The following is a 144,179-nucleotide window of genomic DNA, read 5'->3' on the forward strand; positions in this document are numbered from 1 at the left end:
TCTGGAACGATGTAGGGGTCTGGGCACACGTGCATGGGACTTCACATGCCTGCCCACACCCCCAGTCCATGTACACTTCTATGGAACACAGGGACCAGCTTCCTGCCTGCCTTGCACTTTGTGGATTTTAGTGAGAAAACACACACACACACACACACACACACACACACACACACACACACGACACAGTCAAAATATTTGCATGGCCTCAAACCATAGCTAAGAATGGAGATGCTGTGCCTGTGACGCCCTGGAGCCTGTTACTGTGGGGAGGCCAGACCAGACGACCCAGCCACTGGACAAGCTGCTTATTTTGAGACAACGATGAGATTTCTCAGGCGTTTGTTGTCTCCTTTTCTCCCTCCCCTCCCCCTGAAACACTGCTTTAGCGTACACAGGGTGGGGTGGAGTGGGGTGGAGGGCAGGGCTTTGGGATGACTGGGTTTTATAAATATATCCCATGAGCTGCTTTTTAAATAACTTTATTACTAAAAGTCATGTTTGGATTGAAGCTGTACTCTGAGGAACGTGACCAATGACTCGTAGGATCAGATCTACGTGAAGGAAGGAAGGAAGGAAGGAAGGAAGGGAGGGAGGGAGGGAGGGAGGGGGGAGGAAGGGGGAAAGGAGGGAGGGAGGAAGGAAGGAGGGAAGGATGGAAGGAAGGGAGGGAGGGAGGGAGGGAGGAAGGAAGGAAAGAGAAAGGAAGCACATGGCAGGTCCTTAAGCAATCAACCACAAACATTTGTTAAGTACGTCTGAGTCGGGCATTGTGCTGAGGATACAAAGACAAAAGGGAAGCAGCCCCTGCCCTCGAGGAGATTCCATTCTGTAAGTCAGCCAAGTGTATATATGTGCATGGGGATCTGGAGCATGCATAGACCCCACCATTTTTCTCAGATGATGCACTCTCTCCACATGGAAACATGGAGAACACTGGGGAGAGGGCTTCTGGGGAAATCGTGAGGTTGTATAGGGGAAGTGGCTTGAGATGGCAGGCGTGTATGGACATTCTATAACTGCTTCTAGTTGGCTAACCATGGCATGGAAAGGAAAAGAGAATAGTCTCTGACATTGGGAAGGGAGTGAAAACCACAGGAATCCAGGGGTCCCAGTATTCTAGAGCCTGGGTTCTAGGTCAGGTATTGCGAACAGATCCACATCATTGCCTCAGGGAGCAAGGAGAGTCCTTTCGCACCCATGCCATCAAAAGCTGAAACAAAGACTCATCCAGCTCATTTTACAGATGAGGAAACTGAGGCAAACAGGGTTAAATGACTTTATATACAAAATAAATACAAAGTTATGGTGAGGGAAAGGCAGTAGCAGCTGAGGGCTTAGGAAAGACACATGCCAACTTCACATGGGCAATCGATATCATAGTGTTTGCCTTCTCAAGGGGTGGGGGAGGGATGGGAGAGAGAATTTGGAACTTAAAATTTTAAAAAGTGAATGTTAATTTTTAAAAATATGGTTGGGAAATATTTAGCAAAATAAATAAAAATATATGTAAAAAAAGAAAAAGAAAGAAAAGACAGGTGCCTGTTTATTGATTGGTTGATTAGAGCCTGGCATTCAGCACACATAAGCTTGCCTTAATTGCCAGGGTCCTTCCGCTCCACTGGGTCCACAATGGCCAGCTCTTGTCACTCTTTCCTCTCCCCTTCCCATTGACGGACCCCTGGAACGCTCCCCTTGTGCTCTCTTCCTCCTAGTCTGGTTCTGTCTCTCGCTCCATTCCTTCCATCTGAACATTGAGAATATCTCTTTCCTGCTTCCTTTACCAGACCATCTACCATCCTGCCTTTTCGAAAACATTTTTTGGAAGTAATATATGGTAATCATGGATTTGGAGATGGAAGAGACTTGAAAAGTCATTGAGTTTTATTCTCCCTTCATTTTACAGAGGTGGAAACTGAGGCCAAAGGTGGTTAAGTGACTTATCCAAGGGAGTAAGTAACCGAGTGAGACACATGCTGCAGATTTTATTATCCCCATTTTACAGAAGGGGAAACTGAGGGTCAGGCAAATTCAGTGATTTTCCCAAAGGGGGGCCTCAGAAGCAGAATTCAAACCCAGGTCTCTTGACTTTCAGTCCACCACTCGATTCTCTGGGTCAGAGACAAGACACATACACAAACAAATTTGAACCCGGGTCCCCGGACTTCAAACTTAATGTTCTTTCCATGGCATCATGTTGCCTCTGTAGAAGAGATAGACCTCAACGCTCACGGACCCTAATTACCCAGCTCCCCTCTGGGAATAAGGAAGGAGGAACTAAGCCAGCTCAACTATTTTTAAAAAGAGAATGCTCGCTCTGTATGCCTCTCTGTCTGTTTATGTCCTTTCTGCCTTAGTACAGAAGCTCCCCAGGGGCCGGAGGGCTGTTCTCTGGCTCATTCAGCGATGAGCCTGGCAGGCCATGAGGGAGACTTTTCCTCCACTGCCTGGCCTTCTTTCATGACATTTTACTGCCTAGTCACTCAGTTGTTTTTCTTCAATCCTGTCAATTGTGTCCGACTCTCCGTGACCCCATTTGGGGTTTTATTGGCAGAAATACTAGAGTAGTTTGCCATTGCTTTCTCCAGCTCATTTTTACAGATGAGGAAACTGAGGCAAACAGGGTAAAGTGACTTGCCCGGGGTCACACAGCTGGTACCTATGCTAGCCCAGATTTGAACTCAAGAAGAAGAGTCTTCCTGACTTCAGGTCCAGCGCTCTGTACGCTAGGGCACCACCTAGCCGTGTCACTCACGCAGAAGGACCAAACTTATAAACAGTTTCAGAGAGCTCAGTGGCCATAGAGTAGAAGGGAGGGGGTGAGTGAAGAGGATGAGCCCCAGACCAAAAGTCAGGGGCCAGTGAACCACTGTTAAATCGATAGACCTAGGAAATGGCCACAGAGTTTGGGTCAATGAATGGTGAAGTACACCCCGTCCCCCTCCCCCCCCCCCCCACCCCGCATGCCTGGCTTACTTCATCAATAACCTTCCTCCCCTTCTTTCCTTCCTTCCTTCCTTCCTTCCTTCCTTCCTTCCTTCCTTCCTTCCTTCCTCCCTCCCTCCCTCTTTCCCTTCCCTTCCCTTCCCTTCCCTTCCCTTCCCTTCCCTTCCCTTCCCTTCCCTTCCCTTCCCTTCCCTACCCTTCCCTTCCCTTCCCTTCCCTTCCCTTCCCTTCCTTCCATTTTCAGGAGCCCATATTCCTAGTTTTATTTGTATCAACTGGACCAGAACCAGCCTCTAACCTGGGGGTGGCTGGAGCCTGAAACAGAGCAGGCTAGAGACAGGAGAGTCAGGATACAAACAGAAGTTTAATTATTTCAGAGTGAAGAAAATGACACTTGCAAGCAGAAGCCCCCACTCACCCAAGAAAGAGAGGCCTAACATGCTGAACCAAAGGCAGGTCTTATATACATAACAACCACAAGAGGGCTGGACCATGACATAATCATTTTTAGATCTTGAGTTACTGTTCTCATGGTTGGCATTTCTTGGGACAATATAGGCATTCTTGGGTCCTGTGGGAATATTTATTATCTCAAGTCTTGAGGGTCTTGACCACCCTTCAGGGTACAGAACCAGAGTTCTGTGATGGGAACAAGAGTACGGCACAAGGAACATGGATTGTGAACATGTGGTTTCCCCTGGGAAACAGGGAGAGGTAAATCCTTCAGTGAATACCTGGTGCTGGTCCAAACAATACACTTTGTCAGAGGGTGAAGTCATTCCAGAGCGCAAAGGATTATTGTTATGTTAAGCTCAGGCCACAGCCTGCTTACTGGGCCTTAGCTCTGGGAAACAGAATATCTCCAAAATATTTTGACATTTGAATGGGGTGTAATTGTCTCTAAGGGGAATCATTATCTACCTTGTGGGTCCCTCTGATGGGTAATGCCAAAGGACATTTTCAGAATTGTAAAAGTTTAGAGTGGGAAATGACCACTGAGGTCATCAAATCCAACCTGCCTCATTGGACTATGGGAGGCAACAGCCAGAAACCTGGACTTCGGGGGCATAGGACCTTGGAGTTAAGCCTTAGCTCTGGCAAAAACTAGTTGTATAACCCCAGGCAAGTTCCTTTCCCTCCTCTGAAACCTCAGTTTCCTCATCTGTAAAACTGAGGCTAGTTGACACTTGCATTACTGAGATCACGGGGTTAGGGTGAGAAAATAGTCTTTTGTAAACATTAAACACCATCTGAATGTGCTATTCTTATTGTGAGCAAACCAGGCCTCAGAGAGGCAAGCAGGTCTGGCAACTTTGCCCATTCATTGCTTCTTTCCTTTCCTTCCCTTCCCCTCTTTCCCTTCTCCTTTCTTCTTCCTTCCTTTCTTCCTCCCTTTCTTTCCTTCCTTTCCTTCCTTCCTTCCCTTCCTCTATCCCTTTCCTTCCTCTCCTGCTTTCCTTCCTCTCCTTCCTTCCTTCCTTCCTTCCCTTCCCTTCCCTTCCTTCTTTCCATACCTATTCTGAATAATGTACCAGGCAAGTTGCTGGGAGGGAGCTAAAAATGAATGACACTGCCCTCATAGAACTTATAATCTAACATGTAAGACAATAATTACAACAACAATAATACCAAATACTTGTTACTTAACTATAAAGCAGGTGTTTTAATAATCTACAGAACATTAAATATAAAAGAACAATAGCAACTTGTCCTAGGACTATTTGTACCTGAACTCCATCAAAATTTGAAAATGAGATACTAGTAACTGACATTTATATCACTTTAAAATCTGTAAAGAGCTTTACATCTATTGTCCCATTTGAGCCTCAAATCAGGCTAGTGAGATGGGTGCTCCAGACATTATTATCCCCATTTTACAAATAAGGAAACTGAGGCTAAGAGAGGTTCAGTAACTTTCCCAAGGTCACACAACCAGGAGGCCTCAGAGGCAGAAGTTACACCCAGGTCTTTTGACTCTGAGTCCGTCAATTTATTCCTTGGACCAGAGATAAGACAAGTGTATACACACACACACACACACACACACACATATAAATGAGATATATATAGATATAGATGGATACATATATATGTGTGCATGCATGTGTATATGTATATGTATATGTGTATTGTGTATATACATGCATACATATATGTGCGTATTTTATATGTGGGTACACACACCTATATATTAGGTGGAGGAGTTAATCAAAATATTTCCCTGATCAACTGATTTTTCCCCAGCCAAACTGAAGAAGCTATAGAATGTAAAGGGTAAGTAACACAGACAACGAGGGTGTTAAGGTCTTAAATAAAGTGTAAATGAATGTTAGCATTCTGTTACTCTTTTAAGAAGAGGGTCTTCACTAAACTTGAAGGAATTAAGAGCAGCTTGTCATTAGCTGGTCAAAAACTCAGCCTTTTAAAATGCAAGAGACTCTCTTTGAAGTTAGTCAAGAAAGGAGCTCTGGAAATCCAGAAGAGAGTCCAGCTTCAGAGTCAAATTTGGAGCTCTGGAAGTCCAGAAGAGAGTCCAGGTTGGGAGTCAAATTAAGATGAGAAGTGCAGACCCAGGGAGCCTAAGAGAGTGATATGTCCAGCAGATACAGTGTACCCAGGGGCAAAAGGTTGAGGATACTGATAAAAGGGAAAATGCAAAAAAAAAAAAAAAAAAAAAGGAAAAATGCCAAGACCCTGCAGTACCACATGCATTAGCCACATGTATTCCCTATAAGTGTACCTCTCTACCACCCTATACTATCTGTGTGCCCACTCTTTCCATTGGCACCATGTACATTTGGGGGAGAGTATCCCACAGGTTTATAAAGGGGAGGAAATGTTTTGTTATTATTGCTCATACTTTGTCATTTCTGTAAATTACTCTACTCTGTGCTAATTGTGTCCTCTGGATGATCATTTAAGATGGAGGTACTGGTGGGGGCTCATGAGGTGGAGGATGACCCAAAATGGGCACTGCATAGAAATTAGAATATGAATGCAAATGAGGAATATAACCCACTATGAGATCCAATGGGGAAGCATCACTTCTAGAGTTTGGCTTACTTCTTTTGCACCTCTACTCTCCTCCCATTTTGGAACAGATTCATTGAAGAGGCCCTTGGGCTGGCTCTGTCCTAGAGCAGGCTCTCTCCCTTTGGATCAGATGATACCATAGTCATCCCTCCCATGTTACCCTACCTTCCCCTTCCCTTCCCATGCTACTCCCAGCCCTCCAGCCAGGCTGGGCCCCAGGAAGTTGCTGGGGTTTCTGTGCTGCCCTTCCCAACCTTCCCCAGAGCTGGGGGAGCTTCACCCTCCCAAGGATCTACTCCCTTTCTTTTCCTCTCTCCCACGAGCACTTTTGCTCCAGGCCCAATGGGGTGGCCTCCCTTTCCACTCCTCCTGCTTTCCAGTCTCCCTTTTTGACTCATTCCAACGTTAGATGTCTCAACCAGGCAGGTTCCCAGGGTTGCAACAGACAGTACTAATTCACCCAGACAAACACCCTTCTGCATCAGTTCCTCCTTGGGGCAATGCTAATTTTTCTGAGACAGGTGTGTCTATTCAGACTCGATCACTCTAGCTGGGAGGTCCAGGACCTCTCTGCTCAAAAATCTTCAATGGTTCCCAATTGCTTCTAGGAGCAGCTAGGGGGCGCCATAGTGGATAGAGCACCGGGAAGACCTAAGTTCAAATCCAGCTTCAGACACTAGCTATGTGACCCTGGGCAAGTCACTTACCTCTGTTTGCCTCAGCTTCTTCACCTGTAAAATGAGCTGGAGAGGGAAATGGCAAACTACTCCAGTATCTCTACCAAGAAAACCCCAAATGGGGTCACCAGAGTCGGACACGACTGAAACAACTAAACAACAAGGCAAAGGCATAGGATAGGAAGAAGCATTAGACCTATGATTTCAATGATTAAAGGGAACTCCCAGATGAGGAAATTCCCTCTACCAATCCAGATTGGCATCTTCTCTGTAATCTGTAGTCTTATGGAGTTGTGTAGACGACTTAGAAGTTAGGTGACTTACTGAAGGTCGTAGAACCAGTATGTGTCAGAGGCAGGCAGGACTAGAACCCAAATGCTCCCTCTCAGCATAAATGAAAAGTTCGTCAAATCTGCAAGTGATTACAAGCTTGGAGGCTTAGGAAATGACACGGGATGGCAAAGTCAGGATCCCAAAAAACATCAACGGGCTACATCATTGGACTGATTCTAGTAAGATGAAATTCAGTCGGGGTCTTATGCTTGATAGAGTCTTTGTGGTTGTGTTTGTCCTTCGTTCTTGAATAGGTCTTCATCAGGGAAATGATGACACGACTTTCAGTTGACTTGGATTTGAGTGAGGGAGGGCTGTGCAAGGTCACCAGCCTCACTTTCTCCTCCAGAGCCATCTGGGTCCAGTGACCAGATATGCATCAGGATGACTGGAGATGGCCCAGGATGCATTGGAAGACCCTGGCCCTTTTAGGCTAAGGCCTTTTCAGGTACTCACATAGAGTGCCCTAATGACCTTTCAGTGAATAGGGCTCTTTAAGAAGTGAATTAAGAGATGGCTCCTTTAATTAGAAAAAAATAAAGAGAAAAAAAAAGGAAAAAAAATCAAGCTGGAAGGGGAAGGCCCTCAGGGTTGTTGTTCCAAAGAGAAACAGTTACCATTGATATTCACTTTAAGCCAGGAGGTCCCAAAATACAGTCATTAAGTGGAACTTGGACAGGGACCTATTGTGGTCCAATCTATGAGCTGCAGAGTGAAGTGAGTTTCAGGAAGGAAGAAAGAGAGAGAGGGGGGGGGGGAGGGAGGGAGAGAGAAAGGAAGGAAGGAAGGAAGGAAGGAAGGAGGAAGGAAGGAAGGAAGGAAGGAAGGAAGGAAGGAAGGAAGGAAGGAAAAGAAAAGAAGGAAGGAAAGAAAGATAGATAGAAAGAGAGAGTCTTAGGCTTGTGTTCAAAGAATCAACTTCACATTAAGTCAGTCAATAAGCATTGATTAAGTGCCTGTATACATTGTATCCACCTAGCTGTCCTAAAGGTCAGCTTATTCTTTTTAATTTTTATTTTTTCAAGGGCTTCTGTTTAGGTGTGGATTGGACTAAAAATTCTGTGACCTTCTCCTCACTCTCCCTAAACCACAGGATGCCAGAATGAGACAGAATCTCCAAGACCTGCTGGTCCAACCTGTTCCCCACGAGAATCCCCTCTGTCACTCATGACAAGTTTCACATTTGGCCTACATATCTCCAATGAGATGTGAACTCCTCACCCTTCTCCACCCTCCAGGAGCTCATTCCTCTTTAGGATAACTCTCATTTTAGGGAAAATTCTCTTCACATCACATCTAAATTCAGGGGTATGTTGGTAAATGTTTAATAACCAGCTCTCTGAAAAGAGAAGAAAATGTTCCTATGATGTGCTTTTAAGCTTAATTTGAATTATTAACATTTTCTCCATCACTGTCTAGACAGTCAAGTCTAGACAATCAAGAAAACAATAAATCAAGCCCTGATTTGTAGCATTTGCCAGTTTCCAAAGAGTAAATGCTCATGCTGAAAATTTAACAATTGGCTCTCACAGGCTGGTATGAGCTGCCTCTGGCACATCACAGTTGGCTTTTTGTAATGTCTGCCCCCTGCTCCCAGTTCTGTCTTCTGGGGCCAAGTAAAACAAGGCTAGTCCCTCTTCACCAGCAAGCCCTTCCACATTGAATCACAGCTACTACATGTGCCTCCACCCCCATGGCTTCTCTGTCTTCTCTTCTCCAGGCTCACTATCTTCAGGTCCTTCAAATGGTTATGTATGATTCTCTCTCTCTCGTATTTATTTGTGTGTAAATAAATTGCCTCTTCTGGTAGGATGAAAGGTCTTAGAGGGTGGGAACCATCTCATTTTTCTATTTCTATCTCAAATGCCTAGCACACAGTAGGTGTTTAATAAATTCTTATTGCAACAACCTCACAACAATCCTATGAAGTAAGCGCTACATGCATTCTTACACCACTTTAAACATGAGTAAATGGAAGTTCAGGAACGTGACTTGCCTAGGGTCACAAGGGAGTAAGTCAAAGAGGAAAGACTTGAACCCAGGCCTTCTCGACTTCAAGTTCAACCCTCTATCCCTTATGCCAGGCAGCTCTTATAGGACTTTGCTTTTCTTTTATCTCCATCTTCGGTTATCTACTCTTGCTTCCATCTTCCATACATACTTTTTAATAGCCAGAGTTGGGTGGAGAGTTCCCTGTGCAGCCACATCAATCTCTTTAGATAACTCCCTCTTTGTTCCTCCACCACCCCTTTGAGCTCTACTGTATGTGTCAGTTTACCATCATTTTTAATTCAGTAGCTAGTTTTTCCATATCTGTCAGCTCCAGAACAGCAAGCCCCTTGTACTTTCCTCTTCTTTTTTACTATTAAGGAAAAATCACAAATGTCTAAGATGCTCTTTGGGAGACAGAGAACCAGTAGACATCTAGTGGGCTTGAAATCTCCCATACTACAATATCATGGCTTCATGCCAAATTTGTGATGTTTCCTAAACTCCTCATCTCATTCCCTCTTCTGACTAGGTGGTCTGTAGGATACTGTGATCACCATATCACTCTGTTAGTCATTACTCAAATGGTCTCCTCCATGCTCCAATCCCTTCTCAGGTTCCTCCACTTCCTCACGTGATTATATCTTCCTGACACCTAGTGCTACTCTACCATCCCTTGGAGCTATTCTGTTTACTTTGAATACAGCTATGTTTCCATCATTATAATTCCAGTCCTAAATCGTATCATTCCAAATCTCAAGGATACCCATAAATTCAAGTTTGTCCCTTGTGTTGGGAGCCAGACCCTGAACACCCTGTTAGATTCCCCATACTTTTGTGTGCTTGTACCAAGGCTTCAGAGATCATGGTGTTTAATTGCTGGCCTTCTGGGATATGGTCTTCTTTGAATTGCTAGTCCTCTCCTCTGCTATTTTTTTTCCTCCTTTGCGTAGCCTGTCACTCTCAATGGTATCAGGCTTCAAAAATCCATATGGGAGGGTCTTCCTGCCCTTTTCAGTTTAAATCTTTCTCTTTAAAAAGTTTTTTTTTAATTTTTAGTTCCAAATTTCCTCCCTCCCCCACCCATTGATAAGGCAAGAAATGAGATACCCAAGTTTAAATCTCTCTTGACCATAGGTAGAAAACTGAAATGATAATCCATCCTGCCCTTCCCTCCTCCTGATGGGGTTTAGACTGTGGGAGCCCTCTTGAACTCTCCTTGAATCTTCCCATAAGACCAGGCGTTTGCCTGAGGCCATAAGCCTTCCATTATGGCTAGACTCAGAGTAAGTAAGTAAGTAAGTACTAAGAGTAACCTAGCCTAGCCCTCCATTGTCTGGCTAGTTTCCACCACTGATTCTATCAAAGTGCCTAGGCCCAAATCTGTTACCCTTAAACTAGCCCAGCCTACACCGTCTGTTATCTCCAGGTAGCCTTCAGCTACTTCCCATCCTTAATCCCATTCTCTTGATTCCAGGAGTCTGACCTTACCCCAGTCCCATCAAGCTCCTCATTAGAGTCCCTAAGACCCTCCCTAAACCCCTCCTCCCATCACCCCAGGACCACCCTAGATCCCTCCCACAATCTTGGTGTATATAAGTTTCATCTTCTCTCCCTGAAGGTGCTCAGATTCCATCTAGCTCAGTGGATTGAATCTGCCCCGCTTGTGGAAATGAACCTCACAAATGGTGAGACTTCTTAAGACAACCCAATATGAAGAATCTGTAATAAACTTTGTTTTTCTCTTTGGCTGAGAGAAGGCTTGAGTCAAATTCATTTGAGGGGGACCCAGCATGTTGGTATTTTGGGGTCTCGAGCACCCCTAAAAACATATGGTTCCCTAACCTCATCACTCCCAGAATACCCACAGCAGAAATTAGGAGTTTATGTCATTGCTAGCAAACACTTTCCATAGAAGCATAAAACTTCTTGGCAAAATATCTTTATTGCTTAAAAAATATACATTTTTACACTGAACTTAGGAAAATGCAATTTTAATTTTTTTTGGTCTAGAAACGTATCTTACAGCATATAAGATCTTTGAACTTCCAGTGTTTTCCCCAGACCTAACAAACTCCAATGGTAGGTCCCTTGGCACCTCTCTCTAAATAAGAAAATGAAACTAACTCAGGTTGCCATGACACTGAACAGATTGCATGGGACCAGCTTGAAGGGGCAGGCTATATACTGAGGGAGCACTGATACAGGGCGTCCCAAAAGTCTGTGTGCAGATTTCAGCTCTTGAGCCTTCACTGAAAAGTACTTGGGGACTTTTGGGGACTCCCTAGATAGCTTGACCCATTGAGAAAAGTGCTCACTGGTCCTACTCTAGACTTGGTAAGGCATTGGTTTAGATCCTGTCTTCTACCTTCTCTCACCCCACAACCTGGTCAAACCCTACATCTTGAGTAATTTGGCACCTGGCAGGCAGAGGGTTGTTAGTATAATACACCATAGGAGCTACATGGCAGCAGGTCTTAGTTTCGTGGTGCTTTTCTTCTTCAAATCTTAATACTCAGCAACATCCATATGATACTGAAGAAAGGTTTCTCTCTTCCCCCACCATACTTTACTCTTCTTAGACCAGAAACGTTAACTTCTTCCATACCAACTTGAGAGGTAAATGAACCTTAGGCCAATACCATATGCCCCTCATGACTGTTCTAGCACCCTTCTGTTTGTAAATCTTGAAGAGAATTGGAGAGGATGGACTCCATTGCACAATGGAAATGTTGTTTTTAACTGGTTCCTTAGTTACAGAACTACATAGTTTGGAGAACGTATACCCAAGACAACTGTTACTTATAAGGTTACACACTGACAGTCTTATAGATCCATGTGGAGATGGTTAAAGACCAGAGAATTGCAAATTCATGAATGATTCTGTTCTCATAGCTACTAGATAATTTACATAAACCTTATACAGCCTATGCAGTTCATAGGACTGTAGGAATACACTTTAGTAAGTTCCTATATTTCCTACCCAGGAGTCAGATTGAGGAAATATTTGTACGTTCATGTGCCAAAGCTGTGATCCAAGCAGAAGGCCTTAATTAAATAGTTAACCTTGGAAACGTAAGTGTAAAAAGGAGCACGAATGGTAAATTAATTATTCTTTTCTGCTTCTGGTTGGGGGGAGGGTCACACCCACATATGTACATATATACACAGATGAGCCCTGCTTTACAAAACAGATGTGCTGCTAAAAATTTCAACAGAGTGACTATTTTCCCATGGGACTTGGTGATAATTTGTTACAATTAGAATACGAGATGTGTTTCCCCTTACTGACAGCGCTGTTTGCTTCTTGCTGGCCACTAGCCCCAATCCAGCAGCAAGGAGATGCCATCAAAGAATGAAATCTGTGTGCTAATGTACATTTGTGTATATATGTATATATACATGTCATATACATATGTGTGCATGCATGTATGTGTTATTTTATGTGTGTATGTATGTGTTATGGTAAAGTCAGTTTTTTCAAGAGCCTACAGTAACTCTGTTCCCTACGTTTCTAATTCCATAATGGCACATTTTCATAGGGTGGGTTGCTAAAAAAATGAGGGAGACCCACATACAGAGGCGGAAAATGGAAGGAGGGGGCTAAAAGCCTGAGATCTTAAGATTCTTACATATGGGGAAGGCCAAGTGGTCAAGACCAGAGAGAGATCTAATGGCTTGCCCAAGGTCACAGAGCTAATTAGTGTTAGAGAAAGTGTTTGAACTCGGGGCTCCTGAATTTCACCATTTCAGAGAACCACCACCACCACACCTGTACTACCTACCCACCTACCCCCACACAAACACACCCCCATGGTAAAGGAAACCCCAAGCTCCAGTTCAAAGCTTTGAAACTAAACACATGGGGCAGCTAGACGGCACAGTGGGTAGAGTACCAGCCCTGGTGTTAAGACCTGACTTCACAGCTAGCCTCAGATACTAGCTGTGTGACCCTAGGCAAGTCACTAGACACTGACAGCCTGAAAAAAAAAGAAAAGAAAAACTAAATACATGCCACCCCCCAAGGGTCCATGAACAGGCAGCAACACAGAACTAATGAGGAAATCCAAAGAACAAAAAGAAAGGATGTCACTAGGGAAAAGCAGGATACAAAAAGGTGGCTTGGTCACAGGGGGAGGGGGAGGGAGGATGGGTGGGCAGGATGAGTGTTCTCCCCTATCCAGCCTCCATCACAATAACCAGACAAAGTGAGGAAGGCCGCTAGCATCTTGGGTGACTGACCCCACTGTGTTGAGGAGCTTATGGGAAGAGGGGATCATGCAGGATGGTGAATCACAGGTGGGTTTCAATCTGCCTCCTTGGAGGGAGCTGTAAAATCACACATCTATTGAGACACAGAGCACAGGGATGAAATTTGTCCTGCTTGGCAGGACGACTTTGAGAGGAACATGCTGGATTTATTATATACTAAAAAAAAGTAGGCTGCATGGAACAGAGATTTCCAGTTTCCTCTAAACAAACAAGAAAGCAAAACAAAACAAACAAAAAAAGGCCGAAGACAAAAACTTGTCCTGCTTGGTACCAGAAGGTCCAACTAGGAGGGACAGGTGGCAGGTGGGGACAAGGAGATTTAGATTTGCTGTGACAAAGAACTTTGTGCCGATGATGGCTCCCCCAAAGCGGAACGCCAGCTCCTCTTGGGGGCAGGTGGCGGGTTCCTCCTCCCTGCTTTGGAGGTCTCTGAACAGAGGCTGAATGATTCCTAGTTGGCAATGTTGTGATAGGTATTCTTTTAGTATCTATTGGACTAGATGGTGTCTGAGATTCAGTGACTGCTTATTTTGGGGAGTGGGTCTGGATAACAGAGTGAAGGGGGGAGGGAATAGCTCATGTTTACAGGAACCAATCTGGTTTTCTCAAGACATCGCTTCCAATAGATATTTTTGGGTCTACTGTAGGCCTACCTGCTTCTCCTGAGATGTTTTATTAGGTTACCAGTTAAGGCAACAGGTTCTGAGAAGCCCCCTGAAGTCTTTGCCAAGTCCTGAAAAGGCAGGAGAAAATTACCTTAGAGGCCACAGAGATGTCACCTGAATGAAGAATAAGTCCGTAAATAGATAATACACTGTAGTCTCTGGCTATCTGCTGCATCCATTAGGGGCCAGGTTTAACACGGGAAGGGCACCAAAATGCCTCCGGGAGCCAAATCCAGCAGCTATTTCATTTCCACCAAGGGCCAGCCAAAGGATGGCCCTTGAATATTACAGGGGCAGCGGTGTGACTACTGAGGGCCCTACGCAAAGCACGATGGTGTATTTCTGGAGCATCCTGGAAGAGTCCTGTTGGGACTGTCCCCAAGGACAGATGGGTACTGCGTGTTTACTTAGAAAAGACTGAGTACCTATTTGGGCCAACCCAAAGACTTGCCAGGGTTTGGAGACTTTCATCCTCAAAGTCATCTCTTGGCTCAATTTGTTTTATAATGGAATGGCTATGCCCTTCTAACTCTAAACCAGGACCCTAGGCACAGGGGGTGATATAATGAGCCTTGCCCTCAAGGAGATGGTAGCAGGTGACACAGAGCTGGGCTCTCTGGCTTCCAGGGCAGCCCTCTCTCTGCCGCCCTGTGGTGCCTCCAGCTTCTCTCTTCTTCATGGGAGAAACAATTTGTTGGAGTCAAGAAACCAGGTTAGACGAGAAGAAATCTGGTGAGATCTCATGTTTCCCTGGCAAGGAGTGAGCTAGGCAGGATCCCTGCATTACAGATTTAAAGCTGGAGGAAGCCTTGGAGATCACCTAGGCAAATCCCTAATTTAAGAGATTTAAAATAATGTCTAAAAATTTTAAATAATTAAAAAAATTAAAGCAATAATTTAAAAGCAAGGCCCAAAGAAGAGACATAATTTGGCCACCATCACAGATATGGTTATTAAGTATCAGGAGCAGAACTAGAGATTGGAAATCAGGTCCTCTGGCTCAAAAATCCAGTGGGTAGAGGGAGAGGGAGGGATCCAACGTGATGGTCCAGGTGCTCTGTCAGTGGGGAATATGCTGTTTTGCTTTTCCAATTGTCCCACCCTCTTCTGTATGAGAGACTGTATTCCTTGGCTGGCTGGGGGCCAGGATATCTGTGGTCACAGAGTGGAGCAGTTGGGAGTGAGGGGGTTGGGGTGGGGGGTCAGCGAACCAAAAATCCTAGCCTCAGGTACTGGGCCTTTCATAAGATTAACCTGTGAACAATTAAGAGCCCAGAATGGCCAACTAGAGGGTCAAAGTGTCTTAGAAAACTATTGCTAAGTGCCTTTGAAATGACACTGTCGACTAGCTGCCTGCTTTTCAGAGCAGAGCTGTAACCTGGCACTGGGCAAGGGGACCTAGCTTCGAGCACTGATGTGGGGTGAGGCCTGTTCTCCCCAGGTGACTGTCATTCATCCCCGTACCTACAGGGCCTCCAGTGGTAAGCTACACAAGGGTCCCCAGGCCATCCCAGCTAAGGGGCCTGTCACGATGAAGCCCCTTTGCTGGGGGGCTGGTACGGGTCTGGAAGGTTTGGATTTCATTATAACTTGGGAGTGAGAAAGGAAAAGGGGAGAGATGTGTATGTGTGGAAATTAAAAATAAGAAAGGAACCTTATTGGTCATCCAGACATGGGACCTTAGACGTGGGGTGCTCTTGGGGAAGAAACTCCCTCTACCAAGGTAGGCCAGCAGAAGTACGGTTATATACAATAGGAAAACCACTGGAGGTGAAGGTTCTGGGTTCAAATCTCCTGTATGATCTGGAATAAGTGACCCTGAACTCTCTCTCTGGGTCTCAGTTTCCTCACCTGTAAAATGAGGGGGTTTTATCTTCTACCCCTATATCTATGAAACCATCCCCCATTTATTATTATTGTGCACATTTTAATCCAATCCAGTAAACATTTATTAAACTCCTACTATGCGCCAGGCACTGTGCTAACCATTGGAGATGCAATTAATAAAAGGAAAGATAGTCCTTCCAATTCCAGATCCAACTCCCTCATTTTTATGGAGAAGGGCACTGAGGCCTGGGGGAGTGGTCACATGGGGTAGAAACAGCTTCCTTCCAAGAAGTTTCTTTCTGGATTTCTATGGCTGCTCAGCTCCAGCAATGAAACATGCAGAGTTCTGGCTTTTTTTTTGTTTTGTTTTTTAATCTCCCCCTCCCCCCACAGACATATAATGGATAACCTCCAACACATTAAGACAATGAGCTGAGTCTTGAGACAAGAACTTCTATTGGCTGCATGTGAAGGGGCGGTGAGAGGCTGGGCTCCATTCACAAGTCCTCTGACACGGGGACAGATACAGCAGGCTCACCCTTGAGCCTGGGCTCACTCTCCCGGGCATTTCAAAGCTTCTCTGCTGTTGCCATGCTCAGAAAGGAATTCTGGGCCGTACCAGGCCTGCTCCAAGCCAAGGGAGCTTCTAGCCTCAACGAGTGGAGAACGGAAAAGCAGCCCTGGAGGGAGAACTCTGAATCTGGAGCCAGGGGACGAGGGTTCAGAACGCAGCCAGACATCTTACCACCTGGGCGACCCTGGGCAAGTGACCTCACCTGCTGGGGTCTCAGTTTCCCGATCTGAAAAATGAGGGGGTTGGACCCAATGACCTCTGAGGTCCCTTCTGATCCTAGATTGGTGGTCTCTGGAAATGCGACCACCTGTGCTGGTTGGGAGGATGTGAGCTTCTGATTCTGAAGCCAGTTAAGAAATCAATTGTGGTGCACCAGCACCACCAAGTGGCCACCACAGTACTTGACATCAGGAAAAAAATCCTTTTTAGGGCTGTCTCAAAGTGAAGTGGGGGGTGGGGGGAGCCTCAAGCCAAGGATGACCCACCACTGGTTAGGGGCACTAGAGAGGGTCTTCCTGTCCATCTATGGGGCTGGCCCAGATGGATTTGCAGATCTGAGGGTCTGTGCCTGCAAAGCCAGCATTCTAGAACGTGAGGACTGGAAGGAGGCTTTGAGATCATCTGGTCCTCCTCCATATCACAGCTAAAACCAAACATAGGAGGGAACCGGGAAGGACAACTGGCAAACTTAGAAACTGAGATCCTGCGTCAAGACTGTTCATCTCTTGATTTGAAATAGGAGTCTGCGCTGATTAGGTTCACTGGGGAACAGTGGGTGGGAAATTAAATTAAAAAAAAGAGGAACCTATCGATCACACCAGGGTACGTGGCTCAGCCGACTCTTCCGTGCCCTCATCGAGGTCTTGTGAATGATCAGCCTGGATAGAAGTGTAAACAGTATCAGCTCATGAAATTGGCTGTGACATCATCCCCAGGGCATCCTTCCCCTCTCCCTCCCTGAAAGTGCTACATTTCACACACACACACACACACACACACACACACACACACACACACACACACGTGTGTGTGTGTGTGTGTGTGTGTGTGTGTGTGTGTGTATGCCTGAATTCTCTCCTCTGGATTTCAAAGCTTCTCTGGTGTTGCAATGCTCAGAAAAAGAATTCTAAATGTATGTATATAGAGGTACTATATACATGTATATATGTATAGATACACACATATACATATATACAAACATATATATGTCTGCTTATTGAGTGACATTCTGTCTACTATGGCCCACTGCATCTATGTGAAGGAAAGAGGATTAAAAAAATATTTTGTTTTAAAAAATGTCAGACTCCCTTGGAGATGACTGGAGGAAACCCTGAGATTTTATGAAGCCATGGCCCAGAATTCCTGGTCTAAGTATCCCAGACCTTTTCTTCCCCCAAAGTGGAAGGCACGTTGAGGCTGAGTGATGGGAGGTGGCCCGGCTGCTGGTCCCACGGACCTCTTCTGGTCCAGGTGATCCGGGTAAAGGCAGAAAGGAGACCACCAGGCCAAGAGCTCCTGGCTGATAGGCGGTGTGGCTTCTGGCACCAATTCCTAGTTTTGGAACCCGGTGTTCCATGGCCTCTTGGCCATGGGGTGGAGCTTAATCTGCCTGGACCTGGAGTTAGGATGACTTGGACCAGCTTGAGACACTTACAGGATAAGTGATTCTGAGCAGGCGCCTCGGACTCTCTGGGCCTCAAGATTCCTTTTCTGAAAATTGGAATAATAGCACCTGCTTCACAGGGTTTCCGTAAAGTACTTTGTCGACCTTAAAGGTTGATGGAAACATGAGGTATTGTCAGGATGACCACGGGCGGCCTCCCATCTTCCTCCATTCCTGTTTCAGCATTTCACAGTTTCTAGCCAAGGCAGCTGACTTAACTGCCCCCTTCCCACCAACAAAGAGCTCGCTTCTGGCTTCTGAGCTGACCCGTACCATTTCTCAGGCCCAGCATCCTCCCCCGACTCCTCTCTGTCAAGTTTTCCCAAGGCCAATGTCAAAAACTCACCGCCTCCAGGAAGCCAGCCCTGATTAGCCAGTCCCACCCCATTCTGATCTCCATTTTCCTTGGCATCCTGCCGGCTCTGCTGGTGCCACATTATCTTGGCACTTCTGAGCATGGTGGTTTGTCTTTTTCACAGAAGGCATCTTCTATCCCCAGGCAGAAGAAAATTCCCTTCGAGGTAGAGAAGGAAATGGTTTGTTTCTTCCATCTCCAGGCCCTGGAAGGGCTGGGTGGTTTCCTGTTCATAGTAGTCATCGAATTAATCCTTTGAATCACAGTTTCACAGAATCTCAGAGTTGGAAGGGACCCCAGTAGTGGCACATCATAGATTGAGAGCTGGAGGGGACCTGAGAAATGAGTTAATCCAACCCCCTCATTTTTACAGGTGAGGATACTGAGGGCCAGAAAAGTTTAGTGATTTCCCCAAGACCACGCAGTGGCATATCACTGACAGGATTTGAACTCCGATTCTCTGACTTCAAATCCAGCCTTTTTTTAAACTGCCTTGTCCAGTTCATAGCTATTACCTGCTCATCTCCCCACCCTTCTGGGGGCTGTTGGAATGTATGGCCATTGGGCACTGAGTTCTTTGGTGAGGGAGGAGGAAGGGGGAGGGAGGGCAGGTGAGCCGACGGGCACCCTCAGCCCAAAAAGGCTTCATAGTCCATGTACCAGACGAGCTGGCCAGAGGTAGGGAGGACCCCGGAGATGGGCCACTTCTTGGGTTCGTGGCCCACCCGGCTCACCTGGAGGGCGATGTCCCTCTTCCTTTTGCCCATCACGAGGACGGCCACCTTCTTGGCCCTGTTAATAAGGGGGAGGCTGAGACTCATGCGCTGGTGGGGCTTGGCAGGGCTCTCGGTGAACACCACCAGCTCCTCCCCTTCTAGGCCGCTGGGCGAGTGAGGGAAGAGCGAGGCTGTGTGCCCGTCAGTGCCTACGCCCAGCAGCACCAGGTCAAAGCTGCTGTTGGTCACGAGGGCCGAGATCTCCTTGGCGTAGAGCTCGGCACCCTGGTCCTCTTCCACGCACAGCCTCCGATGCAGGTGGACTGGCATGGGGTGGATGTTGCAATAGGGCACGCGGATGTGCTGAAGCAGATGCACGTGCAGACCCTGGAAGTTGGATTCGGGGTCGGTCAGTGGGACACACCGCTCATCCACCAGCCACAGGTGGGTATGGCCCCAAGGGAAGCTGTAATGCCTCATGGCCAGCCTCTGAAAGAGGGCCACGGGGCTGGCGCCCCCCGAAACGGCCAGGTGGAATTCCCCAGAGCGCCTCACGGCCCGCTCCGCCGCCACCTCGATGTCGGATGCCAGCCGGGCGATCAGGTCCTCAGGCCAGGCTGAGACTAGAGGGCTCTTTCGGAACTTGGCCTTGAGGACGCCGAAGTCTCTAGGCATTGGGCCAGGGCCGGGGCCGGAGACCAGCTGTTCCACCTCCCGCTGCACGAAGACCACCTGGCTGCCCTCCTGCTCAAAATCTAGCAGGTGCTCATTGCCGGCCCCCCCAGGGTACAGCCGGGGCACCTCCTGAGCAATGCTGTCCAGCAGCGGGGTCCACACGTCCCAGGAGGCCAGCAGGTTCTCTGTCGTGATGAAACAATCCTTCCGCCGGTGGAAGATGTGGGAGATCAGCACCGAGTAAGCATCCCTCTCCTGGCGTGGGCGGTAGGCATGGAAATCGGCCAGCTGTTGACCAAAGAGGTGGAGCGCCGGCATTTCCTGGATCTCCTGCCAGCTCGCAGGCGGCAGCGAGGGCTTAAATAGGTTCCTGCTGACCAGCACCGCAGGGCTGCCCAGCGTCCCGTGCCCGATATAGAAGATGATCTGTCTGGGCTGGCACTGGCTCTTCCCAGAGTCCCGGTGGCTCTCGCTCTGGGTACAGTATGCCCGGTTCTTGAATACGATCCGGACGTAGCCCACCCTCTCATCCAGGGCTTTCCCAGACATCAGGATGAAGGGGACGCCCTCCCAGCGCGGGCTGTTGATCTGAAGGAGGACGCCTGGAACGACAAGGGGAGAGCATCTCATAGGTGGGCTCGTGGGATCATCTCGGGAGGGTTTCAGGGTCTTGGCAGCCAGCCCGTCCAACTGTCATGTGAACAGGGAGGGATGCCCCAGACCACACACCCAACGAGTGGTCACTGAGACCCTGTGAAAGCCTCCAGGGACTGGCAAAGTCTCCCTCCTCACCTCTGCCCCGGCTTCCTTCATGTCCCGGCTAAAATCTCACCTTCCACAAGGGGCATTCCCCTTGCTGGTCACTTCCAATGTGTCCTGTATGTAAGCCCATTTGTACAGGGCTGTCCAATGTTGTCTCCCCTAGACTGCAAGCTGCTTGAGGGTAAGGACTATCTATTTCTTTCTCCGTATCCCCAGAGCTTAGCCTGATACCAGGCACACAGTAGGCACTCTGCCTTTATCTGTATCCCCAGAGCTTAGCCCAGTGTCTAGCACACAGTAGGCACTTATAAAATGCGAGTTGACTGACCTCCCAAGGAAGCTCACTTCTCTTTAGGGGAACTAATAGTTGGGAAATTCTGTCATCAAACCTGTATTGGTCCTAAACTCTGACTTCTACCCACTCCCCCTAATTCTGCCCTCTGCGGCCAAGCAGAGAACAGGAGGCTCATTGTAAGGGCAGGCTTTTTTTGGTGCTGTTTCTACCATTAAGCTCCTGGGAGGTAGGGGCTGTCTTGCCTGCTTATATCTACATTCCCAGCACTTAGCGCAGTGCCTGACACTTAGTAGAGCTCTATAAATGTCAGCGATTATTCCTTTTGGGGCAGCTAGGTGGCTTAGTGGTTAGATTGATGAGCTTGAAAGCAGGAAGACTCACCTTCCTGAGTTCAAATCCAGCCTCCTACACTTACTAGCTATGTGACCCTGGGAAAGTCACTTCACCCTCTTTGCCTCAGTTTCCTCATCTGTAAAAGGAGCTGGAAAAGGAAATGGCCAACCGCTATTCCTGTATCTTTGCCAAGAAAACCCCAAATTGGGTCATGAAGGGTTGGGCATGACCCAAACAACTGAACATCAATGCAGGGCTAGTGTCAGAGGTGGGATCTGAAACCAGACCTCTCTTGACATGAAGTCCAGAGCCCCATATTGGTGCATAGAACAGAGCTAAAAGGGGTGGCCATCTGGTGCTGAAGGACTAATGCCAAGAGAAATGACTTGCTGGAGGTCATTCAATGGGGAAACATGGATTTTTTTTTCCCCACTCTGCCATGATGGCTCCTTAGTACTAGCCTGAGGAAGACACGGAGGGTCATGGGATAGGGGGAGGAAGGTGACTTGTACATAGGATAGCTAGCCACTGGCATTCTGGACTATAAAGGTCAATGTGCTGGTCACTAGGCACCAGGAGGGTGGCCTGGCCTCCCTGGCCAGCTCATCCCCCACTAACCAGCCACAGTCTGACCAGATAGGGCTGAGAAGGTTCCACCACCCATAGTCATCCAACCAAAGAGATGCCTGCCACCCCACTCCACTAACCCTTGGGCAGTGAGAAGGTGCCTGGCCACCAGGTCTAGGACCCAGAAGGATGTGCAGCTGCTCTCAGTCCATCCTCATTGGGCCAGTGCAGGAAGACTGCCATCAAGGATGTTCGCTGCCCAGAAAAAAGCCCGCTAGTAACCTGGCTCTCTAGGGCAGCCTTAAAGGCATCCCAGAGGAATTTCACACATCCCACAGAGTCCTCATAAAAATCCCCTGTGGTTGTCATGGCCAGCCATATCGGAACAGCCTCTGGACTGAGAAGCCAGAGCCACAGAGCTGGAAAATACCTTCAGGATGAAAGCGATGGATTCAGAGAAACATACGAAGACTTGTATGAACTGATGCAAATGAAGGGAGCAAAACCAGGAGGACAATTTACACAATACCAACAGCAATGCAAAGACAAACTTTAAAAGACCTAATGATAACAATGCCAACAATAACAGCTGGCATTAATAGAGAATTTTGAGGTTTACAAAGCACTTTACATATGTTCTCATTTGGCCTTCATAACAACCCTGGGTGTAAAGTACTATTATTTTCCCATTTTATAGCTGAGAAAACTGACCAATACAATGACCAATCACAATTCCAGAGGACCAATAAGGAAGTCTGCTATCCACCTTCTGAAGAGAGGCGATGGCCTCAAGATGCAGAATAAGACAAATGGTTTTTGACATGGTGTAATGTTAATGGAATAGGAAGATCTTCCCTGTCCATTAATAAGGCCCATGTGACCACAGGTGTTCAGCTCACAGCCATGATACATCCTGAGTCACAGTGAAACCCCATCGGGGGAGGAATTTGTTTAAAGGCAAAGCTTGCTTAGGGAAGGCTTGCCTGCAGGAAGGCTTTCACACTTTTTCGTAATTAGGCACTGAAGCACCAGGGTTGTGATGCCTTCTGGCTATATAAATATTCTGAGGTTAGCATTTTGCTTCAGGGCTCACTCATGGGAAGAATGTTCATGTGATTTGACCAGATGAGACTCTGGGTAGCTGTTAAGGAATGCCCACCTGCTTTGAAAATCCAGATGTTGGTGCTTTCCTCTCTGATGACTATGTATTTATTGCTTTGGGCAGACAGTTGGAAGCCCTGTCTGCTGCTCTGTGAGCTAATTTCTCAGACAGTTAGAAGCCCTGTCTGTGGATCTGTGCTATTTTCTCTGCTTGTATTTTCTCTACGTTCAGGGTGCTGACTTCTCCCCTGAACTAAGTGAATGATATATATGTTTAATTAAACTAAGATTATTGACCCCTCCAAAAGCTATTTTTCCTTTAAAAGAAGATCAAAGAACCTGTGCTAGCAAGCCATCCTGGGTATGCTGGGGTGCTTACACCTGGCCGATACAGGAATATGTTTTGCTTGATTATGTGTATTTGTTACAAGAGTTGGGTTTTTCTTTTTTTCATCAGCTGGCAGGGGGAAGGTAGGAGGGAGAGAAAAAATAAATGCTTATTAATTGAAAAAACATATTAAAGAAATAAGCCTTAGCATGCTCTAAAGAAAAAAAGAAAACAAAATAGAAAACACCTCCAGGATCATCCGGTGAGGTCCCTGTATTTTTCAGACAGGGCTCAAGTCAAGTGAGAGGCAGCAGTGAACAATGAAAACAGCTTTGGAGTCAGAGGCAGTGGTTAGGTGGTTTTTCGCACTTTGTGAGCCCATTTGGAGTTTTCGTGGCAAAGATACTGGAGTGGTTTGTCATTTCCTTCTTCAGCTCATTTTACAGATAAGGAAACTGAGGCAAACAGGGTGAAGTGACCTGCCCAGGGTCACATGGCTAGTAAGTGTCTGAGGCCACATTTGGACTCAGGATGATGAGTCTTCCTGCCTCCAGGCCCAGCACTCTATCCACTGTGCCATCTGGGTTCAAATCCTCATCATTCCTACCTATGTGGCCTTAAGAAAATCTCTTAACTTCCCTGGGTCTCAGTTTCCTCATCTGTAAAGGGAGATAGCCTCTAAGGTCCCTTCAGCTCAACATCAAAGATGCTATCTATGACTTGTCCAATGACTCATGGAGAGCTGGTATCAGAGGCAGCATTCGAACCTAGGTCCCTTGGCTCCTGATCCAAGGCACCCCAGCCCAGCCAAGGAACCTACCTGCGAAGGTCGGTGTCAGGCTCACATACCCAGCAGGCTTTTGCAGCTCCTTCTGGACCTGCCCATTGTACGCTTGGTACTGCCCCAGGACAGCATTCCCTTTCTCCAGGTTCCGAAGGGCCTGGAAGGTCTGCAGCTTGCACCGAAGCAGTTCTTCCGGGTCGCTGAGGTTCCGGGGCAACTCCATGGCCACATACGTCAGGATCTCAGTCAGGTGGTTCTGGATGACATCCCGGATGACTCCATACTCTTCATAAAAGCTGGTGCGACCTGGGGGAAGGGAAGGGGATGGAGAGGGAGTCAGGGGGGCCAGGAAGGATTGAGAGGGGTCGGGGGGCCCGGGAGGACAGAGAGGGGTCAGCGGGGCCTGGGAGGATGGAGAGAGGAATGGGCCGGATGAGAACAGGGAGCCATCTGGTTGAGCCTCCAGTGTCTCAACTGCGTCAAGTTCAAACACATTAACCCCGTATGTAAGACTCTCCACAGTAACAGCAGGTTATTTTTTTCAGCATTTACCCCGACCCTGACTCTGAACCTTAAACTCATGCTTTCCCACCTCCAAGCTTTTGCTCACTCGGGTGCCTGAGCTTAAAATGGTCCTCTTTTACCTGCTTCACTTCTTCCTTTTGCCACTCAAAAGCCAGCCCCTCCCGCAAAGCCCCCTGAACACTCCCCGCCACAATGGTGATGACCGTCTCCCTTGAATCTTACATTGCTTCATACCTCTCTGGTCCATGTCATAGCTACTTGTGTTTATGTCTTATTCCCTACTAGTCAGCAAGCTCCCAGAGGACATCTAAATTGTTATCTTCTCCAGCCCCCAGCATAGTGTATTGTATAGAGTAATATTGCTACTAATAATAATTAATAAAAATAATTGATAAAAGGTAACATTTATATAGTGCTCACTATGTGCCAGGTGGGGCAGCTGATAGAGCCCTGGGCCTGGAGTCAGGAAGACCTGAGTTCAAATCTGGCCTCAGACACTTGCTAGCTGTGCGACCCTGGGCAAGTCACTTCACCCTGTTTGCCTCAGTTTCCTCATCTGTAAAACGAGGTGGAGAAGGAAATGACAAATCACTCCAGTATCTTTGCCAAGAAAACCCCAAATGGGGTCACAAAGAGTCAGACGGGACTGAAAAACTGAATAAGAGCACGTGCCTGGAACTGTGCTGATGTAACACAGTAGAAATGGATAAGATCTGCTATTAGGAGAGACCCAATTTGAATCTCTCCTCCAACACTTACTAGCCGTGTGACCCTGGGAAAGTCATTTTAGCCTCAGTTTCTTCATCTGTAAATTGGGGGTGATAACTATCCTCACAGGGTTTTCATGGGGCTCAAATTAAATAATGTAGACAAAAATGCTTTGGAAGCCACAAAGCCATATAGAAACTATATAGAAGTATTATTTTTACTATCATTTACAGAACAAATCCTTTTATTAAGGGGCTTTGTCATGTGAAGTTTGGATGCAGTCAAAGGGCCACACTCAGGGACCTAGAGGGCCACATGTGGCCTCGAGGTCACAGATTCCCCACCCCTGGCCCGGACCCTGGTTCAGGGTTTCATCACTGTTCACCAGGATTACTACGATAGCTTCCTAACTGGTCCCACTTGGCTTTGTTCCTCCCCTCTCTCACCTATCTCTCCACAAGCTGCCAAAGTGATATTCCTAAAACACAGATCCAGCCACATGTCCCCCCCTACTCACCCCTAATCAAAAATCTTCACTGCCTATTGTCTATAGGATGGAATACAAAATCCTCGGCCTGGCATTGAAAGCCCTCTGCAATTTGGCTCTCACATGCCCTTCCAATCTCATTACATGTTACCCTGCTTCCCACACTTTCTATTCCAGTAAACTTGGTCCACTGGACTCTCGTTCCCTTTCCACACCATTCCATCTCCCCTCCCCATGTCTTTGCACAAGTGGACCCCTGGGCCTGGAAGGCCCTCTTTTCCCTCACTTTCACCTTATAGAACTTTCTGGGCTGCCTCCTATTCAAGGCCTCTTCTGATCCTCCCCCACCCAGATATTGGTAAATCTCTCCCTATTAAAATTTCTTAGCCTATACATTGTATCCATTTATGCATGTGTTATCTGCCAGGTAGATTGTAAGCTTCTTGAGGGCAGGCACCGTTTCCCCTTTTGTCTTTATCTCTACTTCCTAACCTAGTGCCTGGCACACAGTAGGGAATTAAGAAATACTTTTGAGACTCATGATGGAAAATGCTATCCACATCCAGAAAAAGAACTGTGAAGTCTGAATGCAGATCGAAGCAGACTATTTGCGCTCTCTCTTTCTTTCTTTCTCTCTCTCTCTCTCTCTCTTTCTGTCTCTCTCTCTCGTTTCTCCTTTCTTGTGATTTTTCCCTTTGGTTCTAATTCTTTACAATATGACTAATGTGAAAACATATTTAATATGAATATTTATGTAGAGCCTATATCAGATTGCATGCCATCTTGGGGAGGGGGAGGAGAGAAAATTCAGAACTCAAAATCTTATGTTAGTGAATGTTGAAAACTAAAAATAAATAAATACATTTTTAAAGAAAGAAATATTTTTGAGTTTAATTTGTTGAACTGAATGTAAGCGGCGCTGTTAAAAACAACTCTGAGGTACCGTCTCACACCCATCAGATTGGTTAAGATGCCAGAAAATGAAAATGACAAATATAATGCATTGTGGGTGGAGCTGTGAACTGGTTGGGCCATTCCGGAAAGCAACTGGGTGACTCCACCCCCAAAAGCTATTAAAACGGCACATACCCTTTGACCCAGCTATACCTAGGTTTACATCCCAAAGAGATCAGTGGAAGAGGAAAAGGCCCCACGTATACAAAAGTATTTATAGCAGCTCCGATTGTGGTGGCAAGGAACTGGAAACTGAGGAGATGTCCATCAACTGGGGAATGGCTGCACAGGTTGTGGTGTGTGAGGAAGGAAGCAAAGATGACAATCATTGCTGACATTTATAGAATGTTTTAAGGTTTTCAAAACATTCTGCATACTTTCCACTAGGGCAGTACACTTGGAGTCAGAAAGACCTAGGTTCAAGTCCTACCTCAGACATTTATAAGAGAAATCAATTCACTTAGTTTCCTCCCCTGTAAAATGAGGGGGTAGATTTGATGGTCTCTAGGGTCCTCTCCAGCTCTATCTAAATCTATGGTCCTACTATGCTCATTACAACCCTGTAAGGTTCGTGCTAGAGAGGTTTCTGTACTCATTTTGCCAGTAAGGACACTAAACCCAAGGTCAGTCAGTTAGCCAATAAACATTTATTTAGCCCTTAATAAGTGTCAGGCCCAGGGCTGAGAGCTAGGGATACAAAAAGAGGCAAAAGATAGTCCCCTCCCCTCAGGGACCTTACAATCTAATGAGGGAGAAAACACGCAAAGCAATCTATATACATGATAAATAGGAACTAATTAACAAAGGGAAAGAGGATGGGAAGGTGGAGTTTTAGTTAGGAAGCCAGGGAAGTCAGTAGTCTGAGATGAGGAGGAAACACAGTCCAGGCACCGGAGACAATCAGTCAATAAACATTTATCAAGCCAGGCCCTATGCTAAGCGCTGTCAGAGAAGATGCCTAAAGCTAAGAGATGGGGTGTGCATTTTTGTTGTGTTTTTTTTTCAGTCATGTCCAACCCCATTTTGGGGTTTTCTTGGCCACCATACTGGGGTGCTTTGCCATTTCCTTCTCCAGCTCACTTTTCAGATGAGGAAACTGAGGCAAACACGGTTAAGTGACTCGCCCAGGGTCACACAGCTAGCAAGTGTCTGAGGCCAGATTTGAACTCACAAAGATGAGTCTTCCTGACTCCAGGCCTGTTGCTCTATGCACGAATAGGTGCTTAATAAATGTTTGTTAATTGATTTATTGATTATCCCTCAGTTCAATATGGGACCTTACAGAAGGAAGCCACCTGTTTTGTAGCCAAGGCGTGTATGTTCAAATCCCATCTCTACAATCTAGGCCTTGGCAAAGTCTGGCAAGTTGTTTGGTCTCTGGGCCTCAGTTTCCTCATCTGTCAGTCAGATAAGGGGATTGGCCTCAATGGCGTCCTAAGTCCCTTTCAGGTCTGGATGGATAATTCTGTCACTTTCCCTCCATCTTTGCCTCAGACACGTCTGGTCTCTCATCCAGAAGAGGTTTCCAAACAAGTCCCATCTGCTCTCTCTGCAGTCACCTGCTGGGATCTTTAAAAATAGGGAAAAGCAACTAGCCAAGGAGACAATCCCTCCTGCAGGGAGGGGCCGGGCTCTCCTACTGCCACCCCAGCCAGTCAGGTCTGGCAGTTGGTCTCGGCTGACTGGCGCTCCCTCACTTGCAGCAGGCACAGCAGATGGGGGTGAGGGCGGGGTGAGCAAGGTCCCCTGACCCCTCCCACCCTGGTACCGACCCTGCCCACAAACCATGCTGAGGGCAGACGGCGCAGCTGGCCCACATCTGGGCTGCCAAGATCGTTCTGCACCAGGCTCTCAACCAGCAACCTTCCTCTTTGGGCAGTGCAGGCCCCCTCCATCCTGGGAAATTCTCACTCCCTCCCCTTCCCCACCAAATAAAGCCCTCCAAAGGTGAGACAAGAGCAAAGGCAACCTCATTCTCCACATACACCTTCCCTGACAGGAGATGCCAGCTGCTTAGGAGTCCTGGCAGTAATAATAAAAACTCACATTTCTAGAGGGCATCATAATGAGCTAAACCTCCAAATGGTCCTATGAATGAGGCACCAACATCATTATCTTCATTTTACAGAAGAGGAAACTGAGGCCCATGGAGGTGAGGTCACACAATCCCTAGCCCAACTCCTCATTTTATAGACGAGGAACTCTCGACTAAGAGGGCCTTGAGTGATTTGCCTATGGTCATGAAGCTAGTGAGTCCTTGGACTCCCAATCCGGCATGCCAATCATGCTACCACATTCTGTGAAGTGCTTCACATCAATTACCTCATTCGAACCTCACAATGACCCTGTGAAGTATGCGTTATCCCCTAAGTATTTGTTATCGCCATTTTATGGACGAACAAAACAAAGCTGGATTACATTAACTGACTTATCCATGATCGTACAAGTGCCAGAGTCAGGATATGGACTGAGAATCATAATCTCCAGGAATAAGGCAGATAAGGCCTCTGCCATCTACCCTGATCAGATGACAGCAGGAATATTTTTGACAGGTCTGGGGCATGACATTTTCAGGACAGTGATTAAGCTTAAGAGGGGGAGGGGGTGCAACCAGAATGTGGAAGGGCCTCAGATCCATGCCATATGAGGATAGAACTGGGGAGATTCAGCCCAGAGAGGAGAAGACTGAGCCAAAGACCTGCTAGCTGTCATCAAATATCTGAAAGCTTGTCACATAGAAGAGGGATGAGTGTCATTCTGTTTGGCTGCAGAAGACAGAGCTCTCAGACGAATGGGATAAGAAGTTGCTAAAAGGCAAATTTAGGCATGATGTTAGGAAAAGTATTCTAACTTGAACGGCCCCAAAATGGAAGGAGTTACCTTGGGAGGTAGTGAGCTCCCCCTCACCAGAGAACTCAAGGCAAAGGCTGGATGGCCCTTGTTGGATAGATTGCAGAGGGGTTTCTAATGGTCACTAATCCATTACTCAAGCAGTAAACAAGAATTAAGTATTCACTCACTGGGTGCTAGGCTCTGGAGTCATAAAGACAAGAGCAAAGCAGTCCCTGCCCTCAAGAAGCTTACATTCTAATATGGAAGACAACATGTTCAGTCATTTCAGCCAAGTCTGACTGTTTGTTGACCCCATTTGGGGTTTTCTTGGCAAAAATACAGGAGTAGTTTGTCAGTTCCTTTTCCAGCTCATTTTACAGATGAGGAAACTGAGGCCAACAGAGTTAAGTGACTTGCCCAGGGACACACAGCTAGGAATTGTCTGAGGCCAGATCTTCCTGACTCCAGGCCCTGCGCTCTGTGCACTATGGCACCACCTAGATGCCTCAGGGACCTAAGTAAGTATTTGTAAAACAAATACAAAGCAGATGAGGGGGACAGGGAAAAGAAGGCTCTAGGAGAACCAGGCACAACTTTATGTAGAAGGTTGTGCTTGAGCTGGGTCTTGGAGGAAACCAGTGGGTCCAAGAGATGATGAGGAAGAACAATCCAGGCATATGCGACAGCCAGTGCAAAAGCGGGGAGGTGGGAGATGAAGGATTTCAAGAAGGTCTTATTGGGCTGGACCACAAAGAATATGTAAGGAAATGAAGTGTAGAAAGGTAGGATGTGGCCAGGTGGTGAAGAGTCAGTCAATAAACATTTATTAAGCACCTACTATGTGCCACTGTGCACTCTGAGGATACAGAATGAGGCAAAAGATGTCCCTGCCCTCGAGGAGCTCACAGTCATTATAGTCAAGGAGATAACAAGCAAACAAATCTGTAAAAATAAGCTCGATACAAGAGATACAATAAGTCAGATGCAAGAGAAATTAACAGAGGGCAGGCACTGGAATTAAGATGGGTTGGGGAAGGCTTCCTGTAGAGGGTGGGATTTTAGTTAGGACTTAAAGGAAGCCAGGAAGAGTTTTAAATGCCAAATAAAGGAGTTTATCCTGGATCCTATGTTGAAGAGGGAGCCGCTGGAGTTCACTGAGGCGGTGAGGGGACATGGTCAGACTTGTGCCTTAAGAGAATCCCTTAGATGTTCATCAATTGGGGAATGGCTGAACAAGTTGTGGTATATGAATGTGATGGAATGCTATTGTGTTATGAGAAAGGATGAACTGGTGGACTTCAGAAAAACCTGAAAAGACTTATATGAACTGATGCTGAGTGAAGCGAACAGAACCGGGAGAACACTGTACACAGCAACAGCCACAGTGTGTGATGACTGATTTTGACAGACTTAGTTCTTCTCAGCAATGCAAGGACCTAAAACTTTTCCAAAGGACCCATGATGGAAAATGCCATCCACATCCAGAGAAAGAACTATGGAGTCGGAATGCAGAGCGAAGCAGACTATTTTCTTTTCTTTCTTGTTTTGTTTTGTTTTCTTTCTCATGGTTTTTCCCATTTGTTATAATTCTTCTATGCAACATGACTAATGTGAAAATGTGCTTAACAGGGATGTATGTGTAGAGCCCATATTGGATTGCAGGCCATCTTGGGGAGAGAGGGGGGAAGGAGGAGGAGAAAATATAAAACTTATGGAAGTGAATGTTGAAAACTAAAGATATGATGAGCAGGCAGACTTCAGAAAAACCTGGAAAGACTTACATGAACTGATGCTGAGTGAAGTGAGCAGAACCAGGAGAACATTGTACACAGTAACAGCAACATTGTATTATGATCAACTATAAATAACTTAACTCTTCTCAACAGTACAATGATCCAAGACAATTCTGAAGGACTCATAACGGAAAATGCTATCCACCTCCAGAGAAAGAACAAATGGAGTCTAAATGCAGATCGAAGCTTACTATTTTCACTTTTTTTCATGGTTTTTTTAATCTGTATCTTCTTTTACAACATGACTAATATGGAAATATGTTTTAGATGATTGCACATATATAACCTATATATAATTGTTTACTGTCTTAGGGAGGAGAGAAGGGAGGGAGGGAGAAAATTTGGAACTCAACATTTTTTTTTAAATGAATGTTAAAAATGTCTTTTCATGTAATTGGAAAAAAATAAAACACTATTTTAAAAAAATCCCTTAGACAGCTGTATGGAGGATGGACTGGAGAGGGGAGAAAGGAGGGACTTGAAATAGGAAAGTCAATTGCAGGCAGGCACCAACATATTGCCATAGTTCAGGTGAGGGTGTCAAGGGTCTGAACCAAGATGGCGGCTGGGTGAGAAGGGCATGGAGTCAAGAGAAGTTGTGAAACTGTGAAAGACAAGTTATGGCAGGTAATTGGCTAGAGGCATCCAGGAGACACTTTGGGTAGAGCACTGAACGTAGAGGCAGCTGAATTCAAATCCAGCCTCAGATACTTCCTAGCTGCATTACCCTGAACAAGTCACTTCACCTCTGTTTGCCTCAGTTTCTTCAACTGTAAAATGGGGATAAGAACAGCACCTACCTCCCAGGGCAGCTCCTTTGAGAGCCTCAGATCATGTCCACACACTGGTGAGGCTGTACAGTAGGATCCACCTCAATGGAGGTTCTTTCTTTTTATACAGTGTCCCAAAAGTCTTTAAGCTGCTAAAGGTTAAGACAGAACTAAGACTTTTGGGACACCCTGTATAGTAAGACAAATATGAAGTCATAGGTCTTGACCTGGAAGGGACCTTAGAGGTCTTCTAATCCAGCGGTGTCAAACTCAAATCAAAAGGGACCCCTTCTGGACAGCATTTTTTACTCAGAAAACCACAAATTAACATTATCTATGTTGTACAGTATTATTGTGTATTTGCAATTCCAAAGCAGTGAAGGGTTTGACACCTTTGACAATCCAGCCCACTCATCTGACAGAAGAGGAAACAGAAGCCTAAAGAAGTTAGGTGACTTGCCCAAAGTCACTATCAAGTGGCAAAGCCAAGATTTGAATTCAGCACCTTAGGGCTCACCTCACTGCACCATGATGCCTGTCCTTCAAGGCCGGTTCCAGTGACAGCCTGTGGTTACTTCCTAAGGGCCAACCTAGCTGAGTATGGAGAAGTACAACCCAATAGGCCAGCCATCTGGTTATGAAATCTCTGTTCATGGAAACCCACAAAGCAAAGACAAAATGGCCCTCGGTCCTGAGCGATGCTCTTTTATTCCTACAGTGATGATGGCCAACTTCCAGAAAAAGGGGCTAAGGGCAGATGCTAAGAGTCATGCCGCTTTTAGATTGTCTATAAGGATGAACTTAACTGTTGGTACTTGAAATGTGAGATCATTGTCCCTAGACCAACATGGCAACAAGAGAAATAACATGGTACAGCAAATGAAGGTGCATTTATTAAGTGCTTACTATTTGCCAGGCACTCTACTAAGTACTCGGGCAGCTAGGTGGCACAGTGGATGGAGCACTGAGCCAGAAGTCAGAAACGCTCATCATCCTGAGTTCAAATCTGGCCTCAGACACTTTCTAGCTGTGTGACCCTAAGCAAGTCACTTAACTGTGTTTGCCTCAGTTTCCTCATATGTAAAATGATCTGGAGAAGGAAGCAGCAAACCACTCCAGCACCTTTACCAAGAAAACTCCCAATGGGGTCACAGAAAGTTGACCAAGCCTGAAAACAACTAGGCTTGCAAAAACAAGCAAGCAAGGCAATCCGTGCCCTCAAATTTGATTCTGCTGTAATGGGGAAAGACAACGTCCAAAGGTGAAATTAGAGAGGGGGGGTAGGGAGGTACACACACTGCAACATGGTTTGGTAATGGCTAGGAAGTGGAAAGAACATAGAATTTGGAGTCAGAGGACCTGCTTCATGCTAACCAGTGTGACCTATAGCAAATGATGCAGCCTCTCTAGGCCTCAGTTTCATCATCTGCAAATTGGAAGGGTCAGCCTCCAAGATCACTCTCTTTCAGCTCCAGAGTCCTATAAACTCAATCCTAACAGTCCTGGTGTTTCAGTGGCTGTGTGTGCTATAAATAAATCCAGAAGACAAAATGTCAGGTCAGGAAAGGAAGTGGGCCATGGTGAGAATGAGGGGAAAGTGAAGGATCAATAGTGGTGCACCCATGCAAGGACAAGAGACCCAGAAGCCTGTGAGCACATTGGGAGGACCCCTGGGGAAGGATTTACGTGAGGAGATAGACAAGACTCAGCCAGGCTGAGAAGGCATCATCGGGTTTCCATCCACACCCCTGGAAGGAATGCTCGGCTCTGTAAAAGGATGGAAGCATTCCGCCATCTTGGCTCAGAAAGGCAGGGACCAACTCTTGCCATTGGCACTTTTCAAACAGGGAGAATAGGGCACCGGAGGTCACAGAGTCGCAGAGGGGAAAAAAAAGAACAAGTCTGCTACCCAGAAATTCCACCGCCGGGCATACGCCCAAAGAGAGCAAAGCCAGGCCCTAGGTTAGCCAAAATATTCCCTGCAGCACTTTTTGTGCTAGCTAAGCTCTGGAAACAAACCGAGAGTCTATAGACTAAACAACTATGATATGTAAATCTAATGGAATATTACTGTCCCCTCAGAAAGATGGAGCAGTGGAAAGAGTGGGGAACTTAGAATCAAAGGATCTGAGTTCAAGTCACTATGGGAGGTAAAGAGCTAGGTGTAGAATGTTGGAAGATTTCTTTGTTGGTTTTGCTTGCCTCTCCTTGTTACAAGAGAGAGTTAATTTGGTCAGGGAGGTGTCTGGCCATGTATATCCAGAGATGACTAAGCTATGAAAACAAAAGGCATCAATAAAACTTTTTAATAAAAAAATCATTTGGGTCTCCTGACTTTTAGACCCAGTACATCAGTCACTAAGACTGCTTTGGCCCAGAGGCACAGCCTGGGGCTAGCGGGAGGCCAGCATGAGGCACAAGGATGGACTCTAGAAGAGAGGACAGCCAGAAGGGAGCATCTGCTAGGGATATGGGATTCAGAGGCTTTTCCCAGGCAGCTGCCAACTCTGAGATCATCAGCAAACATGCTGACCTGCATGGGGCCTACCTGAGGCTATTAAAGTATGACCCAACCCCAGCTTAATCTCTTAATGAAAATAGCAATAGTCATCGACAAAGTGTAGCCAAACTTGAAGCCAGGACGTCAAGAGTTCAAATCCCACTCTGACACCCACTGGTTATGTGTCCCTGGACAAGTCACTCACCTCTCATGGTGCTCTTGGCTATACTGTAATCACTAAGCCTCTTGCGTTTCGGAGAAGGTGCCGACCTGCATGGGTGGAGGTGACGTGGGACCAGGGCCCAAGAAAGAGACTAGGGAGTCCAACTAGATGACCTCCAGGGTCCTTTCCAGCTCTGGACCCATGATAATGTTAATATTAAGCATTTACATAGGACTTTAAGCTTTACAAAGTGCTTAACATTCTTTATCTCATTTGATTCAACAAGCCTGGGAAGCGGGCCCTATTATTATCCCCATTTTACAGACGAGGAAACTGAGGCAAAGCGAGGCTAAAGGATTTGCTCAGTGTCACATAACTAGTGAGTCTTTGAGGCAGGATTCAGACTCAGGTCTTTCTCCAGGGCTAACATTCTATCTCACTTACACACACACACACACACACACACACACACACACACACACACACACACACACAATATACTATGCTCCCACTAACACTGTAAGTTGCAGACAAACTACCAACCTGACTAGTGGAGGGATTTTTCTAACCTGGGAGTTCTTTCTACTAATGAAATTTCTTAATGAAATTCCTAATAATCATAGTTTTAGAGCTAGAAGGAACCTCGACGGTCATCTAGTCCAAACAACCCATTTGACATATGAAGAAACTGAGGGCCGCCGAGGAAAAGCTGACTTGCCCAGGGACACCCAGGTCGTAAGCAGTAAAGCGGGGATTTGGACCTTCACAGTCAGGGCTCTTCCTATTCCTTCTGCCCAAGAGGAAGCATGGCATTGCAGATAGGGCTCTGGACTAGAATCAGGGGACCTCCGTTTAAATCCCACTTCTGACACCAGCACAGTTACCATGGACAAGGAAGTTAATCTCTCTGGGCCTCAGTTATCCCCATCTGTACAATGGGCACTTATCCAACACGGCTATCATGAGGCTCAAATGGTACAATATAAGGAAAGACCTCCGCTAACTTAAACATGCTGTGTGAATCTCTGATCATACACCATAGTTTATATCTTGCTGGATCTAGAGTCAAAGGATGACCTGGGTTCAAACCCCAGCTTTAACATTAACTAGAGGTATGATTCTAAGTAAGTCACTTAACCTCACAAGGCTCCATCCTATCTGTGAGATGAAAGCATTGGACTAGATCGTGGAACTACAGATGGAGAGCGGAAAGGGATCCCTGGGGTGACAGCCTCATTGCACAGGTCAGGAAACTAGGGGCTAGAAAGAAGCGACTACGGCCCAATGTCACACAATTATAAGCAGCAGAGCTTGGGTTTGAACCCATGTGTTCTGGGTCCAAACAAGGAACTGTTTCCACTGACCAATGCTGAGGTCCCTTCTGCCTCTAAATCTATGATCCTGTGAGCTTAGAGAATTTCAAAGTATACAACAATCACACCTTATTGGAGTGGGAAGATTGTATGATATGGTGGATGGAATGACGGACGTGGGAATCTGAAGACTGGGGATCAAACCCTGCATTTCCTAGCTGTGAAGTCACTTTCTGGGCCTCAGTTTCTTCATATGTAAAATGAGAGCGTTGGACTAGAAGACCTCTAAGATCCTTCTTGCTCTAAACATGGGATCTCAAGATCCAGTGAGGAAAGCCAAGCAAAAATCTTTATCCTCTTTCTTCAGGAAGTTGAGAAAACAAGGAGTGAAAAACTAGCCCAAGGATATGTGAGCCATGAAGAGTTACCACTAGGACTAAGCCCCTAGGAGGGGCCTCCCAATTCAGCACTCTTTCCATCACTCCATGGTCTTTTCATGAAGGTTCAGGGCATTGGACTAAATTTGAGAGTAATGAATGGGTCCTATGTGGCATCATCCTAGAGAGCTCACCAAAGATCCATCCATAAGGCAAAAGATGGGAGAGGAGCTGGGGGCCCCTAGGCAGAGTGGTAACCAGGACTTCTTGTAAGAATAGTCAGGCCATCAGATAAGGAGCATTTATTAAGTGCCTACTGTGTGCCCTGTGCTAAGTGCTAGAGATACAAAGAAAGGCAAAAGATAGTCTCTGCCTTCAAGGATCTTACAGTCTAATGGAGGAGACAACATGCAAACAACTGTGTGCAAACAAGATATAGAAAGGAGAACTCGGAAGCAACCAACAGAAGGAAGCCACTAGAATTAAGGGGGATGGAAAAAAGCTTCCTGTAGAATGTAAGGTTTTATCTGAGAAACCCGGGAAGCCAAGCCAGGAGGTAGAGATGAGGAACGAGGGCATTCCAGGCATGGGGGACAGCCGGTGAAAACACCTGGAGTCTGGAAACGGGAATAGCTCCCATTTATAATGTGACAAAGTAGCACATTAAGGTTTACAATCTCATTGGTCAGTCAGTCAATCAACATTTATGTATTTACCATGAGCAGGCAACACACTAAGTGCTGGGATACCCTTTCCCAGATATATTCATATATGTTTTTCTGGTCTGGACCTATGATTTCATAAGTCTAGAGAGCTCCCAATATGGAAATTTCCTCCACCAGCTGGTTGCTCCTCTGTAATCCATAGACCTCAAGAGCTGCCCAAGGCATTGAGAAGTTAAGTGACTTGTCCAGGGTCACACAGTCAAAACTATGTTGGAGGCAAGACTTGAACCCAGGACTTCCTGACTCCAAGGCCCCCACCTCTAGTGAGATATATTACTATTCGCACTTCACAGATGAAGAAACTGAATCTTAGGGAGACTTATCCATGGTCACATAACCATTAAGGGTCAGAGGTGGGATCTGAACTGAGGTCTCTTAGTCCAAGGATCTCTTCTCTGCACCTCCTTACTTTTCAGGCCCTCGCTCCTAGAGCCAGGCAGCCTCCTCTTCACCCTCATTCTCACTGCTATCATTTATACAGCTTTGTGGAGCGCTCTCCAAACATTCTCATTTGTAGACTTAGAGCCACAAGAGACCTCAGAAGCCTTCCGGTCCAAGCTGGTCTTTCCACAGATGATACCTCGAGGCCAGTGACTTACCCAAGGTCACACGGGGTTCCAAGTGGCAGAACCAGGATTATCACCCAGGTGCTACTCTTGAGATCCCATGTTCTTCCGGCCCAACCCAGCGGCCTGCTCCAGGACTCAGCAGAGGGATGATTCTCTTCCCTGGAGGAGCTCCTGCATGTTGGAGCCTTACCTCCCCCTCACGTCCCCAGCCCCACTCCCCAAGCAGCCCCTCAGGAGGTTGCTGTGCCCAAGGGAGACACCGGGGGTCAGGGTAAGCCCAGCTTCTCTCCCCAGGCCTTGAGAGTCTGCTCAGGGGGCAGGATAGCCAAGAGACATAATTAGGCAGAGGAATCATAATGACCAAGACTTGCTGAGAGCTTCTGAGCACTTCCAGGGTCCACAGCATCCAAGTCCAGAGCTAGAATTCTTAGAGGTCATCTAGTCTGGCCTCAGGCACTTACCAGCTGTGTGACTCTGGGCAAGTCATGTCACCCTGTTTGCCTCAGTTTCCTCACCCATAAAATGAGCTGGAGAAGGAAATGGCAAACCACTCTGGCATCTGCCAAGAAAAACCCAGATGGGGTCACGATGAATCAGACACGACTGAAAATGACTGAACAACAAAAAAAGTCTGACTCTCTTGTTTTACAGATGAAGAAACAGACCTAGAGAAATTAAGTGACTTGCCCAGGGTCACACAACTGGTAAGTGTCAGAGGCGGCATTTGATTTCCATCTTTATTGGCTCTAAGCTAAATGCAACACTTAAGTGCCTACTGCATACAACTGCCAGGCTGGAGTCTTTCTTCCTTCAGGCTGTCTCTGCACTTTGGCTTTCTTTCTGCTGCTTGCCTCACTGTCCTCTTGGTTCATAGTTGCTTTCTGGGCCTGCAGAAGGATTTCATGAAGGCAGCCCCTCCCGGCCCCATCCGAAGAAGCCAGGACTTGGGCCAAATCATTTCCCTTCTCAGAGTCCCAGTTTGATCAAATAAGGGAGTTATTGGTCTTGAAAATGATGTCCAGTCCATCATCTACTCAGCTGCCAAAATGATCCTCAGACCATGCCATCCCCTACCTAGTAAACATCTGTGGCTCCCTACTGGGTCCAGGATCAAGTGTCCATTGGGATATTTAAAGCCCTTTCCAATCTCTTCTGGTACTCCCCTCAGCCACTTCTCCCACCCACGATGCTGACATCCTTGCTCTCTCTCACCATATCTCCTCTCCTCCGTCTCCTGACTTCCTTCATACCTTCTTCAGGAGGCCTATCTCAGGCCCTCTGCCACTGCTACCGGCAGCCCCTGAGAGTACCTGTCTGATACATATACTGTCTCCTCCCACTAAATCATGAGCTGCTCAGGGGACCCTTTTGGTATTTTTGCCTTTCTGCATAGACAGTTCCTGGCACAGAGTAAACGCTTAATAAATGTTTGTCCATTGACTGGCTGACATCCTTTCCCTCTCTAAAGGCCTCACCACAACAGACAACATCTTACATTCATTCTCTCATTGGATTGTCATATCTTACGTACCACAACAGGCATCATGGGGTAACTAACACAGGGCTGGTTTTGGAGGCAATAAGACCCAAGTTCAAGTCTCACTTCTAATATATCCTGGCTGTGGGACCTTGGACTAGCTAGCTTACATCTGAGGCCCCCAGGCATCTAAGTTACAGAGACGATACTGATCGGCTCAACTCACTGAGGGAGCCCCACATTGAGGAAAACAAAGGCTTAGCCAATAAATGGGCAGATAGGTAGGTAGACAGACAGATAGATAGATAGATAGATAGATAGAAAGAAAGAAAGATAGATGGGTGCATGGATGGATGGATGGATGGATAGACAGATAGGTAGATGGCTGGATAGACAGACAGACAGATAGATAGATGGATAGATAGATGGGAAGATGAATGGATGGATAGACAGACTGATGGATGGATAGATAAGACAGACAGATAGATAGATGAATGGATGGATACATAGATAAAACAGATAGATAAATAGATAAGATAAGATGGATGGATGGATACATAGATAAGACAGACAGACAGATGGATGGGAAAATGGGTGGATGGATAGACGGATGGATAGATAAGACAGATAAGACAGACAGACAGATAAGACAGATAGATGGATGGATAGATAGATGAGCAAACAAGTAATTAAATAACTAAATGAATGAATGACTAAACACACACACACACACACACACACACACACACACACGTCTTCTTGGTTCAGATCCCAAACTCTCTTTGTACTCTGGCCCATGGCCTTCTTTGTAATGCCTACATTGTGGAGATTATTAGGAGAAAAAAGTACTTGTAAGCCTGAAAACACTCAAAAATTGTCATGGTTACAAAATTATAAATAAAATATTGTTATAAAGCCTTCAAGTACTATTAAAACACACGAATTGTTATCCTGACCCTGGAGTCCCCAAACTGGGTCTTCCTGACTTTCTCTTTCACTTCTTCTATAATCCCAAAGCACATTTACGGTCTTTGCATATGTGAGCTTCAGGGGATCCTGTACAAAGACCCTTAAATGAAAGATTACCAAAGTGAGGGAGGAAGGAAAGCAGGGGCAGAGAAGAGAAGGGAGGAGGAGGAGGAGGAGGGAGGGAGCAAGCCCAGACAAAGATGGAGAATGCAGAGCCGACTTCTGGCATGGAGGGCAGTGCCCAGGACCCCTGCTCCTCCCTCCTTCACAGACCCACGACAGAGAGGCTGAGCCAACAGGACTTTCTGAGCAGGGCGGCAGCTGCTGGGCCAGGAACATCTCGCTCTCTCCTGAGCACTGCAGACTAACTCTGCAGCTTCATTGCAGGGGGAGGAGGGAACCATGCCTGTCATTCCGCAGCAGCAGCACCCACATGCCTGGTGCTGGCTCACTCCATCCCTTCTCTTTGTGGAAGAAAGGCCATGGTAGTCCCCAGCCCCCACACCTAGGCCTCTCATGGGCCATCAACAGGAACTAGACCAGCTGAGGCTATGGCAGGAGACAGTGTTAAGGGCTGGGGACAGCACTGACTTTCCAGAAACCAAGAATTAAGGGCAAATCCATCGAGGACTATCTGACTAAGGACCTAATGGAGCTTGGTGACCTCTCTGCTCCAATCTGGGAACTTTCTAGGGCGCTCGGATGAGTCTATTAAGATGAAATTCAAGAGAGATAATTATGTAAAGTCTAACATTTAGGTTCAAAAAATCAGCCTCCCAAGGGCAGGATGGGGGAGGACTGGTTAGATTGCAGTTAATGAGTCAACAAAAATGTATTAAGTACTTACTATGTGCCAGACAGAGGCAGCTAGATGGCTCAGTGGATAGTGCTGGGCTTGGGGTCAGGATTGTTGTGGTGGTTGTTGTCTTTGTCCTTTGTTCTTGAAGAGGACCATGACATCAGGGAGGTGATGACATGACTTGCAGCTGACTTTGATTTGAGTGAGGGAGGAATGTGCAAGGTCACCAGCCTCACTTTCTCCTCCAGAGCCATCTCGGTCCAGCGGCCCAATATTGACCTGGAGGACTGGAGAGGGCCCAGGATGCATTGGGAGACCCTGGCCCTTTCAGGCTAAGGTCTTTTCAGGTTCTCACTTTGAGTGAGGTAAAGCCTCTTTAATGTGAATAGTGAATAGGCCTCTTTAAGAACTTAATCAAGGGATGAAAAAATCAAACTGGGAGGGAAAGACCGTCAGGGTTAGGAAGACCTTGAGTTCAAGTCTGGCCTCAGATACTCACTGTGATCTTGGGCAAGTCATTTAACCTCTGTATGCCTAGGAGGTAGCTAGGTGGCTCAATGGATAGAACTCAGGAAGATCTGAGTGCAAATTTAACCTCAGATACTAGCTGTGTGACCTTGGGCAAGTCACTTAAACTCTTCTTGCCTTAATCCACTGGAAGGAAATGGAAAACCACTCCACTATCTTTACTAAGAAAATCCCACGGACAGTATGGCCCACAGGATCACAGAGGAGTCAGACACAGCTGAACAACAAACACGCCAGACACTGTACTAAGCACTGGGGAGACTAAGGAAGACCAAAAATAATCCCCACTTTTAAGACTGAACATTCTAATGTGAGAGACAGCATGTTGATGACTAGGTACAGGGAAGAGAGAAGGAGAGTAGAATAAGGTAATGTGAAAGGGGATTGGCCCCTGGGGAGCAGTGACCAGGCCCGGGGAGGTCACTGAGCATGGAGGTGGCCGGCCAGTCCTGGTTTAGAAGGGACAGAGATCTGAGCAGGAAGAGTGGCCTCCTAACAGAGGCAACAGCAGGATCTAGGCCAGAGGTAGCAGGGGCTCTGAATCAAGGCCCAGTGGCCAGAAGGAGACACAGACAAGGACTGCTGGGAGTGTGTGGGAGGGGGGATAGTGTGTGTGTGTGAGAGAGACAATCAGACAGACAGACAGACAGAGAGAGAAAGAGAGGGAGAGAGGGAGAGAGGGAGAGGGAGAGGGGAGTGGGTGATGATCCCCTGGATGCAAGCTGGGGTGCCTGGTGGGCTGGTAGTGTCAGTAACTGGGGAAACTAGGAAAAGGGGAGGTTTTAGGAGAAAAGATAGAGGAAGTTTTGTTTTGGCCTCGTTGAGTTTCAGCTATCTACAGGACACCTAGCTGGACATGTCCAAAAAGCAGACCAGAAGTCAGGAGAGGTCAGGGTTGGATAAGGAGACCCGGGAATTACGTGCACAGAGATGACAGCGGAATCCATGACAGCTGATGAAATTGCCAAGTGAATTATTATAGAAGGAGGAAAGAAGAGAGCCCAGGACAGAGCCTGAGAAAGATCTGGGGGCTGCAAGTTCCACATGAGCCTGAAGTGTTGAAGCAGCGGCTAAAAAATGGTAACTCAATCTTGGACTGGGAGGGGGGGAATGAGCATCTGTTAAGTGCCTACTACGTGCCAGGCACTGTGCTAGGTGTTTTATAATCATTAACTCGTTTGATCCTCACAATAGCCCTCAGAGCACTGCAGGCTGGGTCCTTTGAGGCTTCCCTTGGCAGCAGTCAGAAGCTGGTATCCACGGATTTCCAAAGACCTAGAAGGAGGCCTCCCCCGAGTATTGGGGGAAAGCGGCCATCTCTCGATTCTTTATGGGAAGACGTGAAGTATAGGGGAAAGACAGCTAGGTTTGGAGTCATGGACCAGCTCTACCTCTTCCAGTTTGAAGCAGAGAATCACTGAATTTTGTGTTGCTAGAAGCTCAGCAGCCATCCAGTAATCTGTGGTAAATCCTCTGTCATATGCTCAGCCTGAAGCCCTCCTCTCCCCAGGCAGATCGTTCTACTTTGGGCCAACTGTGACTGTTTGGAAGTCTGTCCTGAAGCCAAGCTGAAATCGGCATCTTTGCTGCTGTACCTCATCATGCCTGGTTCTGTTCTCCTGGGGTGAGCAGAAGAACGAGGCTGAGCCCTCTGCCACAGACCAGCCTTTCAGTTCAAATCAATCAGCAATCATCACCATTTACTACGTGCCAGGCACTGTGCTAAGGGCTGGGGACGCAAAGAATTCAATATACATTTATTAAGTGCCTACTGTATGCCAAGTACTGTGCGAAGAGCTGGATATACAAATAAGAAAAAAAGATAGTCCCTGCCTCGAGGATGGTCTAATGGGGAAGACCAAACAAAAAGAAAGATGGAAAGGGTGGGGGAGACAGGGGTGGGGGGATTGGGGGGGTGGGGGCAGGTGGGTACCCAGGCTCTGGGGTTATAGGAAAATGAAGTTAGCAGGAAGGCTGTAAGCCTGCTATAAAGGAGGCCTTTGGAGGGAGAGGCCTTGTTGAGAATGTGCCAAGTTATGTCCAACCTGAGTCAGTGTGGGTGGTGAGGAGATTTCAGGTGATCTGAAGGGGTGGGAAGGTAGTGGTGGGGGATGGTGTTCCTGGAGCCAAGCTAGTTGCTGCTAAGACACACCTTAGGTGTCTCTCCTGAGCTTCTTTATCTCCGGGATCAAAATCCCCAGTTCCTTTCCTCACATGGCCTGGCCGTCTTGGTTACCTTGCTCTGGAAATTCTCCATCTTATCGCTGTCCTTCCTAAAATGAATCCTTCAGCACCGTACGCAATACTTCAGATAAGGGATGATCCTCTCCCTCTTCCTGCAAGCTCTGTCTCTCTTAGGCAGCTGGGTGGCACAGTGGTCAGAGCGCTGGAGCTGTTGTTGTTGGGTCATTTCAGTAGTGCCTGACAGCTTGTGACCCCATTCGGGGCTTTTCTTGGCAAAGACACTGGGGTGGTTCGCCACTTCCTTCTCCAGTTCATTTTGAGATGAAGAAATTGAGTCAAGCAGGGTTAAGTGACTTGCCCAGGGTCACTCAGCTACTAAGTGTTTGAAGATGAGTCTTCCTGATTCCAAGCCCAGTGCTCTATCCACCATGCTACCCAGCTGCCCAAGCCCTGGAACACCTGAATTCGAATCTCGCTTCATTTATTTATTAGCTGTGTGACCCTGGGCCACTCACTTAATCTCTGCCAGTTTCCTTAGCTGTAAAGTGAGGGTGTAAAGTCAACCATCCAGGCTCCTGGTTCCCACGCACCACCAGCCAGAGACTTGGGTTAAGGGGGAGAGCCAGAGGCGTTTCCACTCCCTCCCTCTCTCTCCATTCCTTGCTCACTCACCCTCTGCATCCACCGTCTCCTTCATGACAATCTCTACCCTGTCCACGTGGTGCCGGTTCCAGAGTCGGTCCAGGGATTTCCAGTTCCGGTCTCGGAAGGGCAGGATCTGGGCCACTGCCTATTGGGAGAGAAGAGGGGCCAAGTTCACCACGTCCATGGAAAGCCCCCTCAGTCCTCCTGATTTCCCACCTGAGGACGGTCAATTGGATTGGATGAGGGATAGGTAGAAGGTCAGGACAAATCTTACTAACAATGAGACCTGACCTTGTTCTCTTGGTCTGGTCTGATGATGGCATCAGCGAAGGGAACTCCCAGTGTGGAAATACCCTCTACCAATGCAGACTAATCATCTGTCACTTCTAGATCCTTGGGGGTGCTGAGAAATTAAGGGCTCACATGGCCAGTGTCAACCCTGCTTCTTAGGAGCGTGAGATTCATCCAAGATGATCCAGGTAGCAAACAGCAGAGATTGAATTGGACCCCAAGTTCTCCGCCTCCAGTCAGCCCCCTTTCCCTGCGATCACCCAACTTCCCAAGGCCAGCCCTACACTCTCCTTTACACATTCCGTTTTCTATTTTCCTTTCTTCTTGAGGGGATCCAGACTGCTGACAGCCCACAACCACTCTCTCCCACTTAGTGTCTGAGCCAGTTGCCTAGCGCATTGAGGAGCTGAAGAGAGAGGGGAAGGAAAAAAAGTACTTATTAAGCACCTACTATGTGCCAGACACTGTGTGCTAAGCGCTTTACAATCGTTATCTCATTTGATCCTCACAACCACCCTGGGAGGTAGGCGCTCCTATTACCCCCATTGTACAGCTGAAGAAACTGAGGCAGGCGGTGGTTAAGTGACTCGCCCAGGGTCACACAGCTAGGAAGTATCTGAGGTCTTCCCGACTTCAAGCCCAGACACCTTAAATCACTCAGAATCACAGAGACAATGTGTGTCAGAGGCAGCATTTGAACCAAGGTCTCCCCAGCTCCAAGGCCAGCTCCCTATCTCTAGTGTGGCGAAGAATGCTAGGTGGCCTCAGTTTCCTCACCTGTAAAATGAGGAGGAGGCATAGGTAACCTATAATGACCCTTATGACCCTTTGTAGCAGGCGCTGCGCTGGGTCCTGAGGACACGAAGGAAGAAAGTCCCTGTTCTTAAGATGTATCATAAGATGTGTGTGTATGAGAGTGTGTGTGTACACACAAACATGCATAGACGCACACATTATGTCACATAGACGAAGCATTTTGTTATTGTTCAGTCGTTTCTTGGTGACGCCGTTTGGAGTTTTCTTGGCAAAGATACTAAAGTGGTTTGCCGTTTCCTTCTCCAGCTCATTTTACAGAAGAAGAAACTGAGGCAAGCAGGGTGAAGTGACTTACCCAGGGTCACACAGCTACTTCATGTCTGAGGCCACTGTACCACCCAGCGATGTAATACATATATCATGTTACATATACAATACATAATACATATATGTATATAATACATATATATGATAAATATGTGTATTATCCTCCATTGCCATCTATATGTATTATACATGTATTCTATATTAGTATAAATATCTACATATTTGCATTTTAACATTTATTCTGAGCGCCAAATTCTCTCCCTCTGCCCCTCCCACTTCTCCTCACACCTGCTGAGAAGGCAAACAATATGGATCACACAACTTTAAAGGTTGGAGGACCAGAAGGGGGAAGAGATATGTTCCAAGACACTCACCCAAACTGGCTCTGACTGGGAACAGAGACAGTGGCCAAGCAGCCCAGCCAGGAGAGCTCTAACCCCCGCGGGCCACCCTCTGCCTCTCACCTGCTTGCCAAGGTAGTGGTCCACACGATACATCTCCTCCTCTCGGAAGAAGGTCCCCAGCTCTTTGGAGAGCTCCTGGGCCGAGCGGCGGTCATGTCCGAAGGGCTTCTCCAGGACCACGCGCAGCCAGGCTCCTGGGCCCGGCCGGCAGCTGCTGTTGATACGCTGGGCGATATCGGCGTAGGCAAAGGCAGGTACCGAAAAGTAGAAGATCCTTCCAGACTCTCGAAGCCCGTCCTGCTGGAGCCGGGCCTCGATGTCCTTCCTTAAGGTCACATAGTCCTCAGCTGTCAGCAGCTGCCGGTACTGGCTCAGCTGCAGAAACTGCCCCTTGAGCTGGGCACAGCGCTCTGGAGGCACATCTGAGGGGCAGGAGAGCTTCTCCAGGGCCTGGGTCATGAACTGCTGCCCCTGCTCGGGCGGGGTCAGGGCGGCCCCATGGAAGCTAAAGCTGTGGCCGTTGCCTGCCTCGTCCAGGTAGAGCTGGAACAGTCCTTGCCACAGGTACTTTTTGGCCAGGTCCCCCGTGGCTCCCAGGAGGATGATGGAGACGTGGCCTCGGGGCTCCTGGGCTAAGACTGACCCCAGGATAGCAGCGGTGCAGATGACAATCCTCAGCATCTTGAGCCCTAGGGAGTGAGGGGACACGAAAAGACATTAAACAAGAAAAGATCAGACGCTTGGCTCGAGTTCTTGCTGACATCCCAGCATCTCCTGCCTGGTGGAAAACTTTGACATGTCTTCTATAACCACTTTATTACCCGGAAAATCCCTCCAGACTCCAGCCTCCAGCATGCTGAGGAGGGCTGCCTTCAGCAGCAGGCTGGCTCCAGCTCAGCCTGGGGCAAAGCTCATGTCTGCAGGAGGCAGAGAAGGTGGTCACTGGAAGGGTCACAGGCTGGGTGCTGCCCCGGCAGAGACTGTGCCAGGCAAGAGAAAGAGGCAGGCAGGCAGCAGTGGGCAACGAGGGACTGAGGTCATCAGGCCCAAACCTCTCATTGCACACAGGAGGAAACAGAAGGCCAGAGGCACAGAGTCACTTGTTCAAGGGTCCACAGGCAGATAAGAGCAAAGACAGAATTCATGCAAATCCTGATTCCAAAGTCAGGCTCTGCCCAGCTATACAGTGGCCATGCACCAACCCAAATGCCAGGGCAAAAAGACAAGAACGAGGGTAGGGAAAACTGAGGGGCCCTGAGACAAAGCATGACTCAGAAGAAAGGGTCTTGTGACTGATATTTCCTGTTCTAAGAGCCCTCCTAGCTCTGACCTCCTGTGTTCTAAGGGCGCTCCCAGCTCTGACATTCCCTGCTCTAAGGGCCATTCACAATGTAGTGAAAAGAGCACAGGATTTAGAGGCAGAGGACAAAAATAAAAATGCAATAACCCCTGCCCTCAAGATGCTTACATTCCACTGTGGTGAGGGGTAGAGGGGGAGGGCAACAGGCACACAGTTAAATAATTAGAAAACATCCCCCAAACATATCTAAAGTCATTTCAGGAAGCAATGATGACTGGGAGGGTTCAGGGAAGGCCTCCTAGATGAGATAACACTTGAGTTGAGTCTTAAAGTTGGTGATTCCAAGAAGCTTAAATGAGGAAGGAGAGCCTTCCAGACATGGGGGACTTCAGGAGCAAAGGCCCAGAGGTGGGAGATGGATGGGGATCACCAGCAAGCAGGCCAGGCTGTAGCAGAGGGCAGGAGTGGGAGTAACCTGGATGGGATAAAGACTATGAAGTTTCACCCACTTTACAGATAAGCAAAGAGAGTCCCAGAGAAGAGGTCACTCAAAGGCTCACAGATCTGGAAGTAGGAAAGACCTCGGAGGCCATCTGCTCTAAAGCCTCCACTTTACAGATGAGTAAACAGAGTCCCAAAGAAGTTAAACAGACTTGTCTGCACAGTTAAGCAGAACGAGGATACGAACTCCTCCGTGTCCAATGAGTTGCCAAATCTTGTGTTTTTCTATCCCTTACCTCTCCTGAATCCATTCCCTCTCTCTACTCACAGGACTGGACCACCACATTAGTCCCACCTAGCTGCCCCTTACTATGGATTGGGATGTACAAACACACAGAAAGCAAACAGATGGAAATTTGACAGCTGGGGGCGCAGTAGATAGAGTGCCTTCCTTGCGTCAGGAAGTCCTGGGTTCAAATTCAGCCTCAGGCCCTTACTAGCTATGTCACCTTGGGCAAGTCACCTCACCCTGTTTACCTCAGTTTCCTCATCTGTAAAATGAACCAGAGAAGGAAATGGCAAACCGCTCTAGTATCTCTGCCAAGAAAACTCCAAATGGGATCATAGAGTCAGATATGACTGAAAAACAACTGAAATCTCCCGAATCCCTAAGAACAAATTGTCTCCCCTATTAGAATGTATATTCCTTGAGACACTGTTTTGCTTTTGTCTTTGTATTCTCTAGAGTCTGGCACAGCAAGTAGTACACAATAAGTGCTTAATAAATGCTTGAATGAAGGAATGAAAGTATCCCTAGCACTCAGCATACGGTAGATGACCTGGCATAGAGCTGACAGTTAATAAATTCCTAGCAAAGGAAAGTATGAAAGGAATACTCAACAGTTAGTATAGTGCCTGGCATCTAGTAGGTGCTTAATAAATGACTTTTAAAGGAATACATGAAAGGCATCCTCAACACTTAGCACAGTGCCTAGCATCCAGTAGGTGCTTAATAAATGCTCCTTTCTTTCCAGAGGTGGGGGACTATGGGTGTGGAATACTGCATATATGGTCTAACTTTGGTTGGTGTCGGTAAATAAACATTTATTTACTACCTACTATGTGCTAGGCACTGTGCTAAGTGCCAGGGAGATGACGAAAGGCAAAAGACAGCCCTTGCCCTCAAGGAGCTCCCAGTCTAATGGAGAAAACTATGTATAAACAAGATGTATACAAAATTAACTGGAGATACCGAACACTGGAAAGGCACCAACATTAAAGGGGACTGGGAAAGGCTTCCTGTAGAAGATGGGATTTTAGCTGGGAGATAGATATGAGGAAGGAGAGCATTCCAGGCACGGGAGATTGTAGAAGCAAAGGCCCAGAGGTGGGAGATGGGAGATAGGAGATGGAGGAAGGGCAGCCAGAGAGAATGCCTGGAGCTGGAGATAGAATGTGTTGTGGGGTGTCTTATTCCAGAAACACCAAGGAGGCCAGTGTCTCTGTACTGAAGAGTATGTGGGGGAGTGTTAATTCTGCTGAGTTTGGGGGTTTTTGGAGGCAGTTGGGGTTAAACGACTTGCCCAAGGTCACACAGCTAGTGTCTGAAGCCAGATTTGAACTCAGGTCTTCCTGACTTGAGTGCCAGTGCTCTTTCCACTTTGCCCATCTGCCCCTGAGTTATTCTTTAATCATAAGTGATGTGATCTGGCCTTGAAGCCAAGACCTGAGTTCAGATTCTACCAGCTAAATAATCCTGATCACGTCTCAATCCTCTTACACAAATTTCTAAGATCATAAGTTGCCCTAGAAGATGCCAACCCTCACGGGTGGAGGGATTTTCCTCATTCAGGAGCCCCCTCTCTCAATGGAATCAAGGTCCAGTCCCTAGCCCATAAGGGGTGGGTGGGGGAGGCAGAGGGCTATATTAGAAAATGCAGGGGACGGTTAAAACAAAAGACATCAATAAAAGGAAAACCCAAGCAGTAGCAGCTAGGGCTCACCAGCTCCATTCTGGATGAGCCTCTGGGGACCCTGCAGCCATAAGCACTCACCCCACTTCCTCTCTCCAAGGTGCTGGAGCCCTGGCTGGGAACAAGGGCCCTGCAGCCCCTTGGCCACCGGGCAGCCGGGTGAACGTGCACCGAGGCTCTGCCCTGCGTCTGCCATCTGGCAGCCGCTGCTGTTGTTTCTCCTGGCTATTCTGGGAGTGGTGGTGTTTTTTCTTTCCCCTCTCTGCTTGTCTCCTTACTGACCTTGCAGGTTTTTCCTTCTCTCCAAGGCAGAGGGATCACTAGAGGGGAAACCTGCAGAGGTCCAAGGAATGGGGTGCAGGCAGACATGGTAATGCCACTCATCTATTGAGGTTGGGGTAAAGAGAAGGGTATGGATGAAGAGGTTGGGGGCGCTGCCTCAATGATCCCTCCTTTCCCCTGCCCCTTTCTTAAACACTGACCAAGGGGAAGACAGAACAAAAGCATTGGGAAAGATTAAGCCTCTCCACAGAGAGGAGCCCAACCTCTGAATCTCAGTCAGTACTTAATAAATAGTGCCTAGCCCACAGTGGGTGCTTCATAAATAAATGGTGCCTAGCCCATAGTGGGTGCTTCATAAATAAATGGTGCCTAGCCCATAGTGGGTGCTTCATAAATAAATGGTGCCTAGCCCGCAGTGGGTGCTTCATAAATAAATGGTGCCTAGCCCACAGTGGGTGCATCATAGTGGTGCCTAGCCCACAGTGGGTGCTCCATAAATAAATGGTGCCTAGCCCACAGTGGGTGCTTCATAAATAAGTGGTGCCTAGCCCACAGTGGGTGCTTCATAAATAAGTGGTGCCTAGCCCACAGTGGGTGCTCCATAAATAAATGGTGCCTAGCCCACAGTGGGTGCTTCATAAATAAATGGTGCCTAGCCCATAGTGGGTGCTTCATAAATAAATGGTGCCTAACCCATAGTGGGTGCTTCATGAATAAGTGGTGCCTAGCCCACAGTGGGTGCTCCATAAATAAATGGTGCCTAGCCCACAGTGGGTGCTTCATAAATAAATGGTGCCTAGTCCACAATGGGTGCTTCATAAATAAATGGTGCCTAGCCCACAGTGGGTACTCCATAAATAAATGGTGCCTAGCCCACAGTGGGTGCTTCATGAATAAATAGGGCCTAACCCACAGTGGGTGCTTCATAAATGCACATCGGACTGAATTAAATTAACTTGGTGACCTCTAAAGCTGGAGCTCTTAACCATCTTTGCGTCATCGATCCCTCTGGCAGTCTGGTCAATATGGTGTGTGTGTGTCCCTCTCAGAACAATGTTTATAAATAACTGAAGGAAATACTAAATGTCAGACATTAGTGAAAATTGGTTTTTCCCCACCCAAATTCAGAGACCCCCTAAAATCTATCCAGGCCTTTCAGGTCTAAATGTCATTAATTTTTTAGACCAAGAGGTTCTTCTATAGCGGGAGAAGGCCTCCTGATCTCTGAACAGTTGTTTCGCGGCCCTGGGATGTGGTATGGACAGAGCCACACACCTCCTTCCCTACCTGCCTGCCCACCCCCCAGTGCTTTGCAGAAGTGGGGGGGCCAGGAAAATGGGACACTGCATATAATATCAGAATTTTTTGAATGTAGGTTACTTTTGCTGAACTGGTTTTTTCCCATCTTTTTTTAATTCTTTGTTATAAGAGATGGCTCTCTGGGAGACAGAGGAGATGGAGGAGTCAGAGGAGACACATTGGAAAATGTCAATGTTATAAAAACAAAATACAGCAATAACTATTTGTTTATTTAGAGGCAATCGGGGTTAAGTGACTCACCCAAGGTCATACAGCTAGTAAGTGTCTGAGGGAGGATTTGAACTCAGGTCCTTCTGACTTCAGGGCTAGTGCTCTATCCACTGTGCCACCTGGTCGCCCCTAAGTATTTGTTTAAAAAAAAAGAGGAGGAGGCAGATAAGTGGCACAGTGCATAAAACACCAGCCTTGAAATCAGAAGGACCTGAGTTCAAATGTGGCCTCAAGACACTGGACACGTACTAGCTGTGACCCTGGGCAAGTCACTTAACCCCAACTGCCTGGAGGAGGGGGAGGGGTGGGGAAGGGTGAAACCAAGCAAAGGCTTTTCCCAGGAAGTCCTCATCTACAATAAACTGATGGATTAACAAGCATTTATTAAGCTCTTACTGTGTGCCTATCACTGGAGACACAAAGAAAGTTAAAAACACAGTGCTGGTCCTCCAGAAGCCCATATGCTAATGGGAGATGATGAGTCTACAAATACTGGTCTCAAACAGGACTCGGCAGCGTCCATCGCTGAGCCTATGAACCAACCATCCCTCCAGGCTGGAACACTCCCCCTGGGCACCTCTTATAAATCCTCAGCTTCCTTCAGAGTCCAACTTAGTGCTACCTTCTACATGAAGTCTTTCCTGGTCCCTCTAGCTGCCAGTGCCTTCTCCCCCCACCCCAAATTACCTTAACATCTATTTGGTATAGGGGAGGTAAACTGAGGCATGAAGGAAAAAAGACTTGCTCATGGTCAAAAAGCAAGACCAAGAGAGCATCAGGAAAAGAAGGCAGCTAAACGAGCTCCAAGGTCAGTGCTGAGCAAGGGAGGGAGGGAGCTAAGGGGCCAGCCTTTGGGATGTCTAACTTCCTGACAGAGCCAAGCTCACAGGTTCCCTTCCTGAAGCCCAGCCTCACCCACCCCTCTGGCCCCACCCTGGCCAGCTACTGGGGGGGTCAGGAGAAGGGGGAGGTACACTGCTGGCTAGAAGCTGTATACAAAAACCTATTCAAATTCTGCAAAGGGAAACAGAACAAGTCAGTGCCTGGGAACCAGGAGACCTAGGCTCCAGGCCTGTAGGGCACTATCAGCGACCAGAGGGACCAGGGGCAAAATCACTGCCCTGCTTTGGACATAATGAAGGGGCTGGATGTGACGATGATTTCTTTGGCAAGGTCCTCCCAGCTCTGACAGTCTCTGTTCTAAGGGCCCTCCCAAATCTGACATCCTGTGTTCTAAGGGGCCTCCCAACTCTGACATTCTGTGTTCTAAGGGCCCTCCCAGCTCTGACATCCTGTGTTCTAAGCATACTCTCGGCTCTGACATTCTGTGTTCTAAGGGCCCTCCCAGCTCTGACATCCTGTGTTCTAAGGCCCTCCCCGCTCTGACATCCTGGGTTCTAAGGGCCCTCCCAGATCTAACATCCTGTGCTCTAAGGACCCTCCCAGCTCTGACATCCTGTGTTCTAAGGGTCCTCCCAGCTCTGACAGTCTGTTCTAAGAACCCTCTCAGTTCTAACATCCTGTGTTCTAAGGGCCCTCCCAGCTCTGACATTCTGTGTTCTAAGGGCCCTCCCACCTCTGACAAACTGTGTTCTAAGGGCCCTCCCAGCTCTGACATCCTAGTTCTAAGGGCCCTCCCAGCTCTGACATCCTGTGTTCTAAGGGCCCTCCCACCTCTGACAAACTGTGTTCTAAGGGCCCTCCCAGCTCTGACATCCTATGTTCTAAGGGCCCTCCCAGCTCTGACATCCTGTGTTCTAAGCATACTCTCGGCTCTGATATTCTGTATTCTAAGGGCCCTCCCAGCTCTAACATTCTGTGTTCTAAGGGTCCTCCTAGCTCTAACATCCGGTGTTCTAAGGGCCCTCCCAGATCTGACATCCTGTGTTCTAAGGGCCCTCCCAGCTCTGACATCCTGTGTTCTAAGGATCCTCCCAGCTCTGACAGTCTGTTCTAAGAACCCTCTCAGTTCTAACATCCTGTGTTCTAAGGGCCCTCCCAGCTCTAACATTCTGTGTTCTAAGGGCCCTCCCACCTCTGACAAACTGTGTTCTAAGGGCCCTCCCAGCTCTGACATCCTGTGTTCTAAGGATCCTCCCAGCTCTGACAGTCTGTTCTAAGAACCCTCTCAGTTCTAACATCCTGTGTTCTAAGGGCCCTCCCAGCTCTGACATCCTATGTTCTAAGGCCCCTCCCAGCCCTGACATCCTGTGTTCTAAGGGCCCTCCTGGTTCTGATATCCTGTATTCTAAGGGCCTTCCCAGCTCTAACATTCTGTGTTCTAAGGGCCCTCCCACCTCTGACAAACTGTGTTCTAAGAGCCCTCCCAGCTCTGACATCCTATGTTCTAAGGGCCCTCCCAGCTCTGACATCCTGTGTTCTAAAGGCCCTCCCAGCTCTGACATCCTATGTTCTAAGGTCCCTCCCAGCTCTGACAATCTGTTCTAAGAACCCTCTCAGTTCTAACATCCTGTGTTCTAAGGGCCCTCCCAGCTCTAACATTCTGTGTTCTAAGGGCCCCCCCACCTCTGACAAACTGTGTTCTAAGGGCCCTCCCAGCTCTGACATCCTGTGTTCTAAGGCCCTCCCCGCTCTGACATCCTGTGTTCTAAGGGCCCTCCCAGCTCTGACATCCTGGATTCTAAGGGCCCTCCCAGCTCTAACATCCTGTGTTCTAAGGCCCTCCCAGCTCTGACATCCTGTGTTCTAAGGGCCCTCCCCGCTCTGACATCCTGTGTTCTAAGGCCCCTCCCAGCTCTGACATCCTGTGTTCTAAGGCCCTCCCAGCTCTGACATCCTATGTTCTAAGGCCCCTCCCAGCTCTGACAATCTGTTCTAAGAACCCTCTCAGTTCTAACATCCTGTGTTCTAAGGGCCCTCCCAGCTCTAACATTCTGTGTTCTAAGGGCCCCCCCACCTCTGACAAACTGTGTTCTAAGGGCCCTCCCAGCTCTGACATCCTATGTTCTAAGGGCCCTCCCAGCTCTGACATCCTGTGTTCTAAGGGCCCTCCCACCTCTGACATCCTGTGTTCTAAGGGCCCTCCCAGCTCTGACATCCTATGTTCTAAGGGCCCTCCCAGCTCTGACATCCTGTGTTCTAAGGGCCCTCCCACCTCTGACATCCTGTGTTCTAAGGATCCTCCCAGCTCTGACATCCTGTGTTCTAAGGCCCTCCCCGCTCTGACATCCTGGGTTCTAAGGCCCTCCCAGCTCTGACATCCTGTGTTCTAATGGCCCTCCCAGCTCCATGATCTCTATGAAAAGACTGTGACTATTAATATTGCAGAAGGACTTTGCTCTTTCCAAAAATCCCCTTAAGAATTCCCCTGGTGAAGCGAGTGCTTAATCCCACTCATCACCTACCCAATGGGGCAAAAAAATCTAAATAAAAGACTGGGAAACCAGGCCAAGACAAAATCACCCCAAAGGGATGATTCAGCAAATCTGAAATCATAATACGGCTGTGGCTCGATGCACAGCCACTCCTCTGCTGGTCAGGCCTCTCGCTCTGCTGCGAACAAGTGACCCCGGATGAGACCCTTCACATTTCTCAATGCCAGTTTCAAGGAGCAACAGAAAACCAAGGATTTAAGGCTGGAAGGGCCCTTGGAGGATCTCAACGAACCAACCAATCAAACGGTCATCAAGGTTTGTTACTTTGTTACTTTGTTACTACTGAGTAACTAGGCCCTGAGTGCTGAAGAAGCCAAAAAAGGCAAAAGACGGCAGCCCTCAGGGAGCTCACAATCTACAGGAGAAAGCCGTGGATAGAGCTCAGGGGGGCTAAGGGCTTGTCAGGGGAAAAGGTCATGTCATTCTTTCATCTCCTTTGTAACCCTATGTTATCTGGGTTGTGGTTATCCTTGAGTTGTCTCAGTCGTGTCTAACATCTCTGCGACCTCATTCGGGATGTTGTTGGCAGAGATACAGAGAAGTGGTTTGTCATTTCCTTCTCCAGATCATTTTACAGATGAGGAAAGGGAGGCAAACAGGGTGAAGTGACTTGCCCAGGGTCACATAGCTAGGAAGTGCCTGAGGCTGGATTTGAACTCAGGAAGATGAGTCTTCCTGACTCTAGGCCCAGCTCTCTGTGCACTATGGCACCACATAGCTACCTTCTGTTTTACATACTCTATAATTTTACTCTATGCATTTAAAAACTTGATTATGTGAAGAGGTCCATAGGGAACCCAGGGCACGAAAAACGGTTAAGAGGCCCTGCTCTCAGGATACAAAGACATAAATAATTCCTGCCCTCAAAGGGCTTACACTCCATCGGAGAAAATAACATGGACACAGTTAAATACATGGAATATAAATAAAAGATAAAAACAAATTTGGGGCAGGAGAGACACTGACAGTTTGGGGTGGGAGGGAGGGAATCAAGAAAGGCCTCTGGGAGGGCTTGGAATTTAAGCTCAGCTTTGAATAAAACTAGAGATTCTAGAAGTTGAAGGTAAAGAGGGAGTTCATTCTAGGCATGGAAAGCAGCCATCTAGGTGGCACCAAGCCTGGAGTCAGGAAGACCAAATTCAAATCCAATCTTGGATACTTGCTAGCTGTGTGGCAAGTCACTTAACCTGTTTGCCTCAGTTTCCTCATTTGTAAAATGAGCTGGAGAAGGAAATGGCAAACCATTGCCCAAATGGAGTCATGGAGAGTCGGACATGACCGAACAACAAACATCCCCAGATATGACTGAAACGACTCAACAACAAAACTATAAACGTTAGATAGGATTATTATTAAGTGACCTGCCCGGGGTCACAAAAGGAGTAATGTAGGAGGAGGCTGCACTGAGTAAAGATTCTGACTTTGCAACTGGCTGGGTGACCTTGGACAAGTCATTGTTAAGTCAACTGTAGAAGAGGATATCTGAGGACCTTTCGAGCTCTAAATCATGAAATCATTGGCCTAGAGCTGAAACAGACCCCAGAGCCCACCTAGTCCAACCCCCTTACATCATAGATAAGACCACCAAAGCTCATGGAGGTTAAGTGTTTTCTACAAGTTTACACAGGTGGGATGTCAATCCAGGTCCTGCCTCAGGAGCCAGGGTCCTTATCTCTAAAACACAATGACTAGTATTGATTCCTGTTTCCCTAGAGAATCCTGGGAAGTTTTCTCTCCTCCTACCTTGGGCTTGACAAACCCCGTGCATGTTTTTGGGGAACAGACTCACCTTTGTGAGGATGGGGATCTGCCAGGCTCCCAAGGGGTCTAGGCTCTGGACGGGGTTCACCTTTGCTTCTCCCCTCGGCTCTCCCTGGTGAGAGAAGCAGAGGGCAACAGGTCGCTAGATCTGAAACTTTCTCTGAACAACGGATGACCAAACAGAAGCCCTGGCCAACAGAGCCATTTCTGGTAGACTGGATGAGGAAATAGATCCCAGGCTTCATTCCGAGCAAGGGAGGGGCTGAGAGAGGAGGGTACAGCTGGACCCCGCCTCTGGTTGTCAGCTCCCCACCCCCACCCCACTGCCCTTTCAGTCTGCCTAAGCAGGGAGGGTGACGGGAGAGGAAGGAAGGCAGGGAGTTTTCTGTTAAATCCCTCATTTGGCCCTGGAATTTTTAAAGGGTGCTCAGGAGTGAAATACCAAACATTTTATGGCTTTTGGGGGGAAAAGATAAGCTTTGAGAGACAGGCACAGTAACTATGAGGGCTAGGGTCCTGCCTTTGACAATAGTCGTGGAAGCTTCAGTTTCAGAGATGGGGACTAAACCAGCGATCTCTTTGGTCTGAGATGCTCCCAGGTAAGGAAGCTCCCACTGAAGATGCCAGGTGTTCCTGATGAGGTCAGGGAACCATATGTTTTTAGGGGTGCTTGAGACCCCAAAATACCAACACACCCGGTCCTGCTCGATTGAATTCGACTCAAGTCTTCTCACAGCCAAAGAAATACAAAGTTTATTGCAGGTTCGCCATAATGGCTTGTCCTGAGAAATCTCACCCTTTGTGACACTTGTTTTCACAAGTGGGCCAGATTCCATCTGCGCTAGATGGAATCTGAGCACCTTCATGGAGAGAAGATGAAACTTATATACTCAAAGATTGTGGGAGGGATCTAGGGTGGTCCAGGGGTGATGGGAGGAGGAGTTTAGGGGGGGGTCTTGAGGACTCTAATGAGGAGCTTGATGAGACCGGGGAAAGGTCAGACTCCTGGAATCAAGAGAATAGGATTATGGGTGGGAAGTAGCTGAAGGCTACCTGGAGATAACAGACTAGGTAGGGCTAGGTTAGTTTAAGGGTAACAGGTGAAGTGACTTCCCCAGGGTCACACAGCTAGGATGTGTCTGAGGCCAGATTTGAACTCAGGAAGATGAGGCTTCCGGACTCCAGGCCGGGGACTTCGCACTATGGTACCACCTAGCCGCCCCTAGGGGGTCTCAGCAGCCCTCTATTCCAAATCTCTCATTTTACAGATGTGGAAACTGAGCACAAATGATAGCAGCACTTTGCCACCAACAAACCAACCAACATTTATTAAGCGCTTACTGTGCCAGTAGGTGCTTAATCATTGCTCATCGATTGACCCGTCAAGGTACCATCTCTGGTAAATGGCTGAGCCTGGATTCGCATGCTGGCCTTGCCCTGTAAAGGCAGGATGGGGTTGTTCAGAGGGTCTTCCTGCCAGACCCTCCCCTCAGCAGTGGAGGTGACCCCAGGTTCTCCAAAGCAATGCCAGCTGGGCCCAAGTTCTAGACAAGTCCCACCAGGCCAGAAAGGCCTTGGGCACAGTCTTGGCAAGTTGCGGCTGAGCTCTGGCTGGAGAGACTGGCCACCAGAAGATTGGATGTGTTATGATGGAGTTTTTGGCTTCAAAACTCGGCTAAAGCATCAAAAGGTCCCAATCTGCGTCAGTGGAGAGAGCCCAAGCCTGGCTCCTTAAGACACCCAAGGACATGCTGTACAGAGAGAAATCAAAGAGTAGTTTCACAGGTTGAAAACGGGGCCACTGCCATTTCTTCAGCATTTTCAAGTTTATTGGTTTTACTTTTTAGCTTTGCATTCTGGGTGCCTAACACAGTGCTCGCCCCATAAGAGGCGCTTAATCGTTTTTTGATGTTTCATCAACTCGATTTCCTCAGACTAGCTATGCAATGGAATGGGTACAAGCATTCTCATTCCCATTTTGCAGACAGGGAAACCGAGCTCTTGGAGGTGAAGAGACTTGCCCAGGGCCACACAGCTCAAAAGGGCCTAAACTAGGATTAGCCCTTCCTCTCTATAATCTATCCTCTGCTCAACCGACAAATTAATCTGACCATGACATTTGTTCCCCTCCTTGGAAATGGCCGGTGGTTCCTTGTTGCCCACTAGGATCAAATACAAAAATCCATTTAAAGACCTCCCAACATAGCTGCCACCTCCTTTCCTGGTCTTTGATAGTACAGAACATGACCATGTGACCGTTGGGCAGCTAGGTGGCACAGTGGATAGAATGCCAGGCCTGAAGTTACAAAGTCTCATCCCTGAGTTCAAATTCAACCTCAGATACTTCCTAGCTGTGTGACCCTGGGCAAGTTACTTCACCCTGCTTGCCTCAGTTTCCTCATCTGTAAGATGAGCCGGAGAAGGAAATGGCAAACCGTTCCGGTATTCTTGCCAAGAAAACCCCAAATGGGGTCACAAAACAACTGTACAACAACACCCACCTGACCGTCTGCAAGCCACTTAGTAACTGTGTGTCCTTGGCCAAGTAATTGTGCCTCTGAGGCTCAATTTATTGATCTGTCAAATAAAGTATCAGAAGCAGAATTCAAAACCACGCCTCAGATGATTACAGGCCCAGTGCTTTTTCTCCAATACACCCATGCCATGAGATAGTCAATTAGATTGGTATGGGGAAAGATCTGGAATCGGAGGTTCTGGATTCAAATCCTGACTCTAATGCTTAGAACTTTTTGTGATCCTGGGTAAGTCACTTAACTTACTCTGTGTCAATAGGCACTTAATAAATGCTCATCCATCGACTGGCCAAGGTACCACGTCTGGTAAATGACTGATCCTGGATTGGAAAATACGGGATTGGAACTGGTTATTGCCCAAAATCCCTTCCAGCTCTCTGAGGATGACAGCCTATCTCACTGGGTGTTGAGGCAATCAATAAATAAGATCTCCCTGCCCCCCCCATTTGAATAGGCTTCAGGCGAGGCTCCAGGTGGGGCCCATGAAGGGAGATCTGATTATATCTTTGCTCCCAAGTAGGCCCAAAACCCCTAGTTACTGGGTGCTGGGCCCATGGGGGCGTGAGGCCCACAGGGTCCTGGGGGGAGTTGCTGGGACCAGTGGGTGCCTGGGTTCTGGTCACTCAGATGACATTCTAGTCGACTGGATGACGTCTAACGATTGTATAAAAAGAGAGAACACAGCTTGGAGATTGAGACGTGGTGGAGGCAGGAGAAGGAGCAGCAGCAGAAGCTGAAGCAGAAGAAGCTGAAGCAGCAGGTGCTACTGAGAGCAGGACTGACCCATGTGCAGACCAGAAAGTGCTGAGTGAGGGCTTGAGGCCAGTGGGTAATCTTCTTACTGGAGGGCCCTAGCATTGGGGGGAAGCACGAATAGGAATATGATTTGGCTTACTGTCACAATGTTTTTCTGTAACCTCCTGGTTACTATTGTGAGGCGGACTTATTGGGCCTGGAAGCTTTTGACCAGGATATGGAACTGGGGACATTGGTCCGTGGGTCTGCTACTTTGGAGCTTAATAAATGCTTTAATTCCTCTGCCTTCTACTTAGAGAATTCCTTATATCCTGTGATTCTGAACCATTCAGGTATATATATGATTTTCTTTGAAACCATGATTTCTGCCTTCATGTTATACGGGGCCCCAGCAAGGCGTCAAGACCAGGCCGCATGGCTAAACAAACTGTGGTATATGAGTGTAATGGAATACTACTGTGCTATAAGAAATGAGGAGCAGACAGACTTTAGAAAACCTGGAAAGACTTATACGAACTGATGCTGTGTGAGGGGAGCAGAACCAGGAGATCATTATACACGATTATAGACACACGGTATCTGTAAGGACTAACTTTGACAGACTTGACTCCTCTCATCAATACAAGGTTCAAAGACAGCTCCAAAAGACTCATGATGGAAAAAGCAATTCACATCCAGAGAAAGAATTAGAGAATCTGAATGCAGACGGAGGCAAACTTTTTGCTCTCTCTCTTTTGTTTCCTTTTCCTTCTTTTTTGGTTTTGTTTTTTCTTTCTCTTGATTCATTCCATTGGCCATAATTCTTCTTTACAACTGGACTATTATGTAAATAAGTTCAATGTGAAGGTATATGTAGAACCTACATTGGATTACAGGCCGTCTTGGGGGGCTGGGGGAGGAGAGGGAGGGAGAGAAAATTTGGAACCCAAAACTTGTGGAACTGAGTGTTGTAAAATAAAAATAAAAAATAAATTAAATTTTAAAACAAAAAGAGCAAGCATGCATGGCCACAGGAGGCCAGGGTCCCCGGACTCAGCGTTTGGCCCCAAGTCAATGGTGAGAGCTGCCAGCAAGGCCACACACCAGCAGGTCACCAGGGGAGGCCCATAAGGAAGCTGGAGAGGATTAGACCCCAAGCGTTACAGGCACGTCTCTGCTTCCCTCTCATGGTGACCTACAAACAGGGGTATCTGGGGGCAGGCGAAAGGAAGGGGGCAGTGGGGGAGAATCACCAAACACTTCTATTTGGGTAGTGATGACTGCAGCCCTTGGCCAAACAGCCTCAGACCTGCCTGTCCGAGTGAGAGTCTTTGTCCAAAGGGTCATTTACCAGAGGCTCTGGGCAACATCCTCCCCACTGAAAAATGTGTGAGCAGAGGCTCCCTAAAACACACGGGACTCAGCTCACCCCCAAACAAACACTTTTCTGCTGAGGAATTTTCTGATGTTAAATATAACCCATCTATTACAAAGTCATAGCACAAGGTCCCTCCTTGTTGTCACCCCCTCCCTGGTACATCATGTCCTCAAAACTGCCTGCCTGAATGCCTTCTGCTCACTCATCCTGCTCCCAAACTGGTCCTCGATGCTCAGGCCAGATCTGGAGTCAGAAGTCAGTGCCTGGGATTGTGCCGACACCCATCACTGGCCCACCCTCAGGGCACATGCCCAAAGGGTATACTCGAGCACATTCTGCGTACAGTGTATACATTTTCTTTTTTAATACTTAATATTTTTTTTCTCAATTACAGGTAAACAATAATTTTAAACATTCATTTTAAAAAATTTTGTGTTCCAATTTCTCTCTCTCCTTCCCTCCCCACTCCTCTCTCCTTGGGAAGGCAAGCGCTTTGACATAGGTTAGACGTGTGCAGTCATCTGCATACAGAGTATAAAACCTATCCCCCCTCCTGACTCCCTACTTCTGTTGAGGGACCCCCATCCTTCCAGTCACCCAGGTTCACCACATTAGGGTCATCTTTGCCTCCTTCCTTTCCCTCATCTCCCATCTCCAAACCTTTGCTCATTTTCTCTGCCTGTCTCCCCATACTTGGAACACTCCTCCCATCCCCCCTCCTCTCCACCTACTGACCTCTCTGGCTTCCTGTAAGTCGGAACTAAAATCCCACCTTCTACAGGACGCCCTCTTCAAGCCCTCTTAGTGCCAGTGCCTTACCTCTGTTAATTATTTCCTATTTAACCTGTATAGAGCTTGCCCTGTATATATGTTTGCATGTTGTCTCCCCTGTTAGAACTGTAAGCTCCTTGAGGTCAGGGGCTGTCTTTTGCCTTTTTTTTTGTATCCCCAGTGCTTAGCACAGTGCCTGGTGCATAGTAAATGCTTAATCAATGTTTATTGATTGATTTTGTCAAATCTACCACTACAAACTCTGCTCTCTCTCTGTCTCTCTGTCTTTGTCTCTGTGTCTCCATATGTCTCTGTCTCTGTCTCTCTCCAAACACACACCCCCCACCCTGGTTCAGGCCCTCCTTACCTCTTGCCTGGATCATCATAATTTCCAGCTTCCACCCTCTTACTCTCCCCAATCCACACAGCTATCACATCCCTCCCCTCCTCTTCCACCATCAGCAGCTCCCTATTGCCTTGAGAATGACACACACAGTCCTCAGGCTGGCATTTAAAGTCCTCTGTCACCAGCTCCTACCTAGCTTTCTCATCTTATTTCCTATTCCTCCCCTTCACATGTTCTCCATTCCAGTCCGACTGGCCTGCCTCCAGCAGACAGGGTGGAGACCACAGGTGCAGAAAGGCACATACGCTGTGATCAGTGTGTTGACTTATTATGCTTAACTGTACTTGCTTGTTACAAGAGAAGGTTCTATCGGTGGGGGTGGGGAGGGATAGAAATCTTCAGGAAGTGACCATGATGTTAAAAAAAAATCAATAAACCTTTAAAACAGCAAACAACAAAGATAATGCATGTTGAGTGTAAAAAACAAACAAACCATAAACTACCCTGTTTGTTCTGCATACGTGGCATTTCACATCCTACCTTTGCAGCATGGTTCTTTCAAGCCTGGAATGCACTCCCTCCTCCCCTCCCCTCCTAGAATCCCCAGCTTCTTCACTGCCCCACCCCCCACAGTTATCAGCTAGTTATCAGCTCTCAATTCTCCTCCTGAAAAATACGTTGTTCTTTTTAATTTTTTTTTAATTTATGAAGAACTTCTATTTTTCCCATTCATTTGTAAAATTGATGACTTTCTTCTGAGGTGGGGCAGGAAACTACATAGCAGAGAAGCACCACTTCAGTGTTTGCTATTTGAATCAGTCCGATTTTCCAGGAAGCTGATGTTGACATTTGTTCCCTACCAGCATTCTCACTCTTCAAATTAGTTGAAAATTGAAGCTTATCAGGTGTTTTTTTTTTTTTTAAGTAAAAATGGTCAGCAGCAAAGACACTGTCCTTCCATCTCTCAGAGCTCAGCAGAATCTCCATGAGACATTTTTCATACTGGCATTCCAAGCCTGAAAAATCATCTTGAATAAGTGAGGGGATCTCAGAACTAGGTGGAGATCTGATTTTATTTAACTTAATTTTTTTTCACTTTTAAAGCCTGAGTTATCTTCACAAATACACACAAGGTGTTCCTCTGCCATCAGTGCTGTAGTGGATGTTTTCTATATGATTCAACTGTTCAACTGGAATCAATACTGAATACTGAAGATACTCTCTTTGAAGTGGGTTAGGCAGGGCTTTCTTCTTTCCCCTGAACAGGAAGTCATGCTGGAGCTGGGGGAGTGGGGGTGGAGGGAAGGCAGTTGTACTGGTAACCACCCCCAAATGCTGGACCTGGACAATTGCTTCCCTTCTCAGCTTACTTGGGCTGTGGAGGTATAGCCAATGGGTCAGGTTCCTGCTCGCTCAGCATAAGCCACAACACCCTCTCCATTTCCAAGTAAACAAACAAGGAAGAGCTCTTTTTAAATTTTTAATAAACACACACACGTCCTCGTGTGTGTAATTATTAATTGTTTCTGTATCTTGGATACTAAATCGTTATCAGAGAAATTTCATACAAAGACTTTTTCCCATCGGATAACTTTCTTCCTATCTGAGGTGCAATTGATTTTGTCTGTACAGAAGCTCTGAAAATACTTTGTATCAGTGCATACACTGAGTGCCCTCAGTAGACACCTGAGGACAAGGATTATTTCCGTTGTCTCAGCATACCCCGAACCTAACAGCACCTTGGACATTTCCCAGGGGGAATTTACAAGTACCTCCTCCTGCCAAAGCAAAGAAGCACTGGTTCTTGGTTTAAAGTCCTAGGGAGTGGCCTGGGCCAGAGACAAATTAAACGACTCCCCGGGGGTCTCACAGCCAATAGACTTCAGAAGCAGGACTTAGGTCTATAATGAGTCTCTCTTAGCATACATTGGACAGGTGCTGAAGTAATAAATGTTTGCTCAGTTGAAATAGGAATATTTGCTTTGTTGAATTAGAAAATAGGAATTAGGAACTAGGACCTGTAAAACAAGCTCCGAATGTGGAGTTGGAAGACCTAGGTTCAAATCCTGCCCCTCCCCCATTTCTTTTTTTGTTGTTTTGATCTTTTTTTTTTTTTTTGGAGGGGGGAAGACAGGGTAATTGGGGTTAAGTGACTTGCCCAAGGTCACACAGCTAGTAAGTATGTTAAGTGTCTGAGGCCGGATTTGTACTCAGGTCCTCCTGACTCTAGGGACTGTTCCTACTCACTGTGCCACCCAGCTGCCCCACCCCCATTTCTTACTACTGTTGTGACCTTGAGGGCAAGTCCTTCCTTCTCTCACTCCGGGACTCGATTTATTCCTCTATACAATGAGGGTGGGACTAGATGAGCTCAAATCACCCCCCCTTCAGATTTAAGGCCACTAGGACAACCCAACCCAACAAGAGACAGCATGGCGGTCCCTATTTGGTGGTTGCCTAAACCTTAAGTAGTAAATAATTACGGAATTTTATGAGTAGTATGGCTGTTGGGGACACCATAGTGCATAGAGGACTAAGAAGACTCATCTTCCTGAAATCAAATGTGGCCTCAGACATTCACTAGCTGCGTAACCCTGGACAAGTCATCTAGCCTGTTTGCCTCAGTTTCCTCATCTGTAAAATGAACTGGAGAAGGAAATGGTAAACCACTCCAGGATCTTTAAGAAAACCTCAAATGGAGTCACAAAGGGTCAGACGTGACTAAAATGACTGAACAAATGAGAAGTATGAACAAATGTGACCCAGGGGGTCACAATACATTTTTGTAGTTGGGAACCACTGGCATAGTGGATAGAATTTTGGCCTCAGATTCGGGAAGACCTGGGTTCAAATCCTGTCCCAGACTGGACAGACACATTAAAATGTGTGACCACAAATGAATCCCTTGACCTCTCGGTGTCCTGGGCTATGCCTTAAGACTATAAATTCACTTCAACAAACACATTCTAAACACTGGGAATTGACAGACAAAAAGAGATGGTCCGGCAAGAGTTTCTGATAAGAAAATATTGCTGGAATACGTCTTTGAGATCAGAGCTGAACAGCAGCGATCACTGATGACACTCTGGGATGACGGGAGTTTCCACACTGGGAGTACACCATGATGTGTGCCTTCCTCCACAGACTCAAGAGGAGGCCTTCAGCCCTAACCTGTTCTAGGGCCTGAGCCGAACACGAGCCACAAGGTGGCATCATTCCATGTGCTAACACTGCAGCTCTCCAACCTCCGCAGAGGCACCTGGGCACCGGTTCAGCGACTGATGGCCTTTACCCTGGAAGGGGACACTTCACCAGCAGCTGATTGCCAGGGGGGCACTTAAAATTGGTGGAAAATTGAGTATCAGCTGCCAACGATGAAGCAGAAAATTCTATGAGCGCTGCCAGGCATTCAATTCAATTAAACCAAGAGATATTAAACTCCTATCGTGTTAAAAATGAGAGGCAATCTGTCATAGTGGATAGACAGTTTCCTCAGAGTCAAGAAGACTTGGGTTCAAGTCCTGACTCAGACACACGCACATTGGCCCTGTGACACCTCAGGATCACAGGCAGCTAAGACAAAACAAATTGCAGAATAGTCACTAATTCTGTATAATGGGTATCATATAGCTTGTCTTCTCCATGGGGGAGAGAGAATTTGGAAGTTAAACTTTTTTTTAAATTAATATTATAAAATAATTAATTAGAATTTTTTAAAAAGCTGCTAATAGAGGCATCTTGGTACACATGAGAGGCAAAAGAACTCTGGGGTCAGAAGACCTGAGTTCAAAGTCTGCCTCTGATACCCGTGTGACCTTGGGAAAGTCACCTCCTGGGCCTCAGTTTCTCCCATCTGTAAAATGAAAGGGTTGAACTAGGTGACCTCTGCAGTCCCTGACATCTATGATTTGATGATCTGCATTGGTGGAAAGTTTCCTAGACAGAAGAATGCCAGGTTAGGACCAAAACAAACACACACAATATATATATATATATATATACACACACACACACACACATACACATACATATATGTGTGTGCATGCATGAATAATATAATATATATTATGTTACATTATGTTATATTATATTATATATAATAATATGATACCTATGTATATATATATAAATAAAACACTAGTTGCTAGAATTACAAAGACAGACAACGCACAGAAGATGATAACCGTCAGTGGAAAAGAATACTGGATTCAGAGTCAGAGGCCCCAGGTTCAAACTGAAGCTCCCTTACCCAAAATCAGAGTCCTACCATGGAAAGCGCTTTGGCTTTAGAGTCAGGATCTGGGTTCAAATCCTCCCAAAGTCAAATATTAGCTAGGTGACCCTGCTCAAATCACTTGACCTCTGAGCCTCTTTTAGATAATGAAGAGACTGGACTTCAGGTCTTCTAAGATTCCTTTTAGCTCTAAAGCAGCAGCCTGTGAAATGCCAGCCCTTTCTACTCTCTGGAGGCAGAGGAGCTGAGTTTGAATCCTGGCTTTGGCCCTTAATCACTGCCGGACCTTGGCGAAGTCAGTAAATTTCTTTGGTCACCTTAGGACCGTAGATTTCAAGCAGGAAGAGCCTTTGAAGGTCATCTACTCGAACCCCTACATTTCAGTGATGAGGGAACTGAGCGGTTCGGGGCTTAAGGCAGTAGCTCACAAGGTCACGCTGCTAGTAAATGGCTTGGCGAAGATTTGAATCTGGCTCTTTCCAAAGGCAGAATGTAAGTTTCTCGAGGCTCAAGGCCACTTTGCCTTTCTGTGTGCTGGTATCCCCAGGCCCAAGCATACAGTAGGCATTCAGTAAATGCCCTTCGGATTGGATTGGCCCAAGCAGACCCTAAGAGGCCTAGTTTCACAAATGCTGCCACTCGGGAAGAGGCCCGAGGTTTGCGCCACAGGAAGCAGAACCCGATGATGCTGGGAGGCTGCAGGGAGGAGGGGAAGTGGGCTGCAGTTTGCAGAAGGCTGCAGAGTCCGCTCATTGGCCCGGGAATGGGACAGAAAGGCTCTCCTCCAGCCTGCCAAGGGATCGTTTTAATCACCGGGAGTGCACAGGCTCATGTATCATTGGGAGACGACGCATCCACTCCAGCACGCACATGCGGTCAGCTTATAAATAAAACCTTTGGCGGGAGGAGGCCTGCGAAGGGACAGCAGGGGCACCGGGGGCACGGGGCGGACTGCAGCCTACTGCGGCTGAGACGGTCAGCGCCAGATCGGTGCCAGGACCGGCGGATTTCGGGAAATATCAAACTGTTAATGTAAAGATTCTGCTGATTCAGTGCAGAGAGTGGGGGCCGGGGGGAAGGAGGCATTTCCAGTCCATGGCCCTGGGGGCGACTGGAGGAAGTGGGAGCGCTGTCCCCAGTGGTCCTTCCTCTCCACGTGACCGTTCCTTCCTCTCCTCCCCAACACACACACACACACACACTCTCCCAGCTCGGCTCTAGAGCTGAAAGCCTCTCTCAGAGGGTCCCCAGTCCCCCGATGGGTACATTGATGCTTAGCCTACGGATTTCACGGAAGAAATTATAGCAAGTGCCCTGAGACCTGGGTCTCTAGCACGGACAGGGGAACCCGGCAGGCATTCAATTTTCAAGGATAACGGGAACTTTCGGGGTGCTGAGATTGGGCCCGGGGGGCAGGCCCCACCCTCAGTCCCGGCCGGCCTCCTGGGGGCAGCTGCCCCACCCCCCGAACTAGGCCAGCTCTGAGCTAGCCCCGGGCGAGGTTGGTCCAAGCCTCTGGCGCAGTGCGCCGGGTCTCCTGGGCGCCAACAGGTGCAAAGGTCTCCCAGCACAATTTCGCTTTGCAAACGCCTGGGTGTGGGAGAATCAAGAAGGCCAGCGTGAAACCGAGGGGTCCGCCCCACCCCGCTCCCTGCATTCCCCCCCAGGCCGCTCCTTGGCGTCTCTCCCCCCGCTAAGGATGCGCTCATCTTCGGGCCTCCGCAGCAAGGGGAGGGTGCATGCGCTCAGCCCGGGACCGTACTCACCCTGGGGGTGCGGGAGCGCAAGGGAGCCCGGGCCAAGGCGCGCACAGGGGGCCCCGGCTGGAGACAGCGGCAGCAGCTGGCAGGGCTGGCCCCGCCCACTCGAGGGTGGCCCCGGAGAAGAGGGCGGGCCCTGCGGGTAAAGTCTTTGGTTTGGGGCTCCCTTGAACTCCTCGTCCGCGCGGGCGGGTGGGAAGTAGCCAGCAAAGGCTGAGAATTCTCCCACCCACCGCCCCCGCCTCAAGGGCCTGCCACGGAGAGCCAAGACAAGCGGGCCTGCAAGCCAGAGGAACGTGGGTTCGAGTCCTGCCTCTGATCCATACTGGCGCCTGATCATTGCTGATTGATCGATTGGCTGTATGAGCCTAGACCAGTTTTATACTCTCTACGTGGCATCTCTCCTTGCGTTTATAGAGGGTCTTTAAATGACGTCACCCCCTCTTTGTACCCATTCCCATCTTTTTTGGGGGGTGGGTTGTTGATTTGGGTCTCATCTCAAATATACATAGAACTTTGTCAAATTTATAAGAATAGGAGTCATTCCCCAACTGATAAATAGTCAAAGGATATGAACAGGCAGTTTTTGGATGAAGACATCAAAGTTATACATAGTCATATGAAAAAAATGCTCGAAATCTTTCCCAGATATATTCCTTTCCCTCCCCTAGCCAGCAACCCATCCCTTGTAAATGTATAGTATTTATGTTTACTTACATGTACATATACATTTACAAAGCAGAAAGAAAGGCTGGATGGAGGCCAGCTAAACAGAGCAGTCCAGCAATAAAAAAAACTGTCCGTCTCCTCTCCCAGTTCATTATTAGACCCCTCCAAGCTGTTTTAAAGACTCTTTATTTTCTTTTTTTAAAAAGTAGAAGCTCTCGGACTGCAGCTTTCATCTTCTGCCTTTTCCCTTCAGCAACCTTCTTCCGCTACCATGAATTTTTGTGTATGTATACATATGTATGTGTATAGAGAGGGAGAGAGAGAGAGAGAGGGAGAGAGAGAGAGAGAGAGAGAGAGAGAGAGAGAGAGAGAGAGAGAGAGAGAGATTGGCAACATAGTGGATAGAGTGTAGAGTGCCAGAACCTGAAGTCAGGAAGACCTGAGTTCAAATCTAGACTCAGGCACTTACTAGCTGTGTGACCCTGGGCAAGTCACTTCACCCTGTTTGCCTCAGTTTGCTCATCTGTAAAATGGTGGAGAAGAAAATGGCAAACCACTCCAGTATGTCTGCCAAGAAAACCCCAAAAAGGGGTCAAGAAGAGTAGTATTAGATTGAAACAGCTCAACATCAACAAATACACACACACGTGTGTATATGTCTGTATATCACACACATACATATATACGCATATATGTATACATACACACACACATGTGGAAAGCAGCTGAGTGGAGCCAACCTTAACAGGATATGCAACAGTCCACAACTAAAGTCCCCCATCTATATAAAAAAGAGAGGAAAATGCATTCTTTATTTTTTATTTTCTTGAGATTGCGTCTCTATCTCATCCCAGCCAGAAGCAAACTGTAGCCCTTCTGCAGCTCAGAGCTCTCACGCTCAAGGGACCCACCAGCCCCAGCATCAGCCCACAAGCAGGGATTACAGGTGTGAGCTGCCATACCTGGCCCAATTAGACTAGGCAATGAGGAAACAAAACGATTACTCTTTGCAGACGATATGATGGTATACTTAGAGAATCCTCAAGAATCAACTGAAAAAAACAACTAGTTGAAATAACTAACAACTTTAACCAAATTGCAGGATATAAAATAAACCCACGTAAATCATCAGCATTTCTATATATTGCCCACAAAGCCCAAAAGCAACTGATAGAAAAAAGAAATTCCAGTTAAAATAATTGTAGACAGTATAAAATACTTGGGAGTCTCCCTGCCAAGACAAACCCAGGAACTATATGGACGCAATGACAAAACACTTCTCACGTGGAAAAAGTCAGATCTAAACAACTGGAAAAATCTTAATTGTTCATGGGTGGGCTGAGTCAATATAATAAAAATTACAATTCTACCTAAATTAATCTATTTATTCAATCAAGCAACTACCAAAAAAAATTTAGAGCTAGAAAAAATAATAACAAAATTCATCTGGCAGAACAAAAGGTCACAAATATCATGGGAACTAATGGGAAAGAAATGTGAAGGAAGGTGGCCAACTGTGCCAGATGTCAAACTGTATTATAAAGTGGTAGCCATCAAAACAATCTGGCACTGGCTAAGAAATAGAGTGGGGGATCAGTGGGATAGATTAGGTACACAATGCGTTGTAGTAAATGACCATAGTACTTCAGTGTTTAATAAACACAATGATCCAGGCTTCTGGGGGGAAAAGCTAGCTATCTGAGAAAAACTGCTGGGAAAGCTGGAAAACAGTATGGCAGAAATTACGTATAGACCAACATCTTATACTGTATACCAAGATAAGGTCAAAATGGGTACATGATTTAGACATAAAGAGTGGTACCATAAGCAAATTAAGGGAGCATGGAATAGTTTACCTGTCACGTGTATGAAGAAGGGAAGAATTTGGGACCAAACAAGAAATAAAGAGCATTACAAAATGTAAAATTGATAATTTTGATTATATTAAATTAAAATTTTTTTTGCACAAAAAACCCAATGCAACCAAAGCTAGAAGGAAAACAGAAAGCGGGGGGGATTTGTAGCAAGTATCTCTGATAAAGGCCTCATTTCTCAAATATATAGAGAACTGAGTCAAGTTTATAAGAATACAAATCACTCCCCAATTAATAAATGGCTAAAGAATATGAACAGGTAGTTTTCAGAAAAAGAAATCAAAGCTATCTGTAGTCATATGAAAAAATGCTCTAAATCACTATTGATGAGAGAAATGCAAATTAAAGCACCTCTGAGGTACCACCTCACACCTACCAGATTGGCTAATAAGACAGAAAAGAAAAATGATAAAATGCTGATGGGATGTGAGAAAACTTGGATACTAATGCACTGTTGGTAGAGTTGTAAACTGAGCCAACCATTCTGGAGAGCACTTTGGAACTATGCTCAAAGCACTGTAAAACTGTGCATACCTTTATATCCAGTAAGACCACTACTAGGTCTGTATTCCCAAAAGATCAAAAAAGGGGGAAAGGACCTACATATACAAAACAAAAGGGGGAAAGGACCTACATATACAAAACTTTATAGCAGCTCTTTTTGTGATGGTAAAAAATGGGAAATTCAGGGGATGCCCATCAATTGGGGAATGGCTAAATATGTTGTGGTGTATGAATGTAATGGAATACTGTTGTTCCATAAGAAATGATGAGCAGGAAGACTTCAGAAAAACCTGGAAAAGACTTATGTGAACTGATGCTGAGTGAAGTGAGCAGACCCAGCTGAGCATTTTACAGTAACAGTAATATTGTATGATGAATGAGTGTGAATGACTTAGCTATTCTCAGCAATACAATGATCCAAAACAATCCCAAAGGACTCATGGAGAAAAATGCTATCCACCCCCAGAGAAAGAACTGGTGGTATCTAAATACACACCAACACATACTATTTTTTACTATTTTTCCTTCTTTCTTTCTTTCTTTCTTTCTTTCTTTCTTTCTTTCTTCCTTCCTTCCTTCCTTCCTTCCTTCCTTCCTTCCTTCCTTCCTTCCTTCCTTTTTCTTTCTTTCTTTCTTTCTTTCTTTCTTTCTTTCTTTCTTTCTTTCTTTCTTTCTTTCTTTCTTTCTTTCCTTCCTTCCTTCCTTCCTTCTTTCTTTCTTCCTTTCTTCCTTTCTTTCTTTGGTTTGAGTTTTCTTCCACAAATGACTAATATGTAAATGTGTTTTACATAATTGCACGTGTATAATCTATATCAGATTGCTTATCATCTTAGGGAATGGGGAGGGGAGGGAAGGAAAGATAGAATTTAGAACTCAAAACTTAAGAAAAAACTGAAATATTGTTTTTGTTTTTTTTTAAATATGAAATGAGGGGTGGCTATGTGGTGCAGTAGATAGATCCCGGGCCTTGGGATCAGGAGGACCTCTGTTCAAATCCAGCCTCAGACTTGCTGTGTGACCCTGGGTACGTCACTTAAGCCAGATTGCATTAAAAAAAAAAAGAAAGAAAGAAAGACACAAGAATGAGATTGCAGATTGGAAGCAGCCAGTGAAGGGTTCTCAGTGTCAGACTAAGGTCTTATTCCCAGAGGCAACAGGGAACCAGTAATGGCTTTTGAGAGGGCCAAGGGCAGTGGTTAAAACTGTGTCTTTGAAGATAATTTTATCACATATGTGGAGGTTTATTAGAGAAGGGAGAAACTTGAAAGAGAAGAACTAGTCAAGAGACTTGAAATTGTCGGGGTAAAAGAGAAAAGCCTAAATGGTGTAGAGAAGGGGCCTCTTTCCAGAGAGGCCAAGCACCCACTTTTTTCTTTGCTTGGACTTGGTGACCCCAAAGTTGGCAAAATAGAGTCAGATATACGATATATGGGAAAGAACACTGGGCTGGGAGTCACGAGACCTGAGTTCTAAGCCCTGCCTCTGCTACTAACTCACTGCGTGACTTTGGATGGGTCACATGCCTCCTCTAAACCTGTTTCCTTTCCTGAAAAATGAAGTCACTTTGGAATAAATAAAATTTTATTTTATAGATAAAGTCAGGGGCAGCTAGGTGGATAGAGAACCGGCCCCGGAGTCAGGAAGACCTGAGTTCAAGTCTAGCCTCAGACAACTTGCTGTGGGACCCTGGGCAAGTCACTGAACCTCATTGCCTCAAAAACAAACAAAAAAGAAATGACTAAGTGAATAAATCAAGTCCATTCTGAACTTCTGGGTTAATGAGGGTCATCTATAGGCTTCACCTTAAAGTGCCTGGGGCTAGCCTTTTTTTGTATTTAAGATCAATCATTAGGGCTGGGAAAACCCTTAGAGGTCATTGAGTCTAATTCCAAGGAAGACAAGAGATTAAGTGATTTGCCCAAGGTTATACAGAAAATAAGTGGCTCTGTCAGAATCTGAACCCAGGTCTTCTGATTCCATGATGCCCTTTAGATGTTCCATGTAGGGAAAAAATCTTTAACATTTAAATTTGTTGAAAGTATAATGGGTGGGATAGTGAGTACCCCATCACCAGAGGTATGCAAGCAGAGGCCGTACTGACCATTTGTTGGGGGATGACGAGCCTCTTCACGTTCAGGTTCAATGACTTGACCTCCAAGTTTCCTTCCAGCTCAGAGGCCAATGAGAATCTGCCCTTGGTTTAAAATTGTTCCCTCCCCCCATCTCCTTCCCGCTTGTCCTAGGTTATACTCTGTCAGTGTTCTAAAGATGGTAGGATAGGGTCTCCTTTGTTATAGGAAACTGGCTGTCCTGGCACTTCCCTTTTGTCCAAGGAGAGAAGGGGGTGGAGGCAAAGGGGGCAGGGATAGAGGGTGGGGACAAGGAATCGGCCCAGAGAAATCATCAGGCCAAGCCAAGAGGGGTGGATGAAGTCAAGGCCCCCATAGCAGCTCCCCTCCCTGGGCCTGCCCTCCTGCCTGCTTCTCTGACCAACGGTTGTTACCACACAGGGGATTTAGCAAGGGGTTTCCAGGAAGGCTGTGATCTCTGGGGCAGCTGGTGCCAAGTGGAGCCACCCCCCTCCCATACACACCCAGTTCTCAAGGCAACAGGGCCATTTTGGAGGCCCCCAGCATGGGACGTTCCCTTCTGAGAGATAACTCAGGACCATGTTGAGCAGGTGCCCCATAGCCGGACAAATATGTCATGGGACTGTTGGCCCATTTCCCAGCCACACCCCCAGACTGGAGCAGGAGAGCTGGTGGGAGAATGAAAAGGGGAGGGGGTAGGTCAGGGAGTCAGGCTTTGGGCAGCCAAGGACTCTGGACTCTGGGAGCCTTCTCAGATTTCCTAACCCACACACCCCACCCCCACAGAGGGCCATTCTGTCCTTACACAGACACTGGAGCCCCAGCCAAGGGAGGGCCTGTAGCAGGCCAGCCTGACTGTTCCTGGATGCCAATCTGAATGTCAGGCCTAGCTGGCAGAGGTCATAGTCCCTCTCCTATCCCTCCCTCTCTCTGCAGGGCTCACCAGAACCCAGGGCTGTCTCAATTATAGACTTAATTGGCCATGATTAAAAATAAATAAAGGAAACTCTCCCAAACAAAAGACAGCCTACACTAATGTGCTCCAGGGCCATACTGTAGAATGAAGATGACTGAGGGTCCTAAAGGTTCTGCCAGAGGACCCTAAGCTCTAATCAGTTCTACCAAACCCTGACCATGGCCCCCTCCAGGAACTATTTCTCCTAATCAGTACTGATAGGTATGCAGATTGGATGCCTACCGGCATGAGGATCAGTTGAAGGAACTGGGAAGGTTTTGCCTCGAAGAGGAGAAGACTCAGGGGATGTGAGAGCTATCTTCAAGTATCTGAAAGGCTGTCAGGAAGAAGAAAGAGAACTTGTTCCTTTTGGTCCCAGAGGGGAAAACCAGGAGTGATGGAGAATGTTTCAAAGAGAGAAACTGAGGTTTCAGGTCAGGAAAAGCTTCCAAATGACAGTTATCCCAGATGGGAATGGGCTGCCTCAGGAGGTAATGGGTGGGTTCCCTCTTATGGGAGGTCTTCAAACAAAGGCCAGGTGACCCTTTGTAAAGTATGTTATCATGGGGAGTCCTTTTTCAGCACGGGTCAGGTGATATAGCTGCTGGGATTCTGTGGGGAAGGTTCGATGCAGCTGGTGCACTGGGTCCTGGGTGGGGGAGGGGGTGGGGGAAGCAGTAGGGGAAGCGCTGGGCATGGGCCCGGGTAGGCATCGTGGGAGGAGGCCTTTTGAATAGGACAGATCATGCCATGGGATTGGGGGAGGACCATGAGGTAGGGGGATGGCAAGCTGGAGACCTCTTTGGGGATGAAAAGTGCCCCCTCTAAGTTTTGGAAGCCTGGGACAGAGCCTCAGTCATTCCACCCTAGTTCTAGTCTGAAAAGTTCATCACAGGACAATGAAATTTTCATCCATGGTAATTCGTGAGGATTCTCTGCTCAGTCGTGGGGGGGGGGGGTCATAATTTGTATCAATTCAGGAAATACCCACCCACGTTGATAAAATCACTCATTGTTGAAGGATCAATGAAAGGAATTTATGCCTCAATATTTTTTTCAGGAGCAAGGAAGTCCTATGAAATAAAACCAGGTCTTCTTCCTAGGGCACCCTACACAGTGCTTAAAATGGTACAGAGGCAGTGAAAAGGGCATTGTTTATGGAGACAGAGGACCTGAACTCAAATCCTACCTTTGCCACTTGTGTGCCCTTAGACAAAAACCCTTTCACACCTTAGGATCTGGCTTCTGTGATTCCCAAGGTTCCGATGGAAGCCTAGCGTTCCTACTGGCCAAACATGGTGGTTTGGCTAATGATTTCGTTTTCATCTCTAGGCATCTCTTCCTTCCTCCTGCTGAACAAATACTTCCTCCTTATCTCCGTGCTCATCTCAGGCTACAGTCTGACTTCTGGACCAGCTCAGCCTTCCTTTCCTCCTTCCGCAAGAAATTTGAATGTTCGAAATATAGCCCAGATGTAAGGACCCCCTGCCTCTGATGAAACCATGGGGTTCAAACTGCCCTGAGATCAGCCGGGATGAGGAGCCAGAGAAAGCTCACCTCCCTGGTCTTTAATTCCTGTGTGGATCAACAATAGCCAGAGACATCTTGTAGCCAAGGTCAGGTGGCCACAGGTGCAGCGGAGACAGTGTCGAGCTTAGAGTCTTAGGATGTGAGTCCAAATCCCTGATCTGCCACTTTCTACCTGTATGACCTTGGGCAAGTCACTTTAACTGTCTTGGCATCATGTTCCCTTATTGTGGATATTCCCCAAGGTTCTAGTGCGGATCGCCTCTTTTCTCTTCTCTTCTCTTCTCTTCTCTTCTCTTCTCTTCTCTTCTCTTCTCTTCTCTTCTCTTCTCTTCTCTTCTCTTCTCTTCTCTTCTCTTCCCTTCTCTTCTCTTCTCTTCTCTTCTCTTCTCTTCTCTTCTCTTCTCTTCTCTTCTCTTCCCTTCTCTCCTTTGTCTCTTCTCTCTCTCTCTCTCTCTCTCTCTCTCTCTCTCTCTCTCTCTCTCTCTCTCCCTCTCCCTCTCCTCTTTTCTCTCTCCCTCTCCTCTCTCCTCTTTTCTCTCTCTTCTATCTCTGTCTCCTCTTCTCTCTCTGTCTCTCCTCTCCTTCCTCTTCTCTTTTCTCTCTTCTCTCTCTTTGTCTTTCCTTTCCTCTCCTTTATCTTCTCTCTCTTTTCTCTCTCCCTCTCTCTCTCTGTTTCTCTTTCTGTCTCTTTCCATCTCTCTTGGTCTCTGTCTTAGTCTCTCTCTGTGTATCTCACTCTTTTCTCTCTCTCTGTCTCTCTGTAACTTCATCTGTTCCCCTGTATTTAACTATCATCTCTGTGCAGATGTCACACACACACACACACACACACACACACACACACACACACACACACATCATATACGCCTCTCATTCTCTGCCCCAAGTTTCAATCCTGGATCCCATCTGATAGTTGCCTATCAGACATTTCAAACTGAATGTCCTAGAAATATATCTAAAATTGATGTCACTATCTTTCCCCCTCTTTCAAACTTCCCTGTCTCTGTCAGAAGCATCACCGACCTTCAGTGTTTCAGGCTCCTAATCTTGATGCTGTCTGGGACTCTTTCCTCTCCCTCCACCTACATATCTAATCAGTGGTCAAATCTTGCCTTTTCTACCCTCTGTGACAGTTCTCTCATCCCTCTTCTTCCCTCCATTCACTTGGCTCATGCAGTCTCTTTTCACCCCTCACCCAGACCATTCTCACCTAGCCCTTAGTCATCGAATGGGCATTGCTTCAGACAAACTGAGGCCTGGAAAAGACTTTGATTCAGAAAGGCCAAGGTCACCTGCTGCATCCCAGGCCATCACCAGTCATCTTGACTCTGTCTCGCCACCAGATCCGATGACCCTGGAGGAGAGAGTGAGGCTGATGACTTTGCCTCGCTTAAATCTAATTCACTCAAAAGCGAAGTCATCACCCTGTGATGCTATTGGTCTTCAAGCACAAGGGACGAACAACAAGATTGTTCTAACAGCCTCCTAACTGTCCTCCTCTGCCTCCAGTCCGTCCCACATGCCGCTGCCAAGGCGATTTTCCTTAAACACAAATCTGACCGTGTGACTCCCAGACGCAGTTAGTTTCCTGCTGTCTCAAGACTAAAACACAAACCGCGTTTAGTTTTTAAAGCCTTTCCAGACCTGGCCTCACGCTCTCTTCTCAGCCTCCTTGGGCCTTACTCTGCCTCCCAAACTTTTCAATCCAGAGGAATTGGCCTTGTTTCATAGCATCACAATTTCTATCCCCATGTCTTTGCACTGGCTGTACCCCATGCCTGGAAAGCCTTCCCTTCTTACCTTATCTCAGAGTCCCTTTCTTTCCATAAGATGCAGCTTAGACATGACTGTCTGATCGAGCCTTTCCTGAACTCCCAGACGCTGGTGTCCTTCCTCCCAGACATTATCATCTTCCTCTTCATCAGTCATCGTTAGCATTTGTATAGTACTTTAAGCCTTAAGGAAATGGACTAGTGTGTGTGAGGGTCAGCAAATGGGCCAGTTTGATTAGAATGTAGAGTGCATTAAAGGAAGGGCTGTGAAAGAAGTCTGCAAAGTTTGGGCTGACACCAGGCTGTGCAAAGCCCTAAATGCTAGGCTAAGGAGTTTGTATTTTACACTAAAAGCGATAAAAAAGGGACCCCTGAAGAGTTTCACTTGAGCAAGTGCCTGGTGTGGTCAGGCCTGGGCTATCCTACTCACTCTGGTGGCTCGGAGTAGATGGGTCTGTGTATTTCCTCATTAGATGGAGCAGTCGAAGCATCGAGCTGGGTTTGGTCAGGGTACAAGTGGGGGTACTTTGACACTCTCAGATCAATGAGGCAAAGGCCTCATTGATATGAGAGGAAGTATTCAAGAACAGTCACAAGGAATGTGCTTTAAGCAGCTTGGGGGATGTGGGGGGAAGGAGAGGGAAGATTAGCGTCAGTTGGCCTGGGAGCTGAACCTGGGGAAGGGACCACCACTTGACCCGGGCAGATGCACCTGTACCCCACATTTCTTGCCTTAAGCTTCAAGATGAAGGAGCTAGCAAAAGCTCTTGGCTTGCAGATAAAACGAACAGATAAAAGTATTGGCAGTCACCCCAGAAATCCCTGCACTAGCAAAAGAAAAAGCCGCATTCTCTCCTTCAGGCCAAATGGAGGAGACACATGCAGCCTGAGAGAGAGAGAGAGAGAGAGAGAGAGAGAGAGAGAGAGAGAGAGAGAGAGAGAAATCTGGCCTCACAGAACCCGGGGCAGATGATGTGGCATCTGCAGCAAGGACAGGGCATTTGGGGAAGGGGGCCTGCCATAGCCCGTGTGAGCATCAACGTGCAGCACACTCATCCTTTGCGCCCCTCTGCTCTCCACTGAGGGCTTTAGGCAGGGGATGTTCTCCATTCTCCCATCCCCACCCCCAAGGCCCATTCAACTATTCCATAGGACTGCAGTAGCCTGGTTAGGAGCCAAGACCTTAGTTCTCGGGGCCTCTCTTGGACCAGCATCATCCCCCGGGCCAGGGCCAGGCTAGGGGGAGCTTATCACCTGACTCACCTTCCCTCTGCTTTCCTCTCTGGCTCTCCAGGGCAGGTGTTCACGCAGCATCAAACCAGTGGAATGACCTCAGATTTAGGGTCCGGGGCCTGGGTTTGACTGTCTGCCTGTGGGACCTTTTGTTGTTATTCAGTCATTTTAGTCACGTCCAACTCTTCCTAACCCTATTTGGGGTTTTCTTGGCAAAGATGGTGGAGTGATTTGCCATTTCCTCCTCAATTTATTCATTTTACACATTTTGCAGATGAGAAAACCGAGGCAAAGGGGGTTAAATGACTTGCCCAGGGTCACAGAGCTGGTAAATGCTTGCAGCCAAATTTGAATTAAGGTTTTCCTGACTCCAGTCCTGGTGCTCTATCTACTGCACCACCTAGCTGTCCCATTTGACCTTGAGTAAGTTAATTTAATAGTCAATAAACATTTATTAAGCACCCTACTATGTGCCAGGCATTGTGTTAAGTGCTGGGGATACAAATATGAAAAAGAAAGACAATTTTTGCCATCAAGGAGTTTACAATCTAATGGGAGAAGACACATGAAACAAATATGCTGAAAAAGGAGAGGAGGGGAGGGTTGGGGGGTGGGGGGGGTGACAGAGACATGTTGGAAAAGCCAAAGAAAACCAAAAATGAATGCATCTAGGTGGGAAATGAGGAGATGTCTCCCCTGTTTCCCCCCCCCCCACCTTAAATGGAGGTTGATGAGTTCCCGGCTCCATCCCCAATCAGAGGGCAGAGGGTACTGATGAGGTGTGAGTACCAAGGCTGATTTCCCAGTGATGAGTTTACTGTGGGCATCATGGAAAAGCCAAAGAATTTCAAATTGACTCACCCCCCCCACCTCAGTTTCCTTTTCTGTATATATGACCAATGCTATGTAGAAACTGCATTAAGCTTGAGCCCTTTTCCCCCAAAGACTCTAGGGAAGAATGTTCCCTTTGCCCAGGCGTTGGGAGAAAATGTTTGCCCTTTTTGCGCTGGCTGTATTTTGGCCTTAAATATGCCTTTGGGAAAGCTAATTGATGTTAATTGGTTAAACTGAATTAAGGCATTAAGCACTGTCATCTAAGAGTGGTAGTGGTGGTAGGAAGATACCAGAATGGGAGGTCAAGTCAAAAGTGTTAAAGAAGAGAGTTCCCTAACCCCTCCAGGGGTACCCCTAGATCCCTGAGCAGGAGATTCAGCCTGCCTTGCTCTGGGATAGCGAAGAAAGGACCATCACCATATTTGAGAAGGAGCTGGTTAGATCTGGACCTGAGGTGCCTTCCTGCTCTAAATCTATGATTTTAGGAACATTATCTGTTTCCACTGATGGGGCACTATTCTAGGTTCTTACCCCTCTAGGGGACGCAAAGGCAAATAAGATACAACCTTCACCCCTGAGGAGGTTGTACTCAAGTATACGCATATGTCAAAAGTTCATTTGTAATATGTACCTTGGGTGGTGTAGCCTCCGAAGCCTGTCCTTGCTGCATGCACAAATATTCCCTGCCTGGTTTCAGTCCAAACAACCAAATGGATGACTCAGAGTTTGGTACTGTAGGATAAAGAAAAGTCTTCTAATTGGCCTCCGAGCCAGAAAAATGATGACTCAGAGCTTGCTGAGTAGGCATACAGAAAGGGAGACCTGTCCTTTGTCTTCTTGCTTTTTCCTTTGCAGTTTCCAGGAGGCAAGACTACTTTAAGCTGCCCCCTGAGACCAGGGCAGGGGGAAGGGCACCTGCCTTGTTCCTACCGGGACATAATGGCTGTGAGCACATCGCTGCTGGCATTTCTTTGGATTTTCCCCTAATTGTGAGGGGGATGAGTATTATAAGATGAAAGCATCCTCTTGACCTTGTTGAGTTGGATAACCCAGTGGTCCTATCAGAATTCCCTGAGGTCCCAGATCCCACAAGCAACCAGAGCTAAATGGTGACAAGTAGCAGTAAGCACCTAAGCAGCAGTGAGCCGCAGAAATGAAAATGTCTGCAGACAGCTGTAGAAAGACATGGAAGACTGAGGCAGCTTCAGCTTGTGACCCCTTGGGAAGTAGTGGCTATGGACTCAACACAGGCAATGGTTCTCAGAGCCCACTGGGGCTCTCCACCCAGAAGAGACCTAAACCTAAGGGGAACTTGGTAAGGACTCCATGAAAGAGTAGAATTCTCTGTGCCTGGAGTTCCAAGGTAACCCTCTGTCCCACATGTTCTCATTATATTTATACTTTAAGCTTGAGTCCACTCTCCCCAGGGATGGTGTGTGTGTGTGTGTGTGTGTGTGTGCGCGCGCGCGCACGCGCGTGTGTGTAAGAGGTGACCACACTCCAGGTTTTGGGGCAATGTTTTCTTTTCTTTCTTTTTTTTAATGTTACACTAACTTCGTTTTTTTAGCATTTAATTTTTATTTTTCTCAATTACATGTAAACAAAAATTTTTAACATTCTTTTTTCAAACATTTGAGTTCCATATTTTCTCCTTCCCTTCCCCTTCTTGAGAAAGCAAGCAAATCGAAGAGCATGTAGAAGGCTAGAGAGGGAGGAAGGCACCTGGTTGTGAAGAGTTTTAAATGTCCAACAGAGATATTTCTATTGGATCCCAGAGGTAATAGGAGTTTTTAGCATAGAGAGTCACATGGTCAAACTTGTGTTTTAGAAAAATCACCTTGGCAGCATTGTGGAGGATGGATTGGAGGCAGGGAGACTAACTGGGAGGCTGTCACAATACTCTAGACGAGAATCAGTGAGAGTCCAAACTAGTCTCATATGGCCAATCAAAAGATTAGGATGAGGTACTTATCCAAATATTATATAACTCCTCTAGAAGTATAGATTGTACATATGCAGTCATGCAAAACATTTCCATATTAGCCAGTCAATCCCTTTTCTACAAGCTGCCGAGGACCATTGGTTGATTGTTGATGGAGAGCACACCACTGGGGGCTTGTTAGCAATAGTACAAAAACCACAGTCCTTCCGAGTTACCCCTAGAATCTCCCTGAGATCAGTAGTTGACCTATTCTCTAAGGATGCAAATCTGCGAATAGAAGAGCTTGGCCAGGGGAGTGGCGGCAGAGGGGGTGCCACAAATTCAAGGTGGGGTGTTATTACTGCACCTTGTTTTACAAACTAGATGCGTTCTTGAGAAAGGCTGGAGAAAAGCTAATTTCCTGGTGCTCGTTATCATCAACTCATTAGTTTATAATCCTGTACTTCCAGATGAGTTACACAATGTTTGGAGAAGTGTCTTATTCTAATTTCTGTTTGGCCACTTGTGCCTAGTTCAGGCACTCCTTGATTCTTATCTAGACTATTACAACAGCCCCCCCCCCAATTGGTCTCCCTGCCTTAGATCTCTCCAATCCATCCTCCACAATGCTGCCAAGGTGATATTTCTAAAACACAGGTTTGACCACATAACTCTCTATGCTAAAAACTCCTATTACGTCTAGGATCCAATTTAAATATCTCTGTTGGACACCTAAAACTCTTCACAACCAAGTCCTTTTCTCCTTCTCTAGTCTTTTACATTAGTCCCCACCACAAATTGGACAATCTAGCCCTAGAGGCCTATTTACAATTTCTTATACACCAGGATTCATCTCCCATTGCCAAGCTTTTGCCTTGGCTGTGTTCCCTGCCTAAAATGCACTCATAGAATCCCTCCCTCTCTTTCTTCAAGACATAGCTCTACATGAAGACTTTCCTGTTCCTCTCAACTGCTGGTACCATCCCTCCCAGAGTACCTTGTAATTAACTTTTGGTTTTGCTTTTATTTATTTTCTGAATATTTACTTTGCGATGCTTTTTTTTCCATTTATTTATTCATATCCTGCACATACTTAAATATTAATGTATTCTCTCCCCCAGTAGACTGAAAGATCCTTGAGGCCAGGGATTGTTTCTTTTCTGTATTTGTACCCTTAGTATTTAGCATTACGCTGCTCATAGTACGGACTTCATCAATACATTTTTATTGGTTGATAAACTGATTGGTATTATTCTTGTTCTCAAAGAGCTTATATCATTCTGGGCTGCGTGTCCATGTATGTGTGTGTATCAGGGCGGGTGGGGGCTGGGGAAGTCGGATGTATGGGAAAGATAGAGGTAAAGTTCTCCAGGAAAATTTGAAACTGGAGAAAATACTTTCAGCCAGGAAGGAGATCAGAGAAGGCTTCATGGAGATGGTAGCTCCCGAGCTGGGCCTGGAAGGAAGAGAAGGAAATTGAAGGTTAGACATGGGAAAAGATTATATTCCAAACATGGGGCAAGACCTGTGCAAATGCTGGGAGGTGATAGATTGAGTATCTGATCTAGAGAAGAACTAGCAGGGCCCTGTGGGGAGAAGATAGTGTATATAAAAGGCAAGTGACGTGTAATAAGGCTAGAAAGATAGGTTGGAGCTGATCAATGGAGGGTTTTAAATATAGGGCAAGGAGATTGTATCTGATCCTATGAGTAATAGGGAGCAATTGAAGACTTTTGAGATGGAGAAGGATGTGCCCAGATCCGTGCACTAGGAAAAATGTTCAGGCCACTTACCGAAGGATAGAGTGGAGAAGGAAACAATTTGACAGCGATTCTTTTTATAACATGATAAATATGTTTATAATTAAAATAATCTCTTAATTGATTTGTTATATACGATCCTGGATCTACAGTTGGAAGGGCCCTTTGAGGTCATCCAGTCCACCTCCCTTCATTTTACAGACAAGGAAACTGAGACCCAGAGAGGGGTTAAGTGCCTAAGATTACACAGGTAGTAAGTGGCAAAGTCAGAACTGGAATTCAGGTCTTAGGATATCAAATCCTGCCCTCCAAGTTCAGTGCTCTTTCCCAACAATGTCATCTAGAGCCAGGGGACCTGGATGTCCTTTAACCTTTCTGGGCCTCAGTGAGAAAGTTAGACTAGGGGATTTCTAGGGGCCTTTCCAGCTCTAAAGTTTTTATTCTATATTATCAGGGTGAAGAAAATGGAGTCACCAGGTGGGTGGGGAGGAGCTCTCCAAAGCTATGATGATATCATAGAACCAAAATCTCAGAGGTGAAGGGGCCTCAGGGCCCTCTGGTCCAACCAATACCCAGACTCTGGTTTGCGTGTTTACTGTCTGATCTCTGACCCCCCTCCCCCATCACTCTGCCATCTACCCTGACCCTCCTTTCATTCATTGTACTCTGGTGTCCCCAAGCCCATCTTGACTCTTTATAGGGTCAAAGGAATCTATTTAGAACTGGAAGGAAACTTCACAGTCTCTGCTTAAAGAGCTCCAATGATGGGGAACCTTCTACCATCCAGAGCTAAAACTGGGGTAAGGCAACTGGGGCTTTTCTGCAGGGAACTGAAATTTAGGGGATGTTGATAGAACTTTCAGGCCTTCAGTGGTCTGGAAACAACTGAGCTTAGCATCCAATTCACAGGAATAATTCATTAAAACAGGAAGTTATAGGACAGCCATGCCTGAAGTGAGCTCCTTCTTCATTTACATCCAGTTCTCACCCTCCACCGTATGTTTTGTGCCATTTGTCCCAGGTACAAAACTGGATAATTATAGTTCTGCTGCTTCAGAAAGCATTCCATTATCCATTGGGATGGCTTTAATTGTTAGGAGGTTTTTCTTGACATCAAGCTGAAATAGTTGAGGCAACTAAGTGGCACAATGGATTCCAGAAGAGCTGAGTTCAAATTCTGCCTCAAATACTTGCTAGCTATGTGACCCTGGGTGAGTGACTTCACCTCTTTCAGTCTTAGTTTACCCAATTGTTAAAAAATAGGGATAATAATAGAGATGACCTTAAAGGATTGTTGTGAGGACCAAATGTAAATAAAAGGCTTCTCATATTGCTCAGCACATAGTAGGTGCTTCATAGATGCTTATTTCATTCCATACACATTTTTGTGACTTCTATCCATTGCTCCTGGTTCTGCCTTCTAGGGCCAGGCAGAACAAGCGTAATCCATCCTCCTTATAAGAACCCATGAAATATTTGAAGATCATTACCATGTCCCCCCCACCCCCACCCCATGCCCACTCCCAAGTCACCTCTTCTCCAGTTCTTTCAATCAAGCCCCATGTGACACAGTCCCCAGTTGCCTCCTCTGGACATGCTCTTGCAAGCATTAGGATCTTTGTTTTGCAGATGAGGAAACGGACTCAGAAGAGTAAAATGACATATTCTTATCTAGAATCAAGTGCTAGAGTTGGGGGAGCCCAGGCAGTGACACTTATGGTCAAGGTACTCCAGTCCTTGCTAATTTAGATTCATGAGATATTTACTGCATGTGCTCAGTATTGACTGATGGCAAGAATTCTGGGCCTTGAGGTTTGGGGGGCTCCAGAGCGGATACCATGGTCTCCCCTGGCTCACCCCACCTGCTCCCTCTTTCTGCTCTTCTTTCCTATCCCTCAGCTCTTGGATCCACTCACTCTGTGCTCATAAAGAAGAAGTGGAATCTGCAATTAAAGTAGTGGGAAGCAAAATGGCGGCCCAGCAATGGGCAGAAATTATAGAAGGGAAAGTGATCTAAGGAAACGTCCTGTTAGAGCTCTCCCAGGGTGGAACGTGCAACCTCGGGATTCAACACTGTGACTAGAATAGGTCAAGGACTCTGTCCCAGGGTGCTGCCATGGAGGGCTATGTTTCCTGGAATTTGTGGGCTTCCTCCCCAGGGCACCCACTGTCCCTGTAGTGACTACCTCCCCAGGGATTGCCCCCCCAGAGTCCTATCACCCCTTCTCACTCCCTCAGTCCCTGTAGGCAGGGAGACACAGGCCCCTCTCCAGCCCCACTGCGCCCAGAGTTGGCTTTTCTTTTGGGCCACCATTCACACCACACCTTAGTAACTGAGACTATATAGATGTATAGTGTGTGTGTATATGTATATATTGTGTGTGCCTATACCTACACACACATACATATGTACATGGCATACATGCATACACTGACACACACATACACATATGTACATATACATGGATACACGGATACACACACACACACACACACACACACACACACACACACCCAGGACACACTTTTAAGTTTAATCTGAATCATTAGCTTTTTCTCCTCTCACTTTGAGTCTAAACAATAAACAAAACAAAAAGTCAAACCCTAATTTGTGCTAATTTCTGAGGTATGAATTCTCACACTGAAAATTTAACAAGTTGACTCAACCCACCCTTACCCTCACTCAACCATTTTTCCCTGGCTAAAAATATTTCTTTTTACATCTCTGTGAGGAGGTAGTGAGCTCCCTCTCACTAAGAGTCTTCAGGCAGAGGCTGGGTAACCACCCGCTGGGTATGCTGTAGAGATAATTCTCATTCAGGCATGGATTACCACCCTCGATGTCCCTCAATCATTCGACAACCATTTAAGGGCCTCCTATGTGCCAGGAACTGACCAGGGTGTTGGGGAGACAGAAACAAAATTGAAGAGGATTCCTGCCCTCAAGGAGCTTACAGTCTAGCCAAGGGAAACAACATGTACATATATAAAGCATAAAGTCTAATTGATTGGTGTATGACAGAAGCTGTCTGGGCACCCCCTGCTATCCAGCTGCCCTCCACATCTCTGTCTGTCTCTGTCTCTGTCTGTCTGTCTGTCTATCTGTCTCTGTCTCTCTCTGTCTGTCTGTCTGTCTCTCTCTGTCTGTCTGTCTCTTTCTCTCTGCAAGGCCATCCGGAATTGGGGTGAAGTGCCCAGGGTCACACAGCTAGTAAGCAGCAAGTGTTTGTGGTCGAATTTGAACTCAAGTCCTCCAGACTCCAGGGCCACCTGCCCGTCAGCATCCTGCTTTTATGCCTTGGAAACATGAGAGAGGTGCCGGTGGGAATTCCCTTAAAAAAGACCAAAATCTTTATTTAATTTAAACTTTCAGAAACTAAATGCCAGCTTTGCGTAAGTGAGGAAAGAGGGTCTGGAGAAGTTACAAATCTTATTGCAAGATTGTTTCTCAACCTTTTCAAAGGTTGTCCATAACTATGAGCTGTAGACAGCCTGTGACCTGAGGTTCAGAGCACCTTCAGCTTCAGCTCAGAGTGTCGGCAGTGGACAGATCTTGGGTCTCCCATAGAATTCAGGTCTCCCTACGGTCGGCTCCAACATGTTGTTACTACGCCAAAAATGTGTAGGGCAAAAGACTGTGGCAAATAAGTGGATTTGGAGTCAGGGCTGGTCCCATTTGGGTGGCCTTGGATAGATCACTCCCCCCCTTCCCAGACTCAGTTTCCCCATCTCGGAGCCTTTGCAGATGCCCAGAATGTACTTCTCCTTCCCTTCTGTCTCCTGGAAGTCCTGACTTCCTTTAAGGCTCAGCTCATGGACCGCACCCTATAAGAAACCTTTTCTGATTCCCTTAGTCACTAATGATCTTTCCCTCTTTCTCCTTATCTTCCCGGTTGGATGGAATCCAACATGGACCTATATGAATATTCAATTTCACCGGGCTGGACAATGGATGACCCAGCGTGCTAATACTATCGAGTCTTTGGTGTGCTTATGCTGTGGTCAGCATATGGGATCTCGGAGGATCATGGATCCCTAAGAGACAAACAACTGATCTAACAGTAGGCTCCACCTCAACCCCTCCCCCGCAAAGAAACCCTGACCTGAAAACAGACACACTTTTAAGTTTATCTTGCATTGTTTACATTTTCTCCGTTACTTTCTTAAGTGTAGACAATCGACAATCAACCACTCAAGCTCTGATTTGTAGCGATTGCTGATTTCCAAGATGCAATTTAACTATCAGCTCCCCTTCAAGCTGCCTCCGGCACAACCATGGGGATAGCCTAGTTCAGGGGTAGGGAACCCTTTTATTAAGGGGATTTGTTCTGTGAAGTTTGGATTCAGTCAAAGGGATGAACTTGAGGACCTAGAGAGCCACATGTAGCCTCAAGGCTGCAGGTTCCCCAGCCCTGGCCTAGTTCAAGCTCTAGTCTTGGGACCCAAGAAAAAATGGGTTCAAATCCTGCCTCTGATATTTATTAAAGGATCATAGATTTGGAATTGGAAATGACCTTAGAAGTCATCAGCTTAATTCCTCTTATTTTGTAGAAACCCCCAGAGAGAAGTAACTCGTCTAAGGTCACATAAGGCAAGGAGTCAGAATTAGAATTCAGGTCCTCAGACCCCAAATCTAGTCTTTCTTCAATTGTACCATTGTGGAAATTCAGACTCTATCCTTTCCAAACAGGCCTTAATGATTGCTAAAAGCTGGGAGCTAGATTCAAATAAACACACAATTAGAGGCGACAAGAGAGTGTAAACAAGGTCCTAATTGAAGAAAGTGCTAATTGTTCTCTCTCGGTTAATAGTCAAAGGTGCTTCAGAGTGTAGGGGGAGGGGAGGAGGGGAACAGATACGGAAGCAGGGATGGGTATTTCTTGGTTTTATTTCACACGGACTCCTGGAATAGCTGAAGTGATCAGACAGAATACAGGAGGCCCGCCAGTCAATATTAGGAGCCTACTATGTGCCAGGCACTGTGCTAAGTACTAAGATAGGCAAAAGAAAGGCCTGCCTTCGAGAAGCTAACGGGGGAAATCAACCTAGGAAAGAAGAGTCATGATGGAGAAGTCAGAGGAGTACAGCTGGATAGGAATTGTAGAGGTGGTTGACCTGGGCTCCCTTTTTATGAAGGTTCTGCAAGGAGAAGTCTCTGCCCTCCCATTAGAAGGAGGAAGGGCCCCAGGGGCAGAGGCTGCCGAGGAGATGAGTTCCAGGGCTGATGTGATGTTGCAGAATGACAGGGTTCCTGCTGCCCCGTGGGAAAGTCCAGAAGAGAGAAACCCAGGGGGAAATGAAACATGACTCCCGGGGGCAAAGCCACTGTGCCCAGAGAACTACAAAGAGATACGGAGGCCAGATTAGAAGCCCAGCCACTGATCGCTGCATGAGTGACTCTGTCTGGGAAAGCTAAGGGGTCAGCACTGAAGGACCTCAGATTCCTTATCAAATCAGTGTCCACTTGTGACTTTAGAAGTCTGCCTCCTACCTCTCAGTAGAGAAGTTAGACTGGGAAGAGCTGACTATTAAATTTTCAATTTGCATTTTTACAGCTCAGAAATTGGCAAACCAGGGCTTGATCGATTCTTTTATCGATTGTCTAGACTTAAGAAAGTGACAGAAAAAAATGTTAATGACACAAATTGAATTTTAAAAGTGTATGCTGCCTTTCCCCCACCCCGAGAGCTGATTGTTGAATTTTTACCAGCACACCTTTGACTATAGGGCCAGAATCAGGCATACATTTTCATACATGCCTAATGTGCTGATCTGTTTGGTATGACATTATCTATTGTTACAAGGGAGGATTTAAGGTGGGAGTGATGCAATCATTGAAAAGTGACTATGCTTTTTTTTAAGGGAAACAAAACATTGGAAAAAGGAAACACAGAGTCCCACTCATGCCCGCTCTTTTATGTGTTAGGTCCCCTACAAACATACAGACTTTCCTCTCCCTATGCTCAGTGCTAAGGACTCAACTCTTTTTTTTACCTAAAAAATTGAGAAAAGAGAACTATGCAGTGCAATGCAAATTGGATTTGACCTCTGAGGACCTGAGTTCAAATTCTACCCATGCCACTTATTACACGTATGACTTTGAACAAAAGGTCTTCACCTTCTGGGTCTCAGTTTCTTTATCTGTAAAGTGAGGGGGTTGGACCAAATGACTTCTAACATTTCTTCCAGTTCTGTCAACATAATTGTTCTGTTGGTTATATTTTCAAATGCGAAGGAAAAAACATTTATTTAGTGATTATTTTGATTTAGAAGGGTAGAGTAGTAGAGGATAGTTGTTATCACAAATGTCCTGGGGGCTTCTAGGACTCCCAGGACTCTTTCAGGGGGTCCAGGAGGTCAAAAATATTTTCATAATAATACTAAGATGTTTTAATTTCTAATATGGTAAATGCCAATTATTCCACAAAAACAAAAGCTCTTTGGGGAAGGGGTCCTCCAAAATGATTGTGTTTTCATGTTCGCCCTTTGTTCTTGAAGAGGACCATGACATCAGGGAAATGATGACATGACTTGCAGTTGACTTCGATTTGAGTGATGGAGGGCTGCCGTAATTATTAAGAGTACAAAGGGAGCCTGAGACCAAAAAGTTTGAATATCTCTAGTACAGGGGATAAACTTGGCTCAGGAAGAGCCCAGATTGAATCCCAACACATTTAATTATTTTCTGACAATGTGCAAATCACTTAAATTCAGTTTACCCCCTGGACTTCTCACTTGGAAGTATCCTACTCTAATGGAGGAAAAGAATAAATAAAGGGAAGCCGAAAAGCCAGGTGGGTGGAGGGAGCAGGGGAATGAAGGTGAGGACGTGATAGAGAAAGTCCAGGAAGAGAGTTAGGAGGGTAGCCGGGAGAGGAATGAAGACATGGCTGGCCTGGGAGTCTGCCTGAAAATGGAGGTTCTGGGAGAAGCCAGCCAATCAGAGGGAGAGGCTTCAGGGACCAAACGTAGGGGTAGGGGTAGCCAGCTCTCTGAGAACCATAGGGAGATTGGCAGTCCCACCTTGAATCTGTCCTTGATCATCCTTCTACTATAAAGGGGGTGGGGCTTCGTTCTACCATTCTCTGACCCTCAGCACTGAAGAGAGTCAACCAACAGTACCAAGTGGTGATTAAATACATATTGGACTTAGAGTCAGAAGGTAATGGATTTGAATCCCATTTCAGACCCTCACTAACTGTGTGACCCTGGGCAAACCTCATCCGTAAAATGAGGGAGGTGGAGTTATTGGCCTCTCAATCTAAATCTGTGATGTCTGGCAGCCTAAGAGGGATGGGTTTAGGAGGGGGCAGGGAAGGAGCGAGCAAGCATTTATTAAGTGCCTACTATGCGTCAGGCAGATAGGTGATGCCATAATGGATAGAGTGCTGAGCCTGGAGTCAGAAAGACCCATCTTCTTGAGTTCAAATTCGGCCTCAGACACTTGCTAGCTTTGTGACCCTGGTCAAGTCACTTAACCCTATTTGCCTCAGTTTCCTTATCTGTAAAATGAGCTGGAGAGGGAAATGCAAACCACTCCAGTATCCGTGCCAAGAAAACCCCAAATGGGGTCACGAAGAGTCGGACATGGCTGAAATGACTGAACAACAACCACGTGCCAGGCACAAATATTATCTCAGGAAGCTAGGAAAACTCAAGAAGATATATTAGGAGAGTCGTAGAGCTAGAGGCCATCTAGTCCAACTCCCATTCTACAGATGGGAAGACTGAAGGCTCTGGAGATGGAATGACTTGCCCAGTGTGATGCAGAGATGGGACTGAGCCCAGGTTGTCCACTGTCAGAGTCAAGGTCCTTCTCACTGTTCCAGTCTGGCTCAGGTGGGTGGCAGTCCCAGCCTATTAATAAGGCAGTAACAATGGAATTGGGGAAGCACCCCATTTAAATTCAAGAAATGAAATTAACAAGATCTAGTAATTGATCAAATATGAGAAACCAGGGAGAGGGAAGAGGCAAGATAACTCCAGTGTGTTACTGGTACAGAAGTAAATGAATTCAGTGAATAAATAAACGGATAGAGAAGCCACATACATAGGTGGTTGGCAGCTCTCACAGCAGATAAACTATTTTCCAAATGTAAAAAGCCTGCTTTGGAGAGTGGAAGGCAATATAGCCAGGGTCTCAGGCTAGGCAGGAGAAACGTTTCAAAAGCTACGGATGGCAGAGTTTTTTCAATTACACAAGAGGTGTCTGGTCATTTTGCACCCCTGGCTTCCAATGGTATCTGATGAACCAGCTGTGAAGTCACGGGTACCAGGATCCCTCCATCCCCAATTAGCAGAGCCCAAGAGCCCAGGCGGCTCAGAGCCTAAACTGGGGATGAGCTCTAAGACTCGGGGGGAGATCTTGTGGTCGAAATCTATTCAAGGCTGGAGCCGGCAGGCCTCTGCCCCTCTCCTGGGTGTCTGTGGTTTTCTGTGGGTGGAGAAAAGGGTTTGGTCATCACAGACTGCTTTACTCATCTTGAGAAAAAAGCCACCCATGATGTCTGCAACTTTTAGCAGCCCTTTGTGAATGGGGGAGCTGGGGAGGGAGAGGGGTTGATAATCCAGATGTTTTGCTTTTTAAAGAAGATTTTCAAAAACACACACACACACACACACACACACTTGTATGTGTGTGTGATTTAAGAGACATGAAATTCCATAACTAGGAGGGTTTAGTCAAAATTATTTAGGCCATCCCTCTGGCTCTAGGCAGGTCTGGGCCTTGTCATCCAAGGTATCTGCCCTGCTTTTAAATGGCAATGAGTCTGAAACCAAAGGAGGGAGTCTGCTGCAATATTTAATAAACCTCAGGTTAAAAACACTTTCTTTTGGGACTGACTGAAATTTTTCCAAGAACTTTTGATGGAGGAGGAGGGAATGGGAGGAGAGGGGTAGAAAGGGAAGGCTGTGTGGTTTGCACATCCAGCACCCACCCACCCCCCTCTTCTGTTTCTTCTTTTGTGTTATTTTCACCCAATTAAATTGTGAACTCCTTAAAGGCAGAGACTATCTTTCGTCTTTCCTTATAACCCCAGTGCTTAGCACAGTGTCTGACGCATAATAGGTGCCTAACAAATATTAATTGACTGACTAATTGACCATCAGAAGCTAACAGAGGAAAATGCCCCATTCTTATCTGCCTTGTCTCCTCATGCTTATGGGCCAGCTTCAGGATGGAGACTTAGGAGCCAGCCACCCACATATGTCTGGGTGAGGTCTGTCAGAGCTGTGAAGGGCATGTCAGAACCAGGGAGAATTGGGGAGCTGGGGAAAAAAACAACTACTTGCAATTTCTTTTTCTTTTAAAAAAAATTGCTTATGATTTCTTTTTCTTTAAAAAATAGTTTTATTGTAGCCTTTTTATATCAGTCATTTTATATCATAGCATATTAAACCCCACCCACCCTCTCTTTTGCTGCTGTATTTCCCATGAGTGAGAACAAGGAATGACCAATATATGCCCGCTGGCTCAGCTGGTAGCCAGGTAGTAGTTCTTAACCTGGGGTTCATGGGCAGCCAATTAGGTCTGTAAGTCGATATTAAGAGATCCATCAACTTGCAGGGGGGAAAATTATGTCTTTATTTCAATATCATTGATTTCCTTCGTACTCCTATGTATTTTATTTTATGCATTTAAAAACATGATTCCAGAAAGGGGTCCATGGGCCTCCCCAACAGGGGAAGGAGAAGAACCCTGGACTGGAGGAACCCAACCGACTAACATTTGTTAGTGTGCCTGTTTATTAATGACACCTACTATGTGCCAGGCGCTTTGCTAGGCTACATAGATGCAAAAGTGAAATTGTTCCTGTTCTCTAGGAACCTTCCTTCTTCTAGTGGATATAATAAGGCTATAGACAAGGATATAAATATTATTTATGTATGCACATATGTATGTATATGTGTATATATGTACATATATGAACATGTAAATGTGTATATATGCACATGTATATACACATACAGACACATATATTGTATGTTTGCATGTATGTATGTATGTATGATGAATGGACCTAGCTAGGTGGCACAATGGATAGAGCCTTGACCTTGGCATCAGGAATCATATTTATGAGTTCAAATCTGGCCTCAGACACTTCCTAGCTATGTGACACTGGGCAAGTTACCTCACCCTGTTGGCCTCAGTTTCTCATCTGTAAAATGAGCTGGAGAAGGAAATGGCAAACCACTCCGCTCAGTATCCTTGCCAACCAAATGGGCTCACAGAGTCGGACACAACTAAACAATACATAATGAACATTATATAAACATATGATAATGAATATATGTAAATAATACAAAGTGACTTGGAAGAAGGTGGGACACTAAGGGCTGAGGAGCTCAGGAAAGGCCTCTTGGAGGATTGACCCATGAGCTGAAATTTGAAGAGAGCTGAGGGTTCCAAGGGGTAAAAGCTGTGGTGGTGGATGGCGAGAGGAGGCAGGGAGCACAGAGGAAGGGGTGCATGGGCCACAGCCTATGGAAAGACCCAGAGAGAAAAGATGGAATATTGTGTGTCTGAGGAAGAACAAGTGAGTTGGTTTGGCTGGAGAGGGTGACTGGGGGACTGGATCCAGATGGTAAAGTTTCAGTGGTGACTAGAGGAGTTTGTGTATTATCCTAGAGAAAATAAGGAGTCATTGAAATTTCTTGAGCACAGGAATGATGAGGTCAGACCTGTGCTTTGGGAATATCACGATGGCAGCCTTGGATAGGCTGGTTTGGAGGCGAGGGCCCTCAGTGCACTGGGCTGCTTCCCTGTGTAAAGAGTTGGTGGGAGGGGGACACGGATGAGAGTGGAAGAGGAAGGGCCTGGATGGATCACCTTCTGTGTTGCTGGCTCCTGAACCTCCACCAGTGAGATCACAGACTGATCAGATCCAACAGGATTTCTTTAAACCAGCTCAGAATCCTTTCCACTCCCACGTTCATTTGGAGAGTCCTAGAGTTGAACATCAAAGTATAAAATAGATTTTTTATTTTAGTCAGTCAGCCTCTAAGCATTTATTAAGCACTTATTGTGTATGGGGCTAAATACTGGGGATACAAAGAAAGGCAAAAAACAAAAACAACCCCCCCAAACAAACCAAAAACCCAGTCCCTGTCTCCAAGGAACTTATTTATAATGGAAGAGACAACATACAAACAGCTACGTCCACACAAAATAGATGTAGTGTAAATAGCTAAGGGCACCAGGAGTGTACAAGTAACATATATATTAAATTAGAAATTATTTTGAAAATATATAAAATTATTTATTAGAATTATTATTAAATGATAGCTATATTTGCTTATTTGTGGACTGACATGTGGATTTATGGGCCCTTTGCAATAATCTCTCAAAACCTCGTCCCCCAGAGGTACAAAGACCTAAAATTTGGATGCCATTATAATACATGCTTTTTATGGAAGGCAAGAAATAAGCAATTATTAAGCACCCACCATGGTCCAAGCACCAGGCTAAGCACTACTAATGTAATCTCATTTGATCCTCACAACTCTGGGAAATAGGCTGTTTTTTCCCCATATTTTCAGATGAGGAAAATGAGGCAGACAGATGGTAAACAACGTGTGCTGGGCTACCCAGCTCATAAGGATCAGAGTTTGGATTTGAACTGAGGATTTTCTGGACTCCAGGCCCAGAGCTCCATCCACTGCACCACCCTGATGCCTTTTAAAGGGCCCTTTCAGCCAGGAGGGTCAGGGAGTCAGCTGATGGTTAAAATTTCATTGTGAGCCTTTATGTCTCCAAATGCCACAAATAACTTGATTTATTGTTCTGTTGATTATCTAGACTTAAGAGAGTGATAGAGTAAATGTTCATAATGCAGATTAAACTTAAAAATGTGTCATGCATATGTCCTGCTCCCCACTCCCCAAAGCTAGTTGTTAATCAGGGAGCAGCACACCCCAGCTTCCAGCTCCATGATCCCATGAACACGGGCCATCTTTATCTCCAGGTTCCTCCCTGTTCAGTGATTTCTAGCGGGTGAACAAATACGTCATAATTGCAATAGTGGTAGGAGTAGTTGACACTTGTCTAGACTTTCAGACCAGCAAAGCCATGTATATGCACTGAAAGGAATTGTCCTGTGGTTCATAGAGAGCTAGCTTTGGAGTCAGGTCTGTAGAGAGCTGGCTTCGGAGTCAGGTCTGTAGAGAGCTAGCCTTGGAGTCAGGTTCATAGAGAGCTAGCCTTGGAGTCAGGTCCATAGAGAGCTGGCTTCGGAGTCAGGTTCATAGAGAGCTAGCTTTGGAGTCAGGTGCGTAGAGAGCTAGCCTCGGAGTCAGGAAGACCTGGGTTCAAGTTCCTCCTTGGACTAGTACTAGATGTGTGACTCAAGGGAAACCAAGTAACTTCTTAGGGCCCAAAGGAATCCTCTAAGACCGTAAATGGCAGAGCAAGTACCGGTCTGCCTGGGTAGAGGGAGTTTCCTTATCTGGGAGTTCCCTAGGCCACTGAAATCACAGATTCCATTCCTGTCTTTACCTCAGTTAACTCTTTGGAGCTTTAGGCCAGCCCATGGCAGTAGATCCTAGAGGTATGATTCTCCTCATTTTACAATGAGAAGATTGAGCCTGGGAGAGATAAAGTTACCTGTCCATGGCCTCATGGTCATAGGGAGGATTCAAACCAGGGCTTCCAGACCCCAGGTCCAGCACTCTGCCCATCCTACCACACAATGGACAGGGCACTATGGTACAGTGAAGAGCGTGCTTGAAGGCCTGGCCATGAATCACCTGCTGGCTATGGCCCCAGAGCCACTTAAATCTCACTGGGCCACAGTTTTGCCCATCTGTAAAGTGGAGACAACATCATCTGCCCTGTAGTTTAGTTATGAGGATCAAATGAAATAAGGCATGCAAAGCTTTGGAAACTTTAAGGCCCGATGTAAATAAATATGAGCCACAATCAGAATCTACAGCATGCTTGCTTAAAGCAATAGATGTTCCGCCAAACAACTTCTGTAAGTAAAATGTGGGACACTAAGACCCCTTGTTCTGCCTAAGGCAGCATGATCCAAGCCCCTCAGGAAGGTCCCAGTGAATGGAATCCATCGGCTGGCTGGCATTTACTTGGGGTCACGGTTTGGACCAGGAAGCAAGGCCAGAGAGTGTTGTTGGCCAGAGCCCAGCAGGTCCTCAAGGCAAAGACACAGCTGATAAGTGTCTGAAATGGGAATTTGAACTCGTGTCTTACAGCCAAGCGGGGCAGTCCTTGCAGCTAAAGAAATCCACACCATGGTGCAGAGGCAGAGATGGGATGAACAGAATTAGAAAACTGCCTGGTGGAAAACAATTCCTTGATGAAGGAGAGGGCCCTGGGTTTCAAGGAAGATGATCTGTGTTCAAATTCTGGCTTTCCCACTTTTTCCTTGTGTGATACTGGATAAATCACCTCAGTTTCCCCATCTGTAAAATGGGAACACCCGACTAGATGAACTCTGACATCATCCCTTCCAATTCTAAATCTGTGATTCTGGTACAAATTTCAAAAAATGGGGGCATTGAAAAGGTTTCACAAAGTTGTATGATTTAGAGCTGAAAGGAGCCTTAGAAATGACCTCTAACTCCTAGCTCCCTGCCCCCTCAAAACATGCCATTTTACAGACGAGGAGACCACGGGGCAGAGAAATGTAAGTGACTCACTTATATTTCCACAGGTGGTAATGGCTGAGTCTGGATTTGAATCTAGGTCCTCTGAGCTCAGAGCTGGGTCCCCGGCGTGATGATGTTGCTGATCCTCTCTGGGGCTTGGATAAGGTCGTCATTACGATCCTAAGAAAAACATTTGTCCTTCTTCCTCCTTGGCAAAAAATATGAGCTCTTTGGGCAACTGGTTTAAAAAAATTGTGTTGATATCTTTTATTAGTGCATCGTGTTCATTTCCAAATCTATCCCTTCCCCTCCCGTAGCCAGAGAGCTATCCCTCGTAACTAAGAATTTACAGGAACAAGAAGAGAGAAATGGCATTTCAGCAGAACTCTGGCATTATAGACGGGCTTCCACATTCATTGTCCCCACCTCTGCAGAGATCAGGCATGTTTTTAAATCAACTTTACAGAAGAGCAAACTCTGGGGTGGAGCAGAGAAGCAATTTTGCTCAAGGTCGCGTGGAATGAGCATCTGGATCAGAGCCCTGCTCTCCCCCTTTGGGGGCTCCTGGAGCTCCTAGGAATGGCTTGTCATCCCCGAGAAGGGACCTCAGAGGCTCCTTCATTCAACCCTCTCATTTCGCAGAGGAAGAAGCTGAGATCTGGGGGAGGGGAGTGACTTGCCCAAGGTTGCGCCAGGCATCAGAAGAAGAGACTTCATTCAAACCCCGGTCCCATGATAGCTAACATTTCTATAGTACTTACTATGTTCCAGGAGCTGTGCTAAGTATAATTATGTATATATTTATAATTAACTCTGTTCAGTCGGGTCCAACTCTTCATGACACCATAAACCATACCGTCCTTGGGCTTTTCTTGGCAAAGATACTGGAGTGGTTTGCCATTTTCTTCCTCCAGCAGATTGAAGCAAACAGAGGTTAAGTGACTTGCCCAGGGTCACACAGCTAGTTCATGTCTGAGGCCAGATTTGAACTCAGTTCTTCCTGACTCAAGGCCCAGCACTCTATCCACTGAGCTACCTTGCTGCTTCTTAGAGGTGCTGTTATTATCCCATTTTACAGGTGAGTACAAAAAACACTAGATAACTCATTCAGGGTCATGTAGTGTCTGAGGCTAGATTTGAACTCAGGCCCCGGGCCTGGCGTCCTGTCCACTGCACCATTTAGCTCTCCTATAACTTCAAACCCCCGGGGTTTTTGCAGGATAACACACTGCCCCCATTTCTTTGTAGAGAGTTTTCCACCACAGTCGGAGGAGGCAGAGCCATCGCTAGGCAAGGGTCATAAGGACTTTTCCTCAAGCCCTCAACATCCTAGGGGCAGATCGACCCTGGATAAAGCCCACATTACAGATGGGGCCTTCTCGTCTAACCTGTCTAACAGCAAGGCAAATAGACCAAATTCCATTTCGTCTATGATACGTCAATGGAATCCATACAAGGGGACCTCCCCGCATGATTTATTTATAGAGGGAAACATGGTCAGCTTTCTCCTCCTCCCTCCCTTGCCCCTTGACATTGTCCTATTCCTGGTTCTGCCAAACCAGGGAACACAGATGTCCTTCCTTCCTCATCTTCCTCCATGGCCCAAAGAGACTCTCATAGTTAGAATGAGCATTACAAGGCACTTTCAAGACCTTGGATTCAGCCCTTTCCCCACCCCCAATTTTTCTCAGTTGAGTTTCTGTCTCAGTTTTGCATCATGTTACTTTGCTGTGGGACCCAAAACTTGCAACATCGAAGGAAGGCATGTCACGGTTACACTTTGCAGGCATCCTTTGAATTCATATGTGTGGGTTCCCTCCTCCCCCCCATGTAATTTTCTCAGAGGGGCAAAAAAAACATGATTCATAGGGCTGTTGACAATTTGCCAGAAAACTGTGTAGCATTTTCCTATTCTTCATAGACTCTGTCTACCTCTCTTATTTTTAAAATCACTGTTATTGTCTTTACCTCTCTAAAACAAAGCAGATTCTCCTTGTATTAACACCCCCCCCCCCCATTCTGGCCTATGCTCTGCAATTCTAAACCCCAGAATGAGTTCCAATTTGCCCCACAAAGTGGCCCCAAGAAAGAGGAAATAAAAATCTCTCCAGAACTCTGCAGGAGCCCCATTTGTTCCCCCCTCGACACCCCCCCTCCCCCCCAAAGTGGAACACCTTTAGGGGAACAGGGCTAGGCACTTCAGGCTCTCTCTTGCTGGGGTGAGAAGGAAGGCGGGGGGAGGCAAAATTGCTGCTCTTAAGGTGCATTTCTATAGGAGGAGTGATCTTGCAATGTCAGGGCTTTCAATTAAAAGAAAAAAAAAAGGCAGACAGTTCTGGCTGCCTGCGGCTCTGGACTCCCCCGGCATCATCTCAGTGCAGGGACCCAGCTGACATTTCTCATTTCAGCGCCTGCCTCCTCAGCAGCAGTCTGCAAGTTGGCCAGCTCCAGAGAAGAGCTTGGGACCCACCAGCCGACTAAGAAGCTTTGCAGAGCCCAAGGACGGAGGTAACTTTCTGGGGGAAGGGGAAGGTTGGAGGGTGGGGGAAGGGTGTGAATAAATGAACTGCTTATTACCAGGGAAGCTGATGGATGGATACTTTCCTGAGAAATAATTCGGGGACATTTCTTTTTCTGACACTTTTCTGGGAAATAATTCAGAGAGATTTCTTTCTCTCTCTCAAAAAAACAAAGTCTGCCAAAGATGCGAAGCTTCTCTTGCAATTTACAAAATTAATCTATTTTGAAGTTTGTCGTTTAAACTCTGCATTCAATCTTGTAATGAACTCAGTCAGGTTCCGTTTCTACATTTCTGTCTGCTGTGGTCTCTACGTGGAAATCTGAGTCAGTTTCCCCCTGGAGTTTCTATATATGTGTGTTATGTGCGTGTATGCATATGTATATATTTGCACATATTTATGGATTGTGTATATTATATTTATGTACTAAACTGCATTCTGTTACCTTTTTTAAAAAAAAATAATTTGATTGCTCCCCGGGCCTCCTGGTTATGCCTTGTCCTTCGATGAAGATCCTAGAGAAGCAGTAACTTTGCTGGGGGGAAGGGGGTCTCGGGAGGGGGGTGCCAGGGGCTCTTTGGAAAAATGCAGCTAATGGCAGCTCTGCAGTTGTCCTGCCTTCCTTGCTTTATAACTGCAGAGGCGGCCACGGTATAGTTAAGCTTCTCTTTCCTTTGCCAGAGTGAGCCTAGATTCTACCCACCTCTGCGTTCTCCTCCTTCCTTCCTCATCTACCCCTCTCCGCCCCACCCCTTCCCTTCGCCTTGCTCACCCACCCACCCACCCAAAGAATCTTGACCGAGCTGGTGGGCTCCTTGGCAGGGAAAGCTAGGGGTCTGAAGGAGAAATTGGACACTGCAGCTTTAAGAGTGCCGTACTGCGAAATCTTTCTCCTTCAAGTGATCTGCAGAGCAGCATCAACAGCGGCCGCAGCGGCCGCAGCGACGGCGGCAACAGCCACAGAGACAGTAACCCCGGAGAGCTGAGGAGGGAGACTAGGGGAATCCCCACTTTTCTCCCGATCGCTTTTCCCAGGACGACAGAACAGGGAGAGGTCTCTGCAGAATGGCAGATGTAAGCCACGGTTAGGACTTGGGAGTCTCACCCTTTGGTCTCCCCCTTTCCCAGACTCACTGGGAGCTGGGAACCCATTTGGGAGATGGAGAAGTTTTAAGCCCGGCTTGCATCTGGGGTGGGCTTTTGGCGTGAATTCCAGCGTCAGTTTCATCAACTCGGCCCTGGTTGTTATGGTCAATTTCACCAAATGGTCGGTTTTGGTTCCAAAGTCACTAACTCTCTGTCTTGGGTTCAAAAGTAGGCAGTATTATCCCAACTCTTTGAACCTGGTTTAAAGATGAAAACATGCTTCCAATCAACCAACAAACGTTTACAAATGCCTACTATGCGCCAGACACTGGAGATACAGAGAAACAAAATAAGGAATCAGACAAAGCTTGATTTCGAATGGGATTTTTTAAGCCCACCTGGTGGGCTCCTGGAATGTCGTCAAGTGACCCTCACTTTATAGCATTTTGGTCCAAGGGTGCCTTAAGAAGGGATTCCACAGACTTGGGCTTGGGAAGGTAATGTTTTAGTGGAGTGATTTGTAGCCTGCGGCGGCTGAGGGCATGAGAACAGTTTGGACTTAGGCAAACTGTTTCTGCTTGTGCTGCTGCGGCAATAACCCTGACCAATGGTCCATGGTGTGCCCATCTTGAGTCCCGAGGGCTCACCGTGGGAGGAATTTGTCTCTATGGAACTTTCACAAGAAAAGGAGGAAGGGAGGAAGTTGACTTGGAGCCAGTATTCATCCTGGTGAAAGGTAGTAACGCTACTACAAGTCAACTGTTTGGCCTCCCTGGGTCCATATTTCATGTTCTCCAGAGCCCGTTCCTAGCAGGGCAAAGGGCTGCCCCAGAGCCAGGAACTGCCCATTGTGTTGCCCCATCTGGCTAGGGGTGCTTCATGTCTGGGATTGCTGGAGAAGCAGTTCTGGGGACAGAATACCCAGATTTGGGTCTGCACTGGGAGTGATGTCATATGGTTCTAAGGCCAACTGGAATTCTCATAGTCCTTCTAAAGTAAAAGCTGTTCTTTGGGGGGGAAAAAGTATATTTTAAAAGATCTTTACGGGTCTACATAAATCAGAAGACTATACTCAGTAAAAAAAAAATGACGAGTAATGGATTTCAAGGTCACAAATCAACTGGATCAGCGATTGGCTAGTAAAAGGCCCAAATCCCCCTGGCTGATGGTAGGAGTTGCCTCCAGCTTCTTATATTATGTTCTGATCTTGGGAATAAGAGCTGATCTCAGAGGCTTACCCTTAGGGAAAGTCGCTCTGGCCAATGGGTCCATCCAAACCTGGGGGTTCCTGGTAAGTAAGAGCAAATTCACAGTCCTTACTTTCTGGGCACTAAAGGAAGTAACAGGGAGAACATTTTTGCCCATCTTTTGGAATAAGAACACAGGGCAAGAGAATGACCTGGTGTAGGTCATACCCCAAGTTTGCCATCAGCAATTCTCTGTCCATATCTCTAACACTTTTGAGGACATCTTGAAAACCCTTTGATATTTCTAAGCTGTAAGATCATAGATTTAGAGCCAGGATGGACCTTAGAGACTAAGTCCTTGCCCCATTTTTTTTAAAAGAGGAAACTAAAGCCCATAGAATAAAGATAACTTGCCCCAAGTCACAGGATGGCTGAGGTGGAGATTCTACCATCTGATTCCCAATGCAGGGTTCTTTCTACTACACAATACTCATAAATCCACGGTGCAGAACTCTATCTATACCTGAATAACATGCGACTTGCCTTTCATTTTTCCAGACTTCTGGATCTGCCTGGTTTATAAGCTTAGTGCTCACAGGCATGTTATTGAGGGTCTAAGCACTGAGTGCTCTTTGAGGACAAAATTGTGTTGTCCAAGGGGGAGCTTCACTTCCTGCACCACCCAGAGCATACTTCCTCAGGTCCCCTTATAGCTGGGAATTCAAAGTCTTAGCCCACAATTTGTAGTCACTCTATCTTTGGGAAGGGGAGAAAAATCTGAGCTGAGAAATAGAGCTGAGACAGGAGCCCCCCAGATCTGCCCAGGCTCGTGTCAGGAACAGAAACAACCTGGGGTCCTCACAGCCAACTATCCTGCTGGGGACGAAGGATGTCCAGTATTTACCTGGCCAGCATGGGAATGTATCACTCCTCATTTCTGCCATCAGCAAGGAGCGTTCTCTTGATAAAATGGTCCAGAGCAAATGGCCTAGGAGTGCCCTGAGAGAGGCGTCCCCTTGGCTCTGCACCCATTCTCCCTTCTGGAGGGGATACAAAGCCTATGGTACTTGGGAGTGGGGGGGGGGGATGGGTTCTTGAACTTACGATCCAACACTTGGAAAGACTGAAAGCTGGTGAAATGAGTTATTACACCTGGCTGTTCAGGGTATGAAACAGTGAGCTTGTCTCTGGGCTCCCTTTTGCTATGTTCCTCCATAATTTAGAAGGGGTTCCATTCCTTCTGCCAGGGAGCTAAAGTAAGTGCATTTCTGAAGACAAAGTGGTTATGGAGGGAGGCGTGCCAGCCACTGCAGAATTAAGCAGGGGGGCTCCCCTTCCTGGATAGGAGACTCAGCCCTTCCATATCACAAAGATGAGTTGAGAAGCAAATCACCATTATAAATGTCCTGGAAATGGTGAAAACGGTTTCCCTACCTCGGGCACAAAATTCCAGGAATTTCACACCATAAGAAGGAGGCTGAGGTGTAAAGATCTCTGTTATTTGGTTTTCTTAGGACCCGGATTCTGCCTCCGACATTTACTAGCTGTGTGACGTTGGGCAAATCACTTCACCATCTTTCTGGTCCTTCTCTGTAAATCGAGGGCATTCCGCCGGGTGATCTGTAAGGTACCTTCCAGTTCTAAATCCTCCGACCCTGCTCCAGAGTAGGGGGAATAGTGGCAGGTTTATGTCCAGGCCTCTCCTCTGCTAGCGTCCCTACACCTTGTACCTTCTTTACTCTGCAATAGCACCTAGTGACTGTGTAGTGAAGACGCAATCGGAAACAGCTAGGTGGCTCAGTGGAGAGACCACTGGATCTTGGAGTCAGGAAGACCTGAGTTCAAATTCTAACACTTATTACCTTCAGCTTCTGCATCTCTAAAATAGAAATGATAGTTGCACCAGGGTAGTTGTGAGGATAAAATAAGATTTGTAAAGTGCTTTGCAAACCTTAATGCAAGATAAATGTGTTCCCTATTATCTAGAGACCACAGCACCTGGGATGTACTTAGAACACGATTCTTCGTTTGTGAGGGGCAGTGTGGTACAGTAAAGAGGTCACTTCGTCTCGCCTCTGCCTACCTCGGTCTCCTCAGCTTTAAAATGGAGATTTATTATCTCTATTTTAATTTTTATAATATTAAAACTAATATTTTCTAGTGTTAAAATCAGTGTGTTGATAAAATAACATTAATGACATTGACAATAAATGGATAATAGTGATGAATAAATTGGCACTGTTGATAAATTTATTGACAAAATATTTAATTTCAAATGAAATATTTATTATTATTCTAATATTTGCCCTCCTGACCTTGCTCCTGTGAGGAAATGACTTGATAAGCTGACAGTGTGGCAGTGGACCCATTGGTGGTGTGGCCTTGACACCACCATATTTACTAGCTCTGTGACCGTGGCTCTGAATTCCAGCTCCGTCTTGGAAAAATGGAGATTATGCAAAGACTTCTCAGGATTAGGCCTGGGGTGGCTAAAGGAAATAATATTTGGAAAGCATTTTGTAAACCTTAAACCACTATGAAAAGGTTGTCTTTTATTCACCTGTTTTGCAAACTTTAAAGTGAATTATTATAGTTTTTGTTATGGGATGTGAGCCCCTCATAATTCACGTCTTTGTCTCCCCTAGGGTGCCTCTCACAGGGTCCAACACATAATAAGTGTGTGCACAAAATACTTAGGCTTCCGTGTCAAGACAGATAGTCTCTGGGAACCTGTGTGGGGCTTGTTAAGGGTAAAGGAGGAAAAGGGTATATGTGTTGTACTTTGGGGTTCTAGTTTACCCCTTGGTAGGGACTAGACAGTGGGCCTGCCCCTCACTGCATCAGTACTAATGGAGATTACAGAGCCCACTTTCTCCATCTTTCTCTCCTCCCTTCTTCCCCACCCCCCACCACAGTGTGACTCAGGTCCCTTTCCCTTGCATCAGGCTCTCTGGGCCCAGTTTTGCAGGGGAATGGACCCCTAATTCTGCCATCTATGGCTGGCTCAGCAGTGGGCGCTGCCAGCCTCTGGACTGCAGCAGTAGGCTGGTAATGCAGAGGCCCTGCACCAGTGCTCCCCTTGGTGTTTCTGCTGCCAGCTGCTGCTCTAGTCCCATTGGCTACATCCCCGGGGGCTCCATGCAGCCGCTGCTGAAGGAGGAGGTGAGCTGCCCTGGATTGGCGCAGAGTTGAGTTGGGGTTTTGGGGTTTTTTATTTCTTCCTTTGCCAGCCCAGGGTGTTCTGATGGTGAACTGAGGACAAGAGGCAGCAGATCTTGGTGGTGGGGAGAATGGTGAGACAGGAAATTCTGTCCCAGACCCTTCTCACCTCATGTGACCTTGGACATGGCTTCCCACTCACCGTCATCTTCGTCAATATTTCATAGGCTTGTACGTTTAAAGCTAGAAGATGCTTTAGACCAGTGCTGTGGAAAAAGTATCAGATCTGAAGTCAGCAGAACCTAGGTGTTCATACTGGTGCTCTGATGTTTCCTAGCTATGTGACCTTGGAGTAGTAACTTATACTCTCTGGGCCTCAGTTTCCCCTTCTGAAATTAGAGGGAGTGACCATTTCTAGATGACCTCTGAAGGCCCTTCTGGCTCTGAATCTATGATCCTATGGAGCCCTCATTTTGCAGAGGAAGAATCTGAAGCTCTGATATTCTCCAGGTGACTTGTTCAAGGTCACTCTGGGAGGCAGCAAATGGGTACAAGCCAGATTCTCTGGCCCTTTGTCAGCCTCAGCACATCTCCTCTCTCGTGGTGCCTCCCTCTTCAGCAGGTACTAGGCTTTAAATTTAGCTCCCTCGGGGCAGCTCTCCTGAAAGAGTTATGTCCGTCCCAGTGAGATAAAGCCAGAAGAATCAGCATTTACAAAGTGCTTTGAGATCAGCCAGTGGAAATCCTATGCCAGAGCTGCTGGCTCTGGGTCTCCTCTATTGACCAGAATGAAGGCCATCAGGAATGAGTCTTTTTTATCGGTTGCAGGTCTGTTGGGAGGTCAGGGGGTTATCTCTGGACCAGCTTGGAAGGACCCTTTTTGGGGTATATGGAAGAGGTAATGTACTTGAGGCTTCTACACTCATCTGGGGTCCTCCAAGGAGGCAGTTCTGAAGTCAAGGGCAGTGGGAGAAAAGGACAGATTAGGGGTTTCCTCCTAGGGTAGAACAGCTGGAAGGCATTTGTGGGAGGGGGAGAAGAGGGACTGCTGAGTTGTTCCCCCTACAGGGGGGAAATGAGGAGCCCAGAGGAGTTGCTGAGTCAGCAAAGACCCAGTGTGCCCCTTGCTGGGATGGGGAGTGGAGGAAGGCAGAAGGGGAGCCCCAGAAATGACTTTAAATTGGCCCTGAGGGGATTGGGAGGGGGATAGTTCTCCTCAAGATAGCTCGCTCTCTTATAAGGCCTTTTGGCCAGCAAGACAAAGCTTTCTCCATGGGCCTTCCTGGCAAAAGCTCTGCCTCCCAGAAAGATGGGACAATGATGTCACACTGCGTTCTGGGCACCAGAGACTAATGCCCATCTGTGCCCTGGCACCTTGGCTTCAGTGGTTCTGAGGCCGGGTGTGCCCCCATCCCTGTCCTCTTCCTTAGCTCCCCCTCTCTTCTTGCCTTTTTAGCTGAGTGTTCTCCACCTTGGAGCCTGCCCTTGGAGTCCTGCATTGCGCTGGGGGAAGGGGGGAGGGATGGGGAGGAGAAGTGGAAGGAGGAGGAAGAAAAGGAAAAGGAGGAAGGGATGCTGGGGGAAACAGAGTCTGCAGCCCCTGCTCCTTGCTCATGTCATCGGCTTCTGTAATGGGCTCAGGACTGTGGCTGCCCCAGGCAGGCTGGGAGCCGGAGGGCTCCTTCTGAGCTTGGGCCAGAAACAGCCGGCCTGCCTTCCAGGGGACCAGTCCCTCACCTTCCCAGACTGCAGCTTCTACAGGGAGTTAGGCTGAGGGGAGACGGGGACTTGGAAATGAGCCTAGCTGGAGTCCCACTGGGCTAACAGAGAGAGAGCTCCTGAGGCCTGGGGAAGAGCCTGCTCACCAAAGGTCTCACTCCTTCCTCCTGCCCATGCCAGCAGCAACCCCCTCTTGCTCTCCATCAAGGCTGTCAAAGGCCAGTGCATCATGGGCCTTCCCAACGGGACAAGTTTCAGGAAGATGAGCATGTGCAAGAACAGTTAAATAGGTAAAGAGATCAGTCAGTTCAGATCTTAGGATACACGGGAACAGAGATCAGAGATTTCGACCTGGAGAGGAGCTCAGAGGCCACCTAGCTTAACCCCCTCACTTTACAGACCTGGACAGGGGATGTAACTTAGGCTCCTGAATCTGGAAGGAACCTCAGAGGCCAGCTAGTATACCTTCCTCAATTTACAGTAAGGGAAACTGAGGCCCAGAGACAGGAAGTGGCAGAGTTGGAGTTTAAACCTTGGTTCTCTGATTCCAAATTCCAGCACAATGGATTAAAATATTAATTATATAAAATATATTATATAATTTTTTTTAATTTATAAAAATTATATAAAATATATTAATAATATATTCTACATTGATTGAATGATTGATTCCAGTTCTAGGGTCAGGCAGGAAGACTTAGAACCTCCACACCCAGGGCTGAGCTTCGGTCTCCATGACAGTCCCAATTTCTACAGTCATAGGCCTGTCACATGACAGGTGGGAGAGCTGGAAATGACCTTCAAGTCTAAGCTCCTCATTTTACAGATTGGGAAACTGAGGCCCAGAGAGGTTAAAATGCAGCCTGAACTTCTGCTCACTCTGAGATTCTGTGACTTGCCCAAGGACACACATGGTAAAATTCAAACCCAGGTGATCTGACTCCAAGCCTGGCACTCTCTCCACTGTTCCAAACTGCTGCTCAGTTAATTAATTGGCTAATTAATTAATTCATTGATGCTCCTATTTCTATGAAAGCGTTCATGTGAGCTGCGATGAAGTAGCAGATAGAGGACCAGCTTCGAAGCCAGGAATACCTGGGCTGACATTCTGTTTCTGACCAATCCTGTCTGCATGACTCTGGCCAGGTCATTTAATATCTCATTGCTCCAGGCAGCTCCCTAAAGACCCTAAGCTGTAATAAGATGAGAGGGCTGAAATGGAGGATCTCTGAGATGTCTTACACCTTTAGGTCATAGGATTTAGTTTAGACCCAGAAGGGACCTCAAAAGTCAATTCCAACTGCCTCATTTTACAGATGGGGAAACTGAGTCCCAGAGAGTAGGAGGAGGAGCAGCTAACACCTGGCTAAGGTTTGCAAAGCACTTGACACAGAGTATTATCTCATCTGGGAGGGAGATGGTATCATTATCCGTATTTTGCAGATGAGGAAGGGAGGCCGAGGGACTTTGCCAAGGTCACACAGGTAGTAGGCATCAGAGGCTGGAACCCATCAGAGGCAGGGCTCAGTCCACTGTCAAGGTCACACACGCACGTACTCCCTGACTCCAAAGCCGGCTCTTCTGCAGCGATGAGCCAGGATGCCTCTGGGCTACAACCTGGCCCCGTTCCACACTCTGCCTGACCCAGTCATAAACAGACAAAGAGCTGCAACAGGGGACGCATCTTAGATGTGGGATATCAGACATTCCCGCTGTGGGGACCAAAGAGCTCTGATTGAGCAGAACCCCAGGCAGGAAAGGCCAGGTCAGCCACGGGTGCAGTGCAGACTTCACCCAGCAGAGGTCTCCCCAGGATGCAGAATGCAAGCACCTGCCCCCAGGAAGGCCTATGAAGAAGGGGGTTTTCTGCTTTTCTCTGTCCTCTGGGATCCTGAGAGGACAAATCATAGTCATTTGCTTTTCCTGACAATAGCTTAGGATTCTCCTGGGAAGTCAGGGTCTGGAGCATCTACTGGGCTGTGTCGACTTCATGCTTTGTAAAGAAAAGTCTTGCCAGGCTCAGAACAAACACATTCTGGGCTTTTCATAGTCTGTTAGGATGATGACAGCTAATATTGACATAGTGGGTTTTGAGGGAGGAAAAGGTTGGTGGGTTTCAGCCTGTGTGGCAGGAGGGCAACCAGGACCATTAGAGGCAGTGTCATAAAGCAGCTTTGGACACAGAGCAAGGAAGTCCTGGATTAACCATTGGCCCTAGTCAGTTACCATCTCTGTGACCTTGGGCATGTGACGTAACTCCTCTGGGCCTCAGTTTCCTTATTTGTAAAATGAGAGGGTTAGAGATGATTTCAGATCGTTTCTGGCTCCAAATCTTTCTCCATCTGCCCTGAAGTGGGAAGAGATTTTACAAGCATCCTTTTCAGACCTTACATTCTCATTTAGACCAGTCCTAGGGTATTGTCAGAGTAGGAAGCTCTGGGTGGGGGTTTTCAGTGCAGATGGGCACCTTCTCTGTAACATATGATCCAAGAGAGTTGCCTCGGGAGTTTAAGGATTAAGTGACTTGCTCAGAGTAACACAGCCTAGCTCTCTAGACACGCCACATCTTATATCTCCATTTTACAGATGAGGAAACCAAGGTCTAGATAGGTCACATAGGTGAGATGCTTCTGAGGGCCTCTGCCTCCAGGACTAATGTTCTTCCCTAGTTACCCAGCTGAGGGGATCAGTTAAAGGAAAGAGAAAAGCATCCCCCGAAGGAAAGATGTGCTTCCTGCTTCTTGGTTGGCCCTAGAGCACAGAGCCAGGAGCAAAGAGACAGAGAAAGCCAATTCAGGCTTTTGAGCCATCCGGAAGCTGCCACAGGAGGCGGTGGGTCCCCCCTCACAGGAGCATTTCCAGCACAGGTGGCTTGGAGGTGTGGAAGCAATTCTTTGGGCGGCAGGGCTCAAACCCAATAGTCCCTGGGGTTCTTTCCAATTCAGAGGCTCTTTGATTCCTTGAAGTGAAAACTCCCTCTGCTAATGCAGCTAAAGTCCAAGAGAGGTGACAGGTTTTTACAGAAGAGTCAGCTACCACCCACAGAACTTGTCACAGGAAATATAACCCAGGATTTGAACCCAGGTCCTCTGACTCCAAACACAGCATTCTTCCAGCATAGCTCACATTTATGTACCGCTTTTCAGTTTACAAAGCATCTTTCTTAGCCCTGAAGAGTAGCTATCACAAATATTTTTGTATTTATTTTACAGATGTGGAAATCGAGGCTCAGAGAATAAAAGGATGCTCGTCCCTGGTCACCCAGCTAGTGTGAGAGCATGAACTCTAAACTCTCAAGGTCCAATGCTCTGTGCCCTAGGGCAGGCTAAGCTGCTAGGTAGTTGATGCCGGAAGATGAGGGTTGTGTTGTATTGTGGGAAGATCTCCTGATTTGGGGCCCTAGAATCCAGAGCTAGAAGGGGCTTTGCAGTTCAACTAGCCCAGCCCCTTGATTTTACTGATGGGGAATCTCTTTTAATAACACTTATTGTGTACAAAATATGATGCTGGGTGTTGGGGGAATGTCAGAGGTTTTCATGGAGTTTATCGTCAGGGAACCTGGATTTGAATCCTGTCTCAGGTCCTCCCGAGCTGCACAGGGTTGGGGGTGTCATGGGTGTCGGTCTTCTTATCCCTAAAACGAGCAGTCGATGAATTCTTCTAAGATTCCTCCTGGCCTCATGTTTTATCTCCTAAATCGTCAGAGCTGACATTTACATCCCACTTTTGGTTTACAAAGACTTTACATATACAGTCTCCTTGGCTCTCAGAAAGCCCTAAGAGGCAGCCACACCCCTTTTATAGATAAGGGTGGGGAGGGTTGGTTGAGTAAATAAACAGAATCACCTGCCCCATCTAAAGGAAAGGAGAAGAGCTGTGCTCTGATACTGTAGCAAGCAAGAACACCTCTGGAGTGTTTCCTAGGTGTGAACAAGGCCTGGCCCCCTCCGTAGGTGCTATAGAAAGTTTGTACAGATTGGGTAAGGGGCTTGGTCAAAGGGCCCTGGTGGAGCCTGGGAGCTGGACTCAGAGACCTGAGTGGCAAATAGGAGACAGAAGGAGTCACTTGGGGGTGGGTGGGGAAGAAAGCCAAAACCTTGACCTGGGCTCCTCATCCCCAGCACCACCAGAGGAGGATCCTGCAAGCCTCACAATCTATGGTTCATAGACTTACAGGCAGAGAGGCCCTTAAAGGTCATTTATTCCAACCCCCTCATTTCAAACATGAGGAAACTGAGGCCCAGAGGGATGTAACTTACCCAAGTTTGTGCAAGCAGTAAGAACAAACCTGGGATTTAAATGCAGGCCTTCTGAATCCAAATTCAGCCCTCTTTCCATGGTATAGGTGCCCACAGGGTCATTCAACCCGTAAGAACCCGAGGAAGTATTTGAGCCCAGCTCCACCTGACTCCAAGTCCTGCACTCTATGGACTGTGCTAGGCTGCATTTCTAAGGCAGCATCTTTTAGGGGGCCAGACCTGAGATTCCATTAGGCAGCAAGGTGGTGCCGTAGATAGAACCTTGAAATCAGGAAACTGTCGTTTGGCCATTCAGCTGTGTCTGACTCTGTGACTGCCGTAGACTACAGCGCACGAACACTGTCCATGGGATTTTCTTGGCAAGGATACTGGAGTGGTTTGCTACTTCTTCTCTAGTCGATTCAGGCAAACAGAGGTTAAGTGACTTGCCCAGGCTCACACTGCTAGTATGTGTCAGAGTCTGGATTTGAACTCAGGCCTTCTTGACTTCAGGCCCAGCACTGTACCCACTGAGCCATCTAGCTGCCCCAGAATCAGGAAGACCTGCGTTTGAATCTAGCTTTGGACACTAGATGCGTGACTTTGGACAAGTCACTTAACCTCTGTTGGACTCAGTTATCTCATTTGTAAAATGAAGATGATAAATAATAGCATCTACCTCCCAGGGTCATTGTAAAGATAAAATGAGATAATATTTGCAAAATGCTTAGAACAGTACACAACACACAGTAGGTGCTTAATAAATGCATATTCTTCATCTAGGGAATTCCCAGTGAGGAAACTCCCTCTACCAATATACATCAATGCCTACTCTTGGAACTGAGTTGCCTGAGGTTTAAGTGACTTGTCCAGGGTCACACAGGTAGTAGGAGAGACTGGAACACAGTTCCTCCTGACTCCCTGGCAGCTAGTCCCCCACAGTTGGGAGCCACGGTCCTTTTCTGTGGTCACTTTGATTGCTTTGCCCCCCTCCCTGCACAGTCTGAGTTCGCTCGTGGCTCGTTAGAAGAGAGCAGAGCCCAACAGGTGTCAGGCTGTTTGGGGCCCCCACCATCTTCAGCCGCACCCCCGGAAAATGTCCCCAACTAACTTGGGTGTCCAAGACACATCCCCTTTTCTAATGAGGAAGTCCTTGAGGCTCAATCTGGGTACCCTAGAAGATGAGCATTTGCATATTAATGAGCTCTAATTACCCCGTGATGAATGGCACTGAATTACTGTAATTATAGGAGCCTGGCCATTTCTATGCGTGCTCAGAGGGTCTTCTCTCTGTACCACGGGGTCAGATATGGCTTATTCACATCCTTACTTAGCTGGAGTTTTGTTTCTTTTTCTCTCGGTTAGGAAGCCAGGCTGTGAGTGTGAGTGAAGGTAGGAGTGACCCTTCCCTTTTCAGATTGCCTTCCACGTTTACTTGCATGCTCGGTTGTAGGCTCTTTGAGGACAGGGGCTGTCTTTTGCCTTTCTTTGTATGCTCAGTGCTCAGTATGCAGTAAGTGCTTAATAAATGCTTGGCGGGGGCGGGGGGGGGGGGGGATTGATTGGCTGATAGTTCGTTTGTGCAAAGCACACAGTGGTTAGAGCTCCCCTGCCTGGAACTCAGGAAGACCTGAGTTCAATTCTGGCCTCAGATACTTACTTAGCTGTGTGACTCTGGGCAAGTCACCTACCTTCTGTTTGCCTGTTTCCTCATCTGTAAAATAAGGGTGATGATAATAGCAGGGTTGTTGCAAGAGTCAAATGAGATGACAATTGTGCCGTACAAATGTTAGCTATTATTATCACGTGTGGTTACTGCAACGTCGGCATCGGTATAGAGACAGGGTGGGATAGTGGACAGGGAGCTGGTCTCAGAACCAGTAAGATCACCGGATCACAGACTTAGAGCTGCCAGGGACCTCTGAGGCCATCTAGTCAAACTCTCTCTTTTTCAGAAAAGGAAACCGAGGAACAGAGCAATGAAAGACAAGACTTGTCCCCGGTCACGGAATAATAAGCGTCTGGGGTTTGAATTCCGCCCCTGGGGATTTACTGGCCATGGGATCCTAGGCAGGTTGCTGAGACTTTCTGAGCCTCTATTTGCCCCTCTGTCAAATGCGTATAATTATAGTGCCTCCCTCCCAGAGCTGCTGAAATGAGATAATAGTATTAGCTAGCATTTAATAATAATAATAATTTTAAAATAATGGCTATTTAGAGGCTTGTAAAGTACCATACATGTGCTGTCTTAGTTGAGTTTCATAACCACCCCGGGCAGGAAGGGTGATTATTATCCCATTTCACAGAAAGTAACTGAGTCGCTTCTGTCAGGTCATTTGCATATCTGACGGCATTCTGTACGAAAGTCAGCTGTGGCTGTAGGTTGTGGTCGGCCTGAGAGGAAGGAGATTTCATTTCATCGGATAAATTCATCGGATTTAGAACTGAAAGGGAACTTAGAAATCGTGTCCAATCTCCTCATCTTACAGGGCAGGACGCTGAAGGCCAGAGAAGTTCAAACAACATATTTACTGAGTGAAAGAGCCTTGATTCGAACCCAGGCCCCCTGGCTCCAAGCCCAGAGCTCCTTCCACTGCACTTTAAAGGAGTTTAGAGCTAAATGGGAGGTCAGAGATTCTGGTCCAACCACCTCCTGGTAGAGAGAAGGACTCTAGGGCCCAGAGAGAGGAAGAAGTGACACCTCCGAGGTCCTGTGAAGAGTAAAGAACAGAGCTGGGATTCTGATCTGGGTCCTTTACCTTTAAATGGCAGGAGTGTTCTTATCCCCACTTTACAGATAGGACAACTGAGGCTTAAAGGTAAGGGGACCTCTTTGGGGTCATGTCATGAGCAAGTATCACCAGCAGCACCATAGCTGGCTAATTCTGCAACTCCTTCCCCTTTGCCAAGTCAAGAAGCATTTATTAAATACACATGACACCCCACGGCCTCTTCCAAACTTTCTGCCAATATCTCTGTCCCCTTTTCCCTTCTTGGCTGATACTGATCCCTTATCCCCACCCCAGCTAGAGGAAACCCAGAATCCTCACTCCCCTCTGAACCTAGGTCCTTCTCAGTGGCGGTGGGCTGCTCCCTCTCCCTTTGGAACAAGCACTCCAAAGCAACTGAAGGATGCCCGAGCCTTGCCATTGACCCTGAAACTTGGCCCTCCTGTTTTTGTGATCTCCTTTAATTAGACAGCAGGGATTGTTTTCTTTTTCATTTGTACCCCATCACTTAGCACAGTGTTAGGCATGCAGTAAACACTTAATAAGTGCATGAGTATGGAGTTGGCCAAATGGCATTGAAGCAGAGTCCTTGACCCCCGGCTGGCCCCCTCACTGACACAGTAGTTATAAAGCACATAGTATCTGGCATGTACTATGTGCTATATAGATGTTTATTGACTCTCATGCTACAATGAAGTGAACCTTCTCCCAGAAGAGATCAAGTGGTTAAATGAAAGGGTCTTGGATTTAGAGTGTAGGGACCCAAGTTCAAATTCTGACTCCACCATTTACTACCTCTGTGACCTTGAATGTTATTCTAAATATCTCTGTGCCTCAGTTTCCACATTTGCAAAACAAGGGAGTTAGACTCATTGGCTTCTGAGGGCCTTTCCAGTTCTGGATCCTTAATTCTTGGATCATTCACAGTATTAGGGGAAACATAAAACACCAGGCCCTGCCCTCAAGTGTTTACATTCAACTGCTTAGGGATATTAGAGATATATTTCCTGTGTATGTATATATATATTTTTCCTATATCCCTTAACTTTGTCCTCAGGGGGCAGCTAGATGAGTCAGTGGATAGAGCATCAGGCCTGGAGTTAGGAAGACCTGAGTTCAAATCTGGCTCCAGACCTTTAATAGCTGTGTGACCCTGGACAAGTCACTCAAGCCTCAGTTTCTTCATCTGTAAAATGAGCTGGAGAAGGAAGTGGCTCAACTATTCCAGTATCTCTGCCAAGAAAATCCCAAATGAGGTCATATGATACAGTTGAAACAGTGAACAATAAGAAGGGACATCAGAAGTATGTTTCTTTTTTTTTTAATTCTGTGTCCCTCAAACTTTGTCCTCAATGAAGATATGTAGGTCACATAAGATCACAGTTAGAGGTAGAAGGAACCTCTGAGATGGCTTAATCCAACCCCTGCCCCCCACTCATTCTTCAGATGAGGAATCCAAGAGCTAGGGAGATTAAATAATTTGCCCAAGGTCCCACAGATATCAGCATAGCTGGAGTTTCAACCTAGGTCCTGACACTCCACGGTTGTCTCTTTCTACTACGCTTCCTGGTCTCCACCGGGTTTCCTCTCCAGGCTGCTCTCCTGACTCTCCTCCTGAACTTTCTCTGCAATGGCCTGTGTCTCCGATGTCCTCATGCTGGGTACCTTTAGCCACCCCCACCCCCACCCCATTTCCAGCTTCCTTTTATGTATTGCTTTCCCCCATTTAAATGTATACAACTGGAATGTAGTCTGCCCTTAATCAAGGCTTCTTGACTTGGTCTTCTCCATAGTACCATGACGTTTTGTTTGACAGCCTGAGCTTATGATGCCTCCCCAGAGGGAAAGGTTAGTGCCCTCCAGGACAATTCAGTAAGTCTCCAGATGGTGCCCACACCATGCTAGGGCACTGGGGGGGGGCCGGAAGGGGAAGGGCATGAGGTACAAAAAACCTCTGAAGGAGAGTTTCCAGTTCAGCTGATCCAGAGATCACTGGGTACTGTTATATTAGTAGTCTGATGTTCACTACAGTATAACTTGACTTTATTTTCATCTCTCTGAGTGGGGTTGTGGAAACAGCTGTGGATATAGAGAGTCCAACCACCTCATTTTACTTATGAGCAAACTGAGAGACAGAGTCAGAGACAGAAAGAGATGGGAGAGAGACAGGAGAGAGACACAGAGAGAAAGAGAAATGAAGAGAGAGATAGACAGAGACAGGGATAGAGACAGAGACAGAGACACAGACAGAGAGAGACAGAGAGAGAGAGAGAGAGAGAGAGAGAGAGAGAGAGACAGAGACAGAGAGAAAGGGAAAAGCGAAATGGGGGTTCTGAGTCTTCCTTTGCCACCACCCTGGTGAATGGTGCTCAGAATCATGTTTTTTAAATGCTTAAAATAAAATCCAGAGAGTCACAAAGGAAGCCACTTATTATGAAAGAGTTATCAAAATGGTTAAAAAATCAAGGTCACTGACCCCAGGATAAGAAGCCCTGGTCTGGGGCCAACAAGACCCAATCCAAGCCCTCACCCCCAGGACAGAGGGCTAGTCAGGGCCTCCCCGCCCCTCAGGTACTCCAGCCGCCCCGGGGGCGTCCTCCCTTCGCCTCCTTGGAACTCACCCAGCTTTACCCTGACCATGTCTTGTATGTATATGTATCTCCTCAATTAGACTGGGACCTTTTTTGCCTTTGTATGCTATCCCTAGCACTTAGCACACGGTTCTGGGCACATAGTAGGTGCTTAATAAATGCTTATTTTCTTGTTTCTTTTTTTTTTTTGTCTTCCCGATTAGAATGAACAGTGGCTAGGTTTTTATTTGTTTGTTTTGCCTTTCTTTGTATTTCTAGCACTCAGCACAAAGCCTTCAACACTTCATTGGGGTCTGACTTTACATTTTCTTGTCAAAGATAGTGGAGTGGTTTGCCATTTTCTTTCCCAATGCATTCCCATTTTTTACAGATGAGGAGCTGAGGCAAATAGGGGTTAAGTGACTTACCCACAGTCACAGAGCTAGTAAGTGTCTGAGGTAGGATCTGAACTCAGGTCCTCCTGTCTCCAGGGCCGATGCCATATCCACTGCGCCACCTTAATAAATGCTTATTTTCTTGTTTCCTTCTTCTTCTTCTCAACCATAGAATGTGAGCTTCTGGAGAACATGGGCTAGTTTTTTTGTTTATTTATTTTGCCTTGCTTTGTATTTCCAGCACTCGGCACAAGGCCTGGCACACAGTAGGCGCATAATAAATGCTTGTTGACCAATTTGACTTGACCATCTTGATCAGGCTCCCTGCCTCTCCCTTCACAATGTTATGGGTGTGTTAAGAGCCCTTTCAGAGTCAGGAAGCTGTGGCTGGCCAGGAGTCAAAGCAATTCACATTTCAGCAGCCTGTCAGGGTTAGGTTTATAAAGCATTCAACTCCCCAGTATCCTTTGAGGCAGGCAGTGCAAATGTGCCTGTCTGTTCCCATTTGACAGATGAGAAAATTGAGGCTCAAATGAGTAAAAGACCTCACTCAGGGTCACATAGCTGGTGCCAGAGCAGGGATGTCAAACCAGGGCCACTGAGGCCCAACCCTGAGCTCCTCCCACTGCACCAGGCTTCCGCCCCCGTCCCCAGGTAGATGCCTAGGCAGGTGATGGTTTCCATGGTTACATCAAGCTTGAAAAGATGGCAGCTTGCTAATGAAAATCCCCTCCACATTTTAATTAAAGTGGATTAGTTGTTGAAGTGTGTGCTTCCCTGGAGGAGCATCATGTGAGGTCTTTCTTTTTTGGGCAGTCTCTCTCCTCCTCTGAGTTGTGCTTCATTATTCTGTTAAAAAAGAAATCTGTTCTAATGAGAGGCAGTGTGGTGTCCCAGGGCATTGGGGCTTGGGATAAGAAGAACTGACTTCCGGGCAGTTAGGTGGCGAGGTGGACTCGGAGTCAGGAGGACCTGAGTTCAAATTCCGCCTCAGACACTTACTAGATGTGTGACCCTGGGCAAGTCACTTAACTCTGCCTCCAAAAAAAAAAACAAAAGAGAGAAAGAACTGGGTTCAAATCCCACCCTGGGCACTTATTAGCTGTATGACCCCGGGTAATTTAATGTCTTTGGGAATCAGTTTCCTCCTCTGTAAAATGAATGATTTGGCCTAGGTAGTTTCTGAGGGCCCTTCTATCTCTAGGTCTGGAGACCTCCCTCGAGTCACATAAGCCCTGGACAACTCACTAAATCTGTGAGTTAATTTCAGCTTCTATCACTTGCTCCACCTAAATCTACTGTGCTCCATTTCTAATCGCCCGATGGCCTTTGTCATGGTGGAAAGGCCAGTAGGTCTACAGGGAGAGGACTTGATACTCTGTCCTCTTGGGCAAGTCACTTCTGCCACTCCAGCCTCCTTTTTGTCTTCTGAATGACCTCTAAGGTAACTTTAGCCGAGAGTCCCTCCAGCACATTTGCTAAGGTATGGGTCTGACCCTGTTCCTGACCTTCAGTGGCTCCCCTCTCCTGGAAGCCCCATCTATAAGGATCTTCCTCTGTGCTTAGCTCAGCATCGAATGGGCACTTCAGAAATGTTTGTCCAAGAATCAACCAGTGAGTGGCCTGTAAAATAAAATACAGAGAAATGACACTTAACACCCTCCCACCTCCCTTTCTAGCTTTGTTTCTCTCTTAGGCACTCTGTGTGCCAGCCAAACTGAGGTACAGTGTGTTCCCAGGGCTGGCACTAGAAATTTTTACTCCCAGGACGAAAGGCACAAGCAGCATGAAATATATTTCTTGTCGTTCCGTCGTGTCCTATTCTTCGTGACCCCATGTGGGGTTTTCTTGGCAGAGATACTGGAGTGGTTTCCCATTTCCTTCACCAGCTCATTTTACACATGAGGAAACTGAGGCAAAGAGGGTCAAACGACTTGCCCAGGGAAACACAGCTAGTAAGTGTCTGAGGCCAGATTTGAATTTGGGAAGCTGAGCCTTCCTGACTCCAGGCCTGGCACTCTATGCACTATGGTGTCATCTAGCTATCCTACAGAGACCCATGGCTGCTGGAGAGGCTAGGACTGGGGAGGGGGGCAAGGAGCAGGAGTCAGTCAGTACAGGCTGCCCCCAGGGAAGAAATCATGCCCTGGTTCCTTCTGATGTCAGCTTGAGGTGCTAAGTTCTGTTGTTTCTGGTGCTGGAGGACTGAAACTCCCCTCTGTGCCCTTTGAATTTTGGCACCCTGGACCACAAGTGCCTTAGTTATAGCGTCAGGCCTCTCATGTCCGGCTCCTGCTTTCCTGTCTCCGTCTCATTGGTTGTTCAGTCGTGTCTGACTCTTTAGGGTAAGAATGCCTAGGAATGTCCAGGGCTGTGCTGCTATTATACTCAACATGTCCATGGCTTTCCTAACTTCCTTAGCCAATGGGCCTTCTCCCCCTAAAAAACTTCACCTTGCATTTATTTTTGTCTATATTTTATATACAGTGTCCCCAAATCCTTAGTGCGGTCTTACTATGTTATTTAAGCACCTGCTGGGTAAGCAGATAAAGCCTGGAAATTGTTGTTCATCGGTTGTTTCAGAGTCTTCATGACCCCATCGGGAGTTTTCTTGGCAGCGATGCTGGAGTGGTTTCCCACATTTTTTCTCCAGTTCATTTTACAGATGAGGAAACCAAGGCAAACAGGGTCCAGTGACTTGCCCGGAGTCACACAGCTAATATGTGTCTCAGGCTGGGTTTGAAATCAGGAAGATGAATCTTCCTGATTTCAAGCCCAGCATTCGATCCGCTGTGCCACCTAGCTGCCCATGGAGTCAGGAAGACCTGAGTTCAAATCCAGCCTCAGATAACTTTATAGCTGCGTGACCCTGGGCAAGTCACTTAATCTCTATCTTCTTTATCTGTGAAGCGGGGATAATAGCAACAGCTATGTCCCAGGGTTGTTAAGAGGATCAAATGAGTTAACAGATAGGAAGGATTTTGTAAACCTCAAAGGCCTATATAAATGCTAGCTGCTAGTAACCATGCATTCTTTTTTAATCTGTTTATTAATTAATTAATCTATTAACCTATTTTTATTTCCTATAAGAATGCAACCTCCTTGAGGACAAGTACTTTTCAAACTTAGACTCTGCTTCCCCAGTGCCTGGCATGATGGCTGGCACATAGTAGGTGCTTGGGTGTTGACGGATGGATGCCTCTCCCCGTTATAACGTAAACCTCTCGAGGGTCTTTTGTATTCTCAGAACTGAGCCCTGGCTCTTGGACTTCATGGTTCAAGCCACCCAGCTGCCCATGGACTCAGAAAGGCTTGAGTTCAAATCCAGCCTCAGATACTTTAGAGCCGTGTGACCTTGGGCAAGTCATGGACATCTCAGGCTTCTTGGCAGCTCTCCAAGACTCCATGTTATGATGAAGGTGCCAACGGGCATCAGTGGAGGGATTTCCCCAAGAGAAAGAAATCCTCGGTGTAGACCCTCTCCTCATTTTGTATTTCTTGTTGGTGTCAGTATTGTGTACCCCCTGGAATGTCTGCTTCTTGAGGCCAAGCACTTTTCATGTTAGTCTTGGCATTCCAGCACCGGTAACAGTGCTGGTCACCTAGGACAGAGGGACCCTCTTTACCTCAATAATAATCCTCCCATGGGGTCCAATGTGCAGGTGCTTAATTTTTCAAAATAATTATTATCGATGTTTTCTGTCTCTTATATCAGTAGGTGCTTAATTAGATGCTTGTTGAACTGAACGGGAATGGAAGAGGCAGAGGAAGGCCGTGAAAAGAATCTTAAGAGATTCAGAGTGCGAGGACGTGAGTTCAAACCTCATTTCGGCTTCTCACGGCCCCCAGATCTTCATCTATAGACTGGGCTGATTGGGCTGTCAGGGGTGGGGAACCTGTGGCCTCATGTGGCCTTGAGGCTGAAGGTTCAGCACCCCTGGCTGCTAGATGGTCTCTAAAATCTCTTCCGGGCAGCTAGGTGGCACGGAGGACAGAGTCCTGGGCCTAGAATCAAGAAGACTTGAGCTCAAATCCAACCTCAGACACTTACTAGCTGTGTGACCCTGGCCAAGTCACTTTACCTTCTTTGCCTCAGTTTCCTCATCTGTAAAATGAACTGGAGAAGGAAACGACAAACCGCTCCAGTATCTTTGCCAAGAAAACCCCAAATGGGGTCATGGAGAATCAGACATGACTGAACCACAACAAGAAAATCTCTTCTAGCTCTAAAATGAACTCTGAAGGGTTGCCCTTCTCCTACAGGCCTCCACCTGGGGCCCCGTGTTCCCTTTGAGGTGCAGCTTGCCAACATTCTTGCCTGGAGAGCCTCTGAGGAGGGCATTACCTGCCTCCTCCTTGGCCCAGGGCCCGGCTTCCCAGGGACGATGGCTACCTCCTTGGCGGCTTTGAGCCAGGCCTCCCTGCAGAGAACGGGCTTGAAATGGTAAAAGGGCCTGCTCTTGGTACAGCCTCCTCCAGCCTAATCTCCTGTCTCTGATACCCCAAACTGTGTAAATAGGAGTTTGGAGAGACGGGCATTTTCTGATAAGCAGTAATCTCACCTCACCCAGATTTTCTTAGGGAGTTTCTGTCCGGATCTCTCCCCTTTGCCCTTATCCTGCTTCGGTCTTTTATCACAGAGCTCAATTCAACAACCATGGTGTTTTTTTTCTTCTTTCCTTTGAATTTTGAGTGATCGCTTGGGTTCTGCCTTCAATTTGGGGTGTTTCCTTCCCATCCTCATAACAAGTCAAGGAAGGGAAAGGAATGAGATTTCTATAGCCCTGCATAAGCCAGGTGCTGTGTTAAGTGCTTGACAAATATTATCTCATTTGGTTGATTAGATAACAAAGAATTAGGCAGACAGAAGAGGCCAAAGCAGTTTAGAAAGACCAACTGGGTCTGATAATGTATTCGAGGCTCCGTATCCATAGGCTCCCACCTCTGCCTAGAAGGGAGGGAAGTACATTTTGTCTTCTCTGCTTGGGGGAGGGGGTGGTAAATTTCATCCTCATAATTACCCTGTTTGAATTTCTTTTTTCCTCTCTTTGTTATAGGCTAGGGAAGGGAGGAGGAATATATTTGGAAATACAAATGTAAAAACAAACGCTGTTTAAAAAATCATGATAACCATGTACCCCAACACATATTTTTAAAAATTGTCCAGGCACCAGGAACTGTAGCTCCAAAGGATATTGGTGGTCATCAGATCCACCCCCTGCATTCTTTCAGGTGGGGAAACTGAGTCTGGAGAAATGAAAGCATCATAGATTTGTCACTTTAGAGCCAGAAGTGACCTCAGGGGCTAGCTGATTCAACCCCTTCATTTTACAGGTGTGGACAAAGGGGACCAGGATGGTTAAATGTTCTGGCCTGTAGCGAGTGAGCGAGCGAGGGGCAGAGCTGGGTCTGAAATGGAGATTCCCCTCCCACTAGCTTTGATTCTCTCTTCCACTATGCCGACTCTCATAATACTCTGTGTTCATGGCTTATCTTGTTCCCCACCTACACAGCAGGGATGCTAGGATATCTAGAGATAGAAGGGGTCTCAAAGCCCAACCTCTTCATTTACAGATGGGGAGACTGAGGCTAGGGCAGGCCACAGGATTTGGAGGAGCTTACTCGGATAGTCTGGGACAGAAGTGAGCTTTGAACTCACGGCCTCTCACTCCAAATCCAACATTCTTTCTCCGAGGTGCCAGACTCTGTTGGGCCTGGAGCCCCTCGTTGGGAAGCTGTTTAGCCTCCTCTGTACCAAGATGGTTATGTGGGATTTAGTGCTGGAAAAGGCCTTGGCGAGTGCTTCTTTTCACAGAGGAAAAGGGAGGTGGGTGACTTACACAGGGTCACACAACAGGTAAGTAGAGACGGCATTCAATGATGCCGAGCATTGGCTCATTCCGCTGCCCCATGCTTTCTCTGGTAGTAACACCCTAAGAAATGGTGGCTGCAGTATTGCTGAATCGGTCTGCCTTTTGAAGAGCATCTTAAAGTATTTATTTTTTACAGAAGACTTGGGGTGGGGCGGGGGAGGCGGGGTGGGGGATGTGCTTCTTAACAACAGTTTTCAGAAGCTGCACCAAATGTCTTGTTTCAGAATAGCTGCGTCTCCTCACAGCCTAGAGGCCAGGACTCCTCCAACCTTTCCCAGACCACCTCTTTTCCTCATCTGTAACCCAAAGATTATTTCCCTCACCCTTTGGGGATGAGGCATAATGAAGAACATTTGCAACACATTCTGAGAACTCAGTCATGGAAGCTGCCAGTAGTGCTGCTCCTCCTTGTACCGTGATGGTTTAAACCCCAGACCCGCTGGGCTCCCAAACAGTCAAGCGCTGCCATGATCTCACTAGGCCCTTGGTGTCTCTGTGAGCCTGGGGGGTTGGGGCAGTCAGGAGGACTAGAGGAAGGAGGAAAAGACACTTAGGGAGGGAGGATGGGAAGCTCAGGAAGGCCTTGCTAGCTGAAAAGCCAGCCAGCCATCCTAGCAGTGGAGGGAGGGACTGAACTGGCAAGGGGAAGGCAAGTTAGAGGCACAGGACATAGTACATATTAGTGTAGGCAAATGAGAGATCATCAAATTCAAAACTGTCAGAGCTGGGAGGGCTCTTAGAACACAGGTGTCAGAGCTGGGAGGGCCCTAGAACACAGGTGTCAGAGCTGGGAGGGCCCTAGAACACAGGTGTCAGAGCTGGGAGGGCCCTTAGAACAGAGAATGCCAGAGCTGGGAGGGCCCTTAGAACACAGAATGTCAGAGCTGGGAGGGCCCTTAGAACAGAGAATGCCAGAGCTGGGAGGGCCCTTAGAACAGAGAATGCCAGAGCTGGGAGGGCCCTTAGAACACAGGTGTCAGAGCTGGGAGGGCCCTTAGAACAGAGAATGCCAGAGCTGGGAGGGCCCTTAGAACACAGAATGTCAGAGCTGGGAGGGCCCTTAGAACAGAGAATGCCAGAGCTGGGAGGGCCCTTAGAACAGAGAATGCCAGAGCTGGGAGGGCCCTTAGAACACAGAATGTCAGAGCTGGGAGGGCCCTTCAGAATTATTGAATTAATTTTACAGAGAAAAAACCTGAGGTGGGCCCCAGATGTCCCAAAACAAAGGGAAGGTGTCCTCATGTGGTTTCATACTAGATGACTCACCACAAAAACTTTTAAGGGGAAGGGGGAGAAGGGGGGAAAGGAAGGGGATGAGAAACTGAGCACATTTCACACAGGCCTCATTTAAAATGCATGATTGAGTTGTAAATGGGAGCTGTTTTCAGAGTTACTCTGGATGTCCCCCTCTCCCCCCTCCCTGCCCCCCCCCAGTAGACTGTATGGTCCTTGAAGGAAAAAAATGTTTTTTTTTTCTCTATATCACCAGTCCCCAGCATAGGTCCTGGCGCAAAGTAGGCATTAAATAATACGGAAAGTTCACAGAACAAATTGGATAGCCAAATAATCCCAGCAGCCCCCTCTCTGAGAGCAAAGCCCAGGAAATGACGTGGGTGCCTCTCAATGAAGACATGACTGGACAAATTCTGGTATATGGAAGTCACAGAACATTCACTGTTCAGTGGGGGAAAAACGACCAATAGGAGGAATTCAGAGGAATATGGGAAGATTTGCGTGGACTGATACAGAATGAAATAAGCAGAAATGAGGGAATTCTGTTCACCACAAGTGCAAAAATAGAAAGGAAAGGATGCCTAAAAGGCAGATGACCCCTGAGTGACTGCGGAAGCAAATGACGTTTGGGAGAGCAGGTAATTAAGCATAACTCTTCCCTCCTGGCAGAAAAGCCGAGGTGTTTACCAGCCTACCCACTGTCTGATCACTAGATCAGGTGTTTGTGCTTAATTGGGTTTATTTGTCAAAGGGGGGCAGAGAAGGGAGTGGGGAGAGGAGGTTCCCAGAAAGGCCTGTGATGAGAAGGCCATGATAAAACAGATTTTTAAAAAAATAACAATACATTGTCCTTTCTTGATAAGAACTTGGTCAACATTGGACTCCGGCTAATAGAGTTCTCATGGTTCTGTGTTTCCCCAACACTGATGAGTCAAATGTTAACTGCAGCCAGGTGTTGAGGGCTCTGTAAAGGAAATCTGCAGCACAATGGCGGGAACCAACCCCATCTGGGGGAGTGAAGGGTGTGAGCACCCAAGGGTGGACCCAACTTCCCTACACGTGCCCGGAGGGGTCCCGTCTTGCCTGGCTGCCCCCTTGCTCCTTCTCTTATTTTTCTAATGAGGATCTCAAAGCCCCTGCTGCCATCTCATGCCAAGCAACAAGCATTTATTAAATGTTTATTATATACCTCGTATGCACTTATTTATTTACGTGTTGTTTCACCCATTAGAATATGAGCTCTTTGGGGGCAGCTAGATGGCACAGTGGATAGAGTAACCAGTCTGGAGTCAGGAAGATTCATCTTCCTAAGTTCAAATCCTGCCTCAAACACTTACTAGTTGTGTGACCCTGGGCAAGTCACTTCACCCTTGGTTTCCTCCTCTGCAGAATGAGCTGGAGAAGGAAATGGCAAACGAGTCCAGTATCTCTGCCAAGAAAACCCAAACAGGGTCACAGAGAGTTGGACATGACTGACAAACAACTAAACAGGAAGTGTTTTTACCTTTCTTTAGCAGTTAGTCAAGCAGCTAGCATTTCTAATATGCCTTCAATGTGCTAAGAAAACAGTGCTGAGTATATATAGTAATTGTTTAATAAATGCCTGTTGGTTGACCACCTGACTGACCACCAGGCAAGGAGCCAAGTGCGAGGGATACAAAGAAAGGCAAAAGCAGTCCCTGCCCTCCAGGAGCTTACGTTCTCACTGGGGAGACAACGTGTCGATACCTAGGTCCATACGAGATACAGAGAGAGTAGGTGGAAGGTATCCTTGGAAGAGAAGGTCCCTTAGGTGCTGAGGGGGATTGGGAAGTGGAAGGAAGCTGGAGAGTCTAAGAGATGGAGAGGTGGGAGATGGAAGGGGGTGTATGAAAAACAGTCAAGAAGGCTGTTGAGTTCTACATGGAGTGGAGACCAGTGTAAGGAGATCAGAAAGGAAGGAAAGAGCCAGGTTACGTGGGTCAATCAACTAAACACCCAGAAAGGCTCTGAGATTTGATCTTTACTTTTTTTGGAGTGGGGAAGGCAGAGCAACGGGGTTAAGCGACTTGCCCAAGGTCACACAGCTAGTTAGTATGTCAAGTGTCTGAGGCAGGATTTGAACCCAGGTCCTCCTGACTCCAGGGCTGGTGCTGTACTCACTGAGCCACCTAGCTGCCCCCTGATACTTGATCTTGATGGTCATAAGGAACCACTGAATTTATTGTGTAGGAAGGGTTGGGGATTACTAGTCTTTATCACAGAGAGAAGAGCTCGGTTGGCTTGCCCAAAGCCAGCTAGGGCAGGTAGGGGGCCGCATAGTACGCACAGCCCTGGGCCTGGAGTTAGGAAGACCCGAGTTCAAATCCAGCCTCAGATACTTCCTGGATGGGTGACCCTGGGCAAATCACTTGACCCTGTTTGCCTCAGTTCCCTCATCTGTAAAATGAGCTGGAGAAGGAAATGACCAACCACTCCAGGATCTTTGCTAGGAAAACCCCAAATGGGGTCATGGAGAATCAGACGTGACTGAAAGACGATCAAAACAACCAACAAAACCAGTCTGTGAGATTATAGCAGGGGATAAATAGGTCGGCCTTTCCAATGAAAGATAGCATGGGGTAGTACCAGAGGCCTGAGTTAGGAGGCCGAGGCTCTGAGTTTGAATCCTAGTTCTGCTGTTTACCAGCTGTATAATCTTGAGCAAGGCACTTCTCTCTGGATCTCATCTGTAACATGTGAGAATTTGGCTAAAGGGGGTACAATGGAAAGAACCCTGGGTCGAGACTCAAAGGATCTGGGTTCGAATCCCTCTTCCACCACTTACTACCTGTACATCCTCAGGGAATCACATATTCTCTCTGGGCCTAGGGTTTTTACGCCTGGAAAGCGAGGATGTTGAACTGTGACCTCTTGAGATGCCTTTTACCTCTAAATCTTTGATCCAATGATCTTTCTGAAAACATTGTCTGGTGGAGATGGAGCTGATCTAAGGAGTCGGGAAGCTGGGGTCCTAGCTCTGTCACCCTCTGCCGCGGTAATGCTGGGAAAACAATTTCAGCCCTCTGTGACTCCGTTTCTTCATTTGTCATATAGGGATGATCATCCCTGGCTCTGTCTACCTCCCAGATTGTTGCAAGAGGATCAGGGATGTTGAGAGGCAAGTGGGGGTATTTGAACAACAACAACATTATTATTAATTAATATTAATATGTGGGTGGCATAGTGGTTAGAGCATTACACTCAGAATCAGGAAGACCCAAGTTTGAATCCTGCCTCAGACACCTACTAGCTGGGTGACTCAGGATGAGTCTCAGGTTCCCAGGGTCGTGGTGAGGACCCACTGAAATAATATTTACGAAGCACTTTAAGATACCACCTATTATTATCATATGGCCTCCTTTTACGGAGAAGGAGACCAAGAGAGGTAAAATGACTTTTCCAAGGCCATCAAGCTCTAGGGGCAGGTTTTGAACTCAGGTCCTATGACTCTCAGTGCAGGTTCCACTGTACCATTGCCTCTGGGAGCCAGAGCTTAAACCCAGGCATTGTGACAATAAATTCTTATCACTCTTTGCATTAAACCACAGTCTTTCATTTTTCCAACTCTTTAAAATGAAAGGGTTGGACCAGATGGTCACTTACTCCGTTGTCTCCTGAGGCTGGGAAAGGGTCTTTACTTTGTTTTTGAGGTTGGGTTGGAGGTCCTGTCCAGTCTTGGGATGCTGTCTTCCTTCAGATAGTCTCCCTGCCCCACTCTTCCCCCACCCTCCCTCTTTTCTCCCATTATCTCTCCTGTTTCTTTCAAATCTCTTCTCTTTTCTGGGCCTTTCCTATGGATCGGGGGCTGCAATGACAGAGAAGTCTCCTGAGGCCTGGTCACATATATGGACTTGCCAAGGGACTAAGCCACTAACCAAAGCTTCCATAGTCTTCTGTAGCCATGTGTGCAGTTTGTTTTGTCTTCTTTTCTTTCCTCTTTCTCAGCAGTCTGAGGGGAAGGAGACCGGCAGGGGTAGCTCTTGGTGAAAAGATGTTCATTTTACAGGGATGCTTAGAGAAAAAAGAAATTTAGGGTGGAGAGAGGGAGGAGGAGATAAAGAAAGAAGAAAGGAATGAGGACAAAGAAAAGGAGGGAGCAGAGGAGGAAGAAGACAAGGAAGAGTGAGTGAAGGACAAAGGGGAAAGACGGAGGAAGGAACTAGATGAGGAAGAAGAGGTAAAACTGAATGAGGAGTGAAGAGGAGGAGGAGGAAGAAGAAGTGGAGGAGAAAGAAGAGGAGGAGAAAGAGGCAAAGGAGGAGGAGGAGGAAGAGGAAGAAGTGGAGAAGAAAGGGGAGGAGGAGAAAGAGGCAGAGGAGGAGGAGGAGGAAGAGGAAGAAGTAGAGAAGAAAGGGGAGGAGGAGGAAGAGGAGGAGAAAGAGACAGAGGAGGAGGAGGAAGAGGAAGAGGAAGAAGTGGAGAAGAAAGGGAAGGAGGAGGAAGAGGAAGAGGAGGAGGAAGAGGGATAAGAGCCAAAGGTTTATTTTAGGCGTCTTTCTGCCAAAGAAAGACAGGAAACAGAGCAGAGGCTATTCTTCCAGGGAGGAGGTACCCATTCAGTGGTTTAGATTAGGGGGTTCAGGTCAGGTGATAGGGATGGTGGAGAAGAAGGGTGCTCTAGGGGAAAGAAGGGAGCATTTGGTGTCAGGCCAGGATTCACATTCAGACTCTACCACTTACTACTGGAAATATTCCTTTGTGGCTGTGGACATCTAATTTGGCCTCTCTGGACCTCATGTTTTTTATAATAGCTAATATCTATATATTTTAACCCTTTTTTAAAAACATTTGTGAACCACTTATGTGCTAGGCACTATGCTAAGTGCTTTAGAATTATATATATATATATGTGTGTGTGTGTGTGTGCATATATATATATATATATACATATCTCCCATCTATATTTGTGTTTTATACATACATATATATGTGCTTGCATGTGGTATAAACAATCCTACATAAAATGAGATTTAGGCCATATGACCTCCAAAGCTCCTCCCAGCTTTGACTTGCATGATAGATTTCAAGCCAAGATTATCAATGACGCGTCTGCCCAATGTTTATGTGGGTGGAGGAAATATTCTATTGAAAATCTTAACTGCGATAGTTCATTAAATGTCTTTCCTTTGAATGAACTGTGTTCTTTGGCTGACTAGAACCCATGGGGGTGGGAGCTCATGGGCTCTTGCTTTCTGTGGTGGTATACCTCCAGAGGCTCTCGAATCTGGGGTAGCTCTGAGTACCTACATGTAAAAAGAGTAGGGTGCCTGAGGAGGTTTGGATGGACTGGCTAAATGAGGGGAGGGCCATCTTTCCTCTCATTTCTGTCCTATGAGTGTGCCTATCCAGCCTGACCACATCTAGGCTCAGGGACAAATACTCAAGATCACTCTTAAGTATTTCAAAATAAAATAAATCTAGAGTTTAATTCTCTTCCCTTTCCACTTTTGTTGGCTTAATCAACCAAGCAACATTTTCAAAATATTTGGCGCACCAGGTACCTTTCCAGGTGGCAAGGTGCTTGAGGTACAACACATTCATAGATGAGGTCTGGATGAACTGGTCAAATGAGGGATGTGCTGAAGCCAAATCAAACTGGGCAGATTATTAAATTTTGGGGGTGAGCATTTGTAACTTGGAATTCAGCAAAGACTACAAAATCAGGGCTTGATTTATTGTTTTGTTGGTCATCTAGACTCAAGACTTAAGAAAGTGATGGTGGTTATTGCTCCGTTGTGTCCAACTCTTTGTGACTCCATTTTGGGGTTTTCCTAGCAGTGGTTTCTCATTTCAACTCATTTTACAGATGAGAAAACTGAGGCAAAGAGGATCAAGTGACTTGCTCAGGGTCACACAGCTAGTAAGTGTGCCTGAGGCCGGATTTGAACTCAGGAAGAGGAATCTTCCTGACTCCAGGCTCAGTGGTCTATGCACTATAGTGCCACCGACCTGCCCCAAGAAAGCGATAAAGAAAATGTAGATTAAATTAGTAAATTGATAAATATTTACCAACACACCCCTAGTTCTGGGGCTGCAAAGGTAAAAATGAAAGTACCTGACCTCAAGGAGTTTACATTTGGTCAGTAGAGACTGCACCTAGACACATAAGTGAATGCAGAATAAGGTCTAAGTATTGGGGTGGAGGAGGAAGGGAGGGATTAGCATCTGGTTGATGAGGAGGGGCCTCCTCCTATGGGAGGTGGAACTGCTGTTGAATTCCTCTCCCTCCTCTCCCTCCTCTCCCTCCCCTCTGACCCCTCCTTCTCTCCCAAACCCTTCCTCTCTGGCCTCACTTTATACTGTTTTGCTCTTCCTTGGAAACACAGCTTAGGAGCCACTTCCTAGGGGGAGCCTTTCTTGAGTCGCCAGGCTACAAACACTCTCTCCCTCTTGCAAAGACTGTATTTCTGTGTGTATACTTTGCATTGAATTCTATTCGTACATATTGGTCTTTCCCTCTGTAGAATTTAAATTCACCGAGGGCAGGAACTTCATAAGGGCTTGCTCATAGCGGATGCTTACTCTGAATTGAATTATCGGTAATGATTCTCATTTCTGTAGTCCTTTCTACCAAATTCTCCCAATAATCCTGTGGGGCAGGCAGCTATATAAGCATTATTAAGCCTCTTTCATATATACCTCCAGGACCAGACTTTCCCAGGGTCAAACGGTTAGGAATTGTCAGAGCTCGGGCCTCTTCTCCCAATATGCTGCCTTCAGGACTCGGGCCTCATCATACAATTGTAGGGTCTCGAGCTGAAGGAGCCTTCGGGAACATTTGGTTGGTTCCCCCTCATATTATAAAGGAACAGTCCCAGAGAATTGAAGTAATTTGACCAAGGTCACTGCAAAGTAAGACAGCCAAGAATAAACCCAGCCCTCTTGACTACAGGCCCCAATCCTTCCCCTGATGCTGGTGGCCTCCAGAGTGGGACTAGGTATTGTCCAACCTACTAATCAACAAACATTGATTGAGCACCTGCTGGGTACCAGGCACCGTGCTAGGCACTGGGGATGCAGAGAAAGAGGTTCCTCTTCTCTAGGGCCTTGCACTCACCCGAATATTTATACAGAATAAATGAAGCCTAAAAGCAAAGGTGATCCCCTTAGCAGTTTGGAGGGGAATCTGTGTTTGTGTAGCCCAGTCCGCTTGACTGTCAGTGCCCTGAAGGCAGGGGACCTGGGTACAGGGCTCAGCTCACATTTAATGATCCTGGAACAGAACTGCTGAATTTCACTGCGGCCTCCCCGTCCTAGCTCCTCTGCTCAGCTCCCCTCTGGGGAGCGGGGGAAGGGAGGGTGGGGGCTGAACAATTTAGAGCTCTAAGGGACCTCGGAAGGGAGTGCTCCAATCTCCCATCATCCCCCACCCTTTGGCAGATGAGCGAAGAGAGGCCCAGGGAGGTTGAGCCACCACTACCCAAGGTCACCCAGGCAGTAAGCAGTAGAGTCAAATTCGAACCCAGATCCTCCCCACTGCACCCGGTTGGGAGGGAGCAAGGTCCCTAACCTTGACGCTCTTTTCTTTCTGCCCTTGAGATTCTGTAATACAGTTTGGCCGGCAGCTCCCCCCTCCCCCATCTCCCACTGTCCCTGCCCCCACCCCTTCCCCCGCTCGCCAGCTCGCAGTCTCAGTCCTCCCCCTTCCCCCACCCCCAGACGTTGCATTCCCCTTTAAAAGTCCCAGCACATGCTAAGATGCGGAGCTCCTGCAGGCTGGGCTGCGGCATTGGGGAACTCTGCTGAGCCCGGCAGTTCGCGCAGTCCCAGCTTCCCAACAATGTCATTGTGTGCGGGCGGCGGGCGGCCGCTGCACCAGCTGCTCAACTTTGCCCGAGCCCCCGGGACCGCTCGCCCCCTCTGCCTTCCGGCCTCCTGCCCTCGGCTGGGCTCGGCTCGGCTCTCCCGGGGGCGCCCTGCGGCGAAGCGACCCCAGCCTCCGGCCGCAGCCCTGCGCCCAGAGGATCCCAGCGCCCCGCAACCTGGCGCGTCTCGGCGCACGGCGCGTCCGGGATCACCGCGCGTCCCGGAGCCCGGCGCGCCCAGGAGCACCGCGCGCCCCAGGCGGGTGAGCTTGTGCGTCCTCCCCCGCGGCGGGGTAGGCATCGGCCCCCGGCGGGGCTTCCTCGGGAGCCTTCATACGGAGGAGGAGGGTGCTGGCCAGTCTGCCTCTTGCCGGGTCCCCCGGCCTCTCCCCGAACCCCCTCCTCCTCCCCTGGCTCCGAACTTGGTAGAGCTTGCGGGGGAGTGTGGGATAGGCTTCGGAACCTGGGGGAGGGAAGCGGGAGGAGGGCTGGCCAGAGTTGGAGAACTCTCGGGGACGGCGAGTTCAAATGCGAGCCGGGTGACCTTGGGCCACTCATCAATCTCCCGGGTCCTTCTCCCCCCTCCCGCGATAAAAGGTTGGGACCCGTGATTTAACCTCTGCGGTCCCTTCCTGTTCAGTGCCTTACGCTCCTACTTTTTCTTTTCTGTCAAGGCGTCGGGGAAGGAGATGAGCATTTATTAAGCACCCACTGTGTGCTTAATAAAGCTGTCCTGGGATTCCAGACCCAGCTGTGGATAGATTTTATTCCTTTCCAGTGCGTCCATTAAGCGTGTGCACAGTAGACCTGGGCTATACTGCTGCGATTACTACTACTACGATTAGATGCGAGTAATATTGCACATTAAGGTTTGCAAAGCTTTTTAGGTAAACTGATTCTTTAGAAATTTCTAGACTCCTGGGAAAATAAATGGTGAAAGAGCAATTTTTAAAAAGACAAAGAGAAAACTTGAGGTTTCTCCCCCCCCCCTTTCCCTGGTGAAAAAAAGGAGGCGGTGGAGCACTTTTGAAAACTTTGGGGCTTTTTGTTCTTTATGAGAACCTTGTTTTCCCTCCTGCCGCGGTCGCTGCGCTAAGCTCCCGACGTGATGGGGAATCGGGGGAGGCTGGCGGTGTCTTAGGCTCCAGCCCTTGTGCTGGGGCCCCGGGCCAAGCCGTTGGCCGCATTGGGTCTGGGCTAGGGAGCTGCGGAAGCTCGCTGCTTCACTTGGTAAAGGAGAGGGGGTCGCTAGTCGGAGCGCCCGGGCTGGCCCAGGAAGTCCAGGTGCTGGGAGGGGACCAGGGGACCCGGCGGACGGAGGACTTGGGTGTGCATCGCCTGCCTCCAACCGCTGGGACCGGGGGAAAGAAGCTGAAGCGCTTGGAGATCCTGGGAGCGGGCCAGGAGCCATGAGTGGGCTCAGCGGGGACCGGCCAGATCAATGGCTTGTGTCTTAACCTCCCGTTCTTGGGGCTGCTGCTTTCGTGATGTAATCGCTGCAGTATTCTCCTCCGGCCTCAGTTTTGCTTTTTCCAATTACTGCCGAGTTGCGGGTTCCCTGCCTGCGCCAGTGACCCGGGCTCGAGGAATCCCTGCCCCCTTCCACTTTCACCAGCAGCCCCGGCCCCCCCCCCCCATACCTCCCCACCCCCTCCCTGCTGCCTCTCCCTTAGTGTGGCCAAGGGAGCTGCAGCCGGCCGCCGCTCCTTCCATCTGGGGCCGGGGCGAACCACGGCCTGAATTTCCCTGGCCTCCAGACAGCAGGCAAAAGGGCTGCCCTCCCCGCCTCAGCATCTGGGCCGGGGAAGTGGGAGAGGAAATCTGACTTTGGAGGCCGGGCCTGGGCTTGCCTGGGCTTGTCAGGCCTCTCCCAGGGACTGGGCAGATCGGGGTGGGTCTTCGGGGGAGGGGACCCAATGGCTCAGGGTGTCTGGGTGGGAAGGAGGGAGAAGCAAAGCGGGAGGTGACCAGTCACCGCGGAAAAGCCTCCTGCTCAGTGTTCTGCTGCTTAGAAACTTTGTATCTGTTTGTCTCCCTCTGTGTGAGCCCCCTGCCTTAATCCGGATAAAGGAGAAAGCGCTTTGCAAAAATGAACCGAAGCCTCTTGGCTTGGGGACTCAGAATCAGGGAAACGGAGTCGGAATCCTGCCTCAGCCTGGTGCTGGCCGTGTGACCCTGGGTAAGTCACTTCCTTCCATCTGTAAAATGGACACGAGACCTATACCTGGGGTGGGATCTTTGTGGGAATGAGGTGAACCTTGGAAGGCTATTTTCAGAGAAGGGAAGTGGATGCTGGCCTTGAAGTCAGGAACTGAGGCAGAATGAAAATATAGGGAAAGTGCTGGACTTGGAGCAAGAGGACCGGGTTCAGATCCAGGTTCTAACGAGCAGCTGGGTGGTGCAGTGGCTAGTGCATTAGCCCTGGAGACAGGAGAGCCTGAGTTCAAATCCAGCCTCAGGCTGTATGACCCTGGGTAAATTACTTAACCCCAAATGCCTCCCCCAAATTCAGGCTCTGTTCCTTTCTGTATCTGTAACCTGGGCCAATGGCTTGACTCAGTGGGCCTCGTTTTTCTCATCTGTAAGATGAGGGGCTTAGATGAGAAGGGAGCTCTGATTTCCCTTCTAGCTCTAAATCTGGGTTCAGATCCTGCCTCTGATGGTACAGTTCTCTGACCATGGGCAGATTATATAGGCTCTTTGTGATATTGAATAAAAACTAGATTTTCATGTAGCACTATCCAGTTTGCAAAGCAGTCTATATATGTTAACTGATTTGATCCTCACCAAAGCCCTGGGGAGTAGGTGCTATTATCGTACCCGAGGAACCTGAGGCAAACAGGTGGCTTTGTGATTCTAGGTTAATCACTTGACCTTCTATTTCCACCAAAACAACTCATTCCAAGACTGCGGAGACAGCATCCCTGTAGAAGAAGCCCTCGCCTTGGGGCAGTAGAAATAGAGTTGGGCTTAGTGGCTTTGCCTGTGTGATCTTGGACGCAAGGTCATGTCATCTCTCCTGGCCTCACTTTTCCCTCTGTAAAATGAGGAGGCGAGCTGGATGACCCAGAGGTCCCTTCTCCTTCTCAGTCTGATCCCGAGTTGCAGATCGTGGTGGAGGGAGTTTCTTTTCTGGGAGTTCTGTACAGCAGTACTTGACTGTACCCTAAATACCGTGATGAAGATAGCATAGACTCAGAGCTATTTGGAGATTTCTTTTATTGGACAATCTCTCCGGAGTTGGAGTTCCTGGGTTTTGCTTTTAGTTTTGCCTGGTTTGTGTGTGTGTGTGTGTTTTTCCTCATCCCCAGTTTTTTCTGTAAATTTCATCCTATGGCACAATTTTCTGTCCTCTTGGTGTTTTGTGGCACATAATAGAAGGGACTGTAGGGGAACAGTTGGTAGCTGAGAAATGTCCTGCCTGCCTTCAGGATGAATACTGGATGGGGAAGGCTGGAGGCTCCGCCATCTTGGTCCAGTCCTCGGCAGGAGGCTCTGGAGGGAGTGGGGCTGGCCCTGGCTGCCCTGGCTGAGGGCACTCTGGACCCTGGCTGGGAAGCCAAGAGGCAATCGATGGGAGAATTGTGTCCTGGCTGATCTTTCGACTAGATTAGGATGGCGGCTGCAATTGGTGACCCTCTGTGGTGCTGCTGTAAGAAGCTGCCTGGAGCGTGCCAAAGGTGGAGGAAGCAGGGAAAGGGAAATCTGCTTTTGCCAAATAGAATTGTTTTTTTAACATGTTTAAAAAAGAAAAGAAGAGAAAAAAGAAGCAGGGGACCCTAAGAAGGGACAAACTGGTCCTGGTCAGAAACTAAAAAAATAAAAGCTCTCAACTTTGCTGATCAAAGTAGGATCTGATCTGGCCTGTGAGAAGCCTGGGCAAGATAGGGAGAACTCAGTATTAATTGTATTTTTTTGAGAGTGACATTGACACTTTATTTAACGTCAAATATAGCCCGATTATCTCCTTTAAAAATGTTTTTTAAGTTACAAACTGAACCATCAGAACTATATAATATGGTGTAATATAAGTGATGGATTTCTTATCCCTCAATAAAACATTCATTTTTCAAAATTTATTTGTTTTTAGTTTTCAGCATTTGCTTTTATGAGATTTTGAGTTCTAAATTTCCCCCCTCTCTCCACTTCCCCCTCCACAAGACTGCATGGACTGTATATAGGCTATATACAACAAAGCGTTTATTAAGCACCTACTAGGTACCAGGCATTGAGATCAATCAAAAAGTTTTTTTCTTTTAAAAAGATATTTATTTAGTACTTTATTTTTCCCCAATTACATGTAAAAATAATTTTTAACATTTTGAGTTCCAAATTCTCTCTCCACCCCCCTCATTGAGAAGGCAAGCTATTTGATATAGGTTATGCATGTGTAGTCATGCAAAACATATTTTCATATTAGTCATATTGTAAAGGAAAATATAGATCAAAAAACCACTCAAGAGAAATAAAGTAAAAAAAAAAATATGCTTCCATCTGTATTCTGACACCATCGGTTCTTTCTCTGGGGATGGAGAGCATTTACATCATACGGCCCTCAGAGTTGTTTTGGGTGGCTGGGAAGAGCTAAGTCGTTCATAGCTGATCATCATACAATATTGCTGTTAATATGTACGCTGTTCCCCTGGCTCTACTCACTTCACTCTGCATCCGTTTATGTAAATCTCTCCAGGTTTTTCTGAGAGCATCCTGCTTATCGCTTCCTACATAGCCCAGTAGTGTAACATCACAACTGCATAACACAACTTACTTAGCCATTCCCCTCAATTTCCAGCTCCCTGATCCCAGAAAAAGGCTGCTACAGATATTTTTGTATGCATAGGTCCTTTCCCTTTTCCTTTTTTTTTTTTTTTTGTCTCTTTGGGATCCAGACCTAGTAGTGTTGTTGCTAGGTCAAAGGGCATGCACAGTTTTGTAGCTCCCTGGACACAGTTCCAAATTGCTCTACAGAATGGTTTAATCAGTTTACAACTCTACCAGCAGTGAACTAACGTCTCAGTTTTTCCACATCCTCTCTAACATTCGTCACCCTCCCCCTCTGTCCTATGAGCCAATCCAATAGATTCAACGTAGCACCTCAGAATTTTTAAATTTGCATTTCTCTAATCCTCAGTGAATCAGCATTTTTTCATATGGCTATAGATAGTTTTTTTTTAAGGTAAATAGAATTTTATTTATTTTTATTTTATTTTTTTTAGTTTTCAACATTTTTTCTCCCTCCATCCCCTTCCCCCTTCCCCTTCCCCAAGACAGCATGCAATCTGCAATAGTCTATACATGTACAATCCTATACATTTGTATAAATACATGTACAAATAGACGTATTTCCACGTTAGTAATGTGAAGGAAGAATCAGAACAAAAGGGAAAAACTATGAGAAAGAGAAAAAGAAAAAAAAAAGATAGTCGTCTTCGATCTGCATTCAGATTCCATAGTTCTTTTTCTGGATGTGGATGGCATTTTCCATCTATAGGCAGCTTTGATTACTTCATCTGAAAACTGACTGTTCATATCCTTTGATCATTTATCAATTGGGGAATGACTCATTTTTATAAATTTGACTCAGTTCTCTACAGATTTGAGAAATGAGGCCTTTATCAGAGAAATCTGGCTTCAAAATTTTTTTCACAATTATGGTTGCTATTTCCCTCCATCCTATTCTCCCCACCCCCAACCCTGTTTATTCTGTTCTTTCTCTCCTTTCATGCTGTCCCTCCTCAGAAGTGTTTTGCTTTTGACTACCACCTCCCACAATCCACCCTCCTTTCTATCACCAACCCATTCTCTTATCCCCTTCCCCTCCTACTTTTCTGCAGGGTAAGATAGAGTTCTATGCCCAATTGAAAGTATTCCCTCTTTGAGCCAATTCCAATCAGAGTATGGTTCAAGAATTCCCTGCCACCTCCCCCAGCTTCCCCTCCACTATAAAAGCTTTTTCTTGCCTCTTTTATGTGAGATAATTTACCCCATTCTACCTTTCCCTTTCCCTTTCCCTAATGCATTGCTCTTTTTTACCCCTTCATTTTATTTTTTTACATATCAACCCTTCATATTCATATTCATATGTCCTCTGTCTATATATACTCCTTCTAACTTCCATAATAATGAGAAATTTCTTAGAAGTTACAAGTGTCATCTTCCCATTTAGGAATGTAAACAGGTTAACCTTATTAAGTCCTTTATGATTTCCCTTTCCTGTTTACCTTTTTATGCTTCTCTTAAGTCTTGTATTTGAAAGTCAGATTTCCTATTCAAGCTCTGGTCTTTTCATCAAGAATGTTTGAAAGTCCTCTATTTCATTGAATATCCATTTTTCCCGTGAAGGATTAAACTCAGTTTTGCTGAATAGGTGATCATGCTGTAATCCTAACTGCTTTACCCTCCAGAGTATCATATTCCAAGCACTCTGATCCATTAATGTAGAAGCTGCTAAATCTTGTATTATCCTGACTGTGGCTCCACAATACTTGAATTGTTTCTTTTTGGCTGCTTGCAGTATTTTCTTCTTGACTTGTGAGCTCTGGAATTTGGCTATAATATTCCTGGGAGTTTTCATTTTGGGGTCTCTTTCAGGAGATGATTGATAAGTTCTTCCATTTTTTATTTTTCCCTCTAGTTCCAGAATGATGATGTCTAGGTTCTTTTTCTGATCATGTCTTTCAGGTAGTCCAATAATTTTAAAATTATCTCTCCTGGATCTATTTTCCAGGTCAGTTGTTTTTCTGTTGAGATATTTCACATTGTCTTCTATTTTCTTTTGTCTTCTATTTGTCTTCTGTGTTCTTTTGGTTTTGTTTTATTGTTTGTTGATTTCTCATAAAGTCATTAGCTTCCATTTGCTCAATTCTAGTTTTTAAGAAATTATTTTCTTCAGTGAGCTTTTGTGTCTCCTTTTCCATTTGATCAATTTTGCTTTTTGGGGAGTTTTTTTCTTCAGTGAATTTTTGTGCCTCTTTTTCCATTTGACCAGTTCTGCTTTTCAAGGCATTCTTCTCCTCATTGGATTTTTGGACCTATTTTTCCATTTGGATTAGTCTGTATTTTAAGGTTTTATTTTCTTCAGTATTTTTTTGTTCCTCCTTTACCAAGCTGTTGACTTGTTTTTCATGATTTTTTTGCATGACTCTCATTTCTCTTCACAATCTTTCTTCTACTTCTCTTATTTGATTTTCAGAATCCTTTTTGAGCTCTTCCATGACCTGAGACCAATTCATATTTTTCTTTTAGGCTTTGGATGTAGGAGTTTTAACTTTGCTTTCTTCTGAATGTGTGTTTTGATCTTCCTTGTCACCATAGTAACTTTCTATGGTCGCAGAATTTTTTCTGTTTGCTCATTTTTCCAGACTATTTCTTGACTTTTAACTCTTTGGTAAAGTGGGGCTCTGCTTCCAGAGTGGAAGGCTTGCTATCTCAAACTTGAGGTTTTTTATGCAGCTATTTTCATAGATACTGCTAGGGACCTGTAAGTTTTCAGTTTTTCTAAGGTGGGATGATCTAATGACAGGTGGGTTTATTACTCTCCCAGCCTGTGCTCTGGAATCTGAGTGACCACAAGCACCCTTTCCCTGTAACTGTGATGAGGGTCCCCGCTCCCCTGTGGCCACAAGCTCTGCTATGCTAGTGCTCCTCCTCGCCCTGGGATTGCCACCCAGGACTGTGACCTGGATCCAGATATGGGGAAAGCCACAAAGGCCTGCCTCAGTGCTAGCAAAGAGACCCTTGTAATCTCCTTCTTAACCAGTTGTTCAACCCCCTTATTATCTGTGGGGTGAGAGCTCTGGAAGCAGCTACTGCCATTACTGATTCCAAGGCTCGAAGAGCCTACTCCTGGTTTCCTGGGGCCTGGTCTGTGCTAGAGCCAAATTTGCTTCAGCACAGCCTGTACTGGACTATACTCCACTCTTACCCAGGTGTGACAGACCTTTCCTGCCAACCTTCTAAGTTGTCTTTGTCTGGAAAATTATTCCATGTTGTCCTTTTGTGGGTTCTGCCACTCCCAAATTTGTTTTAGGGCATTATTTAAAGGTGTTCAGAGAGGTTTTGGGGAGAGCTCAGATGAGTTCCTTGCCTTTTCTCTGACATCTTGGCTCCACCTCCTCAAAGAGTTAATAATCATTTATTAAGGACTTGCTATGTACCAGGCACTGAGCTCAGTCCAAAAAGCCAATAAACATTTATTAAGCACCTGTTAGGTACCAGGCACTGAGTTCAGAAAAGTCAATAAACATTTATTAAGCACCTATTGGGTACCAGACACTGAGCTCAATCAAAAAAGCCAAAAAAAATTATTAAGCACCTGCTGTGTGTCAGGCACCATGCTAAGTGCTGGGGATACAGAGAAAGGTAAAGGACAGTCCCCTTTCTCAAGGAGCTCCCAGTCTGATGCGGAAGACAACATGCAAACAATTATGTACAAATAAGATACAGAAAGGATCAGTTGAGGATAATCAATAGAGAGTAGGCCCTAGAGTTGGGAGGGCTCTGGGAAGAAGCCAGGGAGCACTGGGGAGACAGACGAAGGTGAGGCAAGGCAGGGAGCTCATATTCTCCTCCCTCCAGTTCTACCATTTATAAGCTTTGTGATCCTGGGTGAGTCTCTTCTTCCGTCTCAGTCCATTTCCAGTAAAATGAGGGGCCTCCGAGCATCCAGATGGCCCCCAAGACGTCTTATCTAGCTCTTCAGTCTATGACAATGATCATGCCAGCTAACATTTATATTGCACTTTAAGTTTGCAGAACATTTTATAAGCCTCCCAACAACCCTAGGGTGTAGGCGCTATTATTATCCCCACTTCACAGATGAGGAAGTGGAGATACGTGGTGGGTAAGTGACTTGCCCAGGGTCAGACAGCTAGGCAGAGTCTGAGGACAGATTTGAACTCAGGTCTTCCTGAGCTCTGTGACTCACGATGATCTTCTGGACTACACGGGTGAGGACACAATTTGGTCTGTGTTACTGAGTGATGTCACTTGACATGTCTTGGTATGTATGGGTTTTTCCATATTTCCTTACAAATATATGCTCTCCATATTAGTTGTCCTTTTGTGTGTGTTTTTTGAGGATCAGAAATATTTGTTTACTTTAAAAGGGAAGTCCCTTGAGAGGAGGGACCTTATGCATGGTCAGGATTTGGAATTTGTGATAACTTCCATGTTGGGCATGTGTTGGGCAAAGTGAACAGAGCATCGAGCCTGGAGTTTTCTCTTCTTGATTTCAAATCCAGCCTCAGACACTTCCTAGCTGTGTGACCCTGGGCAAGTCACTTAACCTTGTTTGCCTCAGTTTCCCCATCTGTAAAATGAGCTAGAGAAGGAGACGGCAAACCGCTCCAGAACGTCTGCCAAGAGGATCCCAATATGGGGTCGCAAAGAGTCAGATGAGACCGAAACAACTGAACAAACAGCAGCCACCGTGTATCCGCGTGTCTGGTGTGTGCCTTTTTGTTTGCATGCCGTCTCCCACGTTGGACTATGAACTTTTGATGGCAAGGACCGTGTGGTCTGCCTGTCTTTGTAGCCCTGGGTGCTTAGCGCAGTGCCTCACTCCCTCTGCCAATGAAGAGTCTGTAACGGCTCCTCTCAGTGACCCGAGGCTATATGCAGCATATGGAGTAAGGCATGGTATGGATACAGGACCATATAGCATGTATGCAGCATCCCGTTTATAATGCCTTAAGGCTTACCAATGCCCTTACACAGTTTATCATTACGTCAGCCCTAGGAGGTGGGGACTGTTAGCATCCTCATTTTTATGAATGAGGAAACTGAGGCTGACCGACCAACAGAGGCTGAGTGACCTGCCCAGGGTCATGTTGCTAGTCAGTGTCTGAGGCAGAATCTGAACTCGGGTTTTCCTGGTTCTTGGCACAGCGCGTGGCACTTAGGCCTGTGAGAAATGCTTGTTGGATTTGATCGCATTCCTAATTCTAGGGCCTGGCATTCAGTTCACTGCACTAGGATGTGTGACACTGAGTCACAGCCAGGCGGCACAGTGTATGATAGAATGCCGGGCTTGTAGCCAGGAAGACCTGAGTTCGAATGCGACCTCAGACATTTCTTAGCTGTAAGACCCTGGGCAAATCACTTAACCTCTCTGTGCCTCAGTTTCTTTGTCTGTAAAGTGAGAGGACTCAGTGATCTCGAGGCCCCTTTTAGCTCCATACCTATGATCTCTGTGAACTAGGCTGCATCTCTGCAAATACAAAGGGGTCCGGCCCCCCGCCCCTTCCCCGCACAGAGCCAAGCTTTCATCTACATGTATCGATCCCCTCTTGTGTATAGGATACTACACAAAGCCACACTCAGGTGCCAACTGCGTTCTGTCATTTTTGCAGGGCCTCACTCTATCTCCCACCTCCTTGTCTTTGCACAAGCTGTCCTCCCGCCTGGAATGCCCTTCCTCCTCACTTCTGCTTCTTAGGATATCTAACTTCCTTCAGAGCTCAGCTCAAACACCACCTCCTCCACGAGGCCTTCCTTGATTCCTCCAACTGTTAGTGCCCTCTGAAATCACTTTGTTCAAATGAGATGACATGTAAGGGTTTTGCAAATGTTGAAGTACTCTATAAATGTGAGCTATTATCATTATATTTTATTTGGATTTATATGTATGCGTGCTGCTTTCATGATAGAATGCACACTGTTACAGGGAAGGCAGAGGCTTTCTTTTTTGTCTCTGTATACTCAAAGCCTAGTATAGTCCTTGGCACAGCTGGGGTTGGAAGGTGACCTGTGATTTCATCAGTGTAGGGAAACTCCAATGCAGATCATTTCCAGTTCTTCCCCTCGGGGACTTCCCCGTATGCCTGGGCCATTGAAAGGTCAGGTTCACAGGCTGCTAGAAGAGGCTCAGAGGTCACACAGGTGCACAGCAATAGAAACAGGATTTGGACCCGGGGCCTCATGTCCTGAGCGAGGCCTTTTCCCAGTAAGTCATTTAAGGCCTGGGCTCGGGCCACACAGAGTCAGAAGCGGCCCTTGAACCAGGGTCTTTCTGGACACTGGGGCTGGATCTCTATCTACAGTGACATGCTGCCTCCCGCTTGGCACTCAGTAGGTGCTTAATCCAAGCCTGTTAACTGATTGGTTCCTGGGCTCAAAGACAATAAAATACAGCTCCTGCCCTCTAAGGCATTATTACAGGATCATAGCTGAGCTCGTTTTTAATGGCTGATCTCCTTTCTTTGCTGGTTCTTTACCATATCCCAGTCCAGCCTTCCATTGTTATATGTTTTCGTAAAATATATTTTTTGCATTTCTTGTTTTTACTATTTTTTCACCCTTTCTAGTCGCCCTCTGAGGAAGTGGTGGTAATAGTGGAAGATTAGATATGCAAACAATACTTTAGCATCATAGGGCTAAGGTTTCAAATTTAATCTCTGCCATAAACTCTCCAGGCCTGTGTTCCCTCGTCTGCCAAATGAGAAGGGGCTTGGAAGGCCTGTTGGATCTGAATTTAGAGGCCTTAGCTTCAAATTCAGGCTGACCACTTATTTCTTAGGTGACCTTAGATTCACCCCCCTGGGCCTGCTTCCTCACCTGCCAACATGGCATGAGACCAGTTTGGCCTCCAAGGATGTACCATCCTGTGGCTCCAGGTCCAGCCGTCTGGCCACTACCTTCAGAGAAGAGCAGAGGGCAGGGACCAAAGCCTTGGGAACATGATACCCACATTTCAAGGGCCAGATGAGCTCTTGGAAGAGAAAGGAGGTTTATCTTACTCTTAGACCAGAGGGAAAGATGCAAGGCCAGAGAGACTATTTTGAGGCAGGGAGGAGGGTAGATAAGGGAGATATCCCAGGATGGACTGGATCATCGTGATGTTTTTCCTGTCAGGCTCTTAGTAGATGACTTCACCCCGACTTTGAGGCATACAGGCCCCAGGCCAAGAGAATAATAATGAGGATGCCTGGAATTTTTAACACCGCAGACAGAAGGCCCGATTTAGTCTCATAACATTCCTATGAAGTAAGAGACAAGGCAGGGGATCCTTCTCTCCGTTTTTCATTTGGAGAAAGTGAGGCTCAGGACCGGGCATGGGACATCTCTTTTCAGAAGGTGATATTTAGGCAATGCCAGGAATAGATTTTTTGCCTCCTTACCCCGGGTAACAGCTTGGTCCAGCTAAGTGTCTTTTGGCTGTGGTTTCTTCAGTGATAGGATTAATCTGTTAAACTTTGTATTAGGGGAGATGAACTATAACAAGGGTGGGGTACTGGGACTTTGCCTCAGGTTGCCAGCATCTAGGGGTGCACTTCTTCCTCAGAGGAAAAGCTTCCTCTGTAACACGATTCATATCATGGCTCCTGCCTGGCCTCCCTCCTCCCTTTCCCAGCTCGACTTCCAGGGTCCCCTCACCATGGTACCTCTCCCTGTGGTCCCCACAAGGTCATGAACTCCAGGTATCTTTGGGAAATGAGGTACCTCCTCCTCAACAACTGTTTTGCCCC

At 46.9% G+C, this 144,179-nt stretch overlaps 1 protein-coding gene across 3 annotated transcripts; it reads right to left on the reverse strand.

Annotated features, from left to right (window-relative positions):
• Positions 1–15,891: 15,891 nt before the first annotated feature.
• Positions 15,892–68,517, reverse strand: H6PD (hexose-6-phosphate dehydrogenase/glucose 1-dehydrogenase). 3 transcript variants are annotated; one of them, XR_005009548.1, is made up of 7 exons: positions 68,438–68,517; positions 56,702–56,785; positions 46,052–46,680; positions 44,241–44,358; positions 23,932–24,201; positions 18,326–20,327; positions 15,892–17,194 (listed from the first exon to the last, which is right to left on the reverse strand). XR_005009548.1 is itself a non-coding variant. In XM_036743417.1 (6 exons), the coding sequence occupies exons 3-6, from the start codon at positions 46,670–46,672 to the stop codon at positions 18,964–18,966; spliced, it is 2,373 nt and encodes a 790-aa protein (XP_036599312.1). In that variant the 5' UTR covers positions 46,673–46,680; positions 56,702–56,785; positions 68,438–68,517; the 3' UTR covers positions 17,636–18,963. The 3 variants fall into 3 exon arrangements, 2 of the variants coding, with proteins under 2 accessions (XP_036599312.1, XP_036599313.1); XM_036743417.1 differs by lacking the exon at positions 15,892–17,194 and having other exon boundaries at positions 17,636–20,327; XM_036743418.1 differs by lacking the exons at positions 15,892–17,194; positions 56,702–56,785 and having other exon boundaries at positions 17,636–20,327; positions 68,438–68,500.
• Between the last annotated feature and the right edge of the window lie 75,662 nt (positions 68,518–144,179).

This window comes from Trichosurus vulpecula, chromosome 2 (assembly GCF_011100635.1).
Source record: "Trichosurus vulpecula isolate mTriVul1 chromosome 2, mTriVul1.pri, whole genome shotgun sequence".
In the NCBI taxonomy this organism is placed as follows: domain Eukaryota; kingdom Metazoa; phylum Chordata; class Mammalia; order Diprotodontia; family Phalangeridae; genus Trichosurus; species Trichosurus vulpecula.

What these genes read in the sequence shown, in the direction of transcription:
- H6PD (XM_036743417.1), bottom strand. Translation starts at nt 46,672, where the DNA reads ATGCTGAGGATTGTCATCTGCACCGCTGCTATCCTGGGGTCAGTCTTA. An exon ending in ACCACTACCTTGGCAAGCAG is followed by an intron (nt 44,359 to 46,051) that starts GTGAGAGGCAGA and finishes CTCTCCCAATAG; the next exon opens with GCAGTGGCCCAGATCCTGCC. An exon ending in GGAGACGGTGGATGCAGAGG is followed by an intron (nt 24,202 to 44,240) that starts GTGAGTGAGCAA and finishes CCCTTCCCCCAG; the next exon opens with GTCGCACCAGCTTTTATGAA.